This window comes from Artemia sp. Qi Xiang Cuo, chromosome 8, assembly GCF_049724085.1.
Source record: "Artemia sp. Qi Xiang Cuo chromosome 8, ASM4972408v1, whole genome shotgun sequence".
Taxonomy (NCBI): domain Eukaryota; kingdom Metazoa; phylum Arthropoda; class Branchiopoda; order Anostraca; family Artemiidae; genus Artemia; species Artemia sp. Qi Xiang Cuo.
Genome location: NC_142801.1, coordinates 57,310,398 through 57,454,576, shown reverse-complemented (window position 1 = coordinate 57,454,576; position 144,179 = coordinate 57,310,398). Strand labels below are relative to the sequence as shown.

The 144,179-nt window shown below is 36.0% G+C and overlaps 1 protein-coding gene across 2 annotated transcripts; it reads left to right on the top strand.

The window, feature by feature from the left end:
• Positions 1-30,522: 30,522 nt before the first annotated feature.
• LOC148949602 (uncharacterized) lies at positions 30,523-132,608 on the top strand. Of its 2 annotated transcripts, XM_089093034.1 has the most exons (7): positions 30,523-30,611; positions 49,316-49,483; positions 73,103-73,352; positions 104,923-106,977; positions 107,684-107,739; positions 117,289-117,450; positions 132,050-132,608. In XM_089093034.1, the coding sequence occupies exons 1-7, from the start codon at positions 30,609-30,611 to the stop codon at positions 132,344-132,346; spliced, it is 2,991 nt and encodes a 996-aa protein (XP_088949160.1). In that variant the 5' UTR covers positions 30,523-30,608; the 3' UTR covers positions 132,347-132,608. The 2 variants fall into 2 exon arrangements, with proteins under 2 accessions (XP_088949160.1, XP_088949161.1); XM_089093035.1 differs by lacking the exons at positions 30,523-30,611; positions 73,103-73,352 and having other exon boundaries at positions 49,333-49,483.
• Positions 132,609-144,179: the final 11,571 nt, after the last annotated feature.

Sequence of the window (144,179 nt, the reverse complement as noted above, 5' to 3'; positions counted from 1 at the left end):
AGTACAAATTCTAGAGATCAATTCGCGCGACTTCATGTCATGTAGTTGTCAAAACATAAACCTTGTTTTGGGAGACATGGCCAGATATAATGTTCACGTTTTTCAGATCTATTCGGATCTCAATATTGCCAATTTTCTGGCTATATTAGCAGATGCACTGGCTGACCAAACAAATAAGCTCGGTGCTAATCAAATAAGATTCGCCACGTGTTTTTAACTTTTTATGATAAAGATAATGATCCTAAAGTAAGAAGGGAAGATTGAATTTCATGATCATATTGTATGAAGTCTTGTTTGCTCTAAACACCGTCAGCAGGACCTTCAAGAAATTTACCATGAAGCCTAATGTAGCATTTACGTATGTCCCTGGTCTAAGGAGTTTCTTAAGAAATACAAGAAGAAGGATTGGCATCAGCAACTACCAGAACGATGGACGACGTCGACATGAATCTAGAGACAAGACAACACAGACGCCTAAAAGAATCTTTCAGGATAGGATATTTGTTGCGGGTAGCAGACACGACATTGTAGTCCTTGGAGACACGTTTACAGTATCTACAGCTGTACGTTCACATTTTTGGCTTTCCGTATGGTATTAAGTAGCTCTGCATCCTGATTTCGGATAATTTAGGAAACATTGAATTAATTTGGACATGGCTTTGAAAAGTGGTGACTCGCATGGTGCTGATGGTTTGGACTTATTTGAAGAATTAAAAGCCCTGAGATAAATTAATACAGAAGAAGTATATACAACACAAAAATAAAGTATACACTACAAAACTGACGGTTTCAACAGCTGCATCCGTGAGGAGGGGGGGGGGGGTTGACCTTATCCTTTGGTAATGGGGGGTTGCTCACATTCTTGTTAATCTTCGTAGAAAAACAACCGTGATTTTTCTGTACCTTAAAATTTTTAATGTCAATTTCTTATGCCTCAGGGATTGAACAAAAAATAATTTTAACAGCTCCAACAGCCGTAAAGAGTGCAGGAGGAAGTTTCTGAAACTTGAAGTTGACAAAAACCTAGTTGAGATCATCAATATCGCAGGTTTCATTGAATGGATTTGCATTGTTATCTATTGAGCCAGATTTGGTTACCACTATTGATTATGAAGAACTCATTGAAAAGTTTGATACCAAGAAAGCGAAGAAGGTGAATTTGCACTAATAACTAATTCGTCAATATTTTATTGGTCTGTATTTTTTTTTTGCTTGTATTTTGCTTTGGGTATTCCAATACTATAGCCTTCACAAAATATTTGTTTTTTGGAAGGTATAGCTCATTTACCTTTGCGTGTTTTCTTATCTGTTTTTGACAGCCTTGAGACTGACAACAATGGATGGAGTCGTGATGACTAGTTTGGGTCAGCAGAACTAATCGTTATGTGGGAAAAATAAGGATTTTGGAAACTAAATTAGTGAACAAATAAGGGAATTTAGGGGACTGGCTTCATGACATTGTATTAATTTTTGAAGCCTAATTTATAGCTATACGTGCGTCAAAATTGTGTGTTACTTTAACTTTCAACCAAAAATCACAGCACTGCACTATAAATCTAATCCCCCTAAATCCCCCTAATCCCCCTAAATCACCCTAATATGCGCTTTGACGAATCCCGGTCTGATCCGTCATAACGATGAAATGTCTTATTTACGAGGACACTTAGTGTTTGCGAGGACACAACGTGTCCTCGCAAATTTCCGTTTGCCCAATGCCTCGCACCCTCTTGGCACCGGCCCTACTTTCTATGGATATCAAAATTGATCTTTGAGGAGAGTATTTGTTGAAGAGAATGACATAGAATATTAATGGTAACCGGTCCCAGACCCAAAGTAGTGTATCCGTGTCACAAGTTTAGCGCAGTACTGGGCATAGAGCATTATTTTGTAACTACCATAGGCACTCAAGTGCATGATTCGGACCTTGTGAGGCCCCTTATATCCCTTTTTAACCCCTTAGATGAAGGGTATTTTATTCAAATGGTGAAGCAAATCTAAATGAAATCCCAAACTGATGTCTCTTATTGAAATTTTTTTAGTCCTTACTAAGGCCAATCTCGAATACTGCTGAAATCGATGTCATTTTCTCATTTTTTCATTAGAATTTCAGAACCTTGGGTTTTTAAAAACTGAGAGGATTATTCAAAAACACAAAATCCTTAAGCATTTTTATCATGTCTTTATCAACATTACCGAATAAAGTTTAAGCTCAAAACATTGAGTTTTATTTTCAATATATATATATATATATATATATATATATATATATATATATATATATATATATATATATATATATATATATATATATATATATATATATATATATATATATATATATATATATATATATATATATATATATATATATATATATATATATATATATATATATATATATATATATATATATATATATATATATATATATATATATATATATATATATAAAGGTTAGGCTAGGTTAGGTTAGGTTAAATTTGGTTCTAAATATCAGAAATGGGTTAAAAACCTAACTTTAGCTAACCTAAGCCAACCTAACCTCGTCTAAACAAACCTAATCTAACCTAACCTCCCATCATCAAACCTTGCATTAAATTGAAAAAATTGACTGACAATGGTGACTAAATCCAAGGAGAAAAAAAGGTATTTCGGATATTCACCGGTGAATGTCGACATGGTAAACTTTGTTCTATAAGATTCAAAGCAAAAGAAAACAGTATTTTATCTCTTGAATTAAAAAAACAAACAAAAAATCCTGCTTCAAGAGTCCATCTTCAGAAAACAGAGATGGCTTTTAAGATTTAGATTTTAAATTGTAAATCATTTCCAATCACGCATGGCTTGCCATTAAAAAGAATTTTCAAATTTATTGGCGCTAGATAAGTAAAAACAAGCTTCGTTTGTTCTGGAAAGGCTGCGAAAGCATCATACTTTTTATCCGTTTTCCTTGTACCGTTTAATGTTTTCATATTAAGGATTTCATGTCTTGCTAATTCCCCATAATCTCCATAAAGGCGTGACAGCCATAAAACAAAAAAAATAGCTCACCGTAGAGCATAATGGGGTTCCAAGGCAAAGTTTATTAGCAACAGATTTCATTACTAGAGATTGGCACTATTGACGGCAAGGTGTTGCAACAAACGTAATATAGAATTGAATGTAAACAAAGTTTATAACTTAAAGAACTTCGCAATTATCTAGAATGTATATTTTTGCAATCTAAAAAGCTTTCAGTAAAGTTTAAATAAAACTTGAGTAGTTAAATCAATAGCGTTGATTTTGTAAAGAGCCTTGTGTTTGCCATGCATTATTAATTTTTCGTTTGATTTTCCTTAAGTTCCGTCATCATACTGAAACAACTGGTATCAAAATTTTTGAGGGACTTATTACATCTCACGTTAAGGTTCTAGTGCCCTTTTTGACAATAGGAGCCAAAGGGAGAATAAACCTCCTTTGGCCACTCGTTGGCAGCCTGGCATTTGAACAGATCAAGATAACTATTTTCATCAGAACGGTTGGTCCTAAAGCGTGCCTACAAGGGTAACATAATTTTTGTAGTTCCAGGGGTCCCAAGCTACAAAAAGAGCCGATATAGAATAAAGGCTTAACAGATACATCTTATGTCTTGTTGTAATCAGAAAATTAGGAGCAATTCAATCTGCATAATTGAAGGGCCCGAAGTAAAACCCTACCTTGCGTAAGCCAAAATTCTGATCAGGTTGTTAGATGAGGAGTGCATTCCGTCTCTGTATTTTTTTTACCACCAGTATGCAGGATCAGTCCCTAACCCCCTATAGTTAACATGGCGTAACAGGTGCTCCCTCTCTCAACCTGTAGCAGTAGTAAGCAGTATCTCTATCTCAAGCAGCTGTGTCTAGGTATCTCTAGGTTAGCAGCTCAATTTCTAACCACTTGGGTCAACAGTATATGTGTTCCGTCCCTTCTGTAAATAGTGGACAAGTTTCGCCTCCGACGGTAAATAGTGCCTACGAGACGTTTCCGACCACTTTCAGCCTGCAGGGTCTAACCCTTTTTCTTCCAGACTCTGTCTTCTATCCTTCTTGGTAAACAGTCCACGGGACTCCGTTTCCAACCCTCACTGGTAAACAGTTCGTGCACTTAATCTGTGACAGCTTTTACGAAACAGTCCTTACGATTTGACTCCCACCTTTTTTTACAAGCAGTGCGTACACTTTGTCTCTGAGCCTTCCGGTAAATATTGCAACCCCTTCGTCTCCGAAACTCCTCAGTCAGAAGTGCGAACACTTAGTCTCGGATAAAAAAGGATTGCAGCATAACCATTCCAAACCAAAACAAACAAAGTGCATGGTTAACAGATGGCATTTGATTCCCACCAGGGTTTCCTATCTAAGGATTTATGAGCTTTCTAGTCACACATTTGAAGCCACCTGTGCAGCATAGAGTTTAAAAGTCATAATAAAATAAATAAATGAGTCACAAATAGTGATTGATTTTTACCAATGTGCTATCTAAGAATTTCCGATGTTGGTGATTACAATTCTGAAAAAATATTGCACATTCAAATCCAAAATAAAAACATATTTAGTATGTATTTTTAAGTAATGTCTGATTTTCAAAACAACAAAAGAAACGTTGTAACTCAGCACAAGCACCTGAAGACAGAATGTCATTTTTTTAAAATTTGTTGCTCTATGTCTTGGTTATTTACTGGTTACTGCTTTATGTAATCTATAAATCAACACATTTTTATCAAATAATCATTTTAGCATTTTTCTTTTTAACTTAAATACAAAGACTTCACTAAAGGCTGTTTAAAACACTTCGGCACATATGCTACAAGTGATCGGAATTTAAAATTGAATTGAATCGAGTGCTATATCTCTTAAGCAAAAACAGTAAAATATTACTAATAATAAGATAAAAACTATCCTACAATTAACACTACTACTACTAACAACAACAAATCACTGCAGCACCAAGCCACCTGAGGCTAACGCGCTACGTACTCCTTCTCCATCCCACTCCTCCATCCCAATCTATTCATTAACGTTTAAAATAAAGAAATAGAACCGAAATTAAGTTAATGAAGAATTTTTTTTGATTCGATTATTTTTAAGCAGTTATTTTAGATTATTTCTAAAAATATTCAAAAACAACTGAAATTAGATTTATTCTTTGGGCAACATTAATTATTACAGCAGCCTTTTATTGGCTGTTTCAAACAGTTCGTGGTAACGAACTGTAAGTAAGGAGCGACCCGGCTCAATGATAACCGAAACTCTAAAAAACGGGATTTTGATACCAATAGATACATCAAAAGAATCAGATTTTAATTCTGATTTCAAATATATAAGTTTCATTAAGTTTAATCTTACCTATCAAAAGTTACGTGCCTGAGAAAATTTGGTTGATTTTCGAAAAAAGGGGAAAAGATCCCCTAAAAGCTATAAAACATTAATGAAAATCACACCATCATATTCAGCGTATCAGAGAACCCTACTGTAGAGGTTTCAAGCTCCTATCTACAAAAATGTGGAATTTTCCATTTTTTGCCAGAAGAAAGATCACGGATGCGTGTTTATTTGTTTTTTTGTTTGTTTTTGTTTTTTTGTTTTTTTTTTCCCAGGGGTTATCATATAGACCCAGTTGTCCTAGAATATCGTAGGAGGGTTCATTGGAACTGAAATTAAAAGTTATAGTGCCCTTTTTAAGTGACCAAAAAAAATAGAGGGCAACTAGGCCCCCTCCCACACTCATTTTTTTCCCAAAGTCACCCGATCAAAATTTTGAGATAGCCATTTTGTTTAGCATGGTCGAAAACATGATAAAAATGTCTTTTAGGATGACTTGATCCCCCAAAGTCCCGTGGGGGAGGTGTTATTTTTATTATATTCAATATATTTTTCATTTTTTTTTTTTTTTTTTGTTATTTTTATTTCTTGTTCTTATTTTTTTTTTTGGGGTAGGTGGGGTAAGGTGAGGGGCGGGTGCTATATGTAAGGATCTTTCCATGAAGGAAGTTGTCACGGGGGAAGGGACATTGCTATGAAGGGGGCGCCGGATTTCCCAGCATTATTAAAGAAAAAGATCAGGAATTAAATGAAAAAAAACAAGTTTTTCAACTGATCAACTGATTGTGATTAAGAGGTTATTTTTAAAGAACTGGAAAAAAAATTCGAACTATAGTTTAAAGAGCAGGGTATTGACTAGGGGGCGAACCCCCTAGTATACGTGTTAAAAATTTATGAATATAGAAGTTCGTTACGTAAGTTAATTCTAAGTTACGTATATTTATTACTAATAATAAAGTTCGTAAATAAAATTAAACAAGTTTCGAGAAAGCCAATTAACCAAATATAATATGCAAATTTTGTTTTAATTATTCATGTACGGTGAGCCAAAATCAAAACCTGCATTAATTCAAAAACATCCAAAAATTAAATAAAAAAAACAAGTTTTTTTAACTGAAAGTAAGGGACGACGTTAAAACTTAAAACGAACAGAAATTATTCCGTATATGAAGGGGGCTGTCCCCTCCTCAACGCCTCGCTCCTTACACTAAAGTTTGACTTTCTCACAACTCTATTGTATTAAACAATAAAAAAACTTTAGCGTAAAGAGCGAGGCGTTGAGGAGGGGATAGCCCCCTTCATATACGGAATAATTTCTGTTCGTTTTAAGTTTTAACGTCGTTCCTTACTTTCAGTTAAAAAAACTTGTTTTTTTTATTTAATTAACGAAGGCCTTGATGGACAAATTTTGCTATTGTTGCTTCAGGGTAAAAACAACAACAAGTCAAACAACAGGGGATTTCCCCAAGACCGTGAAATTTGTTTAAACCTTAAGAATGTTTCAGCTCTACTTCAAAGAGCTGCCCTCAGCAAACTACGGATATAAATAAAATATAACTTACAATAAAGTGAGATCTATTAAACTAAAAATTAAAGCAGTCCCAGAATCATTACTTTAACGAAGTTCAATCAGGACTCGTTGAACTTCAAAGTTTGTTTGTCGTGTTGCATTTGTCTTCAAAACATTGCACCTATAATTTTTTCCTACTTATTTGATGATAAGGACTATTCACCTTTTGCAAGAAGACGAATGTCCTACCCTCAAATAACACGAAAACAAGCTAAAGATAGATTGAATAGCAAAATAGCCTATGTATCCCCTCAATCCTAAAGGCGAACATGCTTTACAATTCTTGCTTACAGATTACTCTTTACGATAGAGGAAAAATATCAGAAATATGAAACTCCGAGCGCAGTTAGTGCTTGAACCATTCAGCCTAGGGGTACAGATTTCTCCATCAAAGTTCCTTTGTCTGGTGGTACTTGCCTACCAAATTTCAAGTGAATCAGGGTAATTTTGTACGAAAAGTAAATGGGCTCGAATGTGGCTCAAACCTCTGGAAATTCATTCCGTCTACGTTTCTTGCCCTATTTCTGATAGAAAGGTGGCTTGTGTCAAGGGTTGGCATTGGACCAAGGGGTAGTTCAGTATACCAATCCATTGGTCGTAGGATGTTTTAGAGGGTTTATTTGAAAGAAAAACATCACTTATAGTACCTATTTATAAGTAACAAAAGAAACTATACCACAGCAAAGTGGCGTTTTCTGTCATTTAGCCTCACAAGCATCAATTATGGCACAAAGAGGGTCAAAGTCCCTCAAAACAGCAAATAACTTTTCGTGGCCTAAAACCCTTAGCACAGTGTTTTGAGCCCCAACCAATCTTGACAAACCATGAAAAAACACGGAATACAAATTATTATGTTTTCAGTTGATTCTCACTGTCTAAAACTAGACCCCGAAGCCGCGCCAAAAATCGGCGGCGCGCCGCCGAAAAAAAGTGGCGGCGCGCCGCCGAGCTTGCATCAGCGCGCTGACGCCGCCGCTGATTCTATCGGTGGCGGCGTCACAAATACGCCACCGTTTTTTTTCGCTTTTTTGGTTATCGATATCGACCTCTGGGCATAAACCTTCAGCCCGGCTATTCAGTTTTTTAAAAATTAATACTATCATCTTGGGCTCGCCATGTATATCGGTTCGTAGAAAGGAGAAGAAAAAATTTTTCTTTAAACAAAAACTTAAACTTCCACTTTAAAATTCTTTTCATTTTGCTTATTGATTTTTCGGATGAAAAGAGGTAGGTAAAAGAGCATTAGGCAATTCAGGATGTTGTCATAGGCAGCGCAATCGAGATGTCTAAGTAAAGAACAATGTTGGCACAATGTATTATTTATTTTTTTTTGTTTTTTTTTTCTGTTTTTCATACCAGGGAAATTCGTATCGAAGGAGTTGTCGTAGAAACTTCAAAAAGGGCTCATTCGATTGGAAATTGGAATAACTAGTGCCCTTTTTAATAGTCGAAAGTGATTGGAAGGCAGCTAACACCCCTTCCACGCCCACCCTTTCCTCAAACACATCCAATCACAATTTTAAGATAGCCATTTTGTTCAGAGTAACTGATTTCCAGAGAGAAAATATGTTTTTTGAGGAGGTTACTCTCCCACAACCCTTAGGGCAAGGGTTTTATAGTTATGCCCTGGAGGTATATAAGAACGATGTTGGCACAATGTATGATTTATTATTTTTTCCCTTAGACCAGGGCATTTCATATCGAAGAAGTTGTCGAAGAAACTTCAAAAAGGGCTCATTCAATTAGAGATTGGAGTGGCTTGTGCCCTTTTTAATAGTCGAAAATTATTGGAAGGCAACTAACACCCCTTCCACGCCCACCATTTCCCGAAACACATACAATCAAAATTTTGAGATAGCCATTTTGTTTAAAGTAGTTGAAAGTTCTGGACATTAGGTCTTAGCCCTTAGGGTAAGGGTTGTAATTTATGCCCTGGGGGCATATACGGTGTTTATAGAAAGCGTTGTCGTAGAAACTCAAAAAGGGATCATTAGTTTGGAAATCGAAAAGCCTAGTGCCCTTTTTAATAATCAAAAGTGATTGGAAGGCTTGACATTTTTATGGTAGAGATCGATGTGGGTATAATGTATCATTTTTTTTGTTGTTGTTGTTATTTAGACCAGGGCACTTCGTATCGAAGGAGTTGTCGTAGGAACTTCGATAAGGGCTTATTCGATTGAAAATAGAAAGGCCTGATGTCCTTTTTAATAGTCAAAAGTGATTGGATGGAAACTAATCCCCCTCCCACGCCCACTCTCCCATTTGCCTATTTGTTTTAAAACTGAATGTTGCATTAAGATTAAATGAAAATGCACTGTGTTTATGCTAATTCCCAATAAGGCATCTCAGCAGTATCCCAATAACGACTGAGGGTATTATGTTCAAACTTTCAGGGCTTCTTCTGCTCTTAAAATTTGACCAAATCAAAATAGCGTAAGTGTATCCAAGCTATCAAAGAAAGTAAACAAATTTGTTTGCGTATGTTATCAAGTTTTCCATTTCAGGTCAACTAGAGGATGTATGAAACTAAATTAAACACTATTATTTGTGTCCAGATTTTTATAAGGGTCTATGTTGTTAAATTTTGCTGAAAATTGTTTTCCAGCATACAAATAGCAGGCCAAACTATAAATTCTTAAAAAAACGAAAAGATTTAAAGTATGATTTTCTTTTTCCCTGAAAAGACTATGTCAATATAAAACGAACAGAAATTAATTAAAAAAAACTGTTTCCAAAAAATAAGCTTTTTCAAAGAAAAGTAAAGAACTTCATTAAACCAAAAATGAGCAAAATTTAAGTCAAATAATCTACCAAGCGTGAAACTACCACAAATCAGCATCGATAAATAAATGAAACCCAAAACGAACAGAAATTACAGTAAATAACCGAGTCAAACTCAAAACGAGCAGAAATTAACATAAGTTGGGCTCAAAACCCCCCATACCTTCCCAAGGCCAGAACATAATTTGTACTTTACTGACAAAAATACAAATGAATGTGTATTGTCAGTTTAATATACATATACTGATATTCAGTAATCAAAATGTTAATATTATTTGATTTATTAAAGTTATAAAAGTAAAAACATTTATATTTTTCAGTAAAGTGAATATTATGTTCTGGCTTTGGGAAGGCATAAGGTTTTTGAGCCCAACTTATGTTAATTTCTGCTCGTTTTGAGTTTGACTCAGTTATTTATTGTTATTTTTGTTCGTTTTGGGTTTCATTTATTTATCGATGCTGATTTGCGGTAGTTTTCCGCTTGGTAGATTATCTAGAGCTAGTATAGAAATATATCTATAGAAATGAATTATATTTTTTTTGCACAGTTAGCAGAGCACACTGAAGTCGAAGTAGTCTTAAACTTTGACTTGAAACGTTATATATTGACCCCTTCTTTCAGAAAAGAATTTCGGAGGGTTATTTCGTGTTGATAAGAAAAGAGGGTAAAGGTGCAGTTTAGTTCCTCCTGTAGTGTAGTGCGCAGGAGCCCTATGGTGAAGGTGCAGGTTTGTTCTCCCTTATAAAACAACTTATTTCAGCAGATACAAAGCAGAAGCCCATTTGCGGCATTCTGTGGGACCCCAAGGTCCAGTACTAGTATCAGATCCCGCGAGTGGCAGTTTACGCTCGTCAAGTTCTGGCTGTACCGGTCACATGCGCCCCAGCTAAACGGCTTTTTAGCACGACAGGACTGATAGTGACTGCAAAAAGATCAATGGCTCCAGGCAGAGTGAACAAACTGACTTTTGTTACATCAATTGCAACTGAAGTGATGTAACCGCTGATTTAAAATTGTTGGTGTTGTTAAGCCATGGTATCTGATTTGTATACAGTGTTTTTTCAATGTTTTTATTTGTTTGTTTTTTTTTCACTTCCTTTTCGTATGTATTTGATGAACAGGAGGTTTTTGAACATCAAAATTTGAAATATATACAGATATTAGCACAAATCATTAACAATAAGTAAATGAATAAACGCAGTAGTTTATAGGGAAACTGCGATGTTAAACATAAACAAAATATTGGCTTCCCTGGGTCTAGTGGTTAGAAATGAGAATTCTACTTAGTCTGATTAACAGTGAACATAAACACTTTCCGCACGGCTCAAAACATTCTTGTTTTGTCATATTGTTCTTGTATGTTTTTAGCCAACCATTTAAAAATCCTTACTAAAATCGAGGTTGAACGTGCTTGGTGAAGTGGAATTTTTATTATTATTTCTAATCAGAAAAATTGGCGCGCCTTGGCACGCCACCGGTCTAAAATGGGCGGCGCACCGCCAAAAAAATTCGGCGCGCCTACCGGCGTCCAACCACCGGTACTCAATCACACATTCGCCGCCGTCATTTCGGCGTGGCGCGGCTTCGGGGACTATCTAAAACCCCAAAAATAAAAGTTTAGTGCTCTCCGTCTAGGAAAAGGTGCTAAACTGTAATGTAAATCCCGTATTGAGATGATTGCTTATTCGTAAACTTCTAACTTAAATATAATATGAATCCTGCAGTGATTGCTAAGGATTTGATGTCGTCAGCACGGGATAAACTTTTTAAACAGAAAAAAAAATTGAACCCTTGAAAAGTGATTTTGTCAGCCATTTAACGTCACAATACATAAATTTTGGCCTAATCTATTCCAAATAAATTTGGAAAAGATTCAGAAAGCAGTGAAATGCAAATTCTAAGGTAGACAGTCAATTTGTAACGGTTTAAAATCCCAAAGAGGAGGTTTTAAGCCAATCACGTGGTAAAACCACTCTAATGTATGTCTTGAATGCTGTGAATTTCGCGTTTATTTTCATCGTTAGACATCCGAGAAGTTAAATTACTCATTTAAAAGCTATCACCTCTCTCTACTTGACTCTTACAAGTTCGTCTTGATAACTCGATCAGAAAGTGACATGGCACCTGTCTGACCGGCAAGGCTGGGAAGAATACTAGGGGTACCTTTTTAATCTTCATAGTAAAAATTTTTAATCGGAGGTCTACACCCCCTCCCCCTTTTGTATATTTCCCTCCCATCCCCGTTGGTAAGAGAAACTTAATACAACTTGTTTTGAAAAAAAACCTGCAAAATTCAATGAAAAAATTTCATTTTCTTTGGGAATTTTTATGGAAAATTCTTAAAGATATTGGTGACGCCTACCCCTTCGGACTCTCTAGCTATGCGACAAGTTGCATATATAAAACCGTCTTGATAACTCCATCGTAAAGAGTCATATGGCACCTTCTTGACTGGCAAGGCTGGAAATAATAATAATAAGGTACCTTTATAATCTTCATGGTCAAAATCCTTAATTGGAGGCTTACATTGCCCCTTTTATGTATTTTCCTCCCATCTCCCTTATGGAACGAAAGCTAAATTACTTGTTTAGAAAAAGAAAACTGCCGGATGAAGAAAATATCATTTATTTATTGGTGAAATTGGTGACACCCTACCCCTTTGGATTCTTTAACTATGGGACAAGTTGCCCATATTTTGTGGGAAAGTAGGGAGGTAGGAAGTAGAACCTGTATTTAAACTTATAAAATCATAATGAATTTTTTAGTTTCATTGCTTATTTTTGTGAGGTTTATAGTGTATGTTTGAAAAAAAAAGTGGAAACGAGCAAAAATTAATTTAAGAAAGCCAAGTTTTTCTCGCTGAAATCTGATGTTAAAACGAACGACATTTGCTGATTCGCTGATACACAAGACATATATGCAGAACTGGCTTAAATAAATTGACTCATGATATTTTTCAATATCTGTAGAATTCTAAAAACTAAGACTTTGCTGAAAACTGAGCTTACTTAAGACTTTTAGAGAATTATAATTCTATACTAATAAGCTAAGTCATGACTGGTGTATGACAACTGAGAGACTTATAATTTAGCCTTTTATTTACTGTAGGCTGCTCTTGAAATTATCAGATACTACGAGAGCGTGCTGTTCTTTTTAGGTCGGTTTATGTGTTTCCCGCAAAGCACTAGTTTTTCTGGATTCCATAGATATCGGAAAACATCGCAGGTCAGTCTATTTAAGCCGGATTAATCAGCTTACTCGGATATATCCTGGGTAATCAACAATTTCTGTTTAAGAAAAACTTTCTGTGTAAGAAAACCTTTTTTCTTTTCTCGTTGTTATTATTTATTTTTATTTTTTTTTTAATTACTGACAAACAAAACGCTGCTCAAAGCAAAAAACAATTCGAGTAAAGCATAAATGACCCTATGATCCTTAGGAAAATTAGGGGGCGGGGACCCTACTTTTTTGCGGTAACTTCTGTTCGCTTTACCTTTAACTGGATTCTTCGTGTTAATTTATGCTCGTTTTAAGGTTCATTTGTTCATATATAACAGTATCTTTTATCTTTATTTTTGGCATGATTTTTTATTTAAATTTTTTCTTGTTTTGGCTTCCATTTATTCAAAGATAGTATTTTATTGAATTATTGTAGAACTTGTTCTGTTTGTCTTAAGTTTTAATACAGCTCTTTATTTTTCTTTAAAGACCTCTTTTTTGGAGTCATTTTTTCTTTTTTGATTTCTGTTCGTTTTTTATTGCCAAAGTTTTGTTATTTTTCATTATGATTTACTACGAAGAGACGAGACAAATCATCAGAAAAGTTTTATTTTTCCATCCCAACTTTGTCTGTAACGAAAAAATGTTGATCTACCCTTTTTTTTACCCTTAAAAATCATCAGAACTAAAAAAAAGTAGGCGACTTAGTTGACACTGTGACAGTATTTTTCTTTTTTTAGCTCCTTTTCTGGTTGAATAAATATTTCTAAAGTCAATTTAAAACTGCAACCAAAAGCCAAGGAGGTAATCTAATTGTCACAACCAAAAAATCACAAATGTTATTAACGATCCCGGTAATCCTCTGCCACGGCTACCCTTTTAAAGCGCCTGCAATAAAAGCGCGGAGATTCTAGTTATATTGTTACAAAAGTTGTAGATAAGTAAGCTAAAGTCAATAAAAATGGAATTCAATTACACATGAATCAATACAGAACATAGAGGATTGACCTAAGACGTTTGCCCAACTACAATCTTCAGGGAATGAAGGAATTCTCTTCCAAAAATATTGAAAGAATGACTGTTGAGTCAACAATGTATATAAATCCAATTTCGTCATTGAAATTAGCAATTATCTTTGCATTTTTGAATAGCTCGGTTTACGTTGTCTTTTTTTATGTTTCGGAAACATGGAAAAATTAAAGTTAATTGTTTACAGCGTTTCGGGTACCTTATTTTACCGCTGAAACATTATGTTAAATTAGTCTTTAACATCAGGCTAAGGAATCTCGGCTGCCGACAATCAAAAGACGATATCTGACATAAACTCGATTTTACAGGAGAACGAAAAAACAAAAAAAAGTTTGAAGCCTTAGAAAACATGATAGGAGGTGCCTGTTTTGCAAACAAATACATCAAATCTAGGTTTCAGAGCAAGACAAATTTGTTTGTTAAGGAAAAACTAGACAATTCTTTTTCGTTCTCGAGATAGTGCAGATATCGCCTTTTAACGTATTTATGGTGTCAACAAAAGGCGGTATCTACAAGAGCACCATATTAAATTCCATAATAAGAACTAGATTACTGTTGTAAAAAATGATTTTAAATCGAAGTGAAACGCAGTTTTTAATGAGTGCATTTGCTTGCCAGCAACATCAGCTATGTCAAGATGTAGAATGATCTTGTTTTCAAGCTGTAGTTTGCTCTTGGTCTTCGATGGTTTCTACTGCGGGACAAGGAGCATCTCAGAGGAATACATCAAGTTTAAGTCAAAGTACGGAACAAGCGTTTCCACAACATTGAATTCGTTTATTTTATAAAGGTAATAAAGATGATATTCATTTATGTTATAAAAAAGAAGAAAAAAAGTCTACGTGTTTTTACTCGTCTTCTGGTTGTTCACAGCCCTCGAATTCGTCAACCAAGTCTTGCACGTTGGCTATAGGAAGGTTCCTCCAGAAAGACCTTTTCCTTATGTCTGCAATTTGGGGTACGAGTTTGATCAGGTTGTTTTTTTTTGTCCCTTGTAATCCCCCTTGGGACCGCCAGCTTCTTCGGTAAACCTTCGCCTAGATCAGTTTTGGCTTTCACTGTCAGAAAATCTACAGCTTTCAGTTCGTCGTCAAAATCATATCGATAATATAGTTTCGAGTCTTTCTTCATGAATCTTGCCTGTACGATCTTTTTCCCTTGAATATCAACTGACTTTTTCCCAGACTTCTCATTCTTCCATTCGTAGAAATCGCTTATTTGGAGCTCTTTAACTCGGGTATTTTGTCTGGAATCCTGCATAACCTTTTTCAACTCGGGAAAGTCCTCAACAACCTGCTTCGCGCGGATTTTCTTCTCTATCACGCCATGCAAGCTGTCAGCTGCCATGTGTGTGTGCCCCTTTGTCAGGAACTTGATGGAGATCTTCTCTGGACCCCATGATTCGTTTACAATGTGCACAAACATGGAAAAGATTATCCAGTTCTTGTTCTGTGACGAGCAGTTATAGGCCCAGAATGAAAATTCTTTTGTATCCAGCAACTCATCCACAAGACCAAAAACAGCAAAGGCGACAGCATCCCTGGTTCTATCATATGTTGCTTCGTGTCATACTACACAGTAGGCCACTTCTGGTGACGATCCATTGCGAGCACTAGAAACCGGTGGAACAAAAGTTTTATTGAAACACACTAGCCTGCTTGTGAAATGCGATTCTTTAACTGCTGGCTGTATTGGAAGAATTAGGACTTTTTGCATATCAACTGTAAACACTGCCTTCTCCTCGCCGTGTGCGTGATCAGCATCTTTGTCAAGTTCTCGCCTAGCTTTTTCTGCCTGGTTTCTATGCTTCTGTTGCTTCTCCCTTTCTTCGTCTGACACACCTTGCCTGGAATCCTTTATTTTGAACAAGTCACAGATTTCACATACATCTGATCTTGGCATCTTGTTTGATATGTTCATTTCTTGCAAAACTCGAAGGTAAGAACTCTTACTACAACGCTGCTCGGGAAACTTCTCTTGAAAGTCAGCAAACATAGCTTCGAACGTAATATCTCTTTGGCTATATCTCAAATACGGACTGTTATACCTTATTTAGTGGGGCTGACACGGTTTGAACGATTCTGTATGCATACAAATAGATTCACAGTCCATATCCACCTTTCTAGCATCTCCTCTTTTTTCTGAAGGGAAAAATCCGACGCCTTCGGTCTGTAGCTTTCTTGATATTACCTCGATGACTTTCGGACTGGTGTAACCCAAAGTTGAAATAAACGTCTTTTGGAACACTACCAGCGTGAGTTCTCCAGCAGCAATAGGTAGGCGATACACGAAACTGTAGTCTCTACATTTTGTACGTTTCGAGTCTTTCACGGTGATTCTTTTTTTGCGTGTCACTAACAAAAACGATTTGATGTATGCAATTATTTCTCCCTGGCTTAATTCTTGGAACTTGTCATAGATCTGTCTCCTCTGATCAATTACAAATTCTTTGCACTTTTTCTTACACTTTTCGGGGTTGCACCCATTCTCTATGAATGGATGTTTTTGCTTTTTCTCTTCAATCTGCTTTCTCCTTTTTTCTAAGACTTGTGTCTTCTTTTTTGTCACAAAAGCAGGTTCTTCAACATCTAGTATTTCTTGTCGTTCAACACTGGCGATAGAGACTTCACTCACAGGTAATAATGAGATAAGCTCGCCTTTTACATCAGTACTTTGTCTTGCTGCTCTTCGAACACTAGCACCTGTAGAATCAGAATCTTCTGATTCTCCATCTGGCTGATACTCACTTGCTGAGTTGGTCTCCAAGTTTTCGTCTGAATCAAGTAAATTTTGATGTAGGCTTTGTCTGGTATTTTCGTTACTAGCTGCATGACGGTTAGATTGAATGGACAAGTCTAAAACCATTTCACCGTCTCTGTCACTAAGCTCACTCGTATCCGCATACATATCTTCTGTAGCGGTCTCATTGTTTTCCGCACGCATTTCTGTCCCCATGTCATAGTTTACTCCAATGTTCTCAGTCTCAACTTTTTCCAGCCAGTATTTGATAAACTGTATGCTCTCTAATTCAGGTCGAGCATCTGCTTGGTCCACTGAAACTTTTTGTGGTAATGGATGGCTTGAGAATATCCCTCTGATGGGTATTTCTTTTGGTATCACTGTTTCTTTGGGAACAATTCTGATGATTCTTTGTTTTTGGGACACAACAACAGGAGTTGCTTCCCTGTTATCCGCATGCATATCTGCTGTCTCCATGTCACTGCTGTAAGCGTGCATCTTTGTTGCCATCTCATTGTTTGGTCTCTTTTGAGCTGTTTTGAGCTACTTTGAGCATTGTTTTGAGCTGTTTCCCTGAAAAGAAAAGACATTTTTATCAGCAGAAAATGCAAAGAACAAACAGCGTAAGGCAGAGGGGTCCCGAAACTTTTTGGACCATGGGTATGATTTCGGAAGGGATTGCATACCGGATTAACACCTAATCGAGCAACCATCGGCCAGATCTCAGCACAGCAATGGAACCGCGAGAGCTTTTGAAGGTACAAATTGCAAAAACGGTGGATTCGAATGGCTTTCCCGACTGAAGGCTGGTTTTGTCTTGTTTCTAATGATTCAATTATTTGACCCGGACGGATACAATATCAGATTTTATTTGAGAGCACAGAGTCCTGACAGGAGACAGATCACCAAATATTTAGATACTGCCTGAGTACTGCAGACATGTATTGATTGCTTCTAGTGTGAACAGGGGTTGGCAATGTATAAACAAAATGTAGCGTAACGTTTACATGTAAAAAATGATTTTTTACATCTGTGAAAAAAACATTTTTTACATTAAATTTTTACATGTAAAGTAGATACCTCAGTCATAAAAGTTTTTGAGGCCAAAAATGGATAATAAAGTGCCAACCCTGACTGTGGACATGCACAGGACAAGCATCCCTGGAGTACCCCAAAATAGTGGGTACTCTACCCCATATACAGCTAGTGACCCTGACTGGGAAAGATCCTGTTTTTGTCAGATTTTAACAGAGTTCAGGGTCTTCTTAAATATCCTCAAAATGTATGGTAGCTTACTCTGCTGAAGAAATAAAAAGAAACAAAACATTTGCCAAACAAGCAATAATGTGGTCTGACAGCAGCAAACCATCTGCAAAATGAACCCCCAGAACAGCTATGACGAAAACCCTGCATCAGAATTGCAAACTAGAAACTTAAACTGACCTATCCTACTAGCTGATTCCCTTGCTGGGGTCAAATCTCTGCAAATTTCAAAATAATTCCTTTTACAGGTACACAGTCCTAACAAGCCAATTACCCTTACCTTTCTCTCGCCATCTTAAGGGCCTCTTACAACAGAACTTGCCACGGCTCATGATTCTGCTCTTCAGTTTTACGGAATCTTTTCTTCTACATAGCCTTAAATGTGATGAAAGGTTGGCCTTATTTGGCGATATTTGCTCTTGCGCTGGAAGTAAAAGCAAAGATCTAAAAGGAGATATCTGCATGTGTAGATATCGCATTTTGAGTCACAAGAAAATACAAGTTTTCCGGATAACGTCAAATAAAACTACCATATATCTTGGCTATTTTTGTAGATATCACGTTTTTGACTCGACCAACCGATAGAGCGGAGTGTCTTTACTTGGCATACGCAGGAATCTCAATTTTGCTCGTCATGTCAGATATCGCCTTTTGATTGACGGCAGCCAATCTTTCCTCCTGCAAAAATTACTAAAAACATCAAAAACAAGAAGAAAAATAGGGGATTCTTTTAGTAAGACAGTGGAAATTTTTGAATGAATATTTCGGCCCTATGCCCAAGGGCCGTCCTCAGCAAAACATAAATATATAAAAGAAGAAAGATTTACAACAACATACGACCAATAAAAACTAAAATAATATTTTTCTTCTTTTAAACGGTCCCAGCATCCCTACTTCACCGAAGTTCAACCAGGACTGATAAATAAAGTGAGATGAAACAAGGCAATTCATTGAAAAGAAAGAAAAATAATTAAAAACAATTTCTTATTACTAATCTTGCATTTTTGGCAGCTAACCTCAAAGGGCTATATGTGACTGGTTCTGTGTTAATGTCTGCTGTTTTTTTTTAAATATCTTGTAAGACCGTTTTTAAGGATGCTGGATGAAATAAAGATGCTGGGACTCTTTAAAAAAAAATGATTTTAGTTTTTTTTGGTAGTATGTTGTTGTAAGTCTTTCTTCTTTTATATATTTATGTTTTACTCAGGACGGCCCTTGGACATGGGCCGAAATATTCATTCAAAAAATGTCCACTGTCTTGCGAAAAGAATCCCCTATTGTTCTACTTGTTTTGAAGTTTGTAATGGAAAGGCAGTGTGGTCTTCATCGCTTATTTTGAAAAAATTATTATTTTTGAAAATATTTTGCAACAGCAGAGGCGTTATCATAGCAAAGTTGTAAGCAAAGGCTTTTGTGAAAGCTAAGAGTTATTAAAAAAACAGTTTCAACCCCAAATTTTCAACTCAATACCCCTAGCCATTCTTGAGGTATTCCAGATGCACCCTCTTGACAACCCGGACGTATTAGTTCAACGTTCCCCTCAACATGCCCTGAATTTTTCAACTTAATACCCATATCCGTTTCTGAGGTATTTTATATGCGCCCTGTACAACTTAGATACAACTTACAACAACATACAACTTAGATACATTTAGTTCCTTTTGACTTAGTTCAAAATCCTTCGGGCCTTCCCAAAAAGTTTCAACTTAAAACTTTCAGACGTTACTGAGATGTTGCACATACGCCGTTTGATAGCCTGGAAGCATATAGCATTTCTTGATTTAATTCAATATCCCGCGGAACATTCCCAGAAAATTTGCAACTTTGTACACTAATCACTTCTGAAATATTTCAGATGCAGCCATTAGACTTCCTGAATAGGTGAAGTGCCTTTTGATGTAGTTATAAATCTCATTCGCGATTTTCTGGAAGTATTAAATTAATGATATCAGTCGTTCCTGAAATATTGCAGGCACACCTTTTGCAAACCTCGATGCGCTTAGTGTCTCTTGGTTTAGTTCGACATTTTCTTCATCAATCCTTAAGGGTTTTAATTTAAAACCCACAGCCATTCCTGAGACATTCTCTGGAACGTTGAACTAAATCAAAAGACACTATGGAGATCCAGGTTGTTAAAAGAGCATATGTGGAATGTCTCAGGAACGGCTGTGGGTTTTATGTTGAAACTCTTAAGGAACACTGAAGGAGATATCGAATTAAATCGAAAGAGACTACGTGCATCCAGGTTTTTAAAAAGGCGTATAAGCAATATCATAGGCAGCGCGATAGACCTGCCTAAGTAAAGAACAATGTGGGCACAATGTTTTTTTTTTTTTCATCCATACCCGGGCACTTTGTATCGAAGGAGTTGTCGTAGAAACTTCAAAACAGGCTCATTCGATTGGAAATTGGAGTGGCTACTGCCCTTTTTAATAGTCGAAAGTGATTGGAGGGCAACTAGTCCCCCCCCCCCACACCCATCATTTCCCCAAACACATCCAATCAAAATTTTGAGGTAGCTATTTTGTTTTGCGTAGTTGATTTCCAGATCGAAAATATGTTATTGAGGAGACACTCCCCCACAACCCTCGGAGCAAGGGTTTTAAGTTATGCCCTGAGGGCATATAAAAACGATTTTGGTACAATTTATCATTTATTATTTTTTTCCTTTAGAGCAGGGCACTTCGTATTGAAGAAGTAGTCGTAGAAACTTCGAAAAGGGCTCATTCAATTGGAAATTGGAGTGGCTTGTGCCCTTGATAATAGTCGAAAGTGACTGTAAGGCAATTAACACCCCTTCCATGCCCATAATTTCCCGAATCATATCCAATCAAAAGTTTGAGATAGCCATTTTGTTCAGTGTAGTTGATTTCCTGATAGAAATTATGTTTTTGAGGAGGACACTCCCCCATAGCCTTTAGGGCAAGGGTTGTAAGTTATGCCCTGGGGGCAAGTAAGGTTTTTATAGAATGCGTTGTCGTAGAAACTTCAAAAAAGGCTCATTTGATTGGAAATTCAAAGGGTTAGTGCTCTTTTTCATAGTCCAAAGTGATTGGAGGGCAACCAGCCCCCCCCCCCCACGAACATCATTCCCCTAAACACATCCAATCAAAATTTTGAGATAGCCATTTTGTTCAGCGTAGTTTATTTCAAGAGAGAAAATAAGTTTTTGAGGAAGACCCTCCCCCACAACCCTCGGTGCAAGGGTTTTAAGTTATGCCCTGAGGGCATATAAGAACGATGTTGGCACAATGCATCATTAATTTTTTTTTTCTTTAGAGGAGGGCACTTCGAATCAAGGAAGATGTGGTAGAAACTTTGAAAAGGGCTCATTCAATAGAAAATTGAAGTGGCTTGTGCCCTTTTTAATAGTCGAAAGTGATTGTAAAGTCACTAACGCCCCTTCCACGCCCACCATTTCCCAAAACACATCCTATCAAAATTTAAGATAGCCATTTTGTTCAGCGTTGTTGATTTCCAGATAGAAATTATGTTTTTGAGGAGGACACTCCCCCACAGCCTTCAGGGCAAGGGTTGTAAGTTATGCCCTGGGGGCATAAAAGATTTTTATAGAAGGCGCTGTCGTAGAAACTTCAAAAAAGGCTCATTCGATTGGATATTCAAAGGGCTAGTGCACTTTTTAATAGTCGAAAGTGATTGGAAGGCAACTAGCCCCCCCACGCCCATCATTCCCCCAAACACATCCAATCAAAGTTTTGAGATAGCCATTTTGTTCAGCATAGTTGATTTCCAAATAGAAAATATGTTTTTGAGTAGGACACTCCCCCACAACCCTCAGGGCAAGAGTTTTTAAGTTATAACCTGAGGGTATATAAGAATGATGTTGCAAAATGTATTATTTATTATTTTTTTTCCTTTAGAGCAAGGTACTTCGTACCGAAGACGTTGTCGTTGAAATTATGTTTTTGAGGAGGACACTCCCCCACAGCCTTCAGGGCAAAGGTTGTAAGTTATACCCTAAGGGGCATATGAGGTTTTTATAGAAGGAGTTGTCCTAGAAACTTCAAAAAAGGCTCATTCGATTGGAAATTCAAAGGGCTAGAGCCTTTTTTAAAGTCGAAATTGATTAGAGGGCAAATAACCCCCCTCTCACGCCCACTTTTTCCCAAACACATCCAATAAAAATTTTGAGATAGCCATTATGTTCAACGTAGTTTTAAGTTTTGGAAATTAGGTCTTTGAGTATGACAAACCCCCAACAACCGTCAGGGCAAGGGGTATAAGTTATGGCCTGGGGGCATATAAGGTTCTTATAGAAGACGTTGTCGTAGAAACTTCAAAAAGGGTTCATTCGATTGAAATTGAAATGGCTAGTGCCCTTTTTAATAGTCGAAAGTAATTGGAAGGCAACTAACATCCCTTCCAAACCCACCATTTCCCAAAACACATCCAATCAATATTCTGAGACAGTAATTTTGTTCCACACAGTTTAAAGTTCAGGAAATTATACATTTGAGCAGGACACTCCCCCCACAGTCTTCAGGGCAAGGGTTATAAGTTATGTCCTGGGGGTGTATAAGTTTTTATTGAAATCTTTGTCGTAGAAACTTCAAAAAGGGCTCAATTGATTGGAAATTCAAAGCTCTAGTGCCCTTTTTAATAGTCGAAAGTGATTTGAGGGCAACTAACCCCCCTCTCACTCCCACCTTTTCCCCAAACACATCCAATCAAAATTTTTAGATGGCCATTTTGTTCAGCGTAGTTGAAATTCCAGATAGAAAATAGATGGCCATTTTCTTCAGCGTAGTTGATTTCCAGATAGAAAATATATTTTTGAGGAGGACACTCCCCCACAACCCTTAGGGCAAGGGTTTTAAGTTATGCCCTGGGGGCATATATGGTTTTTATAGAAGGGGTTGTCGTACAAGCTTCAAAAAATGCTGATTCGATTGGAAATTCAAAGAGCTAGTGCCCTTTTTAGTAGTCAAAAGTGGTTGGAGGGCAACTAGCCCCCCCCCCACGCCCACCAGTTCCCCAAACACATCCAAGCAAAATTTTGAGATAGCCATTTTGTTCAGCGTAGTTGACTTTCAGATAGAAAATATATTTTTGAGGAGGACACTCCCCACAACCCTTGGAGCAAGAGTTTTAAGTTATGCCCTGAGGGCATATAAAAACGATGTCGGCACAATGTATCGTTTATTATTTTTTTCCTTTAGAGCAGGGCACTTCGTATCGAAGAAGTTGTCGTAGAAACTTCGAAAAGGACTTAGAAAATTGGAAATTAAAGTGGCTTGTGCCCTTTTTAATAGTCAAAAGTGATTGTAAGGCAACTAACACCCCTTCCACGCCCACCATTTCCCGAATCACATCCAATCAAAATTTTGAGATAGCCATTTTGTTCAGCGTAGTTGATTTCCAGATAAAAATTATGTCTTTGAGGAGGACACTCCACCCACAGCCTTCAGGGCAAGCGTTGTAAGTTATGCCCTGGGGGCACATAAGGTTTTTATAGAAAGCATTGTCGTAGAAACTTCAAAAAGGGCTCCTTCGATTGGAGATTGAAAGGGCTAGTGCTCTTTTTAATAGTCCAAAGTGATTGGATGGCAACTAGCCCCCTCCCCTCACGAACATCATTCCCCAAACACATCCAATCAAAATTTTGAGATAGTCATTTTGTTCAGCATAGTTTACTTCAAGAAAGAAAATATGTTTTTGAGGAGGACACTCCCGCACAACCCTCAGGGCAAGGGTTTTAAGTTATGCCCTGAGGGCATATAAGAACGATGTTGGCTCAATGTATCATTTTTTTTTTCCCTTAGAGCAGGGCACTTCGAATCGAGGAAGTTGTCGTAGAAAATTCAAAAAGGCCTCATTCAATAGGAAATTGAAGTGGCTTGTGCCCTTTTTAATAGTCGAAAGGGATTGTAAGGTAACTAACGCCCCTTCCACGCCGACCATTTCCCGTAACACATCCTATCAAAATTTAAGATAGCCATTTTGTTCAGCGTAGTTGATTTCCAGATAGAAATTATGTTTTTGAGGAGGACACTCCCCACAGCCTTCAGGGCAAGGGTTGTAATTTATGGCCTGGGAGCATATAAAATTTTTATAGAAGACGCTGTCGTAGAAACGTCACGTTTCTACGACATTTATTATTATTATTTTTTTCCATTAGAGCAGGGCAATGCGTATCCAAGACGTTGTCGTAGAAATTATTTTTTTGAGGAGGACACTCCCCCACAGCCTTCAGGGCAAAGGTTGTAAGTTATACCCTAGGGGGTATAAGGTTTTTATAGAAGGAGTTGTCGTAGAAACTTCAAAAAAGGCTCATTCTATTGGAAATTCAAAGGGCTAGTGCCCTTTTAAATATTCGAAAGTGATTGGAGGGCAACTAACCCCCCTCTCACGCCCACTTTTTCCCCGAACACATCCAATCAAAATTTTGAGATAGCCATTTTATTCAACGTAGTATTAAGTTCTGGAAATTAGGTCTTTGAGTATGACAAACCCCCAACAACCCTCAGGGCAAGGCTTATAAGTTATGCCCTGGGGGCATATAAGGTTCTAATAGAACACGTTGTCATAGAAACTTCAAAAAGCGCTCATTCGATTGGAAATTGAAATGGCTAGTGCCCCTTTTATTAGTCGAAAGTAATTGGAAGGCAACTAACATCCCTTCCACGCCCATTATTTCCCAAAACACATCCAATCGAAATTCTGAGACAGCCATTTTGTTCCACTCAGTTTAAAGTACAGGAAATTATACATTTGAGCAGGACATTCCCCCCACAGTCTTCAGGGCAAGGGTTATAAGTTATGCCCTGGGGTGTATAAGTTTTTATTGAAATCTTTGTCGTAGAAACTTCAAAAAGGGCTCTTTTGATTGGAAATTCAGAGGTCTAGTGCCCTTTTTGATAGTTGAAAGTGATTTGAGGGCAACTAACCCCCCTCTCACGCCCATCTTTTCCCCAAACACATCCAATCAAAATTTTTCGATAGCCATTTTGTTCCACGTAGTTAATTTCGAGATAAAAATATTTTTAAGGAGGACACTCCCCCACAACCCTTAGGGCAAGGGTTTTAAGTTATGCCCTGGGGGTATAAAACGTTTTTATAAAAGGGATTGTCGTATAAACTTAAAAAAAGACTCATTCGATTGGAAATTCAAAGGGCTAGTACCCTTTGAAATAGTCGAAAGAGATTGGAGAGCAATCGCCCCCCCCCCCCCGCCCCTCATTCCCCCAAACACATCCAATCAAAATTTTGAGATAGCCATTTTGTTCAGCGTAGTTGATTTCCAGATAGAAAATATATTTTTGAGGAGGACACTCCCCCACAACCCTCGGGGCAAGGGTTTTAAGTTATGCCCTGAGGGCATATAAGAACGATGTTGGCACAATGTATCGTTTATTTTTTTTTTTTTCCTTTAGAGCAGGACACTTTGAATCGAGGAAGTTGTCGTAGAACCTCGAAAAGGACTCATTCAATAGGAAATTGAAGTGGCTTGTGCCCTTTTTAATAGTCGAAAGCGATTGTAAGGTAACTAACGCCGCTTCCAAGCCCACCATTTCCCGAAACACATCCTATAAAAAATTTAAGATAGCCATTTTGTTCAGCCTAGTTGCTTTCCAGAAAAAAATTATGTTTCTGAGGAGGAAACTCCCCCATAGCCTTCAGGGCAAGGGTTGTAAGTTATGCCCTGGGGTATAAAAGATTTTTATAGAAGGCGTTGTCGTAGAAACTTTAAAAAAGGCTCATTCAATGGTAAATTCAAAGGGCTAGTGCCCTTTTTGATAGTAGAAAGTGATTGGTGGGCAACTAGCCCCCCCCCCCACGCCCATCATTCCCCCAAACACATCCATTCAAAATTTTGAGATAGCCATTTGGTTCAGTGTAGTTGATTTCCAGATAGAAAATATGTTTTTGAGAAGGACACTCCCCCACAACCCTCGGGGCAAGGGTTTTTAAGTTATGCCCCGAGGGCGTATAAGAACGATGTTGGCACAATGTATTATTTATTTATTTTTTTCCTTTAGAGCAGGGCACTTCGTATCGAAGACGTTGTCGTAGAAATTATGTTTTTGAAGAGGACACTCCCCCACAGCCTTGAGGGCAAGGATTGTAAGTTATACCCTAGAGGGCAGATAAGGTTTTTATAGAAGGACTTGTCGTAGAAACTTCAAAAAAGGCTACATTCGATTGGAAATTCAAAGGGCTAGTGCCCTTTTTAATAATCGAAAGTGATTGGAGGGCAACTATACCCCCTCTCACGCCCACCTTTTCCCCAAGCACATCCAATCAAAATTCTGAGATAGCCATTTTATTCAACGTATTTTTAAGTTCTGGAAATGGGGTCTTTAAGCATGACAAACCCCCAACAACCCTCAGGGCAAGGGTCAAAAGTTATTCCCTGGGGGCATATAAGGTTCTTATAGAACACGTTGTCGTAAAAACTTCAAAAAGGGCTCATTCGATTGGAAATTGAAATGCCTAGTGCCCTTTTTAATAATCGAAAGTAATTGGAAGGCAACTAACACCTCTTCCACACCCACCATTTCCCAAAACGCATCCAATCAAAATTCTGAGATAGCCATTTTGTTCCACACAGTTTAAAGTTCAGGATATTCTACAGTTGAGCAGGACACTACCTCCGCAGTTTTCAGGGCAAGGATTATATGTTATGTCCAAGGGGTATATAAGTTTTTATTGAATTCGCTGTCGTAAAAACTTCAAAAATGGCTCAATCGATTGGAAATTCAAAGATCTAGTGTCCTTTTTTATAGTCGATAGTGATTGGAGGGCAACTAGCCCCCCCCCCACGCCCAGCATTCCCCCAAACACATCCAATCAAAATTTTGAGACAGCCATTTTGTTCAGCGTAGTTGTCTTTCAGATAGAAAATATATTTTTGAGGAGGACACTCCACTAAAACACTTGGGGCAAGGGTTTTAAGTTATGGCCTGAGGGCATATAAACACAATGTTGGCACAATGTATCGTTTATTATATTTTTTCCTTTAGAGCAGGGCACTTCGTATCGAAGAAAGTGTCGTAGAAACTTCAAAAAGGGCTTATTCAATTGGAAATTGGAGTGGCTTGTGCCCTTTTTAATAGTCAAAAGCGATTGTAAGGCAACTAACACCCCTTCCACGCCCACCATTTCCCGAAACACATTCAATCAAAATTTTGAGATAGCCATTTTGTTCAGCATAGTTGATTTCCAGATAGAAATTATGTTTTTGAGGAGGACACTCCCCCACAGCCTTCAGGGCAAAGGTTGTAAGTTATGCCCTGGGGGCATATAAGGTTTTTATAGAACGCGTTGTCGTAGAAACTTCAAAAAAGGCTCATTCGATCAGAAATTCAAAGGGCTAGTGCTCTTTTTCATAGTCCAAAGTGATTGCAGGGCCATGAGCCCCCCCCCCCACGAGCATCATTCCCCTAAACACATCCAATCAAAATATTTTAGATAGCCAATTTGTTCAGCGTAGTTTATTTCAAGAAAGAAAATATGTTTTTGAGGAGGACACTCCCCCACAACCCTTGGGGCAGGGGTTTTAAGTTATGCCCTGAGAGTATATAAGAACGACGTTGGCACAATGTATCATTTATTTTTTATATTTTTTCCTTTAGAGCAGGGCACTTCGAATCAAGGAAGTTGTCGTAGAAACTTCGAAAAGGGCTCATTCAATAGGTAATTGAAGTGGCTTGTGCCCTTTTTGATAGTCAAAAGTGGTTGTAAGGTAACTAACGCCCCTTCCACGCCCACCATTTCCCGAAACACATCCTATCAAAATTTAAGATAGCCATTTTGTTTAGCGTATTTGATTTCCAGGTAGAAATTATGTTTTTTAGGAAGACACTCCCCAGCAGCCTTCTGGGCAAGGGTTTTAAGTTATGCCCTGGGGGCATATAAGATTTTTATAGAAGGCGCTGCCGTAGAAACTTCAAAAAAGGCTCATTCGATTGGAAATTCAAAGGACTAGTGCCCTTTTTAATAGTCAAAAGTGATTGGAGTGCAACTAGCCCCCCACGCCCATCAGTCCCCCAAACATATCCAGTCAAAATTTTGAGATAGCCATTTTGTTCAGCTTAGTTGATTTCCAGATAGAAAATATGTTTTTGAGGAGGAGACTCCCCCACAGCCCTCAGGGCAAGGGTTTTAAGGTATGCCCTGAGGGCATATAAGAACGATATTGGCACAATTTATTATTTGTTATTTTTTCCTTTAGAGCTGGGCACTTCATATCGAAGACGTCGTCGTAGAAATTATATTTTTGAAGAAGACACTCCCCCATAGCCTTCAGGGCAAGGATTATAAGTCATACCCTAGGGGGCATATAAGGTTTTAATAGAAGGAGTTGTCGTAGAAACTTCAAAAAAGGCTCATTCAATTGGAAATTCAAAGGGCTAGTGCCCTTTTTAGTAGTCGAAAGTGATTGGAGGGCATTAACCGCCCTTTCAGGCCCACCTTTTCCCCAAACACATCCAATTAAAATTTTGAGATAGCCATTTTATTCAACGTAGTTTTAAGTTCTGGAAATTAGGTCTTTGAGTATGACAAACCCTAACAGCCCACAGGGCAAGGGTTGTGAGTTATGCCCTGGGGGCATATAAGGTTCTTATAGAACACGTTGCCGTAGAAACCTCAAAAAGGGCTCATTCGATTGGAAATTGAAATGGCTAGTGCCCTCTTTAATAGTTGAAAGTTATTGGAAGGCAACTAACAGCCCTTCCATGCCCACCATTTCCCAAAACACATCCAGTCAAAGTTCTGAGACAGCCATTTTGTTCAACGCAGTTTAAAGTTCAGGATATTATACATTTGAGCAGGACACTCCCCCCACAGTCTTCAGGGCAAAGGTTACAAGTTAATCAGCATCGATAAATAAATGAAACCCAAAACGGACACAAATTACAATAAATAACCGAGCCAAACTCAATACGAGCAGAAATTAACATAAGTTGGGCTCAAAACTCTTATGCCTTCCCAAGGCCAGAACATAATTTGCACTTTACTGAAAAACAATGCAAGTGAATGTGCATTGTCAGTTTAATATACATATACTGATATTTAGTAATCAAAATGTTAATATTATTTGATTTATTAAAGTTATAAAAGTAAATACATTTATATTTTTTTCATTAAAGTGCAAATTAATATTTAATTCCTTTAAGCTCAGCGTTTAAAACATTTAAAACATTAAAACTAAAATTAAGAAAATCAAATATTAATCCAATATTTTAATTTAATTTTGAATGCAAAAAAACAACATATTTGATATTATTATACACCATAAATGTAAAATATTAAATTTTTTTCAAAGTGACAACTGGATAAATACAATCACTCCTGGAAAAAAAAAATACAAAACACAAAAAACGTATCCGTTCAGGGGAATCGCATAGAAATTCCCAGTATTCCGTTCAGTGGAAACATTTCCTATTATATGTGGCTTCATATATCAGCTCATGGGTACTCTTGCAATGCAAGCAAAAGTTGGTGGCATATTTTTACCGGAATTTTCCCTAATTAAGTTGTTTTCCTTGTGTTTTCTATAATTTTAGGAATTTCCTTATGTAATAATAACTGCACTAGTTACTAATAAACAAATACATATTTAGGATCGTCATAAAAAGCTGGTTCTTTGATTTAATGTATCTTATACTTTCGTTATTGACAAGGATCCTTATTTACTTACCATTCATTACTATGAAGTATTTGATTTTTTTTGGTTACTCAGACCAAATCCTATAGAAATATAATTATGAAAAACTAGGAAGGGGCCATTCAGTCACAAATTGGAACTTATATTTTTCTCATTAAGGGTCAAAATCTATCAGGAGGCAGACAACAATGGGGAAAAAAAAAATTTTCCATGGCTTTTCCCATTTCTTCTCTCTTTCCTTTGGTTTCCTTATAATTACTTTATAATCCCAAATTTCTAGGGGAGCATGACCCCTTGCCGGCGCCCATGGTTTATCCAACTAAAGAGACTCTAGTCTCAACTCTTCAACATTTGCTTTGATTCGTTATCGTTTCCGACGGCCAACTTCACCTGAAAAGCACAAATGGAAAAATAGCTTTAAACTATATGCTATAAGAGATTTTAATGCATAAATGAGTAAAACTCCCACACTAAACACGGTTTGGTTTGAAAACCTAAGATCTTAGAGGGTTTAAAGGACTCGGCAGACGTAGCTGATTTCGGGAACCGATTTCAGCATCAGTGGACAATCGATAGCGAAAAATTTATTGCGCCAGATTTTCAAAACAGGAAATCATGGACACAAATAGTCAACTGGAGTTTATTTTTGGTTGCATGAGTGATCGCAGCTTAGTTCTCAGTTTAGTTCTCAGCTCAGTAGCGGGGTCTTTCTAGCACAGACATCTCTGGCTGACTATTTATTTGTATCTCTGATTTTGTGATGATCATGATGAAAATCGGCGCTGATTTTGTAAATCGGCGCCGAAAACTAGAAAATTTTTCAAGCTCAAATAGACGCCGATTTCTTTTAAAATCAGCGCTGATTTGGAAATCAGTTCCCGAAATCAGCTACGTGTGCCTGCCCAGCCCTAGACTATGGGAAAAGGCGCCGTTCAATAAGGCGTTATTTTTGAAATTAAAAATCGTGATACTGGTAGAAAAAGGCTATGAATAATCCTCATTAAGCAACTCATAAGTTTAAAAAAAATTGAAAAAATAATGGTAATATTTGTTTTCTTTTGAAAGTAGTTGACTTGAATGAATGAATGAAAAAAAAGAGCACTATTATTTGCTTCCCCAGCAGGTGCTTTCAAATATAGGCCTAGGCTAGGCATGATGCGAGGCCTAATTACTACTCTACCAATGTGCCCTACCCAGAGCTGTTCAGGGGGAGGGCAAGTTGTCCTGGGTGCTGTGACTGGGGGATTGCTCACATTGATCAAATTTTTTACTATGATTCAGCTTTATTTATATTTAAGTAAGGAGGGAAGGGGACACTATAATAGTTTTTCTTGAGTGCCACAAACCCTAGGAATTAGTGGCCGGTAAAATTCTACTTTAGTTACTTTTACCTATATTGGAAAGGGGTGAGGTTAGGAAACTGAAACTTTTAGGGATGGGTCTGCAGGCTAAAATATGTCCTGGGAAGGTATTTTGAAGTACTTATCTCCGCTCCTTCTCCCTCTAGAGGATCCTGAAATTTGCCTACATGACAGGTGAATACCTATTGAAATTTTGACAAAACAAAATTTTACCTTAATTTCCTGTTACAAGATTCTTTTTCTCTGGCTTTAGTTCTGAAAATGCAATTCCTGTTATTTGAGTAGTATTTTAAGCCATATCAATGTTAATTTTCCAAATTTATGAAATGTATTTGTGTATCTTTAAAACTCTGTACATTATGATAGATCAATGTTGTGAAGCTGGGAATCATTTAGCTTGGCTTCATTTTAAGCAGAAGATCTATTTTACAAGCTTTTAGTTTTATAACACATATATTTTAAAGATCATCGAAGGTCAGTGGCTTGCAAAGGGAGAAGAAGTGGAGGTAGCTACTTCAAATACCTTCCCAGGACATACTTTAGCCTGTAGATCTATCCCTGAAAATTTCATTTTCCTAACCAAACTCCTTTCCAAGATAGCCAGAAGTAGCTAAAGTAGAATTTTACCTTAGTGGCCTACCTCTCTGATGGGTCCCAGTTCTAATCCTTGTCATTAGGCTATACAACATTAAAAGAAAACACTAGGTTACTAATGGAATACTTAGTTTATAATAGCCTATGAAGCATGTTTCTCTTATTCATATATATATGTTTTTTTCCATTTTTATCTACTTTTTTTTAATAACATATTTATCTAACTGATCTCAATTCTTTTGCAATAAAATAATGCTGTTAGCAAGATAAGGCTACAAATATCTGTTGACAAAGAACTACTATAGACTGCACCAAGCATGGAAAGACAACAAAAAATATAGGCAATTATATAAGGCTATATAGGGTATAAAAGAACAGTATCCAATTGAGCAAAAGTATACAAAACTAAAACCCTCACACCTTGTTACCAAAGAGGAATTGAGTAGAGTTGTATATGACAATGAATAGCTAAGAGTTTTAAGCTATGCATCAATATGATTATTATTAAAATTGTTTAAGATAAAACATTTGAAATTTTTAGTTTATTGACTTACCTTCAAGGTCCTCTTTTTAGAAATACCAGTTATTCTATTTTGATATGTGTATCCTTTCAGTGTTTCAGTTTTATTCACATATTAACAGAAAGCTGACTTTCTTCTGATTCTAAAAATGTAACTTTTATTGCTTTATATTTATTCTATAAATTACAAATATTAAATATATTTTATTTTATTTTCAATTTCTTGTCACAACAGAGATCACATTCTTAATTTATGCTGACAAATTATTGGTACAAATTTCACCAAGAAGGCAGGACTCTTGTTACTAGTTGTATGCATTGCATTCCCAATACAAATATGCAAAAATACAATTTTTTTTTGGGGGGGGGGAGTACAAAAAAAACTTTATAAAATGCATCAGAAATTTGTTTGTATTCATTTTGGTTACATTTTTACAAGTCAGACAAACATTTTGGAGGGAAGGGGGTTCAAGCCCCCATCCCTCCTGGATACAGCCTTGAATTTGATGTAGGTTTGTGGGACAGCTTTTATTGTTGAAGATTGTTACACATTGCATCATTCTGTAGTAAAATAGGGGTGGTCCAAGCAACCCATCTATATTTTTCTGGAATGCCAAAGAAAAGTGGTCTTTCCCAAAAAGAGGTATTTTGCCCTATGGTTTCATTGTTGAGGGTAGAGAAGGATAGGAAGAATTTCTAGAGTACCAAATATTATATTTTGAAGATGTATTGATCAGGAAACCAAGTGGTAGGCTAGCCTACTACTCTTTTTATATTATTAATTGAAAGAAATTTTTTCCACAAAATAAATTTTTCAAAGAAAAGTAAAGAACTCCATTAAACAAAAAATAAAATATAAATGTTTTTACTTTTATAACTTTAATAAATCAAATAATATTAACATTTTGATTAGTAAATATCAGTACATGTATATTAAACAGACAATACAATTAATTTGTATTTTTTCAGTAAAGTGCAAATTTTTTTCTGACCTTGGGAAGGCATAGGGGTTTTGAGCCCAACTTGTGTTAACTTCTGCTCATTTTGAGTTTGACTTGGTTATTTGTTGTAATTTCTGTTCCTTTTGGGTTTTATTTATTTATTGATGCTGATTTGTGGTAGTTTCATGCTTGGTAGATTATTTGATTATATTTTTGCTTGTTTTTGGTTTAATGGGGTTCTTTACTTTTCTTTGAAAAACTTATTTTTTGGAAAAAGTTTTTTCAATTTATTTCTGTTTGTTTTATATTGATGTAGTCTTTTCAGAGAAAAAAAAATAATACTATGAATCTTTTTGTTTTTTTTTAAGAATTTATAGTTTGGCCTGCTATTTGTATGCTGGAGAAAAATTTTCACTACTAACTAACTGACAATGACATAGACACACAAACACAACACAGAGTGGATAAATTGATTTTCATTCACAATAACTATAGCCACATCCCGCAGTTCTAATATACTTCTGAAGTTTGCCTGAAGGAGTTTTTTTTATGCACTAATATTCAAAGATAAATGATTAATTTTGTGATACAGTATTCGAAGTTTTGTATTCAATAAATTTCAAGGAATAAAAATAATAGCCTACTAATTTTGATTTTTAATTCGGTTAGAAAAACATAGCTCTTAGATATTTCAACTATTCTGCAAGGATTCTGAAATTCCACAGCCATTTCGTTTTTACCTGATTTCTACTTCTCTTGATGAATTATGAAGAAGACCAGCATCCAGCCAGCGATTCGCAAAGTTTCTACCTCATGAATAGGTAGAATATCTTGTAAATAAAAATTGGATTTGAGGAAGACTAAAATCTATTCTATAAATCATATACAACAACTTTCTATATAAACCTTAAATGCCCCAAGGCATAACTTACAACTCTTGCATTGAGGGCTCTGAGGGGGTTATCATCCTAAAAGACCTAATTTCCAGAACTTTACACAATGTTGAACAAAATGGATATCTCAAAATTTTGATTGGATGTGTTTGGGAAAATGGTAGGCGTGAGAGGGGTGTTAGTCACTATCCAATCACTTTCAACTATTAAAAAAGGCACTAGTCCTTTTTAATAGTGTTTCAAATATGTTTTAAAAACATATTTTCTATCTGGAAATCAACTATGCCGAACAAAATGGCTATCTCAAAATTTTGATTGGATGTGTTTTGGGGAATGATGGGCAGGGGGGGGGGTTAGCTGCCCTCCAATCACTTTCGACTATTAAAAAGGGCACTAGAACTCAATTTCCAATTGAATGAGCCCCTTTTGAAGTTTCTACAACAACCCCTTCCATATGAAGTGCTCTGCTCTAAAGGAAAAAAAATAATACATAGTACATTGTGCCAACATTGTTCTTATGTGCCCTCAGGGCATAACTTAAAATTCTTGCCCCAAGGATTGTGGAGGAGTGTCCTCCTCAAAAACATATTTTCTATCTGGGAATCAACTATTCTGAACAAAATGGCTCTCAAAATTTTGATTGGATGTGTTTGGGGAAATGATGGGCATGCGGTGGCTAGTTCCCCTCCAATCACTTTCGACTATTAAAAAGGGCACTAGCCCTTTCAATTTCCAATCGAATGAGCCTTTTTGAAGTTTCTACAACAACGTCTTCTATAAAAACCTTATATGCCCCCAGGGCATAACTTAAAACCCTTGCCCTGAGGGTAGTGGGGGAGTGTCCTCCTCAAAAACATATTTTCTCTCTGGAAATCAACTACGCTGAACAAAATGGCTATCTCAAAATTTTGATTGGATGTGTTTGGGGAAATAATGGGCGGGGGGGGGCTAGTTGCCCTCCAATCACTTTCGACTATTAAAAAAGGCACTAGCCCTTTGAATTTCCAATCTAATGAGCCTTTTTTGAAGTTTCTACTACAACGCCTTATATAAAAACCTTATATGCCCCCAGGGCATAACTTAAAACCCTTGCCCTGAGGGTTGTGGGGGAGTGTCCTCCTCAAAAGCACATTTTTATCTGGAAATCAACTATGCTGAACAAAATGGCTGTCTCGAAATTTTGATTGGATGTGTTTGGGGAATGATGGGCGTGGGGGGGGGGCTAGTTGCCCTCCAATCATTTATGACTATTAAAAAAGGCACTAGCCACCACAATTTCCAATCGAACGAGCCCTTTTCGAAGTTTCTATGACAACTCCTTCAATACGAAGTGCCTGTCAGAGAAAAAAAAAACACATATTGTGGCCACATCATTCTTTACTTAGGCAGCGCTAGCACACTGCCTATAATAATAATAATAATAATTTATTACAAACCCGCTATAAAAAAGAAGCATGAAGAAGCGGAGCAAAACAAAAGAAAAGAGAAAATAAAGACGAAAACAAATCAACCGAACATAATAATCTACTAAATACAAACAAATCACACTTCAACTATCAAGCAAGAAAGTCGCTGGGAAATCAAATAATAGTGCCCTGTGTTTCACGAGAGCTTGTTTTTCAAAATTCGGCATGAACTCAACAGGATCAGGTATATGATACTTTTCTAGCAGACCAGTGTTACGGAGGTAAAGTGGCAGACCAAGCAGAAACTTTAAATATTTGCAAAAGCCTGAACGGATTCGCAACATATCCGAATTCGATAGCCAATGCCAAACGGGTGAGATGTAGTGAGCAAAGGGAAGAGCGACGGCACGATACAACCTAGCAAGGATATGCTTATTAAATTTAAACTTCAGGGCTGCAAGTCTAGCATACCCAGACCGAAAACCCGACAGAACCTGGTCAACAAAAAGAGCACGCGAGCTTCTGAGGTCGCTTCCATATGTGATACCTAGGTACTTCAACTTGCGGCTTGGAAATACTACTTGCCCTGCAACGGTAACACGGGTAGCCTCGCGACGGGCAACTTCAGACGGCGCACGCGGGGGTTCAAATACAAGAAATTCTGTTTTAGCAGGGTTAATAACCAGACCAATATTAGTATAACCTCGACTTAGGAGATCGATATTAGCTTGAAGGTTACAAAGCGATGTGCTCACCAGTAATATGTCGTCTGCGTAGCACAGTAGGCTCACATCCATACATTCAGTGTTAAAACCACCGTTAATCTTTTTTGTTACCGACGAGGTTAGTGAATTGAAGAGTACAGGGCTTAAAACCGACCCTTGACGCAGTCCCCGGTGAAGCTTAATCGGTTTCGACAGGAGTTCACTACTCAACTTAACACGGATAAGGCTACTCGAATACCAGTGCCATAGGACGGCCGCTACATGTGGGTTCACACCTTGGTGCAGCAGGTTCAAAATTAACTTTGAATGAATTACCGAATCGAACGCCGCGGACACATCTACAGCACAAATTAAAAGAGTCCTATGATCCTTCAAATGAGCCATTGTTCTCTAGTATTACCCAGAAATGGGTCAACAGCCCATATTTTGCCCCAAGAAGATGTTTTAAGTGTACATTTCAGTTTCGTCCCTATTTCTGAATCTTAGAAGTTTATATAGACTAGAGGACATGTTTTAGCTTTTGATAACTAAAAACGTCACTTTCTATTTTACTCTCATTTCCTTTGACTCTAGGCTATAAAACAAAATTAGCCTATGGTATATTATGGTATACTATTTTTTATAAATACTTTCTTAGACCACACTGGCTAATCATGACAAAACAAAAAATTGTAAAGAAGAGAGCAAAGGAGGACAATAACAGCCAGTGAAAAACAGAAGTAAACATTATGCAAATATTTTGGTTGAGATATCCTCTCAACCATCCTCAGTGCAGAATAATAAAAAAAAATGCAGATAAAAGTCCAAAGGACAATATAAAAACCAAACCTCAAAATATACAATGAAAATAAAATAAAGACCCTTTCAAAGTAATGATGAAAGGGTAACTGAATATATATATATATATATATATATATATATATATATATATATATATATATATATATATATATATATATATATATATATATATATATATATATATATATATATATATATATGTATATATATATATATATATATATATATATATATATATATATATATATATATATATATATATATATATATATATATATATATATATATATATATATATATATATATATATATATATATATATATATATATATCCTGTATTATGAGAAAAGCAACTACTTGTGCAACACTATAATCAGTAATTAACTGTCAGATGTAGAGTCTGTTGGTCAGGGCCTTTAGTGCAATCGTTATATTGAGTTGTAAATTCTTAACTATTTAGCTCAATTGATTGAAATTTGTCTCAAAAACAATTAAAAGGCACTAAAATAATAAATTCTGTTTGAAATGAATATTCATATGGCAAGTTCACATCTTCAAATGCATGACAAGAACTCCTGGAAATTATAAACTGTATGCCCTAGCTAAAAAGTGTAAATTTCCACCAGATATTAACCTGATTGTGGATGCACCTTTACCAACTTCCATTGAGAAAGCATTTTACAGACAGGCAATCAATATTTTAAAAAAAGTTTAGGTGGGCTCTGATGTTGATGACCTCATCTATGGAGGTTGATTGATGACTTAGTATTTGTCTACTGTTTTGTTCTTCAAGAAAAAAAATGTTTTGATTTTGTGTATTGTTACCCTGTGTAGAAGAGAGCTAGAGCAATCAGGAAGATAGGCTGGCACCAGCCAGCCTATAGGCCTTAAATTGCTGGGAACAGGTAGCTAGAGTACTTGCATTTTCTACAAGCCAATCAACTTGTAATTTGTGTCATGAAGTGTATTTGAATGCTCCATTACATATTATGTAGTCTACAATGTTTTATGAATTTATTATGTGTATTATGAATGTGAAGATGCACTGTTGAAAGCCAAAAAGAGCCCGTTTGGGATTCTAGATCCTTTTCTTATAAAAGGAGAATGTTTACCATCTCTAGCCTATATGCATGAACACAAAGAAAAAGAAATGATATTAAAAAAACAGCTATGGCTGATTTATGTAAGGTAGAAAAAGAGCAATTCAATCAAGCTAAAATTTTAAGGTCAATTGTTTACTCTTGGACATTTGAACATATGACCTTGAACACAAGCAGATAATTGAAGGAGAGAATAGCCAGTGGACAAAGAACGGAAAACTTCAAACTTCATTTGCCCCAATAAGGAGAAGATGCAAATTTTAAATCTATTAAACAGTTTCTGATAACAAACTGTAAGTAAGGAGCAATCCAGCTCAATACCAACCAAAACTCTAAATAACAGAATTTTTATACAAATAGATATATCAAGAGCATTGGCTTATTATGCTGTTTCAAATATATAAGTTTCCTTAAGTTTAGTCTTACCCATTACTTTCTACAAGCCTGAGAAAGTTTGCTTGATTTTTAAAAAAGAGGGGGAAAAGTCCTAGAATCTTAATGAAAATCATATCATCAGTTTCAGCACATCAGAAACCCTGTTATAGAAGTTTCAAGCTCCTATCTGCAAAAACGTGGAATTTTTTATTTTTTTGCCAGAAGAAAGATCATGGATGTGTGTTTAATGTTTTTTTTTTCTTTCTTTTTTTTTCAAGGGGTGATTATTTGACCCAGTGGTCCTAGAATTTTGTGAAAGGGCTTATTCCAACGGAAATTAAAAGCTCTAGAGCCCTTTTAAGTGACCAAGCAGATTGGAGGGCAACTAGGCCCTCTCCCCCCGTCCATTTTTCCCAAAATTGTTAGATCAAAATTTTGAGATAGGCATTTTGTTCATCATAATTGAAAGGCCCATAATTACGCCTTTGGATGTAACCCCACCCCCCTCCCCCCACAGCCCCAGGAGAAAGGTCTTTAAGTTAAAAAATTTGGCCATTGTTTATGCATAGTATTTGCTATTGGGAAGTATGTATACATATTAGTATTGGGGGGGGGGAATTTTCTGCTGGGGGTATTCCATGGGGAGAAAAGTCTCCAGGGGGTGAACTTGTGAGAAATTATACACTGGGGTGAATTTGCTAGAATTCCTTAAACAAAATTCTTTTTGTATGTCTTGCTTTCTCTTTTCAGTCTCAATTTTCTGCGTGGAGCTGTTAAGGGTAATTGTCAGGGGTAAATTTTCACTGGGATTGAATTGTCTAGAGAAAATTTTAGTGGGGAGAGGGATTTCTCCATGGAAATTTTTTTTCATATTTCTTGCTTTCTCTTTTCAGTCTCAATTTTATGCATAGAGCTGTTAAGGATAATTGTCAGGGGTAAATTTCCACCAGGATTGAATTGTCTAGAGAACGTTTCAGTGGGAGGGGGATTTTTTCCATGGAGGTGGTGCCAGATTTCCTTGCATTATTTAAAAAACGATCAGAAATTAAACAAAAAAAACAAACAAATAAGTTTTTTGAACTGAAAGTAAGGAGCAACATTAAAACCTAAAACAAACCGAAATTATTACATATATGAAAGGGATTGCCCCCCTCCTCAACACCTTGCTTGTGAGAGGGTACATTTGAACATAAATTATAAGTTCTAGTGCCCTTTTTTAGGACACCAAAAAGATTGGAGGGCAACTGGCCCCCCTCCCAGGCCCTTTTTTCCTAAAGTTATCTAATTAAAATTTTGCAATAGTCAATTTGTTCAGTATAGTTGAAAGATCAAATAAATTGTTTCTGTAGGTGTAAAATGACTCCCCACAGTCCATGGGGAGAGGTCTGTAAGCTATGAAATTGGCTCATTGTGTACACATAGTATTTGTTATTATGAAGTATACATACATTTTTTGGGGAGGGGAGAAATTTTTTCTTGGTGTGGTTTTCTATTGGGAGAATCTTCCATGGGGAGGGGGTGAATTTTCCACGGGGAATGTTACACTGGGGGGGAATTGACAGAATTACTATACAAAACTCTTTTTAGTCGTCTTACATTATCTGCCAAATTTTACATGTGAAGGTGTTACAGGTAAATATCCAGGGGCTATTTTCTGCGTGTTTTGATTTCTGTGTAGTTTGATTTCTGGGAAATAATTTCCATGGATGGGGGCATTTCTGGAGTGATTGTGAAACCAATTAGAGATTAAAATCTTTATCAAATGAAAGAATGCTAAGGAGAATTTTTCAGGCTGAATTGTCTGTCAGCAATTTTACAGGGAGGGGTTTTCAGTGAGGATTGTACTGTCTGGAGGGAAATGAACAGAGGGCACTTTACATTGGATGAAATTTCCACTTGGAGTTTTCCATGAGGGGGGTAAATTTTATAGAGAATGAGCCTGATTTTGAATGGTCAGAAATTAAAAAAAAAAAAACTGTTTTAACTGAAAGTAATGAGCAACATTAAAACTCAAAACGAACATAAATTATTCTATATGTGAAGGGTGGCCTCCTTCTCAATATCTTGCTCTTTATGCTAAAGTTTGACTCTTTGTCCTAATGTTTTTAATAACGGCTGCTAAAACATGGTGGCCGTCTGCCAAAATCAATATGCAAATTTTTCTTCAATTTTTCATGTATGGTAAGCCAAATTCGAACCTGCATTAAAAATTAAAACGAACAGAAATTATTCTGTATATGAAAGGGGATGTCTCCTCTTCAACGCCTCGCTCTTTATGCTTTGACTCTATCACAACTGTACTTTTTAAAACAATAAAAAAAACTTTAGCGTAAAGAGTGGGGTGTTGAGGATGGGGCAGCTAGACCCCGACGCTGCGCCGAAAATCGGCGAAAAAAAACGGCGGCGCGCCGCCGAACTTGCATCAGCGCGCTGACGCCGCCGCAGATTCTATCGGTGGCGGCGTCACTAGTACGCCGCCGTGTTTTTTTCTCTTTTTTGGTTATCGCTATCGGCCTCCGGGCTTCAATCGTCATCCCGGCTAATCTGTTTTTAAAAATAAATACTGTCATCTTGGGCTCGCCATGTATATCGGTTCATAGGAAGGAGAAGAAGAAATTTTTCTTGAAACATAAATTCTACCTTCCACATTAAAATTCTGTTCATTTTTCTTTCTGATTTTTCGGATGAAAAGAGGTAGGTAAAAGAGCATTAGGCAATTCAGAATGTTATCATAGGCAGCGCAATCGATCTGTCTAATTAAATAACAATTTTGGCACAATGTATTTTTTTTTTTTTTTTTTTCATACCAGGGCAATTCGTGTCGAAGTTGTCGTAGAAAATTAAAAAAGGGCGTATTAGATTTGAAATTGGAATAACTATTGCCCTTTTTAATAGTCGAAAGTGATTGGAAGGCAGCTAACACCCCTTCCACGCCCACCCTTTCCCCAAACACATCCAATCAAAATTTTGAGATAGCCATTTTGTTCAGAGTATCTGATTTTCAGAGAGAGAATATGTTTTTTGAGGAGGTTACTCCCCCACAACCCTTAAGGCAAGGGTTTTGTAGTTATGCCCTGGAGGTATATAAGAACGATGTTGGCACAATGTATTATTTCTTATTTTTTCTTTAGACCAGGGCACTTCATATCGAAGAAGTTGTCGTAGAAACTTCGAAAAGGGCTCATTCAATTGGAGATTGGAGTGGCTTGTGCCCTTTTTAATCGTCGAAAACGATGGGAAGGCAACTATCACCCCGTCCAAGTCCACCATTTCTCGAAACACATCCAATCAAAATTTTGAGATAGTCATTTTGTTTAACATAGTTGAAATTTCTTGAAATTATGTCTTAGAGGATGACAACCACCCTCACAGCCCTTAGGGTAGGGGTTGTAATTTATGCCCTGGGGGCATATATGGTGTTTATAGGAAGCTTTGTCTTAGAAACTCAAAAAGGGCTCATTAGATTGGAAATCTAAAAGCCTAGTGCCTTTTTAATAATCGAAAGTGATTGGAAGGCTTGACATTTTTATAGTAGAGATCGATGGGGTATAATGTATCATTTTTTTGTTGTTGTTTAGACCAGGGTACTTCGTATCGAAGGAGTTGTCGTAGGAACTTCGAAAAGGGCTCATTCGATTGAAAATAGAAAGGGCCGATGTCCTTTTTAATAGTCGAAAGTTATTGGAGGGAAACTAATCCCCCTCCCACGCCCACCCTCCCATTTGCCTTTATGTGTAAAAAGTAAATGTTGCCTTAAGATTAAATCAAAATGCACTGTGTTTATGCTAATTCCCAATAAGGCATCTCAGCAATATCCCAAGAACGACTGAGGGTATTATGTTCAAACTTTCAGGGATTCTTCTGCTCTTAAAATTTGACCAAATCAAAATAGCGTAAGTGTATCCAAGCTATCAAAGAAAGTAAACAAATTTTTTTGCGAATGTTATCAAGTTTTCCATTTCAGGTCAACTAGAGGAGGTATGAAACTAAATTAAACACTATTATTTGTGTCCAGATTTTTATAAGGGTCTATGTTGTTAAATTTTGCTGAAAATTGTTTTCCAGCATACAAATAGCAGGCCAAACTATAAATTCTTAAAAAACGAAAAGATTTAAAGTATGATTTTCTTTTTCCCTGAAAAGACTATGTCAATATAAAACGAACAGAAATTAACTAAAAAAACTGTTTCCATAAAATAAGTTCTTTCAAAGAAAAGTAAAGAACTTCATTAAACCAAAAATGAGCAAAATTAAAGTCAAATAATCTAACTATATTAAAACTAATGCAAATGAGCATCAATAAAGACATGACGCCTAAAATGCACCAAAAAAAAAATGAACAATCGACTCAAAATCAAAATGATTACAAATGAATATTCTTTGTGCTGAAAACCCCTATGCCTTCCCAATGTCAGGATATAAGTTTCACATCAAATAAAAAACAAAAAATGAAGATGCATGTTTAGTTTAATATACATATACTGATACTTAGTAATCAAAATGTTAACATTGTTTGATTTATTAAAGTTATAAAAGTGAAAACATTTATGTTTTTTCAGTAAAGTTAAAATTATTTTCTGACCATGTGAAGGAATGGGGGTTTTGAACCCAACTTCTGTTAATTTCTGCTTTTTTTGAGTTTGACTCAGTTATATATTGCGATTTTTTGTTCGTTTCGGGTTTTATTAATTTATCAATGCTGATTTGCGGTAGTTTTCCGCTTATTAGAATATCTAGAGCTTGAATAGAAATATATCTATAGAAACGAATTGCATTTTTTTGCACAGTTAGCAGAGCACACTGAAGTTGAAGTAGCCTTAAACTTTGACTTGAAACGTTATATATTGACCACTTCTTTCAGAAAAGAATTTCGGAGGGTTATTCCGTGTTGATAAGAAAAGAGGGTAAAGGTGCAGTTTAGTTCCTCTGTAGTGTAGGGCGCAGGAGCCCTATTGTGAAGGTGCAGGTTTGTTCTCCCTTATAAAACAACTTATTCCAGCAGATACAAAGAAGAAGCCCATTTGCAGCATTCTGTGGGACCCCAAGGTCCAATACTAGTATCAGATCCCGCGAGGGGCCGCTTGTGCTTATCTAGTTCGGGTTGTTCCATCCAAAGGTACCAAAGCTCCACGACATTTGAACACAAAAGGACTGATAGTATCGGAAAGCATATGTATTACTCCAGGCACAGTAAAAAATCTCAATTTTGTTACTTAAAGTGCACCTGAAGCGATTTACACGCTTTTTTACAAGTGTCGGTGTTGTTAAGCTAAATTTTCTGATTTTTATACAGTGTTTTTTTCGATGTTGTTATTTTTTTTTTTTTTCACTTCCTTTTGGTATTTATTTGATGAAAAGGAGGTATTTGAACTTCAAACTTTGAAAGTTATACACACATTAGCCCAAATCATTAACAAGAAGGAAATGACTAAACACGGGATTTTATAGGAACAATGCGATCTTAAACATAAACACAACATAGGTTTCCCTTGATCTAGTGGCTAAAAATGAGAATTCTACTTGGTCTGATCGACGGTGAACATAAACACTTTCCGCACGGCCCAAAAAATTCCTGTTTTGTCACATTGTTCTTGTATGTTTTTTAGCCAACCATTTAAAAATCCTTACTAAAATCGAGGTTGAACGTGCTTGGTGAAGTGGAATTTTTTAATTATTATTTTTAATTAGAAAAATCAGCGCGCCGTGGCGCGCCGTCGGTCTAAAATCGGTGGCGCGCCGCAAAAAAAATTTCGGCGTGCCTGGCGGCGCGCCGCCACCTGTACTCAATCACACATTCGCCGCCGTCACTTCGGCGTGGCGTGGCTTCGGGGACTAGGGGCAGCCCCTTTCATATATGGAATAATTTCTGTTCTTTTAAGTTTTATTGTTGCTGCTTACTTTCAGTCGAAAAACTTGTGTTTTTTTAATTAATGACAATAAGGATTAATGCCCCAAAATGAAAAACAATTTTTTTGACTAATAAAGACAAAATAATTCATTCAGAAGGGAATGTGACAAACCTCAGCCTAGAATGTGCTCAAAATTTGCTATATCTCAAACACATAAGTAAACATACAAGAAAGCTGGTAGCCCCCCCCCCCCCCCCTGTTTGTGATTATCAAATTGGGCTATTAGTTACAAGCTGTTTCAGCAAAAAAGGGTTCAGTGATAAGTTTCCTATGGAAAGTTAAGCTGGCTTCTAAGTTAAGATTATTTTGATATTGACTGAAGCAGCAAGTTATTATAATTAGTCGGATCAAGTTGTCTGACTAAACTCACATTAGTAATTGGGTCACTATAGGCCTTTAATTCTGTATGGTTCTTAAAATTGTCAATTATTTCGTGAATTTTTAGTACAAAATAGAAAAACATTCTGTAAAATTTATAGAATAAAGATAGAATAATCAGTCTGAACTTGTCCCAGTTGAGTATAGGAACCAGACCACAATTAGTGATAAGCAAAGATTTAAAGAGAGATGGGCAGAACATTTTGAGAATCTGTTGAGTCATGATAAAGCTATAGGAAATGATACAGAAAAGAGTGAAAAAGTTTGCGACACTTTGGAAGTGAAGAAAGATTTATCTTGTGAGAAAGAATTAGAAACAGTACTAAAAGGATGAAAAAATAATAAGACCCCAAGTGCTGATGGTATGGTAAATCAGTTTCTTAAATATTCTGGGTGTGTAGTTAGAGATAAATTACTGATGATTACGAATATGGTTTTAGAAAAGGAGGAAATACTTAGCTATTTTAGGAAAATTTGAGTTAAACCCTTCTACAATAAAGGTGATAAGAGCGAGTGTGATAATTATAAAGGCATTAGCTTGGTTTCTGTAGGAAGCAAATTGTTTAGTATTAGGATACTTTGTATACTTAGAGATTCTATAGATAAAGTTTTAAGAGAAGAACAACGTGGCTTTAAGAAGGGGAGAACCATCTAAGGCCAAATAAAGAATAAGAGCTAAAAGAGCTGAAATTTCCGATTTTCAAGAAAATTTTGTTTCCCCTCACATAATTTGATTTTGGAAGAGACGACGGTCCCGAAAGGGGTAAGAAGAGGTCGTAAGGAAGGATTTAATGGAAATGGAACTTTTTGGGAGGACGTAAAAAGGGAGGCTTTGAATAGATTTGTGTGTAGCTAGTAATAGTAGTAGTAGTATATATATTTATATATACACACACACACATATATATATATATATATATATATATATATATATATATATATATATATATATATATATATATATATATATATATATATATATATATATGCATATATATATACATATATATATATATATATATATATATATATATATATATATATATATATATATATATATATATATATATATATATATATATATATATATATATATATATATATATATGTATATGTATATGCATATATATATATGCATATACATATATATATATATATATATATATATATATATATATATATATATATATATATATATATATATATATATATATATATATATATATATATATATATATATATATATATATATATATATATATATATATATATATATATATATATATATATATATATATATATATATATATATATATATATATATATATTCTGTTTCTTTTTTCCACGCTTCATAATTCTTGTTTCTTTCCAAAATCATATTAAGCTAGGTGATATATTTCAAAGAACTTGAACTGAAAGAGCTGAAATTTCCAATTTTCTGGAAACCATTGTTTCCCATCGCATAATTTGATTTAGGAAGAGATGAAAATTACAGCATTCAAGGTTTGACAGTGGGAGCAGTGTATTGGGAAAGCCATGAATTTTATAAGAACTGATGAATATTGGAGATAAAGGGAGAATGTGTTCACTTTTAGCAACTTCCTGGACCTGTTGTGCCTTCCGCTACTAGAAGAAGAAGAAGACATTGAAAAAAAGAAACCTGGCTGAAAGTTTTGTTTTCTTAAATGTTCATTATTATAATGTTAATTTTCCAAATGCCTCTGCCGCCAAGAAAAGCAGATGCTACTCGTTTTGAAATGTGCAAAAAAATTAAATAGGCTAGACTGAAACTAAATTTTATTTTTAGCTTCCTTAAAGAACTATAAACACAGAATCAGAAAATAGAATGTTAATCTTTCAGTTCCCAGGATTTTTTTTGTGTGATTTTGGCGTTTCGGGTTTTAAATGGTTTTTGGTTGCTGGGGAAACTTTGTCAATGCATCTTCTATTCTAAATCCAAAAATATCGACAGGCTTTTTTATTTTGAGTACCCACAATTTTGTTTTAGGATTTTGGGTTAAGTCTCAGCTTTCTAGACGAAAAAAAAAATCAGAAGAAGATGCTCAAGAAAAGTGGCTGGTAAAGTATTAGTTGAATTCGATTGCATTTTTAAATTCAGCTTTCCATCAGAAATCTTAACTAAAAAAGAAGGAAACAATGAAAATTGTGTAGCAGCCAAAACCCCTAAATTTGGCCGAAAAGTTCTAAATGTCAACTTTTTGAAGATTAAAAAGATCTCGCGGAGATCAAAATTAAAAATTTTCTTGGAAATAAATCTCACTTAAAAAAAGAAAATAAATGTTGAAGATCCTTTAGTATTTTATCTAAAAGTAATACTTTCGATGAGGAATCACCTTGAAACTGGAGTGTACTGGGTTAAAACCATAGGGAGTTTAAAACTATGGCTAAATTTCCAAAAAAAATAGTTTTTGTAGATTTATGTTGAATTTTTCCTCAAATTTTTCTTAAGGCTGGTGAACCAAAGGCTTCTTTAAGTGGAGAATGATTTTTTTTTTCTTAGGTTTGCTCTATAGCATTCCTCTACGAAATCTGACACAGAAGCAGACTTACATTCAGGGACTGGGCCCTTCCCCCCTCTATGAAGAACCGTTATTTTGATGTGTTTTTCATTGTATTGGTATTGTATTCTCTATCTTTATACAACTCGCTTGTAGTGTTATTTCTGGAGAGACATTCCCCTCAAAGAGAACAACATCCTGATCAAGTGCCCGTATTGCCACAAGGACTAACTTCTCTTTAAAAAGAGAAAAAATATTAGCCAAGGAGGAGATGAAAAGAATTGTCTAAGCAGCAATTATCACTTGCATTCCTACGCTAGTGTAAATGAATGAATGATTTTATTTAGTGAATTAACCTGTTTTGTACCTAACCGGGGTGTAGTATGCGCGAAAATAGGAAGTTTACTGCTGGTGACTCGATTTCCGCTTAGTGCAGCACATCGTTCCGACCTTCTTTTATTATTACCAAGATTAGTATGTAAGACAATATCTAAATAGTAAATATCATTCGCACTAGTCCTTTTTAAATTGTATGTTCATTTTATTAAAATAAAATAAGAATTTGATTTTAAATAAATTGAGTATTTAACTTTCTAACAATGGAGGATTTGTAGCCGTCAATTCTTTTTTTACACAGCTGCAGAGTAGGTGTGTACACAGCTGCATTTGCTCCAAGATGCTTGATTTTACTTTTTTTTTTTGAAGTTTCTCATGCACTTCGGTTTTTTTTTCGTAACGATTTGAATTTTTCCGACTGTCATGAAGAAACTTAGCCTTAAGCGTATAAATCCTGGAAGAAGCATTTCTGTAGTATTATTGGCTAGGTTGCCTGGGCTGGTGTATTATGAAAATTGAGAAGCCTGCTGTAGTTCTTTATGTTCACTACTTTATAATTGGTTCTGTTTTTCAATTAGTGCAATACCATACTCTGCCTAGGATTTTGGCTTTGGAGTGTATAAGAGAAAACAGTCAAACAAATGTTGGTATTGGATTTCCCTTAACTCTCTTAATTCCTATGTTGGAATATCTAGACCTCTGCTAGATACCTAATATATTGAAAATAAGGGCCCTGTATTGGCAGTCTTATTAGAGGGAGGGGTTTAAGGTATGTACAACTTTGTGGAAGTTAAATATGGAGAAAAATACCTCCTTGTATCTCTAATACAGAAACTTCGGAATTCTCTCTGCTGAAGTTTACGAAACCTTAGTTGTCAATATCCCCTTAGTATAAACTGACTGTGATATGTTGGCGTCCATAAACTGAATTTTAGAAGGGGGCTTAGCTGGTCTAATTGGCACCTCCAGTGCTGTAAATCTGAAAACAAAAATATAAATAAAAAGCAGCATCATTCAGCCAGGGTGGGGCTGGAGCCCCCCTTTGCCCCCCCCCCTCCCCATGTGGGCGCCAATGCTGTGATCTCACAGTGCCTACTCCCTATTAGTGTTTATCACTGCATGGTACAAAAAAACTATGAGAGAACTGAGCTGAAATGAATTCACTCTACAAACAGTAAAAGAACGGATTGTGCAAGGCTTTGGACTACTCCCCTAGTAAGCACTTAAAAACAAAATTCATATGGTGGTGTTATTGAAACAGTGTTGTCAGTGACAATTTTCGTTGAAAATGAATCAACGCTAAAGAAATGATATTTTGAGTACATTAGCCCAAAGTTCACAGACTTGAATAGGCCTATTTTATGCAAAATAGCTCAGATGTAGTGGATAAAGCAAGACCAGAGTTATTCTCATCAAATAGATTTGCGGCATCTGTTAAAACGCAAACAGCAAACACGTGTTTTGGGTTGAATAAAAGGAAGAAGGAGAACAAAAATAACAGTAGCTTCATATCTCAATGCAGAAGCTTATCATGACGTCCCCATTGAACTCTTAATTGTAAACTACGATTGGAGTTAATAATTCATATTATCTGTTTCTTTTTTTTATAGGTCAAATATTCTATAGCTAAGAATTGAGTCGCGAAACGTTATATAAGAGTTTTTTGGTTGTGTATCCTCGTTAATACTTCAGTTTATAGTTCACCCCTCTGCTGTATTGTTTATATGGTGAATGCCGAAGGTATAAATATACCGAAAAAAAAATATAATTTACGAAATTCTTTCAAGTCAAAATTCAGAAAAAAGTGGACAGGCTGTTTCTTCGTTTGTTTTTTATTGCCTTTATAATTCTCTTGATCTTGCTTAGTCTTTTTATCTTTTTATCTAGGTTAAAGCAGTGTCGCCGATGCTCTTGAAGTTGAGAGATGAACTGGTTACGATTCAAACGAGTTTACTAAATTTGGGTCCAGACCATGACAGTGATTTGGCTTTTTCTTTATCTACTATCTTACAAAAAATCGAAATAAAGATTAGGTCTACCAAATGGAAGAAAAAGGTAACTAAAATTGAAATACTGTTTCCTTAATGGTTTTAGGCTATACTTTCTGATTATTTCTGTCTAATCTTTGCATTTTTCCAATCCTTGAGCACTCTATATTTACATAAATGTAAGGGGAAAATTTTTTCTCTGCTCATGAGGGGTTTCTTTGGGTTTATGGCGGCCTTGACCGTGATTCGCAATACTGTAGGTTGCTTTTTACTTATTACTGTTAGATTCTAACTAATATACATTAAGCGACATGCCCTTAATAGACGCTTATTTTTAAATCTCTGTAAGGACCCGGTTCAGATCCCAACTACACAACTTTTTTTTTTATTAAATGTAGAAGTAAGATGGTTGTTAAGAGAGCAAAGTTTGAGAAGATTATTTCTATTAAAGGACGATATCAAAATTTTTTATTACCGAGCGAAAATGTGAATTGGCTGTTTGTTTGTTTGTTGTTTTTTTTCAAAATGACTTATGGCTATTCAAGCTGTGTTATTTGTCAGAGAGCTTTGCAAAATTAGACCATCTAAACTTGTCTCTTCAAGGAAACAATTGCGATATTTTACTTTGAATGATAAGTTTTATTTAAAAGATTAACATTTGAAAAAAGTAGGAAGTTCGTTCGAAATGTTTTCTGGTGTCGACAATTTTATAATCGAGAGAAATCATTGTGTAACTTATATTGTAAAAACTATTGTAGATCACTTAAAAGCGCTAGAAACACATTTCCGTACACATTTTATATTAAGTGTTGATTTTAAAAGGGTAGCTAGGATTCAAAAACCGTTTTGACTTGGCTTAAGTGAGATTTATCTGACGATAAATCACCTGTCATGGATGAGATTATCACCTGTCACTTAAAGTTCAAGAGGAATTTGTTGAGCTTTTAAGTGACTCAAACTTAAAACTACAATCTCCAAAAAAAACCCTTGACTGAATTCTGGATCAGAACTAGAACTGAACTTCTCACAGTCACTGGTATTGCGTTAAATGTTCTTCTGCCATTCAACATATTTATGTGAAGTTACTTTCTCTGCTTTAAAACTGATTAAATCCCAACATCGTCCGTCGCTAAAAAATGCTGAAGTGTTCTTACGTTCAGCAGTGTCGAACACTCCACCAAGATTTAATTTTTTATGCAATAGAAAACAAGCACATCCATCTCGTCTTTTTATTTTCTTTTCTTCTAGAAGTTTTGTTTTTTATCTATTTTCTTCTTTATCTTCTTTATCTTCATTTCTTAAAAGGAGTTTTGTTCTTTATCTATTTTTTTCTCCATCTTTATCTTCTTTTCTTCTCGAGGTTTTTTCTTTATCTATTTTCTTCTTTATCTTTATCTTCTTTCCTTCTAGAGGCCTTGTTCTTTATCCGTTTTCTTCTTTATCTTCTTTATATTTATCTTCATTTCTTCTAGAGGTTTTGTTCTTTATCCATTTTCTTCTTTATCGTTTTAATCTTTATCTTCTTCTCTTTTAGAAGTTTTGTTCTTTATCCATTTTCATCTTTATTTTTATCTTCTTGTCTTCTAGCGATTTTGCTCTTTATCTATTTTTCTATTTATCTATATCTTATTCTCTTCTAGAGGCTCTTCAACTTTTCTTTTTATTCATTAAACATTAAAGAAACTCTTCGAAAGTAAACTATTTTCAGCAGAAAGTAAACTATCTTTAGGAGAAAAAATGAATAGTAAATAAGGACCTTTATACAGAAAAAAAGGACCCAAAATAACTCCTTGCATCTTTTCTTTTGGTTTTTCTTTAAAATGAAATTTTTAGTTGTTATCACTTTAGTGGGCTGGGTCGTTGGATTTAGGATTCTTTGTCCGAGAGGGCGAGGGTTCGAATCCTAGTGTATCAAATTATTAGGTTTGAGACAAGGGTCAGTGGTGTGACTCTGTAAACTCCGCCAGAGTCGACCCAGCTCTAAATGGGTGCCTGGAGAAATCTGGGGAAGGTAAACAGGAAGGGTGTGTGAAAGCACAGGATGGTTGGCCCTCAACCCCCCATTGCACTTCCTGGCTGAAGGGCGAACAAACAGAGACCAGCACCGCCGGTGGGGACTGTAAAGTCCAATGCCGTATTCTTTACCTCTTTTTTTTATCACTTTAGCCATTGATTTTACAGTTGTTTAACTCGTAGTTGGATTATTTGCATCAAAACTTACTGAAGAATAAAGATTAATACCCAAAAGAAAAAAAAACGTAATTTAGTATTAACTAATTTTTTACGAGCCAGTTTCACTGTCTCATCGTCCATATATACTTCGAAAAACTCTAAATAACTAATGACAGAAGGAAACGGATAGGTGAACAAACAGCAGTGAAAGGGTTTGAAAAGCGTGTTACCTGAAAAAAACAGTAATTTATGACGGGTTTTTAGGGCGGGGGTCCGTAGGTAGGGACGGGAGAGCTTTTGTTCTTTATCTGCTTTTTTACTCAATAAACATTGAAAAAAAAATCTTTGTTAGCATAAACTATGTCTATTGTTTTTCATCTGTTGGAGTAAATATTTAACAAAAATAAAGAACCAGAAGTTTTTCGGGGGGGGGGGGGTTAAGGGACTTTTTAAATGCATTTTTAAAACCAATTCACGAGTCAGAGTAGTATTTAAAGATTTTTAGGAGAAATGGTGTTCTTATCTGCATTTTTCCAACCATGTTTTATGTATTTTTAGGAGTCGAAAAAAATATGTCGGGGGGGGTGTACGGATATGGTACCACCCTCTCTCTCTCTTGCATTCTCTCTCTCTCTCTCTCTCTCTCTCTCTCTCTCTCTCTCTCTCTCTCTCTCTCTCTCTCTCTCTCTCCCTCTCTCTCTCTCTCTCTCTCTCTCTCTCTCTCTCTCTCTCTCTCTCTCTCTCTCTCTCTCTCTCTCTCTCTCTCTCTCTCTCTCTCTCTCTCTCTCTCTCTCTCTCCTGAGTACACCCTGCTTAGAAAAGTTATTGTAGTCAATTTAAACAATGAGAAAAAACCCGCACTTTCTGAGATTCGGGAATTGCCAAAGTCTGGAAAAAAATAAAGAAAAAAAACCACTAATTATTGCAACATTCGTCTGTTTCGTTTGATTTCTTATTTCAAAGATTTTGTTTTCTACTTTTTGTCCGTATTGTTCTTGCCCATTATGCTTGATTCATTCGTAATTTAGTTCGTTTAGCCTATATTGGAATTCTTTGAAGAAAAAAAAATTATAAAAAAAAACAGAATCGAACGATAACTGTTGTTTAGAAGATAATAATAAATCACATGAGGAAACAAAGGGAAAAAATAGACAAGCAGGGGGCTGAGGGAAAGAATACTTACCTAAAATTAGAAATCTGAAAGGATTTTGTGGGAGGGAAGAGGTTTTATTCTTTTTAATGGAAAATAGTAAGAAATAAAGACCCAATTTTGCTGCTTTCATCTTTTTCGTTTGATTTGTCTTCAAATGGATTCTTTAGGTTGTTATCATTTTAGCCTATTATGCGTGATTAATTCGTATTTAATAACAAATATTTAAATAATTATATATAAAAATATATATAAAAATTATACATAAAAGATATATAAAAAAATTAAAACAACAAGAAGGTGATCGAATAATAACATTTTTGTATAAGCTAATTTCACCATCTCGTTATTCAAAATACTTGGGCTCTCACTAAAATGGAACGACAGTAACTGGGTCAGTGTTTTCAGGTTGTTTTGGACCTAAAATCGGGGTTGTAGCTTGTCAATTTTGGGACCCAAAGCCATCTTAAAGTCGGGATACCGTTTTAATGATTCTGGTACTATCCCCTGTTTTCTTCCCTTTAAACAGTTGACTTCTGTTTCCTTAGCTTAACTGTTTCAGCAAGCAATCATCCAACTGTATCCTGTACATATGAAGATACTACCCTGACACCTACATCAGGCACGTACGCGGTAATTTCTTTCTGAGGGGATAATAACATATTTTCTGAGGGGAGGATGCCAGTAATAAGAAAAGCTAATTTTATTTAACAACTTGAATAAGAAGTGCCCAAAAATTTAAGTGTATTGTGAATATCAAGGTGGGGCCTCGAAACCCCGCCTCGATATTTCCTTTTTGCCTACGTCCCTGATCTGTGTTGCTTTATTTATTTTTTTGAGCAAACAAATTATAATCAGCATCCCTGTTTTAGATAAGTTTTATTTTCTTTGATACCGAAATTAGCAAGCAGCTCAACTTTTGATCCAAAGTTTCTCAACCCGGGTACCAAAGAGCCTATTTTAGTTTTGCCAATATTCTTTAACACACTGTATATGAACAATTGTTTCAGGCAAACTGTACATTGGAAAACACAGCTATAATATGAGGCAATTGGGGGAGGGGGGAGGGGGTGGTAATAACATCACAATTATAAAGATATTTTTTTAGAGTCTGGATATCAAAATTTCACAGTGGTAAATGCATATCTTTATTTTTATCAATATTTAATGTATTGCGAAAATCTTTTCGAAGTTTCTGCTTTCATAGCTTTCATCTTTAGGAGAAAAAATCAAATAAAAACAAAACACGGTCATGCAGAAAATTTATATTTTAATATCCTTTTTTTTAATATCTGAGAAGTCTTTTAAAATATTATAAGTCTAAATTCACGTTATATTCTATCCTGCAATATTTGAGTAAATTTATTAGCAAAACAAAATCTATATGTATGATAATAAAAGACTGTATGATAATAAAATCCATATGTATGATAATGCAGATGATGATGGATATTCAGCTGGAGAAAATATGCCATAATGTTAGTCGTATGAAAAATAACGTGCAACTTTGTACGTTAGATAACGTGTAACTACTATATTAGATATAGTAGGGAATAAATAATGACTAATGATCGATATCTTTGCAAGGAAAATTAAAAGGTAAAAGTATTTACTATTAATTATATAGAAACGGATTAGGAAAAGTGTTTTTTCCCTATTTTCTTTAAAGTAAGTGAAGGTCTTAAGCTAAGGTGAAAAAGTGATGTTGGGTAACGAGAAGATCGATCAAGTGGAGAGCTTCACATATCTACGTAGTAGTATTAGTAAAGACGGTGGGTGCAGTGAAGACGTTAAGAGTAGAATAGCCAAGGCCCAGGGTGTTTTTCCGCAGTTGAAGAAACTCTGAAGCGTGGGCGCTCCGAAAAACAGAGGAGGATTTAGTAGATATTTTCCAAAAAAATTGCCTGCGGATTTTTTTGGGTACCCAACTGACTGGCCGTATCTCAAACAGTAAGCGCTACGAAAAATTCGGTCCAATTCTGCTTTCTAGGGCTATAACGAGAGAAAGGTTGAGATGGCTAGGGAATGTTCTGAGGATAAAGGATTACAGATTGTCAAAGGTTGTCCTTGTTGACCTATCGTCTACTGCCAAACAAAAAGTAGGTCGAGGTTGGCAGGATTTCATAAGGAAAGATTTAAGGGAAATTTGAACCTCCTGGGAGGGTGTAAAGAGGGAGGCTTTGAATAGATTGGGATGGAGGGGAAGCTTGCAAAGCTGTGTTGGCCTCAGGTGGCTTGGTGCTGCGGTAGGTTATTAGTAGTGGTAGTAATAGTATTTTTTTCAATTAAGATTAATGATATTTAAATTTGTTATGTGTCTTGGATGTGGACGTGTCGTCAGTACCTTTAAAAAGTATCGTATAGGTATTTTTTTTTTACCATTTGAGTACAATTAAACGCTTAAACAATTTCTCGGTGGAGTAAAGATGTCTCTAAAGGACCGTGGGCGGATCCAGGATCTATTTTAGGGGAGGGCGCAAAATAGGTTGATCCGATAAACTTGCGTTAGGAGCAAGTTTAATTAACGCAAACTTGCGTTAATTAAGTAAATTACACTATTTTAGACTACGTTAGTTTACGGTCGAAATTGTATGCAATTAGCCAATGTGTTTCAACTGATATAAGGCTTTAAAAAATCAAGTCATTTAAAGAGCGGCGGAAAAAAGGGGAAAAGCGATTTTGTATGAAAGGGGAAAGGACAATTATCTGATAATAAAATAAATATCATCATTGACATCCAAGAAGTATGTTTAATTTGTATTTATATATTTTGTTTTTAAGTAGGTTGGACGAAACCATAATAATTTTGTTAAGCTGCATAAATGTAAAGAAATGAAGATATCTGCAAAATGCCGAGTATTTAAAAATATTGTTGTGAAACTAGATAACACCTGAAACTCAGCTATGAAGTGTGCCCAGCACTGCACATTGAAAGTCTATCATTTTCACGATCAAGTCCAAATCCTCTATCGAACTTCGATGTCTATATCTTAAAGCCAAATAATTGGTTCTAAATTGGAACCAAACTCTTTTCTGGAGGCACAGCTAGTTTGAAATAGAAATCAGAATTAAAACAAATCTTGAAAACAGATTAAAAGTCTCAATGTTCCTAGTTAACTCTTGCCTGATTTAGTTTTTTTTTAAATATTGTAATAGCTCCAAATACAGCTACTAAACTTAGACTAGAAAGCTTGCCATCTGGCCAGCTTTCGCCGGTCTGAATCAGCCATTTAAAAAGTTTCCGACATTAAAATACGTCGACTTTGTCAAGCAAAGTTGTAACCGGTGGGGCCAGGATCTTCTGTCTCTGCTCCCATGAAACCACCGGCGGATCTAGAGGAAAATCTTGGGGGGGGCCGCGCCGGACACAGGGCGCCAAAAACTGATTATACAGGACTAATTTGATAGCTCTTTATTTATATGAAAACACTGCCAAATATGCTCATAAAGGTAAAACGTAGCAAAAGAAAATAAAAACAGTACCACACTACACAACTAAACTCAATCGGCGAGCTTTTCTGAGAGCGAACATATCGATAGCATCGTCTGTTTTCGGCAGTTCGTCTCTGTAAGTCTGCATGAGTAGTAGAGCCTCCAACCTCTCTTCAGTCATCATGCTTCGTATTGATGAACATGTCCTGTCAACCTTTGAAAACATTCGTTCTGCTTCACAGGTTGACACAGGAAGCGTCGCGAGAATTGTCAACAATGCGAAGATGTTGGGAAATACATTTTCCTGACAACTGTTCAGCGCTGAAATAGCTGTTTTCGGTTTTTGCACGGTTTCCTTAGACCAATACTTGTTCCAAATCTCGAACTCGGTTTTAACGTCTATCTCCGTACCCACGAGCAGCTCCTTGTACTTTTCGTACCCTGGCTGAACGTCCTCCCAGCGTTTGCCATTAACCACAGCCGGGATCAAAGCTGAAAGTTTTGCAGCATTCGTAAAATGGCAGCTGAACCGCTCCGTAAAATCAAGCAGCATGGCGTCCAGGGCTGGAATAAATGCCGCCATCCTATAATGACTTTCTGGATCCATCTTGGGTACCCCTGCCCGGTATGTAGAACGTGAAGCTATGCGTGGCTGCGTTACCTTGATGGTAGCATCAATCTTTTCGGCCATTTTCAGAAGATCTTCGTAAAGCAGTCTGAATTTGGTTTCGGCATGTGATAGCATATCTTCCAGCATTGCCTTCACGCTGCTAATGAGGGACAAGGCTCTCACGAGGTCACCATCCTTCTGTTGTAGTGACTCGGCCAAAGGTTTCATGATCGACGAAAACGAATTCAGGCAAACCAGTCCTACGAGTGTATCTGATTTTTCAATGCAGGATCGTAATGCATAAGCTCTGCTACTTGCCTCTCGATCGTGCCATCCTTCCATCTCCTGCAGAGCAGAAACGATCGACGGAAGGGAGTCCCAAAACCTGCTGATTGCTTCGTGTCTCTCTACAAATCTCGTGGTACAAAGACTGACGAGTGTCTCTGTTTTAGCTTTGTCCGCGATAAGATGCTTTTTTAGAAGTCTTGTTCTCTTGGCACTTGATCTGAAGTGAGAAATTGTGTCTCGAACAACGTCTTGGGCATTGCGCAGAATGGGAACTGAAACTATCTTTGAACATGAGAGATTTGTGGCATGGCTCACACAGTGGAAGTAATCTGCCAGTTCACACTGGCGTTTAACTTCAGCAGCAGCACCATTTGTCAAGCTTGCCATGCTAGCAGCTTTGTCGTATCCTTGACCAACGCACTTTGACAAATCCAGATTTGACTTCCTGACCTCACTCAACAGCAGCTTCCCGAGGCTCTTGCCGTCTAGCTTCTCTTCGATGCTTCTACCGTCGTCACTTTCCTCATCTCCAGCGAGTCTTGACAGGGTTTGAAAGGTATTGACAACTGCAAAAGGATCTTCTCGAATCACGTATCCCTGCTCGGTTTGACACACATAACGACAAACAATGACCATCAGCTCCCTGGTCTGCCTGTCTGTTGACTCGTCCGCAAGAAGACACCAAACCGTTGCTTTGTTTGCTTTTCTCACTACTTCGGTTTTTATCATTTCCCCAATTGTTCCAATCAGTTCATTCTGGATCTGTTTACTCGTATATTTGGCGTTGCTCGGTGCATTTTCAAGTAAATTTTTAAGTTGCGAGTCTCCACTCTGAATCCGATACCGAAGTAGGTGGCGGAAATTCCCGTCGTTTACTGCTGTAATGACATCAGAGTCTTGGATATCAAGTTTGCCATCATCACGGTTGCCACGAAGGGGGATATTCTGTGCCCCGCAAAGCTTGACAGTTTCAACAACGCTTCTCAAGAGTGCACGGTTCTGCTGTATTTGCTTGACCCTTTCACAGTCCTGAGCATTCCTGATATCTTGATCTTGACTACCGCGCTGAAACGTTGTTAGCAGCGCGGCAGCTTTTTCCTGGCAGTGTTTGTGAAACTGTGCTTCAGCATGGTTTGTCAGCGCACCATCTTTCCCGGTAAGTTTCGAATAGTCTTTTAGCGGTTTCAAGACCAACTTTCCCATTTTTTGCCCTCCGCCGCCTCCAGATAAAGCCGACCATCCTCCTCCGCTTTCGTTGGTCCTCATCAAAACACAAACACTGCACCAAAGGCCTTCGTGGTCTGGATGACGACTCACTGCGAGCCAAGGATACCGGGCAAGATGTTCGGTATTCAAGCGACGCTTGACTTCGCCACCTTTTCTCTTTTGTGTCGAGACTGGAAGATCAGATTGGTTCTTTGGCTTCCACCTTTCGTTCATAAAAAACATAATTTCGCCAGAAGACAACCGATTTCGCTCTTTCAGCGCTACTGCAATACCAAAGTCATTCGACGGCGTGAAGTCAGTTTCAGGCGAAAAAATAGCGCTTTGATTCTGCTGCGGGTGCGGGGACTGTGAAATCAGTGTTGGGCTATGTACCACCAAGGTTTGAGTACTGCTTCTTGATCCTTCAGTCAGCTGATCAGTGTGTGTCGTTTCGCCAAAGTTTGTTATGAAGGCCGTCTGTGAAGTGGACGGAGTTGTTGGTGACAGTTCGTTCTCCTGGCTGAATGCGTTTTTGTGCATTCCGACCGTCGACTCAGAGTGGGCATCAGAAGTTGCCGTTGTCTCAACATCTAACAAAAAAAGTTTCTCTTTTAAAGTTTGCACAAGACATTTATTGTAAACGTATATACACTTTGTATAATGGCTTGCTTTAGTAGATTTAACTCTCAACATGGTGAAGGCAGAATTGGAACTAAATTTGAAAATAAACTGAATCAGCAACATTAACTTTAAACTCCCCCAACAGTCTTGAACTTTCATACCCCAAAACTATTTCTAGGAAACCCGGACTTTAAAATAAAATACCACCCTAAACATCACTAATTTAATTTGCAACCCCAAGAACCGATCCCCGACATATGCTAACAAATATTTTTCAAGAGCTGAAAGCCGAAACAATTATCACCGAAGTTTACAAGGCTAAAGAGAGAGCTTTAACTGCAAGAATTTGAAAGATAATTTCAGAGCTGACACAGTGTGTCGGTAAAAATACTGCTTTAAGCCAATATCATAACCCTCAGGCGAGACGAGTGGGCTGGTAAAAATCAGGTCAAACGCTTCGGACAAATTGCATACGAAGAACACTGTACAAGAGGGACCGTATGCAATATATAACAACAAAAGCAGCTGGTACGCGATGAAGCTTGACGAATGAGCCTTATCAGGAAAGCTATCCGACAATGGGCTAAAGCTAGAAATTAGAAGTGTTGATACCCACTTTAAATGACACTCCTTCCTTATTGTTCTATCTTTAAAAGCTTACCTTTAATCTGATCTTTCCTGGCAAAATAATCAGAGATGTCCCTCGATCCTTTACGGCTTTCCGCCATCATTCTTTGTTTCTTCTCTGTTCTATATTCTTGCCCTGATTTTTTTTTCCGATCCATTTTAAATGCGTTTCCGTCTAACTGGTCTAACACACGGAGCAAAAATACTCCGAAGGCAGTGGCAGGGTCGCTCGCGCCTAGCCTCCCGCCGGTTGGATCTAACCACCCACGCAACTCCCCAAAGACATGCGTTTCTCGTAAGCATTCACAAAATGTTTTGCTCGTTTAGCACGTCCCAAAAATAAACCCAATAATCATGATTCGTGCAGTGTCGGATTTGAACTTTAGATAATGTGATAAAAAGAAAGTAAAAAATGACGGCGTATCCGATTTTTTTTTTTAGCGTCGGCCTTAGTTGAATCATTCACAAAAAAGGGTCGTTTGCACGATGGATGAGAGGGCGCCAGAAAATCTTGGGGGGGCCCAGGGCCCCCCCCCTGGATCCGCCGCTGCATGAAACTCTAGGTAACTTGCTCGTCTGACGTTCTCTCTATGCTTAACCTATTTCGTTATTACCTGAATTGATCTAAGGCTTTTGCAAAGGATAAAATATTTATTTTGCCCTCGGATACCGTTATTAGTTGTTATTAGCTGTCGATTGTCAACTTATTAATCTTTGAAACAGTTGGGATTGGATTGATTCGAATAGAGGTGCTACCTCACACCTTTAAGGCTACACATCCTAGTTCATTATGGAGATTACTTTTTACGAAATTGTGATTGAACAATGCATCTTCATGTTTCTTAGCCCCAAAAGGTTTTTATTTCACAAAATAGCTGTAATAGGTTATCTTGGGTTTTTGGGCAGTTCTTGCTATAGTTTGATTTTGTTGATCCAATTTGTTTTCTAATTTATGTTGGAAAAAGTGTCTATCTGTTTTTTGGGGGGAAATTTCTTAATAATATTTAATAGAGAAAAATCTGATAAATATTTAATCCTGGTGATTTTAAATTTCCCCAAGTAAATCATCAACTAGGATTTTTTTTTTTATTTTTTTTGCCAGAAAATATCCAGATTTGGAAATTTATCAGCCTTTATTTTGCACATAAACCATTTATCAGTGAAAAAAGAATTATTTTTACTCTAATTAAAATAATTAGATTATTTCTAATTATTCAAATTATTTTTTAGTCGCGATCTCTTGTCTTTTTTTTTCGTTTTAATTGTGTAAGTTTTTTTCTGACACTTCGTCTCGACTGCCTTTGAAAGGAAAAATTACTGAAATGAAAAATTGTATGTTTTTAGTCATTGAAAAAATAATATATTTATTTTATTAATGTTTGAAACATTGTATATCTGGAAGCTATACTGTCAATGTTGTGTTGACTGTGTAAGCTCAAAATAGAATCTTTATTTAGCACAATCCTATTTCTTTTTTATTATACAAAGTGTAAGCAAGAAAAAAATTTAGTTTTGTTTAATTTAAATTTGGTAGATTAAACTGTAAAGTCTATTTGTTGATTGTCAGTGTTCAATAGTAAAAGTTGGAGTTGTTTTATCAGTTTTCTGATCTTGAATTTATGGCTCTTTTGCTCAAAAGCATGGTATATTTATATAAGCTACGAAAATATGAGAATAATTCGCTTTATTTAGCGTCTTGCCATTGGAAAAACTTAACAAGTAAATAATACAGATTCCTTTGGACATCCAAACTCTTTTTTTTCTCTTTTCTGCATGTTCCTCGTACTCCTGATAGTTCATCCTTACCGTGTTTTTTTTTCAGAGATTGTTTATCTGATAATCAAGGAGGCACACTTGTGCCTCTATAAAGAGGCGACCCACCACAATGTTAAGCGATTTCAGGTCCTAGAGGTCGCAGAGAGACGGCGGTAATCGCATTTTGTAGCCCAAGCTCAAACTAAGAAACTTGCAAAATTTCATCATCCTCTGACTTTATCTTCATGGGGTAAACTGGGCCGGAAGTTCGGACCCTCCCACCACAGCCCCCCTTTAACGTTGTCCGATAGGGCTGAAATTTGTAGGTTAACCTTTCCTAGGGCCCGGGAACTTATCCTCGAAATTTCAGCTTAATCCGATCACTCCTTCCCTGTTTTCAAAAAAACAAATATAGCCACTTAAAATTCATTTCTTTTTTTTTTCTTAGCCACGCCTACAGGCCACAGTTGGCACCGGATCCGGTTGAATGAGGACTCATTCGAAGCAGAATTCGACCTGTTAGGGTCTTTTGATATTTTCAGACCGAAAAAATTACCCCCCGAATTTACATTTAAGAAAAACCTCGTTTTCCTATATTAGCCCATGTTAATTTTTCCCACCACAACCCCCCCCTTTAACGTTGTCTGATCGGGCTGAAATTTAGAGGATAAGCTTTACTGGGGTCTGGGAGCTTATCCTCGAAATTTCAGCTCAATCTGATCACTCCTTCCCTGTTTTCCAAAAACCACATATCAAGATTTTTGGGAATTTGCTTGCGTCGAAAATAGCTTCAATTTGCTAAACAACAATTACTATTGTGTTTGTATAGTCCAGCGGCTGATACCCCAGACTCTCAGGCGGAAAACCCGGGGTCGAGTCACCATCAGAGCAACTTTTTTATATACTTTGAAAAGAAACTCAGTTTCTTTTTTAAATTATTTGAAAAAAATTACGTTTTCTAAAGAGTTAAAGAGGCTGAGTTACAAGGTCGACCCTTAAAACGTACAGGGATTAGGAGGCACAGTTGGGGGGCTGTTAAAGAGGCTGAGTCACAAGTTCGAACCTTAAAACGTACAGGGATTAGGAGGCACCCTGTACGACGTGATTTGAGTATTCAGGAATTAAAAGCCTTAACACAAGAATTTTCAAGATCGGAGGGTTTGGGGGGCGGCAGCCCCCCAATTTTAACTCCTGACACGATCAGCTAACTGTTAGTCAAGCAATAATAAGTAATAAACTGTACAAAAACGTGCAGAAATTATTTGAAAAAAACTACGTTTTCTAAAGAGTTAAAGAGGCTGAGTTACAAGGTCGAACCTTAAAACGTACAGGGATTAGGAGGCACAGTTGAGGGGCTACCACCCACCAAACCCCCGCTTTCGCAGCCTTTAAATATAAAAAAATTTCTTTAAACTGAAAGTAAGGAGCGACATTAAAACTTAAAACGAACAGAAATTATTCCGTATATGAAAGAGGCTGTGCCCTCCTCAACGCCTCGCTCTTTACGCTAAAGTTTTTATTGTTTAAAAAAAGAGTTGTGAGAAAGTCAAACTTTAGCGTAAAGAGCGAGGCGTTGAGGAGGGCACAGCCTCTTTCATGTACGGAATAATTTCTGTTCGTTTTAAGTTTTAATGTCGCTCCTTACTTTCAGTTTAAAGAAATTTTTTTTTATATTTAAAGGCTGCGAAAGCGGGGGGTTTGGGGGGTGGTAGCCCCCTGGTACGACCCTGGTCGTTTAGATATATACAAATCTATAACAAAAAGAGGAAAATTCCCTAAGAATTCAGTTGTAGCGGAAATCCCCCCCCCCCTCCCCGCAAACTTAAAAAAAAGAAAGCTACCTCTGAATTTTAGGGAAATAAACAATTTTCACAAGTACTTTCATCTATCTTTGCAAAAAAGAACAAAAACTGGATATAGTCACCTATTTTGTGGAGGCGTAAAACAATTCCATTTTTTCTATCAGTCTCATTGTTATTACATAAGGCATTCAATGGATTATTTTCGTGTTCTTTCGTCAAGTCACCTAGGATTGTTCTGTCGGTTTTGGAAGTGTCTGCTTTTTTTTTTATATTTAAAGGCTGCGAAAGCGGGGGGTTTGGGGGGTGGTAGCCCCCTGGTACGACCCTGGTCGTTTAGATATATACAAATCTATAACAAAAAGAGGAAAATTCCCTAAGAATGCAGTTGTAGCGGAAATCCCCCCCCCCCTCCCCGCAAACTTAAAAAAAAAGAAAGCTACCTCTGAATTTTAGGGAAATTTCATTTCCCCAACTGTGCCTCCTAATCCCTGTACGTTTTAAGGTTCGACCTTGTAACTCAGCCTCTTTAACTCTTTAGAAAACGTAGTTTTTTTCAAATAATCGACATAAAGCCTCATTGGATTAGTTAGTATATTTTGTAGTAATGTTTTGCTAGTTTGAATATTAATCTATTATATGCTATGAAGCGTTTTTGAAGTCACAGTTTAACAGTTAAACATATATTAAAAAAAAGGCAGATGTGGTCCCGCGTCCTTAGATAAGTGTGTATCAGAAAACAGTGCATCCATGGGAAACGCAGCTACTATTAGCTACTCTAGCAGTTCCTTCTATATTTTTAAGCGAAGAAACATGTAATCTTCTTTTGGAGCAAACTAGTTATTTTTCGTATTGCTTAAACTCTCGGGCAATAGGAAATAAAGGGCAATAGGGTAAATCGGGCAATAAAGCCCCCGGCAATAGGGAATGAGGATTCCATAATCAACGTCTGGTACTTTCATTAACTGCATTATTCGTCCATTGCTTCTGGGGTATATCTTCCTTTCTATTTATAGGCTAAAATTGATGAGCTTGAGCATTTCTTTCTATTGATTCTATTAATTTTGTTTCTATTTTTGTATACTTCTCTCTCTTTTTTCTATACATCATTGCTTCCTCTTATAGTATTCTTTCTAAGTATGTCGTTCTCTAGATTTTTACTTGAAATTGGATAAGCTTTATTTGATTTCCCATTCCAAATTAAAAACGAAAATACAAGTCTTTTTTTAAACTGGGAGTAAGTAGCAACATTAAAACTTAAAACGAACAGAGATTATTACGTATATGAAGTGTGTTGCCCCCTCCTCAGTGCCTCGCTCTTCACACTAAAGTTTTTTAGTACTTTAAAAATCCTCTTATTGTTCTAATTAAACAACCCTTGTGTTTCAAGGCGTTATTAAAGAATTTGGACAAAATTCAAACTTTAGCGTAAAGAGAGAGGTTCACAACAATCTTTTTGGTCACTTAAAAAGGGCACAAGAACTTTTAATTTCCATTCGAATGAGCCCTCTCTCAATATTCTATATATATATATATATATATATATATATATATATATATATATATATATATATATATAATATATATATAATATATATATAATATATATATAATATATATATATATATATATATATATATATATATATATATATATATATATATATATATATATATATATATATATATATATATATATATATATATATATATATATATATATATATATATATATTTCTAATAATTGCAAATTTTCGTTTTTTGGGCCTTCCTACTGACATCATATAACCGGTTGCGTTCAAAAAAAATTTACTTTTTTAAAGGTTTTTGAATCGTTGTAATCCCTTGTTAAAATATATACAAATATTTTTGCAAATTACCTGGTTTTTGCTCTTTACGGAATTTAATGTTATTTCATACTGAGTATCTTAAAAAATATTCGATTATTGAACATTGGTGCCGGTAAGGGGGAGGGGGGCCATGCCCCCCCCCCCCTGGAAATTTGGGACTATAAAGTAATTATATGAAAAACAAGGGAAAGAGCAGAATAGGGAAAAAACCATGGAAAAAGTGTGTTTGTTGCCCTATTGTTGGCTGCCTTCCAATAGATTTTGACCCTTAATAAGGAAAAAATATAAGTTCTAATATTTGACTGAGTGACCCCTTTCTAGTTTTCCACAGACATTTTTTTTTATATGATTTGGTTGGAGCATAAAAAATCCAATTCTTGATAGTAATGAATGTAAGTAAATACTTGTCAATAACGAAAGTATAAGAGCCTAACTATTGATAACATTCAATCAAAGAATCGGCTTTTTATGGTGATCGTAAATATGTGTTTGTTTATTAGTAATTAGTGCAGTTATTAGAACACAAGAAATTTCGAATAATTATAGAAAACACTTTAATAAGGAGCAATTTCAGTAAAAATATGCCGTCAACTTTTGCTTGCATTGCAAGAGTACCCATGAGCTTTCCCAGTGGGCACAGTGCGTTTTCGCTCTTAGCGAAGACGATTCAACTTCTGCATTTCTCCCAATCACTTGCGGTTCCCCTCAGGGCACTAAACTAGCCGGAATTATTTACCTCGCTGTGATTAACTTCATCCTGCGTACTTTCAAGGACAGATACAGATTTGTTGATGATCTGTCATTCTTACTCAAATACCTACTAGAATGCCAATCAGCGATCCCCCTTTTTGATCCTAGTAGACCCATGGTTTTCAGAATAAATGCGAGCAAGCTAGCCTTACCCTCAATGAGAAGAAGTGCTAGGTGTTGCGTTTCAACCCTCTCAAATCGGACTTCCAGGAGCCCTCTACCTTGTTTAAAACAGTTGGCAGTGAAAAAATTCTGGGGGTAATTTTCTCCGCTGACTGCAATTTCAACAACCACGTAAGTCACCTTGTGCGAAAAGGGTATGCAGCGCTGCAGTCACTGATTACCATGAAGCGGTTCGAGTTCAATGTGAATTCCATGAAGCTTGCCTTCAAGACTTATATCCTACCCATTATTGAATATGCGTGCCCAGTGTGTGGCCCTAGTGTACAGTTGAGTGCTGGGATGTGTCAAGATACCGAAGCTATCCAAATACGGGCTTGTAAGATTATGCTGGGTCCTTATGCTTATCCTATATGCTTATGCTTAAGATTATGCTTATCCTTTACTACTTATGACGATGCGCTTAAGGTTCTTGGCCTCGAGTCGCTTTTTAAACGCCCTCAGAGACTTATTTGCCAGTTAGGCCATTTCCTGCTCCGTAGAAGCAAACACAGGACGACTCTGCCACCGCTGGTCCCCGTTACATCCTGTACCCGGAGACAATAAAAGCCCAACCCAACGACATACTGTACGACTCGCTACCAGCACTTCTTTGTCCCATATTTTATAGACTTGGTCAACAAATTCTACAAAAAGCCAAGTAATTCCGTTCATTTTTTGTGGTTGTATTTGTTATTTAAATTTGTCGTATATAAAATATGTCTATGTCTACGTATGTATATGAGCTGATCTCTGTATTTTACCCGTGAACGGATACGTTCTTTGCGTTTTATTATTATTTTTTTTTTTTTCAGAAGTGATTGTATTTACCAAGTTGTCACATTGAAAAAGATTTATTTTTTTACAGTTATGAAGTATAAAGAAGTTAAATATATTGGTTTTGGTATTCAAAATTAAATTAAAAATAGTGAATTAAAAATTTCTATTTGATTTTCTTAATCTTAGTTTTAATGTTTTACTTTGAACAAACTACTTTGATAATGCTATACTTTTTATAAACACTGAGTAATCTAAAGGCATTAAATATTTTGATGTTTGATAACCAAGTTCTAAACAGTCGATATTGTTAAAAAATATCCGTCCGACCCTTTGGAAATTGCTCAAGAAAACTGAATGCTGGGAGCTTATATCTCAGTTTTTGTAGGTAGGCTATTTTTTGTGTATTTTTTTGTAATTACGTACTTTTTTTTCATTTTTATATACTTTTACTTTAATTGACATATTTTTTCCATTACCTTTAAAAAAAATGTTTGTCTTTAAGTGACAGTAAATTAAAAAAACAAAAACAAGTTTATTCAACTGAAATTAAGAAGGAGCATTAAAAATTAAAACGAACAGAAATTATTACGTATATAAGGGGGGTTGCTCGCTTCTCAACACCTCGCTTTTCACGCTACAGTTTTTCGACCCTTAAAAAAAAAGTTACTTATTGTTCTAATTAAATTACCCTTGTGTTTCAGGAGTTGTTTTTAAAAAATTTGGACGAAATTTAAACTTAAGCGTAAAGAGCAAGGTGTCGAGGGGGGGGGAACCCCCTCATATACGTAATAATTTCTGTTCGCTTTAAGTTTTAATGTTGCTCCTTACTTTAAGTTGAAAAAACTTTTTTTTTATTTAATTTCGAATCGTTTTTTAAATAACGCCAGAAAATCTGGCACCACCTCCATGGAAAGAGGTCCCTACCCCACTGAAATATCCGCTTGACAATTCAACCCTGGGGAAAATTTACCACGGACAATTACCCTTAACATCTCTACGCGGAAAAGTGAATCGGTAAAGAGAAAGCAAGACATAAAGGAATTTTGTATAGGAGTTCTGGCAAATTCACCCAGTGTAAAATTTCCCCTGAAGAGTTCACCCCTTTGAAACTTCCCTCTCCATGGAAAATTCTCCCCGTCCATAATTCTCCCAGCAGAATATTTGTCCTCCCCTCCCCACCCAATAAATGTATGCACACTTCCCAATAACAAATACTATACGTGAACAATGGGCAAATTTTATAACTTAAAAATACTAAAAACTTTAAACCTTAGTTCAAACCATTTCAACACCTTGTTCATTAAAAAAAAGTTTTTCAGTGCTTTAATTTTTTTTTTTTTCAATTGCATACTTTCTTTAAAAATTTGGACAAAAAACAAACTTTACAGTAAAGAGTAAGGAGCTAAGAAGGAGACAACCCCCTTCATATAAAGAATAATATGTTCAAATAGGTTTCAAGTCTGTTCCTTGCCTTCTGTTGAAAAGCTCTTTTTTTTATTCAATTTCTGATTGTTTTCCAAATCAAACCCAGGCCTAACCAAGATCTAACTTGAGGTACTGGTCCCTTAAATTCCTGGTCAACTGCTTTTAAAATGTAAAAATCAATAATTACACCTGGATTAGTACTGTCCTACGTTTATATTTGCAATTTCAATTTTGGATAAAATTTGAATATAGGCCTTAAAAAATTGGCGATGAATAGTAATTTTGGTAAAAAGTCCTTGTTAATATTACTGTTAAAGAATCTCGGTTGGATGAAAAGGAGTATTATTGTTTGCACGACTGGAAATTCTGTGAGAGTTTTGACCTCTACAATAGGATTTTCTTATCGATAAATACGTTATACACACATTTGTTTAAATACATTGAAGTACATCATATAAATAGAAAAGAAAAATATTACCATTTAAAATTGCTGAAAACTAGGTTCCTAGCAGTACTTGCCACCCCAAAGAAATTTCCTGGCGGGCTGATGATGGCCTGCCTTGCCTTTTCCACCTCTGTGCTGGTAGATTTTGGAATGTAACATTTTAGCTGTATAGGGAAACATTTTAATTAATTCCTACTCCCCCCCCCCCCTAGCTCTTTCAACATTTATCTGAAGCCTCATGAAGAGTAAGCAGTTTGTGCATTAAAATGTACTTTTTTAGGAATCTACCCTATCCTCACCTAAAAAATGACTCACCCCTCCCCCCTTATTATAGCTGATATGCAATTATAGATCACCAAACGTAGCCTAATTGCATTACAAATCAAGCGAATCAACTTGGCTGAATCCAGTACTGCCACCGTGTGGCAACACTTCTTTTGCAACTGGGAAGCCTAAAATGTAGTTATTGATAGATTCTCAGAATTTTAAATTGATTGCAAATTCGGTCTCTTTGGGGTAAAGTCGTAGTTTGGTGCCCTAAAATGGCAGAAAACGCGACTTTCTCCTGGCCCAACCTGCGTGGTCACTAAAAAAGGAGCTTTAAATTTAGATTTGAATCAGCTCCTTCCCAATTATCTTTGACCTTTACTTTGATGCAATCATCGCCGGGAAAAAGCAAAACTAATAAACATGTACCAACGATGTTTCTCTTGAAAAACAATGCGAAACTCCATGTTTTGAAGATTGGAACTTGAAACCTCTACGGTAGGGTCTTTTGATATGATGTATCCAGTAAAGAGATTTTCAATAAGATCGCTTGCTTTTTTGGGGATGTTTCCCTTTTTTTCAAAAATAAGGCAAATTTTCTCAGATTTTTAGTTTTGGGTGGGTAACAATACACAGAAAGAATTTTATATATTTAGAATCAGCAGAAAAAGCCAATACTGCCCGTGTAGCAATTGTCATGAGAATTCCATTTTTTAGTTTTACTGAATATTGGCCCAAGTCACTTTTTACTTTAATTATTTGATAAGATTCTCCTGTGACGAATTTCTTTTGAACCTGTTCATTTTATTTGGTTGAATAAGATAATAAAAAGAAAGAGGGTCAATTTGACAGCTGGATAGTAAGTTTTTTTTTCTTTCGCTATTCTATTCTATTTTTTTTTTTTTTAATGTCTGAATATATAAGGGATTTAAGTTCGAGGGGGAGAATTGTCTTATTATGAAAGAGGTACATTTTACATGGTCGTTATGAAATCGAAACGTGGTATCTATGCAGGCAGGATGATTTTTGAGTATATCTAATCCTTCTGTAAACTATTCTAAGGCGTAAGAACTTGCATAAAGACCAGCCTACATCTGTTATAATCTACGGAAGCAATAAATCGTTCTGTAATTTTGGTTTGAGTTAGCTTTTCTTTTAATATTAAATGCCTAATAAATAAACATATTATTAATTAAATAAATTGATCCCTTATAGAATAGCCAGAGAATGAAAGGAAGAGGCTGATAGAATAGCCAGAGAACGAAAAAAGGAGAATGATAAAATAGCTAGAGAGAAAGAAGAAAGATATCACCAAGAGTTTAAAAGAACCATGATATGTCTAATAGAAACCCGCTGGGGAATTCAGAAAGTGAGATTTTATCACAACTAACTTCTAGGCTGTCAGATAGCCATAATAATTTATCTAAGAATCAATCGCGAGAAAATGAAAATTACCAAACATTAAACACTTTTACGAGAAAATATAATACTCCGTTAACTACGGTGGGAGGTGGACCGGCCCATAAAACAAATTAGGAGGCTGTGCCGCCCTGTCGGAAAAATGAAATGCTTGATGCGCGTGTTCAAAGTGTTGATAGTGCACAAAAATGGGATACGGAAGTAAAAAGACCACAAAATATTGAAAATAAGACGCGCGAGAATGATTTTTCAGGAAAATTTCCAGAAAATGGAAAACTTGAAAAAACTTTTAATGAATATGAGACGCAAACAAGTACATGCCAAAATGAAGAGCTGATTGTACCAGAGAATAAGGAGACGAAATTTATTGTACGCGATTTTCCGTGGGAAAAACACAAAATTTTAGTAGAATATGAAAAACTAAATGTCGGAATTCAGTTCCAATTTGATAATGAAATATTTGTTTCTGCGGTAATAATAAAAAGAATAAAAGAGAGAAAAGAAATATTAAACCGAGATACAATGAAGAAATGCAGTCAAAGAAGGTGGACACTGCAGTCCAAATCAGATTTCATGGCGATTTATTATTTTGCGCGAATGACAAAACTGAGAAAAGCAGAGATGAAAAGATAAGTGTAGAAAAGAGACAATATTTGGAAATTCAGCCTGCAGTGGCGAAAAATAAAAAAATGTTGGATGGGCAGTGCCTTGAAAACATAAATAATAGGAAAAAAAAATAAAATGTTGGATGGGCTGTGCCTTGATAACATAAATAATAGGGGGGAAAAAGAGGTCAAAGACCCATGGGGAATAAAACAAGATGGTTACAAAATAGAGATGAATGACCTACAGCGGGTTGGGGGAAAGTTGGGAGATATTGAATGTCGAGTCGGATTGGAAAAATTTGGAAAGGAATCTGATATTGGTCTGATCAATTCAAAAGAGGGTCCGTTCCTTTATGCGGGGGAGGAATTGCTTGGGGAAGATTATCAGCGAAACCTTGTAAAAGATGGCCCTTTTCTTCAATACACAACCGGTGGACAAGCTGTAATCTCCTTACCGAGGTTTTGCCTCTCTGATCTGGAGCCCTCGAGAGATAGTCTCTTCCACTCAGTTCATACTTCACCCAAACCCGTGTCCACTAATCCTATTCATAGTTGTTATTCTTCATGGGAACCGACAATTATTTCCAGCAAATTGTATTCAGTGGGAGATGTATCTAAGTTTCATCTTGAATTAGCAGCAACGCATGTTCTGAATTTAATTATCCCAGGGGAGGGAACCCAGAAAAAAGGCGACTCATGGTTCGCTCAAAATTTTACTTCATTCCCAGTACCCTTATCGGTTTCACAAGCCTTTGCATTTTTGGCCTTAGATTATTTGAAACTATGCCAAGGGGCAATTTATTTTTTTATTGAGATGTGGGGTTGTTTCCACAGGTGGAAATTAAGAGGCTAGTGCAGCCAATTTTTCATGATGGCTGGCATCATCATATGTGCCAGAAACTGATTCTCTGCTCCTCTCAAATGTAAATTCGGGAGAGCGAGAATTTTTTTGTTTTTGATTTTGCTACGCACTATGATTGTCTACGAATCTTGGGCACTTCAACTTTCAAAACCTAATGCGGATGCTATACGATTTAGACCATGGTGGTCCTACAGTAGAGACGTGTCGATGACGACCGATCCAGAGCCAAGCGGTGGAAGAGAGAAGGCAAATGGATTTTGTAAAGTTGAAGTTAAGTGTTTATGTTTGTAAGAGTGGACCAAGGTAGCGCGTGGGCGGTCATTTATCTTACTGGGGGAGGTGTTTGGGTTCCACCCCTGTTTCTTTTCCTTTCAGATAAGTGACCTGTTTTCGTTTTCTTAATTACATTTGCTTATAGTATAATTTCAAAAGATAGGTTAAATTTCGTTGCTAAGTTAGAGGTGTCGCAATAAGTAAGCTTTGAACCAAGTTCTATTTTTGTACTTCCTGGTTTGGGAGTCATTGAAAGATAAATCTCTAAGAGGTAGAATTGGTTTTGAATGGGGATGTAGCTGATTGGCTGGGCCAAGCGACGGTCTACCCCCATGAACAGTTGTGTGAAAAATATTATTCTGTTTTAGTTTGCGCTTAGACCCCGTTTGGGGATATAGATTTATGTGGAAATATTCTGACCCTTTTGGAAGAATACAAGTAAGATATTCTTTACAAACTGTGTACTAGTTGCCTTAACCCAAGCAGGGTAGAACTAGAGCTATGAGGTACCGACTGTATCATTCTGACAGGGAGTTCTATTCCCTCCAAAGAGAGAGTTCAGAGATTTTTTATCCATACCCCAAGGCGGGTACATTTGGCTTTAGAAAGTGGCCATTTGACCACTCGATCGCGGTATCATACCCTGGGACAGGGTGTACTGTAAATCGGGTAGTACCAAACCCGATGTTTGCAGAACTGCTGGGGTAAGAGCAGGAGTCCCACTAACATTTGGGCCGACAAGGGGTTCTCCCCTTCGAGTAAGTGGCATAGCAACCTTTTTGCTCCATTTTTGCATACCCTATTTGAATAACCTAAACAAAAATATTACAATTTCTGCAGAAATCAGTAATATTCAAAATGTTGTACTTTCTAATATTCAAGAATTGTACTTTCTTTTTTTCTAATTATAGCCTTTCTGTTTTAAATATTAGTCGAATTTAAAGTTTCTTTGAAATTTTAATAAGATCTAAGATTTTTTAAATTTAAGATTCTAATTAAGTAGACAGCATGGCAATAACATAGCGCCGGTAAAAAAAAAAGTTGCGTGCCAATAAAAGGTGTCTTACCTCGCGCACAGAATATTTTCCTTTCAGAAAAGTTTCTCTGGAAGAGTTTTCACGTATAGCTCTATAGATGTAATTACTTTGAAATTTTCTTACATTAAATATCTCATGTCTTGAATTCTTTTAAGGATGATTTTATGGTTGAACAGCTTCTACAAGTCGGGAAAAAATGCCAGAGATTGATCAAGTTTATTTCCAAGCAATCTTACCAGAAACATATTCAGTCCAGGGATACAAATAAAGCAGACACTTCCAAAACCGACAGAACAATCCTAGGTGACTTGACGAAAGAACACGAAAATAATCCATTGAATGCCTTATGTAATAACAATGAGACTGATAGAAAAAATGGAATTGTTTTACGCCTCCACAAAATAGGTGACTATATCCAGTTTTTGTTCTTTTTTGCAAAGATAGATGAAAGTACTTGTGAAAATTGTTTATTTCCCTAAAATTCAGAGGTAGCTTTCTTTTTTTTTAAGTTTGCGGGGAGGGGGGGGGATTTCCGCTACAACTGCATTCTTAGGGAATTTTCCTCTTTTTGTTATAGATTTGTATATATCTAAACGACCAGGGTCGTACCAGGGGGCTACCACCCCCCAAACCCCCCGCTTTCGCAGCCTTTAAATATAAAAAAAAATTTCTTTAAACTGAAAGTAAGGAGCGACATTAAAACTTAAAACGAACAGAAATTATTCCGTATATGAAAGAGGCTGTGCCCTCCTCAACGCCTCGCTCTTTACGCTAAAGTTTGACTTTCTGACAACTCTTTTTTTAAACAATAAAAACTTTAGCGTAAAGAGCGAGGCGTTGAGGAGGGCACAGCCTCTGTCATGTACGGAATAATTTCGGTGCGTGGTAAGTTTTAATGTCGCTCCTTACTTTCAGTTTAAAGAAATTTTTTTTTTATATTTAAAGGCTGCGAAAGCGGGGGGTTTGGGGGGTGGTAGCCCCCCAACTGTGCCTCCTAATCCCTGTACGTTTTAAGGTTCGACCTTGTAACTCAGCCTCTTTAACTCTTTAGAAAACGTAGTTTTTTTCAAATAATTTCTGCACGTTTTTGTACAGTTTATTACTTATTATTGCTTGACTAACTGTTAGCTGATCGTGTCAGGAGTTAAAGTTGGGGGGCTGCCGCCCCCCAAACCCCCGCTCTTGAACATTCTTGTGTTAAGGCTTTTAATTCCTGAATACTCAAATCACGTCGTACAGGGTGCCTCCTAATCCCTGTACGTTTTAAGGTTCGAACTTGTGACTCAGCCTCTTTAACAGCCCCCCAACTGTGCCTCCTAATCCCTGTACGTTTTAAGGGTCGACCTTGTAACTCAGCCTCTTTAACTCTTTAGAAAACGTAATTTTTTTCAAATAATTTAAAAAAGAAACTGAGTTTCTTTTCAAAGTATATAAAAAAGTTGCTCTGATGGTAAATCAAACCCGGATTTTCCGTCTAAAAGTCTAGGGTCTCAGCCGCTGGACTATACAAACACAATAATTATTGTTGTTTAGCAACTGGAAGCTATATTCGATGCAAGCAAATTCCCAAAACTCTTGAGATGTGGTTTTTGGAAAACAGGGAAGCAGTGATCAGATTGAGCTGAAATTTCGAGGATAAGCTCCCAGGCCCCAGGAAAGCTTATCCTCTAAATTTCAGCCCGATCAGACAACGTTAAAGGGGGGATTGTGGTGGGAAAAATTAACATGGGCTAATATAGGAAAACGAGGTTTTTCGTAAATGTAAATTCGGGGGATAATTTTTTCGGTCTGAAAATATCAAAAGGCCCTAACAGGTCGAATTCTGCTTCGAATGAGTCCTCATTCAACCGGATCCGGTGCCAACTGTGGCCTGTAGGCGTGGCTAAGAAAAAAAAAAGAAATGAATTTTAAGTGGCTATATTTGGTTTTTTGAAAACAGGGAAGGAGTGATCGGATTAAGCTGAAATTTCGAGGATAAGCTCCCGGGCCCTAGGAAAGCTTAACCTCTAAATTTCAGCCCAATCGGACAACGTTACCGGGGGGCTGTGGTGGGAGGGTCCAAACTTCCGGCCCAGTTTACCCCATGAAGATAAAGTCGGAGGAGGATGAAATTTTGCAATTTTCTTAGTTTGAGCTTGGGCTACAAAATGCGATTACCGCCGTCTCTCTGCGACCTCTAGGACCTGAAATCGCTTAACATTGTGGTGGGTCGCCTCTTTATAGAGGCACAAGTGTGCCTCCTTGATTTTACGGTTTTTTGTCTAATCCAAATTACCTTAAATTAAAGCCGCTGGCAAGATTCTTGAAATAAGATTGTCGGCCAAAAAAAGTCGCGGGGGGGGGAGGACTGATGCTTAAAAAAAATTGAACACTAACATTCTTATTTTTATACATGTTAGTGGAGGCAAAGTACTCCTGGATTTGGAGGGAGAAGAAAGAGACCTACAAAATTTCTTAGAGGAGCTTTGATATAATTCATAGAAAGGAAAACTGCTTTAATTAATTAAGTAGGGTATAAAATAAATTTTTTTAGTAATTAAATGCCGCTTATTTAATTGAAAAACATCGGTTATATGATCCCTACGAAAAAACTCGGGAGATCCAGGTCACCGCGACAAAAAGTCTCTAGTTTTGTTTTATTTAATTTGAATTTGTTATCTTTTTTTCTTGGTTTATTCTCAATTTATTTTTGTTTGTATGCTGGTAGGTATTTTCGAATACCACATTGCCTTTTCATGACGTAAAAATAACAGTTCAATAGGGACAAATCTTTTTATTAGACTGTGAAGATGATAGAAAAAATTCTGGAAATTTCAGTCATATACACAGTGGCCGTCCTCAGCAGACGGCCATTTGTTTGTATGGTCGTTAATAAAATATATATATACTTACATACACACTGGGCTAGGTTCCTTATATAATACCTGTAGAATTAATAGACAAAATAAAAAAGTTGAATTTTTTGGAAAAATGGGCAAATAGTACATAGAATGCAGTTTTATTTTAAAAACTTGATGAAAGCACTTGAGAAAATTATTTCTGTCAGAGAAAGCTCCATAATTCTTTTTGGAACGAAGGACCATAATAATTTGTCTCTTGGGTTAGTAGTATAACTTCTTTATTTTCTTGTGTTTCAGACACTGTCATAAAATCATTGGCGATAAGTAAGGGGAAGCTTATAGTAGCTATGAAGCTTATATTATCTTGTGTCTATAGGCTGTGTGAAAAGACGGGAGAATCTAAGGACTGCTGAAAAAAGCCATTGAAAGCATAAAATATATTAAAGCTATCAAACAGTTCGTGGTAACGAACTGTAAGTAAGGAGCGACCCGGCTCAATGGTAACCGAAACTCTAGAACCCGGGTTTTTGATACCAATAGATACATCAAAAGAATCAGATTTTAATGCTGATTTCAAATATATAACTTTTATCAAGTTTAATGCTACCCATCAAAAGTTACGCCCCTTAGAAAATTTGGCTGATTTTCAAAAAAAGGGGGAAAGACCCCCTAAAAGTTATAGAACCTTAATGAAAATCACACCATCATATTCAGCGTATCAGAGAACCCTACTGTAGAGGTTTCAAGCTCCTATCTACAAAAATGTGGAATTTTGCATTTTTTGCCAGAAGAAAGATCACGGATGCGTGTTTATTTGTTTGTTTTTTGTTGTTTTTTTTCCAGGAATGATCGTATTAATCCAGCGGTTCTAAACGATCGTGGGAGGGCTCATTGGAGCTGAAATTAGGCGTTCCTGTTCCCTTTTTAACTGACCAAAAAAAAATGGAGGGCAACTAGGCCCACTCCCGCACTAATTTTTTCCCAATGTCACCTGATCCAAATTTTGAGATAACCATTTTGTTCAGCATGGTCGAAAATATGATAAGTATGTCTTTTATGATGACTTAATCCCCCGAAGTCCCCAGGGGGAGGGCTAAAGGATGTGAACTTTACCCAATGTTAACATATAGAATTGGTTATTGGGAAGTATACAGAAGTTTTCAGGAGGGTTTTTGTCTGGTAGTGGGAGAGAAGGGTGGGTTGGGGGTTATGTTGGAGGATCTGTCCATGAAGGAATTTTTCATGGGGGAAGGGAAATTGCCATGAAGGGGGCGCCGGACTTGCCAGCATTATTTATTGGTCATTGGGAAGTATACAGACATTTTCAGGAAGGATTTTTGTCTGGAGGGGGAGGGGGCTAGAGGAGGGGGTTACTCGGGAGAATCTTCCCGTGGAGGATGTTTCTTTTGGGTAAAGGACATTTCTATGAAGGGGGCGCCGGATTTCCATGCATTATTTAAAAAACGATCAGAAATTAAATAAAAAAAACAAGTTTTTTCAACTGAAAGTAAGAAGCAATATTAGAACTTAAAACGAACAGAAATTATAACGTATGTGAGGGGGTTCTCCACCAAGTCAATACCTCGCTCTTTACGCAACAGTTTATTTTAGTGCTTTCAAAAGAGCTATCTATTCTAATTAAACGGTCTTTGTTATTCTGGGTTTTTTTAATAAAAATTTTTTTTAACTTTTAACGTAAAGAGCGTGGTATTGACTAAGGGGGGAACCCCCTCATATACGTAATAACATATACGTAATAAAAAAAAAACAATAAAAAAACAAGCGATACGGCTCAATAGTAATCGAAACTTTTAAAAACTTTTAAAAATTTTGGTGTCAATAAATGTATCAAAAGAATGGGTTTATAATGCTGATTCTAAATATATAAATTTTATTAAGTTTAGTATTATTCATCAAAGGCTACAAGCCTGAGAAAATTTACCCAATTTTTTACAGAGGGGGGAAACATCCCCTACAAGTGAAAGAATTGTAATGAAAATCCCACCGTCAGATTCAGCGTATCAGAACACCCTATTACATAGGTTTCAAGCTCGTATCTGCAAAAATCTGCAACTTTGTATTTTTTGCCAGAAGAAAAATATACGAATATAGAAGTTAGTTATGTAAGTTAATTTGTAAAGACATCCATTTAGCAAAAGAAAAGCAAAATTTTTATACAAATTTTGTTAACTTATTCAATGACGGAGAGACAAAATCAAAGCTGTATTAACTAAAAAACTATCAGAAATTAAATAAAAAAAAACAAGTTTTTTACACTGAAAGCAAGGAACGACGTTAAAACTTAAAATGTACAGAAATTATTCCGTATATAAAAGGGACTATCCCCTCCTCAACGCCTCGCTCTTTATGCTAAAATTTGACTCTTTCACACAACTAAATTTTTTTAAACAATACAAAACTTTAGTGTAAAAAGCGAGGCGTTGAGGAGGGGATCGCCCCTTTCATATACGGAATAATTTCTATTCGTTTTAAGTTTTGATGTCGCTCCTTACTTTCAGTTTAAAAAACTTGTTTTTTTTTATTTAATATCATAAAATATTCATTTTCTGTATTATAAACTAAAAAAAAATATTATAAAATTTAATATAATAAAACCGTAGAGATTATAGTTCTTATGTTATGAAATTTTAAGTTAAATAAAAGTAATAGTTTTTGTTATCATTATGTAATTATTTTCTTATATTAAAATGCTATTTTTATTTTAAAAAATTATAATTGAGATTTATAAATACAATTAAAAAAGTATGCTCTACTATTTAATTGTATTATAAAACGTAAAATGTTTGAATACTAAAATGTTAAGAACGCCAAAAATATGAATTGTTGTGTCTAAAACATAAGATAATTGTTTTCTGGTGTGTTTTGAATACTTCTGTTATATTTTGGAATGTGAAGAGTCATACATGTGTATACGGAAGAAGATGTCTTAATAACGTATTGTCGGTTTATTTCTACCCATTTGTACTAAAAGGACTGGAAAGGTGATTATTTTTTTCCACTGAAATTTCCTTGTATATGGGGTATCGTTGACATAACTATTTCGCTGGTTCCAAGGGAGATGATGAAGCAGGTATCAAGAAGCTGCTATCCAGATTCTGCTAGTATCATGTCTAACACTAGTACTAAAGTAGCACTTATACTCGTACCTTCACAAATAGGGGGGAGGGGTATTTTTGAGAAGATCACTACAGCATTGATGGAAAACTCAATGTTTCGGTTTGTAAATGTTTAGGTACACACATTTAAGTATTAGCCCCTACCCTTCCATAGAGGCGTAGCTACGGTTTGAGGTTGGGTGATCTAGATAATAATCGTAAAATGTTACCAATAAAATTTAAAAGCGCAATTTAGAATTATACAATTTCTATAAAAATTAACAATTTTTCCGTATTTAGACTTTATGCCTCCAGATGAGCTAAACCCTTCTCTTCCCCTACCTCAAAAAAGGAACTCGGCCACATCCTTGGTTCCAGAAAATGTTCTTATCTCTCCTTCGAAGAGTTTTTATATTGTTACCCCAACGAATTGGACCCCCCAGTCAAGGTTCAGGCCTCTAAGGGGTCCATTGCCACCACTATAATTTCCATCTTTCTACCTTTTTTTAAGATAAGAAACCTTTTTTTCTTTTTTTATGCTATTATCTCACCATTCAAGTCATTTCTATCTTTGAGATAATAATAATGTAAACATTTCATAAAATTGAACTTGTTTCCTTTTGAAATCCCTGTGGCATATTTTTTCCTTCACCAGAGAGCTTGTCTACTGTCCATTTAGCCTATTGTGTAGTCCACCTTGGTCTTTCAAGAAATATCAGTGTTAGCCTTCTATAAAAATCGAACTTGCTTCCACGTGAAATCACCATCACATATCTCTCCCTCACCAGAGAACTTGCCAATAGTAATAAATGTCCCTGGATATTGGAAAATATCTATCATTAAAGTTATTCTCTGTATAGGGATGAAATCACTAACGACCAGTCTCGTATTTGCTGCCTTTATTGAATAATGCATTCAATTCATTGGATGTTGTTTTTCCTTGTGCCTGTGTAATCTTAAAGGCGGTTGTATGGCTGTCCAAATCGTTCATTTTTCTCTGCTAATATACCTAGTTTTCTGATAAGCAAATTTAGTAGTGCCACGTTACATCGTAAATCATTTTTTTTATTCCACTTAACCTTGTTATTAAATATATTCTATGTTCCTCTGCGATAAATTTATTCTCACCCACGACCGTAAGAATCTAAATCGATTCTTGCGAAACATCAATCTCCATTTTTCTCTGCTAGCTTCTCTGAGCATATCTGCTCTACCTTACCTAGTTGGCTGCTATACTGAGGTAGTAATGTATGTAATAGAATAGAATTTAATTGCGCTTAAAGGCCATAGGCCATGGCACAATATATAAAACAAACAGAAATTACACGGATGTTACAAAAATCCTAACATAATTCTACAGAAACTTAGCTATATTGTCCATCACGAGACGGAGGAATCTTTCCAAGTTTCTTACACTCATAAAACATTCGTAATAGACTATTTAGGATGGAGGTTTTTTTGGAGGTTTGGAGCTTGGAGGATAGACTATTTAGGATGGAGCTTTGGAGATTTTTTTTTACGAACTACTAAACATTGTGGCCGCATAGGCATCTTTGATAGAAAAATATAGTTGTTAAGGAGGCGAAAAAAACTGGGTTGTATGTACTCTTTTTAGCGGGAGGTTTTTTGTTTTTGTTTATAGGGGGAATTATTAGGAAAGCTTTTTTGCACTCAGAAGGTGAGGAATGAAAGACTGCATTGGACTAAGTTTCAGGAAAGATCAACTGCGGAAGGTGTGGATGCAGCAACTGTGATAAATTTTTAAACTTAAATTAAATATTTAAAAAATGATTTTTATTAAAATAAAGTAAAGAGCAACGCTAAAACTCACAGAATCAATTTACTATGGAACGGAATTGGCCCTTCCCTTAACACCCCCCCCCTCCTGTGTCAGTGCAATATCCTATCCCCGAGTTTTCCAGGATTTCCCCGAATTTATCCTAAAGAAAGTTGGGCTCCAAAATATCTCCGAAAGCTAACGTCACAACGAGGGATTTGTATTTGTGTCAACTTTCTGTGTTTACGAACGTTTTTTTTTTTTTTAATGAGATTTTGGAGAAACCAATGTTCAGTCCGGGAAATTACAAAAAATTGGAGGACATTTCGGGGAAACCCCGAATAATCCAGGGTTAGTGGAAGCACTACCCATACATTAAACTTGGAATAGTGATTTCTTGAAAGCATCTACAGTAAATATAGAAGTTCGTATTTTTTAGGTTTTTTTTTTTTTTTTTTTTTTTTTTGTCGATAGTCTTTCACAAGACTTGAACGGAAAATTCCATTTATTAAAGCAAATGCAACTAAATAGCCTTTTCATTCTCAAGACATTGTGATTAACAAAAGCTAAACATTTAGTCATATTGCTCTTATCTTAGAGCATTCGTCCTTAAAATTTTCGTGGAAGAAAAAATCAAACTTTATCCTAAAGCAGGGGTGATTTAGATATCTTAGTATAAAGATCACTTAGGGATCTTTGTGGATAAAGGAACATCTATGACAGAAAAATCTCACTGTTCAGAATGTGAAAAAAACTGGGTTTTGTGTACGCATTTTATCATAGAAAAGAGGTAATTTGTTGTTACTTAGATACTGAATGACACTTAAAGACAAAGAAAACCCTTAGAAATTTGACAAGTTTAAACTTTAAAATTTAAGCTGATGTTTGCCGACTTAGTCGCCGTGGACACCTGAATAATATATAAAAAGAAAATACAAATCGTTAAATATGGGTATTTGGGATGGCAAGGGCCCCTTATGAGGGCAATACATAACTGATTTTTGTTTTTGAAGAATGAACATTTAGGGACCTTCGAACCTTTTTGTATATATGATTCTTTCTGTCCATTTTAAGTTTCACGTTACTTTTTACCTTTATTGAAAAAAAGGTTGTTTTATATTTAAGCTGTTTCATTTTAATGTACTATTCAAAGTTATCCTAAATATGAGAAGACTTTCACCCTAAACGCACTGCTCTTTACGCTTTTGTTCCATCCTTTTAATTAACTGCACAAATAAATAGAGTTCAAATGAAAGGAGTTTAGCGGTTGGCATCCAGGGGCGGATCCAAGATTTTTTTATGGGGGGGGGGAGGGCAAAATAGGTTGATCCGGTAAGATTGCGTTAGGAGCAAGTTTAATTAACGCAAACTTGCGTTAATTAAGTAAATTACACTATTTTAGTCTACGTTAGGGGGGGGGGGGTGCCTGCTCGCCCCCCCCCCCCCAGGATCCGCCACTGGTGGCATTGCCGCTTCAGATTGATCTGAATGCCCTGTTATGGTTAGTTTGAAAAGCTGGACCTAAAAATACACATTTTGAGGTTTCGCTCCCTCATCCTCAAAGAAAAATTATCCATTCACCCCCCGCCTCCCTAATAGCTTCTGGACAACTATGCAGTATCGCTTGACTGTTTGTGTCAATTTATAAATGGTCTATAATAACCGCTAATTTTGTATACAGCCAACATATATGCTTAGGTATAGATGCGCCACAGCACGGCAAAATGGTTTCCGGAACTAGGAGGCCATGTAATAGCTTTCTATACTTTAAAATGATTGGCAATCTCAATTAAAATCAAAGATTGGTAATCAATGATTGGTAATCACCCGATAGTATTCTGAATAGGTTTGGGTAGATGCGGAACGTGAGTAGCTGTGTTGGCCTCCCGCAGCTTTGTGCCTCTGTGAGTAGTTAGTAGTAGTGGTAATAATTGTAATCAAGATTGCTTGTTTTTTAAGAATGTTCTTCCTGTTTTCTAAACCTCTGCAAATGTTCTTTTGGTACTAGTGTTTGATGATTAACTTTAAACTTGACCTATTTAATGTGTTTGGAATCACCATAAAACCTATTTTTATGTTTGTATTTTTTTGAATATTCTGTTTTTCAGATTTTTAATTTCTATTGCCAAGGGAACGGTTGATAAGAGTTACTATGGGCAGTTTGATAATTGTACTACCTTGTATGTTTTATGTTCTTAACAAGTTTGCCACTTTTTAGCTTAAAACTACCTCCAAAGAAAAAGAGTTAGTGGCCGGATAGAGGGTTTCTTAAAAAAAAAACTACTTAAATAATAGTAATACTGAAAGAAATAATATTGCTTCAATGAATATGCCCGCTCCATTAGAGGTACATAATTTGCTAAGGCTATGAAGACAGTATAAACTTTTCTTTAAAAAGTGAAAAGTTTGTCAACATTTTGTCTCAAACCCTCCCCCCTCCCCAATGAACACAATCTTGGTGACTGGTAAAGAAATTCGGGAAATAAAAAAAAGAATAACTATTTACAAAAAAACGAGACTGTTGAACCCAAATTTGGTAGTTTTGGCAGACTATTTGTTATTTCATTCTTTTATCCTTTTTTTTACATCTGACAGATTAGCTTGAAGTACAGCCGTGCAGCTGATCTAAATAATGCACCAAATTAGAAATTTGAAGGATTGAGACTGTATCAAAATGTACTGTTCAGACAGCGATTGAATTTAGATTTTTGTTATACTCATCTCCTTCTTTTTGTGTTTTTTTTTTCTCTTTTTAAGAAAGCTGACATTTTTTCACAGGTAATTTTTCATCTGTAATAGTCATTTGCAATCAGTAATTTAACATTTTGTGTTGCAGAGCAACATTAACCATTTCGTAAATTTTACAATACTTAGTTGTCAGTAGCTCGAAAACGGTAAGAGATAAAATCTCGAAACTTTTTCTTTTTCTAGTATTGGCATGATGAAAACGAGATAAGAGGATCTGAACTGTAAAAAAGCTCCAGTATTTAAATAAAAAATTTCTTCTAGCCTATTAAATAGTATAAACAGAAACTAAATGAAACTGTCCTAGTTCTAAAAGTGAACTTTTTAAGGGTACTGTAATGCCAGGCTCGTGTTGAACATTGAGTTATATCTTTGAGAATCATCCCTTCAAAATTCGTATTTCCTCTGGATTTTGCGGAAAATAATTCTTGGAACATCGATTTGGAAGTTCCAAACTTAGATTATGGTTCGTTTTTTTTTTTTTTAATTTTCATTTTGAACTATTTATATTAAAATCTACAAACAAATTAGGCTTGGACCCAGACCTATGTTAAAAAATGTCTAGGTGCTGTCTGACTCATTGATGAGATAGAAGAAGAGAGGGCGCTGTTTTCTACGGAACCTTGTTACCAGCATATTTACCAGAAGGTTTGTTGAACCTCAATCAAACTAGATCCAAAGTAAAAGCAATATCCCCAATTTTGCCTTTTGGACGTCCGGAATCAGTAGAGCTTCTTAGAGGAAGGGTAATGATCCCTCCGTTATCGCTATCACAACCTCCAGTAGAACTAAATGTGGCTGAAAGCGAGATTAATTTTCATTGTCATCTCTTTTAGGGTCTATACCTGATCCAACCTGTGGGGTGGAGGTCCCTAAATTCTCGCCAGTTAGATATCTATTGCACTATCAGAAGAGGTTGTCATATCTTAGTCAGACTGGGTAATAAGAGAAAATTAGCGCCCTGCTTGTTCCTCTTTAGGGTCCTGACTGAACCCTGCCCGTGTTGGTAATAGGAAGAGGGGTTCATAATTTGGCAATCACGTAATATACCTGAAAGTGATGTTGGATTTCAACAAAATGTGATGGTAAACGAGAGCTAATTCCCAAGGTGTACTTTTTTACGGTCTAGACTCGACCTGACTTTCTATGGGGAGGGATATCCTTAAGTTCCTTTCCTCTGTATATTGTCAAAAGACGATATTTCTAGTGAACCAAAACGAAAGGCAATAGCTGGCGTTCTAGTTGCAGACCAATGCAGCCTCTGCAGTAGGAGAGGTTCCTAATTTTTCGTTCTTTCCACTTACCACATTTACCAAAAGAGAGGATTGAATTCTAGCTTAACTCATAGAGAAATGGGAGTAAGATTTTTAGCTGTACCTCTTCGTTTCTGTACTTCTTTTCTGGACACCAAAATCGGAGCGGGTCTCTAAATTATTTGTATTGAGACATATATCTAAAGGCACTGCTATATCTTTGATAGCCTATATTAGGTGGGGCAAAACAGTAAGTATGTCAGTTGTGTCTTTAGGGCCTGTACCCGATCCTTACTCTATGGGTAAGGGGTCTGCAGATTTTGAGCCTTATGACAACTACTTGGACCGCTTGTCAAATTTCGATCAATCTTTGTTGGAAGTACAACGTCATCCCTGTGCGTTTCTTGGGCCCTTGTCAAATCCTATCTCTATGGGGATTAAGGACAGGGGGTTAGATCTATGTAATCAGCATATTCACCAGAGGGGATTGTTAAATTTTAACGATGGTTAGTAGAAAACCATACATAGCTTCTGTATCGTGCCTTTCCAGGGTTCGAAACATATAATTTTAATATTGCGCCTTTCCAGGATCTGATGTGTTCTCTAGCGGAATAGGGGAAAGTTTGTCCCTAAATTCTTGTCATCGGGAGATCTGCTTGAAGATGCTGTTGAATCTCAACCAAACTTCATAATAGCCGCTGTCTCAATGGGGTATTGTTGATGTCTGGAACCAATCTAAACTATGTGGGTGGAGACATACCCTGAATTCTATTCATCAGGATATCTTCTGAAAAGGGTTGTAAATCTTAACCTAGACCTTAATCGTAACCTAAATTGAACCTAGTCAGATATAAAAAGATGAGATCAGATCCTAACCGAATCTAGAGGGAAGTTTTGTTCTTCACCCAGCCTGTTTCATGGAGGTGCTACATCTTGCCACTTTCACTTGTACCCGTCGGAAGAGCCTGTATTATCTTTATTGAGTGAAGTAGGATTAATAGCTATTTAATCCTTGCTTTTTTTTTTTTCTAAAGGTTCGATTTTAGCCGTACTTTTCGGGGCTTATGTCCGATCCCATAGCTTATAGAACATTTCCTGCCTGCCGCAGAACTTCCATTGCTGTCACATAGGAAATTAAAACATTACCCTTGTAGATACAGGGGTCTATGAAAAGCAGTGTATTCGTTTCATCATTGCTTTATGCACATAAAATTTGTTTTCTGGTGTTTCTTGAAAAAGTAGGAGTAACTTATAAGAGTGGAAACTAGCACTAGTATCGAAAAAATGCACCAACGTCATGTAGCGCTTTTTTTTTTTTTTTTTTTTTGCGTGTGTGTGTGTGTGCGTGTGTGCGTAAGGTAAGTTTATTGTAGTTAATGTAATGAACGGCTCCTATGGCGTCAATAAAGTTAATAAAACTGTTCGCAAAGTTAATAAACCATTTTCGTTGCATGTTTTTATTGCTGTCGGAAAAAATTTGAATTTCACTGAACTTTTCCAAGGAAGTAAGCGAAATTTAGCCAATAGCGGAAGATTTCTGACAATAGCGGAAGATAAACCATATATATATCGAGTTTCTACACATATAATACTGTCTAGTTGATTAAATCTTTTGCTTGGTAAACATAAGGGTTAGGCTAAAAATCCTTGTGATCTAAGGTTAACTTAAAAGGGGAAAAAATGTTTCCAAAGATGTTATTTTTTTTAACTTAAATTAAATTTTTAAATTTAAATTAATTATTTAAAAAATATTTTTATTAAAGTTAAGTAAAGAGCAACGCTAAAACTGACAGGAATAATTTTTATGGAATGGAATTGCACCTTTCCTTAACCCCCCCCCCTGTCAGTGCATATACTATCCCCGAGTTTCCCAGAATTTATCCTAAAGAAAGTTGGGCTCCAAAAGCTAACGACACAACGAGCAATTTGTATTTGTGTCAACGTTCAGTGTTATGAGCGTTTTTTTCATGAGGTTTTAGAGAAACCAATATTCAGTCCGGGAAATTCCAAAAAATTTTACGAAATTTCGGGGAAACCCCGAAAAATCCTTGGTTAAACGTCTCCGCTTCACGTCTGATTAGTTCAAGTTGTTAGCTACAGAATTCTTTGTGAAGTCCGAAAAGTTAGATTCTTGTGTAAGTGAGACAACGTTTATGGCATGAAACTTCTCGGAAAATTTTATTAACTTTAATAACGCCGTAGGATGCGTGGCTAATTCTCAGAATTAGTGTATAATAATTGTGCAGCGTCAGTTTCTGAGAAGAACACGATTATGAAGTTTACAAAAATGCCAAGTAACGCCAAGTGCTAGATGACGTTGGTGATTCTTTTCGACAATAGCGCCAGCTTACACTCTTTTAAGCTCCCGTTCATGGATAATTTCAATATGAACGGATGCTAATTGTATCATGTCATTATGATCATTTGATGAGTTTTCCCCTATTTCTTTTTTAATAGAAGTATTTGGACCATTATTTATTCCTTTTACGTTTCCGAATCAACCAAAATATTCTACGGAATGGAACTTGCTTCCACGTGAAATCTCTATCATATATTTTCCCCCTTCAGAGGACTTGCCAACAGGAATAGCTATCCCTAGGAATTCGGAAAACCTATCATTAGAAGTAATTCTCCGTAAAATGATACATTATTATTGACCCAAATTGCAATTACTACATTTATGGAACCATGAATTCTTGATAAAATTGCTTGACAGTGAAAAACATCATTTTTGGATAATCTCATTTAAAAGAGCAGCTGAAGTAAATTTATCGATTGAAGTAAAATTTCTTCCTATTTATCAGCACGGAGCTGTCACAATAAATTTTTTCAGCTTAGGGGACCAATCGTGCCCTATTGACTGTATCCATATAATCGTGCCCTAAGTGCTTATGTAGGGACCCGAAATTCACATAACATGACTATTAATAATATTATTTGTTGATATATTCTCAATATATTTTATTGATGGCTATTAATATATTTTTTTTCTATTAAATAATATTTACGAGAATAATATTGCCGAGGTTAAGGTAGGAAATGAGATTAGTAGCTGGTTTCGTAGTAAATCAAGACTTAAGCAAGGTTGCGTTGCATCCCCTTTTATTTGGATCATTTTGATGGATTTTGTCCTAAGAAGCACAGTAAAGGCAATGGGAGAGCATGGAATCAAGTGGGGAAGTACAACTCTCCTAGGCTTAGATTACGTTGATGATTTAAGCCTCCCAGGTGAAAATGTTAGCAAAATGAATAGACTTTTATAGGTATTGCCAGTTCAGGATGAGAATAGGTTTGAAAACTAATATTAAGAAGACTAAGTCGCTAAGACTAGGAATACGTGAAGGTGAAAAGGTGACGTTAGGTAACGAGAAGATCAATCAAGTGGACAGCTTCACATACCTTGGTAGTATTATTAGTAAAGACGGTGGGTGTACTGAAGAAACTAAAAGTAGAATAGCCAAGGCCCAGGGTGTTTTTATCACAGTTGAAAAAATTTGGAAGAATTGGAAAATAAGTCTGTGAACCATGATGTGAATATTGGAAGCTACAATGATAACAGTGGTCAAGCATGGTTCTGAAGCGTGGGCGCTCCTAAAAATGGAGGAGGATTTGATAGATCTTTCATAGAGAAATTGCCTAAGGATTGTTTTGGGTACCCAATATGAAATGTTCTGCGGATGAAGGATTATAGATTGCCAAAGATATCCTTGTTGGCCAACCGTCTAGGGCCAAACGGAAAGCGGTTCGTCCCCGAACGGGGTGGGAGGATGTCGTAAGGAAATATTTAAGAGAAATAGGTACTTCCTGGTAGGGTTTAAGAGGGTGGATTTGAATGGATGAGTAGCGTGTGTAGTTGTGTTGGGCTCAGGCGGTTTGGTGCTGCAGTGAGTTGTTAGCAGTAGTAGTAGTAGTATTAAATAATATACTGTTTATTCTATTGATATACTAATAAGTTTTTACCATTTCAGTATTTTTAGTTTGTATTCATCATTTTTTAAATGTCCTTAGTACGTGATTCCAGCCGTTATGCAAAGATTTTACGTATGCTTATAACATTACTTGGAAGTTTAGTAAAGGCTACTCTTCTCTGAAAAGTTTTCCCCGGCCTGCTCTCTGATATGACGGTGTAATGAAGTTGTTAGTATCAACTTTATAGGTAGATATAGAAAAAATCAATATAGTCAACATGTTTTATATTTCATGACGTTCGTAGATACGTGCTATTTTTACAGTAATTTTGTTAGTGAAACTTCTGAAAATGTGGCATTTCGAAATTGTGTAATCCCATCGAGATTCGGGTTGGCCAGTACCACTCTATTTAATAAAAGAAGGAAAGAAAGTCTTCACAGCTTAACAGACTCCCAGAGAGAGTGGATGAATTTTTCTTGGTTAAGGTTTAATTACTGTAATCACCATTCCCAGAGAAAGATTTATTTCTCTAATAAGGATCCTAGTTTCATTTCCCGCTAGGGAATTCATATAAGAAGATCTGAATAAAGGGACAGAGGTATGAAAAAGAACAATCTTGTTCTAGATTCAAATTTATTTTAGCCCAGAGGAAAAAACTGAAGAAAATGTTGTCCTTGTTGCGTTAACATGACTTATAGGAATAAGAAATACTATTGTTACAGACATCATAGCGTTCTTGAGTCGAATTTAAAAAAATTCCTATAACACAAAAGGGCTGAGCAGACTTGGTGCTTTTCGCGATCGTTTTAAGACCTTACGCGTTCAGACGATACGCGGCCTTTTTTTCACGGAGAAAGCAGTCTTTTCTTGGCAAATATTTTAAATTTACAAAACGTGGACGCTCTAAGAAAAAAATGTATGGCCAGGTCATTTAATAGCATGTTTGGAATCTGGCATAAAATACGCCGTATTTAATGCATACGGTCATTTTAGCTTGAAAAACGCTATATCTGTTCGAGACTAAACACCAAAACGTTTAAGGCGTTAATAGTCCAGTAAATCTACGAAATTCTGGGACAAAATTGCAATATAAAAGATTTTATACCGTCTTGTAGAGAAAAAAAATTCTGTACAACATATCAAAAGTCCCTAAATATCCCCTGGGCGGAACAGGGTAATAAACAGGCGAAAAGTGGAAAATTGTAGAAATTCAGGGGCAGATTTATTGTGCGCTCGAACTTCACGCCTGCTCTTTCTCTGCACGGAGAAATCGAAAAAAGAAAGCTATGTTGTTTTATTGCTGGACTTGGTTCGATATCCCCCTTTAGCGGGGGAGGGGGAAAATAGTAGTCTCGAGAGTTGTGCGATATGGCTGGTCAAAATGTTGCCCCCAAGGTTTTTTGACTCGCTGATTTCAAAAAACATGGTATTAGATTCGTATCTTGCTTTTCTGCAGTGTTTTCACCGTAGGGGAGACAATGCATGGTGCCTTGGGAGAACATGGGCAGATTTACTTCGACTATATAATAGAAACATAAGACAAAACTAAATGTAAAAAATGAAACAAATCAGGTAACTTTGTAATCACTGCAAAAGATAATTGCAGTGATTACCGAACGTTTTTGATTTCCGAGTGATTACACGGTTTTGATTTAACTAAAAAGGATAAGATCAAGGATTTTTATTGAACATAGTCTTCTTCATCGTTATCAACAAAAACATCTTTATCGGAACACGTAGTCCCCTGGCTGCCTTTGCAAAGCAAGTGTGTGCAAAGTAACCCATTTTTTCGGCAGCTACAGCATGAACTTTAACAGTTAGAATGCGTGTAGCTGCAATAAATCTCATTTAGCAGATGAGGTGGAGCAGGTCCGATGTCTTTCCTGATTGGAATGATGCATCTGTCACGTAATCGCTAACCCCAGTCTTTCGGGTCGAGTTCTGACGCAGCATTACGCCATTCCATTATCTGATAGAAGACTCTATAAGAATGAAATTTCGCAGCCCATGGAGTTGGCGGAAGTCTCTCTGGGCTCAAAAAATTTGATGTCTTTGAGCTGTTAAGTTTTTTAAGAAAAACCTTGTACCTAGCTTTGCTGAGACCCTCCCCTTTCTCAGCCTTGTAGAAACAAAGCAAAAGATTTTCACCGGCTTGCTGGACTTCTTCCTTCGTAGAGCGCGGATTAAGCAATACTTCACAATTATTCCTAAATTCTTCATGGCTTTTCATGAATGCCAGGACAGTCCTCTTTCCTATCCCAAACAAACGGGACGTCGTGTCGCAACCGAGAAGAGCGTGGCTAACAAGAATATAGTGATAAACTTTTCCCAGCGATCTTTTGATAAAGTTGACGTGCCAGTATTTAGTTGACAGTGCAAAGGTTGGTCGAAAGTCACAACTGGTACCATTCCGTGCTGTCGTGCTTTATCGGAGATAAAACGTAAGGTCGGGTATACACAAGAAAGATTGGAGGCTTTTAGTAGGTCATATGCAGAAAAACAATCGACGAAGCGCTTTTGTGTGACCCATGGTGAATTGCTTGCATACATCCACTCCATCTGACCTGTTTCGTGTCATGTATCCAGGTTGCATGCCATAGCAGGTCAATGCCATCGATCTTGTCGTCGAAGGTGATGGTCGGGATGGGTTTGTACGCAAGACTGTTCTCCTGTTGGCCTCTGTTGTAAAATAAGAAAGGCACTTATCCAACCTGCTGGAGTACTTCAAGGTCTACAACTACTCTTGGGATTATGATTGGAAATTTGGGTTGCATTGGTGTGGCAGCAGCTAGCATGCCTATCCCATGGAAAGTACCTTTCCGTGTATAGTGTAATTGTCGTGGTCGACATTGTCACCAATGAAGTGGATAAAATTTCTAGAAGTCATCCCCGGAAACTCTGTACCATATGTTACTGCGGCAGAACGCTCGAATCGAAGCACTTCAGAGTAAGAAGTAGAAAAACCTATTCTATTCAGCTGGTCGATGAGAAAACGTGAATCAGATGGGTGGTGTAGCTGGACTCCAAGGTATACTTGTAAAGGAGCGAGCAAAGATCGGGGACGGCAAGCCTGCATTATTGCTTGACCGATTGAACCTACCAGTAGGTCCTTGTCTGATTCCGCGATTAGCAGAGAAAGAAGGAGCCTCAGAGATTGTTGTAAGAAATTCACAGCTTTTTCCTTTTCTTCTATACTGCTCAGGGTTTGGGTATTCAGAGTCTGTACACTGCACTAACTTAATGTCATTCTTAATTACTTTGGCCACTGTCTCTATCATGAACTTCAGCTGGTCTTCTTCACTCGGCTGTGGAGTTCTGTAAAAATCACGAAGGATCTCGTGTCCTGTTTGTCGACAAAGTAACAACACCAATCTTTCGGCCTATGTCAGTTATAACAATGCGGTCGCCGTAGGTTTCATTAAGAAGTCGTTTTATATGCTTTGTGGTGTACGGCGACTAGTCTGGTCCAAGAAAAAGCATCATCTTTTCTGCTATATCTTTAACTGTAAACTATTCATCTTCGAGTTCTTCGAAATAATTAACAGCTTTAATGAATGCATCTCGACTTGTATTCTCCTGTGATCTTCCAGCATCGTTCACCGGATCAGTTGCACTAGAGTACTGCTTTGGAATCTCTGTTAGAGTTTTGAAGTTAGAGTAGCATGTCTTATGATACAGTGCATCTGCTGCATGCAAATCTGAGCTTGTAGAATTCAGCCTGTTGCAGACAGTGTTAGCCTAATCTTCATTTTTCCCAGAATCATTGCACTGAAGAATCAATTTTTTCGCTTCAATTTTGGTCACTTTTTGGTACTCGTCATTTTTGGCCTTTTTCGTCTCAGACGGAAGGACTAGCTTCGTATTGCAAAACATTAAGCTTGACTTCACATCATATGTGTCTTGACTAGATCTAGTGGATCTGTTTAGAGAAACTTCAGTATATTGCAAAACATAGTTTGACTTCACATCATATGTGTCTTGACTAGATCTAATGGATCTGTTTAGAGAAACTTCAGTGTATTGCAAAACATAGTTTGACTTCACATCATCTGCGTCGTGACTAGATCTAGTGGATCTATATAGAGATTAATTAAAAAAAACTTTACCCACAAAATAATTTTTTCAAAGATAAGTAAAGAACTCCATTAAACAAAAAATGAAAAAAAAAAAAATCAAATAATCTACCAAGCGTGAAACTACCAGAAATCAATATCGATAAATAAATGAAACCCAAGACGAACAGAAATTACAATAAATAACCGAGTTCCAACTCAAAACGAGCAGATTATAATATAAAAAAATATATTGAAATCTAATTGAAAAAAATATAAATGTTTTTTAAGTAACACTGGGTTTATTTAAAAAAATAAAGCATACATCATCGATTCCCTGAAGCATGCTTGTGCGGGAAAAAACCCTCCTAATAAATCAATAAACAAAAAAAATTAACATTTTGATTACTAAATATAAGTATATGTATATTAAACTGACAATGCACATTCATTTGTGTTTTTTCAGTAAAGTGCAAATCATGTTCTGACCTTGGGAAGGCCTATAGGTTTTGAGCCCAACTTATGTTAATTTCTGCTCGTTTTGAGTTTGACTGGGTTATTTATTGTAATTTCTGTTCGTTTTGGGTTTCATTTATTTATCGATGCTGATTTGTGGTAGTTTCACGCTTGGTAGATTATTTGATTTTATTTTTGTTAATTTTTGTTTAATGGAGTTCTTTACTTTTCTTTGAAAAACTTATTTTGTGGAAAAAGTTTTTTTTAATTAATTTCTGTTCGTTTTATATTGACGTAGTCTTTTCAGGGAAGAAGAAAATAATTCTTTAAATCTTTTCATTTTTTTAAGACTTTATAGTTTGGTCTACTATTTCTATGCCGAAGAAAAATCTTCAGCAATTTTTAACAACATAGCCTACACCCTTTGAAAAATCTGGACACAAATAGTATTGCTTAATTTAGTTTCATACCTCCTCTAGATGACCTGAAATAGAAAACTTGATACCATTTGCAAAAAAATCTGTTTACTCTCTTTGATAGCTTGGATACACTTACCCTATTTTTATGTAGTTAAATTTTAAGAGCAGAAGTAGCCCCAAAAGTTTGAACATAATACCCTCAGTCGTTCTTGGGATACTGCTGAGATATCTTATTGGGAATTAACCTTAACACAGTGCATTTTGATTCAATCTTAAGGCAACATTTAGTTTTTAAACATAATGGGAAAATGGGAGGGTGAACGTGGGAGGGGGATTAGTTGCTGTTCAATCACTTTCGACTATTAAAACGGGCATCAGCCCTTTCTATTTTCAACCGAATGTGCCTTTTTCGAAGTTCCTACGACAACTCCTTCGATACGAAGTGCCCTGGTCTAAACAAAAAAAATAATAATACATTATACCCACATCGATCTTTACTATAAAAAATGTCAAGCCTTCCAGTCACTTTCGACTATTAAAAAGGGCACTAGGCCTTTTGATTTCCAATCGAATGAGCCCTTTTTGAGTTTCTACAACACCGCTTTCTAAAAACACCTTATATGCCCCTAGGGTATAACTTACAACCCTTACCCTAAGGGCTGTTCGGGTGGTTTTAATCCTCTAAGACCTAATTTCCAGAACTTTCAACTACGTTAAAAAAAATGGCTATCTCAAAATTTTGATTGGATGTGTTTGGCGAAATGGTGGGCGTGAGAGGGCGTTAGTCGCTTTCCAATAACTTTCAAATATTAAAATAGGCACTAGCCCTTCCAATTCCCAATCAAATGACCCCTTTTTGAAGTTTCTACGACAACGCTTTCAATAAAAACCTTATATGCTCCGAGGTCATAACTTACAACCCTTGCCCTGAGGGCTGGGGGGGGCTCATCCTCAAAAACCTAATTTTCAGAACTTTTTACTACGTTGACCAATATGGCTATCTGAAAATTTTGATTGGATGTGTTTGGGCCAATGGTGGTCGTGAGAACGGGGGTAGTTACCTTCCAATCACTTTCGACTGTTAAAAGGGGCGCTAGCCCTGTTAATTTCCAATTGAATGAGCCCCTTTTGATGTTTCTACGACAATGCCATCTATAAAAACCTTAATGCCCCCAGGGAACAACTCACAACCTTTGCCCTGGGGGGTTTGTCATCCTTAAATACATAATTTCCAGAAGTTCCAACTACGTTGAACAAAATGGATATCTCCAAATTTTTATTAGATGTGTTTGAAAAATATTGGGCGTGAGAAGGGGGTTAGTTGCCTTTCAATCACTTTCGACTATTAAAAGGGCACTAGCCCTTTCAATTTCCAATTGAATGCGCCCTTTTTGAATTTTCTACAACATCGCTTTCTATAAACAAATATTATATGTCCCCAGGGCATAACTTACAACCCTTGCCCTGATGGTTGTGGGTGGGGGAGGGGAGGGGTTGTCATCCTTAAAGACCTAATTCCCAAAACGTTCAACTACGTTGAATAAAACGGCTATCTAAAATTTTTGATTTTATGTGTTTCAGGAAAAGGTGGGCGTGGGAGGGGGGGGGGGTTAGTGGCTAAGAGTTGTGGGGGAGCGTCCTCCTCAAAAACATATATTCTATCTGGAAATCAACTACGCCTAACAAAATGGCTATCTAAAAATTTTGGTTGGATGTGTTTGGGGAAAAGGTGGGCGTGAGAGGGGGGTTAGTTGCCCTCAAATAACTTTCGACTATTAAAAAGGGCACTAGCCCTTTGAATTTCCAATCGAATGAGCCCTTTTTCAAGTTTCTACGACAAAGATTTCAATAAAAACCTTATATGCCCCCAGGGCATAACTTATAACCCTTCCTGAAGACTGTGGGGGGAGTGGACTGCTCAAAGGTATAATGTCATGAACTTTAAACTGCGTGGAATCTTAACACAGTGCATTTTGATTTAATCTTAAGGCAACATTTAGTTTCTAAACATAATGGGTAAATGGGAGGCTGGGCATGAGAGGGGGATTAGTTGCCCTCCAATCAATTTTAGACTCTTGAAAAGGGCATTAGCCCTTTCTATTTCAAACGATTGAGCCCTTTTCGAAGCTCCTACGACAACTCTTTCAATACGAAGTGCCCTGGTCTAAAAAAAATAAAACATAATAATAATATATTATACCCACATCGATCTTTACTATAAAAATGTTAACCCTTCCAGTCACTTTCGACCATTAAAAAGGGAACTAGGCCTTTTGATTTCCAATCGAAAGAGCCCTTTTTGAGTTTCTACGACACCGCTTTCTATAAACAACTTAAATGCCTCCAGGGCATAAATTACAACCCTTACCCTTAGGGCTGTTAGGGTGGTTGTCATCCTCTAAGACCTAATATCCAGAACTTTCAACTACGTTAAAAAAAATGGCTATCTCAAAATTTTGATTGGATGTGTTTGGGGAAATGGTGGGAGTGAGAGGGCGTTAGTCGCTCCCCAATAACTTTCAACTATTAAAAAAGGCACTAGCCCTTTCAATTTCCAATCAAATGAGCCCTTTTTGAAGTTTCTACGACAACGCTTTCAATAAAAACCTTATATGCCCCCAGGTCATAACTTACAACCCTTGCCCTGAGGGCTGGGGGGGGTTCATCCTCAAAGACCTAATTTCCAGAACTTTTTACTACGTCGAACAAAATGGCTATCTGAAAATTTTGATTGGATGTGTTTGGGGCAATGGTGGTCGTGAGAGCTGGGTTAGTTACCCTCCAATCACTTTTTACTATTAAAAAGGGCACTAGCCCTCTGAATTTCTAATTGAATGTGCCCCTTTTGAAGTTTTTACGACAACTCTATCTATAAAAACCTTATATGCCCCCAGGGCAAAACCTACAACCTTTGCTCTGGGGGCTGTGGGGAGTATCCTCCTCATAAACACGATTTCTATCTTGAAATCAACTACGCTGAACAAAGTTAAGGCAATATTTAGTTTTTAAACATATTGGGAAATTGGGTGGGTGGGCGGGGTAGGGGGATTAGTTGCCCTCCAATCACTTTCGACTATTAAAAAGGGCATCAGCCCTTTCTATTTTCAATCGAATGAGCCCTTTTCGAAGTTCCTAAGACAACTCCTTCGATATGAAGTGCCCTGGTCTAAACAAAAAAAAAATAAAAAATAATAATACATTATACCCACATCGATCTTTACAATAAAAATGTCAAGCCTTCCAATCACTTTCGACTATTAAAAAGGGCACTAGACCTTTTGAATTCCAATCGAATTTGCCCTTTTTGTGTTTCTACAACACCGCTTTCTAAAAACACCTTATATGCCCCTAGGGCATAAATTACAACCCTTACCCTAAGGGCTGTTCGGGTGGTTGTAATCCTCTAAGACTTGTTTTCCAGAACTTTCAACTACGTTAAAACAAATGGCCATCTCAAAATTTTGATTGGATGTGTTTGGGGAAATGGTGGGGGTGGAAGGGGTGTTAGTTGCCTTCGAATCACTTTCGACTATTAAAAAGGGCACTAGCCATTTTAATTTCCAATCGAACGTGCCCTTTTTGAAGTTTCTACGACAACGCGTTCTATAAAAACCTTATATGCCCCCAGTGCATAACTTACAACCCTTGCCCTGAGGGCTGGGGGGAGGGGGGTTGGGTTGTCATCCTCAAAGACCTAATTTCCAAAACTTAAAACTACGTTGAACAAAATGGCTAATTCAAAATTTTGATTGGATTTGCCTGGGGAAAAGGTGGGCGCGAAAGGGGTGTTAGTTGCCCTCCAATCACTTTCGAATATCAAAAAGGGCACTAGCCCTTTGAATATCCAATCGAATGAACCTTTTTTGAAGTTTCTACGACAACGCTTTCTATAAAAAAAACCTTATACGAACAAAAACCTTATACTTAAAACCCTTCCCCTGAGGGCTGTGGGGGAGTGTCCTCCTCATAAATACGATTTCTATCTGGAAATCAACTACGCTGAACAAAATGGCTATCTCAAAAGTTTGATTGGATGTGTTTCGTGAAATGGTGGGCGTGGAAGGGGTATTAGTTGCCTTCCAATCACTTTCGACTATTAAAAAGGGCACAAGCCATTCCAATTTCCAATTGAATGAGTCCTTTTCGAAGTTTCTACGACAACTTCTTCGATACGAAGTGCCCTGGTCTAAAGGAAACAAATAATAAATAATACATTGTGCCAACATCGTTCTTATATGCCCCTAGGGCATAACCTAAAACCCTTGCCCTGAGGGTTTTGGGGGAGTGTCCTCCTCTAAAGCATATTTTCCGTCTGAAAATCAACTACGCTGAACAAAATGGCTATCTCAAAATTTTTATTGGATGTTTTTCGGGAAATGGTGGGCGTGGAAGGGGTGCTAGTTACCTTCCAATCACTTTTGACTATTAAAAAGGGCACAAGCCATTCTAATTTCCAATCTAATGAGCCCTTTCTGAAGTTTCTACGACAACTCCTTCGATACGAAGGGCCCTGGTCTAAAACCAAGAAAAAAATAATAATACATTGTGCCAACATCGTTCTTTACTTAGGCCGCGCTAATTAGCGCTGCCTAAGTAAAACCCCTTCATTCCCCCAAACACATCCAATCAAAATTTTGAGATAGCAATTTTGTTCAGCGTAGTTGATTTCCAGATAGAAAATGTGTTTTTGAGGAAGACACTCCCCAATGTCCCTCTTGGCAACGGTTTTAAATTGTGCCCTTTGGATATATAAGGTTGTTAAAGAAGGTGTTGTCGTAAAAACTTCAACAAAAGCTGATTCGACTGGAAATTCAAAGCGCTAGTGCGCTTTTTAATATTCAGAAGTGATTCGAGGGCAACTATCCCCCCCCTCCCACACCCATCATTACCCCCAACACAACCCATAAAAAGTTTGAAATAACCCTTTTTTTCAGGGTGGTTGATTTCCAGATAGAAAACATATTTTTCAGGAGGACACTCACCCACAACCCTCAGGGCAAGGATTATAAGTTATTCCCTGGGGGCATATAAGGTTTTTATTGAAATCCTTGTCATAGAAACTTGAAAAAGGGCCCATTCAATTTGAAAATCAAAGGACTAGTACCCTTTTTGATAGTCGAAAGTGATTTGAGGGCAACTAACCTCCCTCTCACTCCCACCTTTTCCCCAAACACATCCAATCAAAATTTTTAGATAGCCATTTTATTCAACGTAGTTGAAAGTTTTGGAAATTAGGTCCTTAAGGATGACAACCCCTCCCCCAACAGCCCTCAGGGCAAGGGTTGTAAGTTATGCCCTGGGGGCATATAAAGCTTTTATTGAAAGCGTTGTCGTAGAAACTTCAAAAAGGACTCATTCAATTGGAAATTGACAGGGCTAGTGCCTTTTTTAATAGTTGAAAGTGATTGGAGAGTGACTGACGCCCCTCTCACGCCCACCAATTTCCCAAACACATCCAATTAAAATTTTGAGATATCTATTTTGTTCAACGTAGTTGAAAGTTCTGGAAATTTTGTCTTATAGGATGATAACCCCCTCAGAGCCCTCAGTGTATGGGTTGTCAGTTATGGCCTGGGGACATATAAAGTTTTTATTGAAAGCGTTGTCGTAGAAACTTCAAAAGGGCTCATTCAATTGGAAATTGAAAGGGCTAGTGCCTTTTTTAATAGTTGAAAGTGATTGGATAGTGACTAACGCCCATCCCACGCCCATCATGTTCCCAAACAAAACAAATAAAAATTTTGAGATATCCATTTTGTTCAACGTAGTTGAAAGTTCTGGAACTTAGGTCTTTTTGAATGATAACCCCCTCAGAGCCCTCAGTGTAGGTGTTGTAAGTTATGTCCTGGGGGCATATAAGGTTTATATAGAAAGTTGTTGTATATGATTTATAGAATAGATTTTAGTCTTCCTCAAATCTAATTTGTATTTACAAGATATTCTACCTATTCATGAGGTAGAAACTTAGCGAGTTGCTGGCTGAACGCTGGTCTTCTTCATTATTCATTAAGAGAAGTAGAAATCTGGTAAAAACGAAATGGCTGTGGTATTTCAGAATCCTTGCAGAATAGTTGAAATATCTAAGAGCTATGTTTTTCTAACCGAATTAATAATCAAAATTAGTATTATTTTTATTCCTCGAAAATTACTCTATACAAAACTTCGAATACCGTATCATAGAATTCATCATTTATCTTTGAATATTAGTGCGTCGAAAAAAAAACTCCTTCAGGCAAACTTCAGAAGTATATTAGAACTGCGGGATATGGCTATAGTTATCGCGATTGTGTCTTTGGAACAGAAGAACGTTGCCGTCACTATCGTCTTCGGTTTTTTCCTATCATTGGCAGCGTGCTAGCGCTGCCTAAGTAAAGAACGATGTGGGCACAATGTGTTTTTTTTTTTTGTTTGTTTTTTTCTCCCTACCCGGGCCCGTCGTATCGAAGAAGGCGTCGCAGAAACTTAGAAAAGAGCTCAATCAATTGGAGATAGGAGTGGCTAGTGCCCTTTTAAAATAGTCAAAAGTTATTGGAGGGCAACTAGCCCCCCCCCCCACGCCCGTCATTCCCCCAAACACATCCAATCAAAATTGTGAGATATCCATTTTGTTCAGCGTTGTTGATTTCCAGATAGAAAATGTGTTTTTGAGGAGGACACTCCTCCACAACCCTCAGAGCAAGGATTCTAAGTTATGCCCTGGGGGCATATAAGGTTTTTATTGAAGGTGTTGTAGTAGAAACTTCAAAACAGGCTCATTCTATTGGAAATTCAAAGGGCTAGTGCCCTTTTTAAAAGTCAAAAGTGATTGGAGGGCAACTAGCCCCTCCCTCCCCGCCCATCATCCCCCCAAACACATTCAATCAAAATTTGAGATAGCTATTTTGTTCAGCGTAGTTGATTTCAAGATAGAAAATTTGTTTTTGAGGAGGACACTCCCCCCCCAACCCTCAGGGCAAGGGTTTTATGTTATTTCCTGGGGGCATATATGGTTTTTATAGAAGGTGTTGTCATAGAAACTTCAAAAAGGCTAATTCGATTGGAAATTCAAAGGCTAGTGCCCTTTTTAATAGTTGACAGTGATTAGTAATATTTTTGTTGTTGCTGTTTAGACCAGGGCAGTTCGTATCGAAGGAGTTGTCGTTTGAACTTCGAAAGGGGCTCATTCGATGGAAAATAGAAAGGGTTGATGCCTTTTTTAATATTCGAAAGGGATTGGAGGGCAACTAATCCCCCTTCCACTCCCATCCTCCCAATTGCCCAATATGTTTAAAAACTAAATGTTGCCTTAAGATTAAATCAAAATTCAATTTGACAATTCTAATTACCAATAAGGTATCTCAGCAGTATCCCAAGAACGACTGAGGGTATTATGTTCAAACTTTCGTGGCTAGTTCTGCTCTTAAAATTTAACCAAATCAAAATGGTGAAAGTGTATGCAAGCTATCAAAGAAAGTAAACAGATTTTTTTGCGAATGGTATCAAGTTTTCCATTTCAGGTCAACTAGAGGAGGTATGAAACGAAGTTAAACAGTACTATTGGTGTCCAGATTTTTAAAATGGTGTATGCTGGAGAAAAATTTTTCTCCAGCATACAAATAGCAGGCCAAACTATAAAGTCTTAAAAAACGAAAAGATTTAAAGTGTTATTTTCTTTTTCCCTGAAAAGACTATGTCAATATAAAACGAACTGGATTGAAATAAAAAAAACTTTTTCCACAAAATAAGTTTTTCAAAGAAAAGTAAAGAACTCCACTAAACGAAAAAATGAGCAAAAATAAAATCAAATAATCTACCAAGCTCGAAACTACCGCAAATCAGCATCATTAAATGCCAACCCCTATGCCTTCCCAAGGCCAGAAAAAAATTTGCACTTTACTGAAAAAATACAAATGAATGTGCATTGTCAATTTAATATACTGATATTTAGTAATCAAAATGTTAAAATTATTTGATTTATTAAAGTTATAAAAGTAAAAACATTTATATTTTTTTCAGTAAAGTGCAAATTTTGTTCTGGGCTTGGGAAGGCATAGAGGCTTTGTGCCAAACTTATGTTAATTTCTGCTCGTTTTGAGTTTGACTCGGTTATTTATTGTAATTTCTGTTCGTTTTGGGTTTCATTTATTTATCGATGCTGATTTGTGGTAGTTTCGAGCTTGGTAGATTATTTGATTTGATTTTTGCTCATTTTTTCGTTTAATGGAGTTCTTTACTTTTCTTTGAAAAACTTATTTTGTGGAAAAAGGTTTTTTAATTAATGATAAGTAAAATATGTCCAATGCTTATGTTAAAGCTTTCACTAGGTGGCATTATGTGTTTGCACTTAGACATATAGCGCATTCACACATAGCGGAAAACCGAACGGATTGTGAATATCAAGCCGATTTTCCAACCGGTTTTCACAATCCGCTCGGATTTCCACTATGTGTAAATGCACCATTAGTGAATTTCCAGCAAACAGGAAAAGAGAAGCACCAGGGAATAGGATATTAAACTCTCGTCAGAACGGTGTTAGGGGTTTTTTAAAGCCGAGTTGATAGACCTTTGTCTCCTCTCCAAATTCTGTAGAACCGTCTGAATATCTTTTCCCTTTGGTGAATATCTCGATTTCCCCCTCTTTTTCCCTTGTAACTGGAAAACGCGGGGAAAGGCTAATGGAAGAGCAATCTAAGTAAGTTATTCATTCTTCTCGCACTGGGAAACCCCAGAAAACAAGTCTTACAGACGGCTGTTGAGGATCTTTATATCCCCCCTCATTTCTTCCTGTAAGTGGGGAAACGGGGGAACGACTTATTACACAGCAACAAAAAAACTCATATTCGATCTTCTTGGGCCCAGGAGCATCAGGAATGCCATTCTCAGCATCAAAAACTACCGGTCGTAGATTTTCGAGTTTTCCCCTGGATTTTCCCCTTTCCCCCGTTTTTCACCCTGTTCCGCCAAGGGGATTCTTGGGGACCTTTGGAATGTTTTAAAGAATTGTTTTCTCTACAAAATGGTGTAAAAATAATTTATATTGCAATTTTGTCCCAGATCGTCGAATTTTCAGTAGATTTACTGGACTATAAAGAATAAATCGCATACATTTTTTAGATTCTAGTGGAAAAGCTTGATGGGGTTGATTTTTTTTTTCCAGAGACCACCGTGGGTTTCAGTTGCATTAGGGCTCCAGAACCTATGGTTCAAAACCGAAGTTATATAGCAAAAAATTGAGTGATAAGATATTAGCGACGCTGTTTCACAAAAATTGAGGCAAGACTTTTGCAGTGGCCCCATATAATTCCAATTATTTTTAAGATTGTCCTTTCTAGGACCCACCTCATGTTTATATTACAACATCTCTGCTATAAGAAATATGCAAAGTTTCAGCGTTGATTTAATAAGTTCTATCAAGGAAATTAAGAATCCATAAACAAAACTCGTGTGCTTGACTACCGTCAAACTTGATGCCCAGTTTTTGAAGCTCTTGTCTGGTAGCAACGACATAAAACACGCGTTTGGATTTCAAAATGTAGGTTGTCTTCTAGATTCAACTCTCAGGTACTGCCAAGTATTTGCCTAAATTTTGTGAAAGTATGAACAATTGACTTCTCTATCATGTGTTCGCTGGAATTTTTTGAAGTTAATTTTTGAGTTGTTTGCAGTGTCAATTGCAAAGAATGAATTGCAGTGTTGAAACAGAAAGAAAATCCTCTTTATAAAATTAAAATTACGCAAAAGATTTATGAATAAACTAAAAAAAGACCTTAACTATTTTATGCAAATAACTTTTTTTAAGCATATAATTTTAACAGTCTGTTTTTAAAAATTTTATTTATCTTAACTGTCATGAGACATGCCATTCTGCTTTGATTTAAATTTTAAAGTGGATCCAGATGAAAGTTCGTCATCGTTGGGAGAGGAAAAATACTCGTTGCCACTGGTATGTGGCACCTGCACGCTTTTGATACTTCTAATTGTAACAGTACAATGGTATGACCCATCTTCAATCTAGAAGGATTCTAGATCAACCGGTTCGGTGGCAATGATCTCTTTGATATTCTTCTTCTTGTTGTTTGGTTTAATATGTAGACGCTTTCGCATAATCTCGTCACTGGAGTCCTGTAGAGTTTTGCTGCAGCTGTTATTCGAACTCTGGGTCTTGTATTACCAGGCTGAAATGAAACCCACTGCGCCACTACAGCACAAATGCTCATTTATATTACGTGGGTTGCTTGAAATATTCTGTATCGTTAAGCTAATTACTCTGTCTGTCTCCCAAAATTGGAGGGTTTGTCAGGCATAACTTGACTGCTTAACTCTTTCCAAGACTTCTTCACTTAAACTCAGAGTGGAATTCGGGCTTCTGGGGCGGTCAAGAATTGGCCAGGCCAACGCAAGAGCTAAGTCTGGGACACAGTGTTAATTACACATATTTGTAAGAGGTATTGTTTTTACGGAGAAAAGATTTAGGTTGACCAATCACCACTATTGAAGGGTATTGTCCCTTTTTTCTGCTAATATAAATACTTTTCTTGTATACCGATTTAGCACTGAAGAGTTATGCTGTATGACCGACATGTGTGTTTTTATTTGAATTTTGATTCCACTCTGCCACTCTATTAAATAAGAAACCGGCACGTCAAACACGTGTGAATGTTGTTTTGTTTTGTTTTTTTTTTTCTTATTTATTGTTTCGTACTTTTTACGTTGTTATGGACAGGTTTTCAAATAAGTAAGTAAATAAATGACGTTATAATTGCCTTCAAGCACTAAACTAAATACACGTCAACCTCAGTGGCGTTAATTAGCAGAATTTTTTTTTTTTGGGGGGGGGGGGGGATTGCCTGTTAAAATCTAGGTGGAATTTTGTTGTATTTTTTTCAATGAAAATACCAAAAAAAACATTCTTACTAAAAACAGCAAAACAAATGTTGTTTTTTTTAATGTAAAGGATAGCAAAAAAACTAGTAAATGGGAGGGGTAGGATTAAGTAATCATCTATGATTTGTCTTCGAGTAAACTTAATCCCAGAACATTTATTGAAACTCCTTAAAGAGGACTTTCAACCGTCATTTGTTTTAAAAAGGATTATCGTCATCAAGTCATGTCTGGTATTTGTTGTTGCTGCTGTCGACACTACATAACCGGGAAAAATGATAGCTTATTTATTTAAATAAAATAAATAAATTAGTTTTTTTCAGTTGCATCTTTTTTTTATTTTTCAAAGGTTACATGTATATTATATTGTCTTGTTTCCGTCCAGGGTAAGTCTAATCCTTGTAAAAACTTTCTTTAAATCCCAATTTCTGGGGATTCAACTTTTCAAAAAAAATTATATCGTCCTCTTTTCAAGTAGAAAGGCTCATTATTAAGTCTTACATTTGTAAAGAAATGGTATGCTTTAGTTAATCTTTTTTTTATTCTAGGGAATTCTGGAAACGGCACGCCAAGCTGGAAAGCTTCAAAGGGGTCCATGGATACTAATCCGCAGACGATAGAAATTTTTGGGGACAAAAGTTGTGAGAATCGTAGAAAAAAAAATATTGAACCTTGGAAATGTAAAATTATGATAGCTGATGATAATAAGAAAACTGAAAAGGAACTCAAAACCGCTCAAATGGATCCTGAAAAAGATGAGTGTTTTCTTCACCGACATGCGCAACCTATTCCAGGGTTGACATTTCCATACCCTGAGAGTCAAGATTTATTTATGCAAGAAAATTATTTAATTAAAGAAATAGGTTGTGATAGTAGAATTGACATTACTAAAACTAACTCTACAAGCAGTAGTATGTTGTTAGAAAATGGTAAATTATATGAAAGAACCCATACTGAAAATTGTGCATCCTTTGAAAATGATTTTATTGAACAAGATAAGCGCTCATCCTGTGAAAATGTGGGAACCCTTCCCGAGCTTATGTTTCCCGGCCCTGAACGTCATAGTCTGTTTATCCAAGAAAATTATTTAGTTAACAAAACAGGTGGTTTAGGTGATGTTGTATCTGTTGAAACTAAATTTTCAAATGGGGCTCATGGAAGTGTTCGGGATGAATCTGATATGTTGACTGAAAGATTTGAGATATACCCCGATTCGCCATTTGATTTTGAAGACAATTTTAGTGAATCACGGACACAGAAAGCGCAAAAAGCTACTGAAAATGTGGGAGCTGGTGAAAGTTATTTAAAAAAGGACTTTGGTATTCAAGAGACTCGTGTGGAAAATGAATCCTTCTCTTGTTCTAATGTTGTCTCAGATACAGTAATTGATGGTTTTGAAATGTTTTCAGATTCATCTTTCAATTATGATGTAAATTTGGATGAAATTATGGTTTCAGATTTAGAGACCATGTGTAATGACGATTCTATTGTTGAAGGTCTTGATTCATCTACTTTAGAACACAAAAAGAAACAGATTGAGGATTTAGAGTCGGAGCCATTGACTTTTTTTTCTATTACAAGACCAATACAAACAGATTTATTTTCTTTAACTTCTCACGAGGTTGATTTCCCACCAAAAGACGATTCAAAAATTAAAGCAACAATTTCCCCCCCGCCAGCAGGACCATCAATACAATTTAATCAATCTTTCTTGACAACTCGTTCTTCAAACGTGGGAAAAAGTCTTTTCCTTCCATTGCTAAGATCAGAAACGACAGCTAAATTGTCTGTTTTACCATCTCATGATGAGGATTCAAGAATGGAAGTATTGGCTTTCGACCCACCGACAGGACCATCAACCCAATTTGATCAATCTGATTTGATGAATCTTATTCCAAATGACGAATCGACCATGGAAGTATCTGTTTTTCCTCCATTGTCAATATCACTAACGCCTGCTTTAGGATCTCATAAACATGATCTTGCATCAGATGGGCATTCAAAAAAGAAAACATCGTATGTCCCTCTACTGACAAAATTGCCAATGCCACTTAGTACTTCTCATTTGGCGCCTTATAAGAAACATTGTATAGTGGAATCATCGATTTTCTCTCCAGTAACAAGGTCAGATACGCCAGTTGACATACCTCCTTTAGCACCTCATAAGGAAAACTATGAGAATCCGAAAATGGAACCATCGATTGTCTTTCCACTAGCAAGATCATCAACACCAATTACTTTCAGTGAGTCCCAAAAAGAGAGTAACCATTCATCCTCTAGAGTTCCGATTTCCTTATTCTCAGGGGAGCGTCATTCCGCAGACGAAGCACGAAACAAAATGTGCCCAAAATTTGAAAGTGATTCGGTAATAGTGAAGTTTAGATCCGGTCGCATTGAAGCTAAAGAAAATATTGACAAGGAAATCCATTCCCAAAGCGCATTGATTCTATCCGAGGTAATAAGAACCAGGTATGGAATGGAAGGAAATGGGAGTGATACTTTTCTACAAAGACAGATTGAACCTGAAGTAGCTGAAAAGAAGAATCGGCCAGCCATTGGATATCGCCATTCCATTGAAACTGACAAATGGGGGTCAAGAGAAGGTGTGTTTTTTTTGTCTTTTCTTTTTTTACCTACTTTCTTTTCTTTCTTTTTTCTATTTCTTTTTTGTACACATAAACCAAGGGTTGAGGTTCATATTGATCCCTCTTCTTATTTGTTTTGTTTTTCTGTCTTCTCTCTCTCTCTCTCTCTCTCTCTCTCTCTCTCTCTCTCTCTCTCTCTCTCTCTCTCTCTCTCTCTCTCTCTCTCTCTCTCTCTCTCTCTCTCTCTCTCTCTCTCTCTCTCTCTCTCTCTCTCTCTCTCTCTCTCTCTCTCTCTCTCTCTCTCTCTCTCTCTCTCTCTCTCTCTCTCTCTCTCTCTCTCTCTCTCTCTCTCTCTCTCTCTCTCTCTCTCTCTCTCTCTCTCTCTCTCTCTCTCTCTCTATCTCTCTCTCTCTCTCTCTCTCTCTCTCTCTCTCTCTCTCTCACTAAACTCTAAACTCTTCATGGTATTGATTAATTTTTATTTATCTCTTTTTTTATTGTCTATTTTTCTCTCTTTCTCTTAGTGTTTGCGCTTTCTTTATTTTTTTTTATATTTCATTTTGGCAGTCTAGTCCATTCCTATTTAAATTATTAAAGAGTGGGGTGTATAAATAAGGATCTGGATTAAAAGACAAAATGCTATTTATCTTGTATTTGATAATGTAAGTGTTAATCATGTCGCTGCTTCAAATTAAGCCTCCTAATGCTGTAATATCTTTTCTAGATGATCTTGCTCTAGCTGTGAGTGGATCTGTGAAAACTTTCGAGTCTCTGAATGAGGTAAGAACGATATGAATCGTAGTGCTTTTATCAAAGATAAAATAAGCACATAATCCAAACCTCCAAAATAAATAAATCAACACTTTTCAAGATTGGGTTTGTAGATAACTAAATGAAAAACTGCAAATCTTAGAGATTTATTTAGGGGGGGGGGGGTAAGTGTCCGATTGAGGTAAATAATATTTGAACCGTTTTGTTAATGCAAAAATGGGATTAAAAAGCGTTGAAGTTTCAAATAAAAAAGCTATAATAATAATTAGTTAATGTATACATTGGTTAAGGTTATTAATTAAGGTTTTGTAAGGGCAGGGGGGTGTACGTGTCTGAATGAAGTAAGAGGCATATGGACCGTATTGCTAATGTCTGAAATGTAAGTACCAAATTATTCAAGCTCTGTAGAGGAAATACTCTAAAGAAATACTATGCTGATCATTAATTAATATACATTTTGGTTAAGGTGTCAAAATTTTGAAATTAGTTCTAGTGGTAAATTGCTACCAAATTATTTCTTTAACCAATTTGTTAAAAAAAAAATGCCTCTTTTTTTTTTTTTTTTTTTTTTTTTTTTTTTTTTTTTTTTTTGCAGTGCAAGAGATAGTTTTATTTAAACTGAAATGCTGTTATGGTTGAAACCTAAATTCTGGTTGGCTTAAACTCAAATATTGTTATGCTGTTGTTATTGTTAATCATTTTGTAACCATAGAAAGGTGAAAGAAAAGTATATTAAAACCTAGAATTCTAGGTTTTAATGTCTATGATATTTTCCCTCCTGTAGCAGAGCAGATTTCACTTAAGAATGCATTTCAAAATATAATTAGCTATTTCAAACGCAAAAAGAAGGAAGCTGACTTAGAAATTTTTTTTTCCTTAATTTTTGAAGGGTTGTAATATTAATAGTTGAAACGATTAAGCTAATAACGAAACGGAAATGCGACCAAAAAATTGAATTTTTTTATTCAAGTTTTTTGATGATATTTTTTTTTAACAAAGCTTATTTCAAACACGACTCAGCCGTATGACTTGAAATAAGTAAAGAGCAAAGTGGGCTCTTTCTATTCGATTGGAAATTGAAAGATCTAGTGCCCTTTTTTAAGAATCGAAAGGGATTGGAGGACTACCCATCGCCCACGCCCTTTTTCCTCCAATGACATCTGATCAAAATTTTGAGATACCCAGTTTGTTAAGCATAGCAAAAAGTTTCAGTATCTTTGTCTCTGGGTATGACAACTCTCCATAGCCCTTTAGACAGGGCGCTGTAAGTTGAGCAATGTGCCCATTGTTTACATATTAATTTTTTTAAAAATTTCCCACAGAAGAAGTTTTTAAAAGAAAAAAAAAGAAAAGTAAACCAAAGATGAGCAGAAATAAAGTCAACTAATTTTCAAACGTATAAATAACATAAATCACCATTAATAAGTCAAACTCCAAACAGCAGAAACTAAGAGGAGTCGGGCAAACACCCCTGTGCCTTCTAAAGACTAGAATATAATTTGCACTTTCCTGAAAATAATCCTTATTTTGAGCTATGTATTTTTATTTCTCGTAACGAAAAAAAAAGAAAAATAAAAACACCATCATACCCAAGATTACTGAAAAAACAAATGAATGCAAGGTTGACAGTTTAATATATATACTAATATTCATTTCTTAAAGGATTGAAAATTTTGGATTTTTATTAAAGTATCAAATTAAAAAAAAAAGACAGAAAACATTCAAAATGCATTTTGTTTCCAGTAAAGTGCAAATTATGTTCCGGTTTCTAGAAAGCACGGGGATGTTAACCTTACTACTCTAAGTTTCTGCTCGTTTTGAGTTTAACATAAAACAGTAAATAACTATTTATTGTAATTTCTGTTCGTTTTGGGCTTCATTTATTTATTGATAGTGATTTATGGTAGTTTACGCTTGAAAAATTATTTGACTTTATTTTTATCATCTTTGGTTTAATGTAGCTTTTTTACTTTTCTTTGAAAAACTTCTTTAGTGGAAAAGTTTCTTTTAATAAACTTTCTGTTTTTTATATTCTTTTTTATTGGTTAAGAACCGAATATTTTAAATTATTTCGGATTTTCTCAAAAAGAATCCAAGTTTTGGCTTAGTATTTATATGTTGGAAAAATTTTGTAACAATTTTTATCAACAGTTGTGCTTTGATGCTTTGGATTGATCGGCATGGGGAAAAATATTCATAATGCTGACGGAAATCTAACCCTTTTATCTCTTGTTGCATGCAGTATCACATGTCACATATCAAAAAACCAACAAAGAGAAAAATCTCAGTTAAAAAATAAAAACACATATATGTCACATATTGTTTAAAAAATTTGTATCTCCTGTCTTACGGAATATCTCATGTTACACCTTTGAGTATAGGCAAACGTTAAGCGGCTAGCCTCTTCCACATGCCCTGAAAGTTTCAACTGGATTCTCTTAACCTTTCCTGAGATAATACTGATACACGCTTTTGACAACCTTGGATGCACATAGTTTATTTTATTTAGTTCAATTTTCCCCTCAGCATACCCTAACAATCTTGACTTATCGCAGGTATTCCCTACGGATAAAACTGGATGCACATAGTGCCTTTTGATTAGGTTTAACATCCTCAAACACATACTCTGAAGGTCCTAGGTAATACCCTAATGTTTTCCTGGGATATCCCAAAGACATACTTTTGAAAATCAGGATGCATTTACTTTATTTTGATTTAGTTTTACCCCCCCCCCCTCCCTCAATTTTTCTGGAAAAATCAGCTTAATACCCTATTTCATTCCTGAGATATTGCATCTGTGACATTTTGACAACCTGAGTACATTTTGATTTTATTTAATAGTAGTAGTAGATGTAGTAGTAGAAGTAATAATGATAGTAGTAGTAGTAATAATGATAGTAGTAGTAGTACTAGAAGTTGTGATAGTAGAAGTAGCAGTAGTAGTAGTAACAGTAGTAGCAGTCTCCAGTATCTGCAGTTGCAAATAGTAGTTGCAGTCCAAGTTGTATCTAGTCGTAATCGCAGTCCCAAGTAGTCACATTTGCTGTCGCAAATGGTCGGAGTCACTGTTACAAGTTTTTGCAGTCGTAAGTAGTCACAAACGCAAAGAATCACAGCCGTAAATAGTCGTAGTAGAAGTAGTAGTGGTAGTATTAGCATACGTAGTAGTTGTAATAGCAGTAGAAGTAGTAATATTAGTTGTAGTAGCCCTGATGGGTTCAATTTAATACCCTCAGCCGTTCCTGAGATATTACTGATACGTCCTTTTGACAACAAATATGCATGTAGTGTGTTTTGATTTTATTCCAACCTACACCCCAGCATCCCCTGAAAGTATCACCTTAAGTTATTCCGGGTATATTACAGATACGCCCTTTTAACACCCCTATCAACATGCCCTGAAAGCTTCAACTTAACACCTTTATCCGTCCCTAAGATATCGCAAATACACCCTTATGACTAACATGGATGCACTTAGTGTCTTTGTATTTGGTTCAAAATTTCCAATAATATACTCTGAAAATCCTAACGTAACGCCCCTAGATATTACTGGAATATTGCGTATACGCCATTTTCACAATCTGGGTAAACATAGTACCTTTTTATTTAGTTTTACACCTCCTCAACTTTCACTGAAAAATAAAACTTAATACCTTATTTTGTTCCTAAGACATTGTATCTATGCTATTTTGACAACCTGGATGCCATTACACCCTTTCGATTTAATTGAATACTAGTAACAGAAGTAGCCCTGAGAGTTTCAACTTTATATCCTCAGTGATTCTTGAGGCACTGCTTTTACGTCCTATTGACAACCAGCATGTATATAGTACCTTTTTATTCAGTTTTAAATCAACATAAGCTTTCCTTGAGCGTTTCTACTTTATACCCTATTCTCGTCCTAAGATATGCCGCCTATGCCATTTTGACAGCCTGGATAGACTTTTTGATTTGGAATCAACCATTTTGATTTAGTTCAATAGTAGCAGTAGTAGTAGCAAAGCGGTAGTAATATTAGTAGCCCTGAAAGTTCAGCTTAATACCCTAAATCGTTGCTAAGATATTTTAGTACACCCTTTTGTTAACCCACATGGACGTAGTGTATTTTATTTCAGTTCAACCTCCCCCTCAAAATGCTCTGAAAGCTTCACCTTAATAGTCTAAGCATTTCCTTAAATATTGCTAATGTACCCTTTTGACTACCTGCATGCACTTAGTGTGTTTTGATTTAGTTTAACTTCACCCTCACCATCCTCTGAAAGTTTTACCTAATACCGTCAGCATCAGCAAAAGTAGTATCTGTAGTATCAAAAATACTTAGTAGGTGTATTAGGAGTAATAATAGTGATATCGGTTGTAGTATTAGCAGCAGTAGCAGCAATAGGGTTCATATTGTCCCTTTTTAGTGTTTTTCAATATCCCCTCCCTATGACCTGATAGTTTCAACTTAATGCTTTAAGCCGTCTCTGAGATATTGCTGATACACCCTTTTGGTAACCTGCATGCACATAGTGTCATTTGATTTAGTCCACCCTCCTCCCCCCAACAAACCCTGGAAATGTCACGTTGATACCATTAGCCTTAGTAATAGTAACACTGATAGATGTAGCTGTAGTAATATTTTTACTACTAGTAGTAGTGTGCAGAAAGTGCATTTTCATTTTTTTCAATTCAACATACCCTGAAAGTTTCAACCTAATACTCTAAGCCATTCCTGAGATATTGCTGATACATCTTTTTGACAGTCTATATACACATAGCTCGTTTCAGTTTGATTCAAAATCCCCCTCAACATTTCCTGAAAATTTCTCCTTGATGTCCTTAGTAGTAGTATTAGTTGTAGCAGTAGAAGTAAAAGTAGTAGTATGCATATAGCACCTTTTGGTTGATTCAACATCCTCCCACAAATAAACTGGAAGTTTTAACTAAATGCTCAAAGCTATTCCTGGGATATCGCTGTTACGCCCTTTTGATAACCTGCATCGACATAGTGTGTCTCGATTTAGATCAACATCCCACTCAACATTTCCTAAAAGTTTCACCTAAATGTCAGTAACTTCAGTAGTAGCATTAGTAATAGTAGTAGTAGTAGCAGTAGTAGCAGTCTTTGTGGTATTAGTAGTAGTATACGCATATTGCCCTTAAGTTCGTTCTACATCCCCCTTAACATACCTGAAAATTTCAACACATTACTTAATATATTAAGTTTTAGTATACAGGATAAGATTGATTATATATATATATAATATACAATAAGGAAATGCATGCTTTAGAGAAGTAAAATAAACATAATTTGATATCTAGAATTATTGACCGAGGGGTACCAAATGTCATTCTTGCCCCGGGCGCTGATAGGTGTCCCTGGACCAGATAAAATCATTCTATAAAAAGTGTCTAAACACTTTTGAATTGACTGAAAGACCTCACAAGATTATTGCCAATGGTTGATGCGTCTATGGCACGACTTTGTTAGTGCTTGTCATTACCCATCCCCCTTCCTCCTTTTTGTGCCGTTTTGACCCCCATAAAAGTCTGCAATCTAGAAAAACCATATAAAAGCTTCAATTTTTGCTGCTTGTTTCATAACTGCATTTAAAGTATAGGGAGGAAAGAATTTCACTCTGTACATGGACTAATAATAACAATAGCGAAGAGGGGAACTGCTACGATTGTCTCATATATATATATATATATATATATATATATATATATATATATATATATATATATATATATATATATATATAAATATATATATATATATATATATATATATATATATATATATATATATATATATATATATATATATATAGCTTCTTGGGAGCTTCTATATATATAGCATCTGAATATAACTTCTTGGGAGAAGGTAAAGAGTGAATCATGGGATAGAATGGGGAGAAGTCTAGCGTTCGCAGCTATTTTGGCCTCGGGTGGCTTGCTGTAGCCGGTATTAGTTCTGTCGGAAAAAGTTGGAATACTCTTCTGTTGCAATTACTACTGTTTCCTCTCCTCCTAATCTATTTTACCGTGCTGAATGCAGTATGAAACAAAATTTGATTAAAATCAAGTTTGCCATTGTTTTGTATTGTACCATAGGAAGCTTTGATCATTGTTTAACGGTAAGAGAAAATTTAATTTGTCCAAAACTTTTTTCTGTTTTTTGTGTTTTTTTTTTCTCAGAAAATTTCTAAGTATAAAGGAGAAGTGTGTTCTACTATCGCTTATCGAAGTTTTTGGCCTAGAAATGTGTGGGTCATTTAAATTTTTTTTATTGGGCCCACAGCAATTCCCACGTCTGGTAATATTGGTTTTTGTAATGGAAAAACGATCGCAACCTCAGGTACAGTTCCTTTTCTTCCAATGCCACTTTATTTTTTCATGGCTGCATTAGAGAACATGGAATAATTAATCTTAGGTGTAACCAGGGGGTCTTAAGGTTAACAACACTCCTTTTTACGGCCTATTTTTTATGTCCTTTAACTAGTTCAGAACTTGATTTCATGTCGTATATTCTCTATGTGTGGATCACATTGTTTCTTAATAACCAACATTTATTTTTTCGATTAATTCTAGGTACGCCTATGTAGTTCTCGCTATTTAACCATTGTTTTCTCAAATAGAAATCCTTGATTATTGTCGGATTGAAGAGAAAATTAAATTTGTCTAGATTTGTTGTCAGACATTGATGTTTTTGTAATCCCAGGCAAGTCTCCTGTGACACTTTTCTGTGGAAGGAAAAATCTCCTGACACTCCGTCCAATTTTCAAGGGGACCTCCTTTGTGAAATTAGATTTTCGAAGAGACGGTTCACCTCAACAGATTTCTTTTCGAAAATTATAATCTCATCGAAGTGGTTTGTGGTCTTCAATCTAATTTCCTAGCAACACAACAACTATCTTTGAACATTCTAAAAATTTGATATATATATGTATATATATATATATATATATATATATATATATATATATATATATATATATATATATATATATATATATATATATATATATATATATATATATATATATATATATATATATATATATATATATATATATATATATATATATATATACATCGATTTTTAATGCAGAATGAAACTATTTAAGCCCCGTTCATAATGAGATTTTACTAATACCAAAATTTAACTAATGTTAATTTAAGCCAGTAAGACTTTTTTTCTAGAATTTCTTAGCCAAACATAAAATCCATTGAAAACTATGATTGGCTCAAATTAATGCTGGCTAAATATCGGAAATAGTAAAATGTCAGTGTGAATGTGCCTTTAAGGCTCTAAAGCTAGTTTTCGACAGCAGTAAAAATCACGCTTGAAAGTTGAACACTGTCCATCTCATCAAATTACGAGCGGGATACATTATTGGCACTGTTGTCGTGCGTAATTGTTTTTATCCACTGATGTGATGTTAATTTTGGCTCAGGCACAAACACATCAAAAGCTGCGTTTTCGTTTAATGTTTTACGGACAAATTGGAAAGCAACTCAACCAATGGAAGGTAAAAACAAATATGCTACATCCCACTCGGTGCATCATTGGCTGGAAGACAATTCCTTATAAGCATGAATTTCGAAGTTTTTGAAATTTGTGGTTTGACAACATCGACAACAGTATTGGCTTAAAAATCAAGAAAACATCATGGGAAGGCAACTAATTGCGCAATGCAGTCCTACCTCTTCCCCATTTTAGCTTTAAACTATATCCTTCTGATTTAGATTAATCAGCCTATATCATGGCTTGGTATAGGCTGATTCATTTGACGTTTTGTATGTAAAACGTCAAATGTTTATCTGGCTTAACACCATCTGAAAACATGGCCGGAAACTCAAATACTGTGGACCAGTCTATTTTCTTTAGTGTTGGAAACATTTGTGGAGAGACAAATAAATTTTGCTTTTCTTTTGAACGAGGGTCGTTTTGGCCTGTTACCATAAATGAATTGTTTACAGTTATTGTGGAAAGCAAGCGTCAAACCTATTTTAATGCCTGTTTTATTAAGAAAGCCTCGTTCTAGTTTATTCCTCACTTGCTGCGTTTTATTAAGGAATGATGTTAGCTTTAGTTAACTAAAAGGCGTTAACTTCTCTTGTTTTATCGAAGGAATGGTTCCTTCCCTATCCTACCAAAGTTGAAGAATGATAAGAACTTGCCACAGTAGCAAGTTCTTATCATTCCTTAATTGGTTAGAAAGGGGAGGAATCATTGCTTAACAAAAATAAGAAAATTTTGCCTAGTCTATTTTAGTTGAATCATTCCCTAAAAACGTATATAGTGAGGAATGAACTGGAATGAGGCTTTCTTAATAAAACAGGCCTTAAAATAGGTTTGACGCTTGTTTTCCACAATAATTGTAAACAATTCATTTATGGTACTATTGAAGACCAGTTTGGTAGTACTTTTTGGTATAAATTGAGTAATTTTTACTATAGATTTATTCTATTGTTTATTTGGCTGTGTTGAATATCTCTAAATTGATAGCAATATATATTTCTGCAATATTTTTGTTTTTCAACATATTTGAGAAAATGTTTCCAACTGCGTTGGTAATGATAATGTTGGTTGTACACATTTTAATATTGAATTCCTTTGCAATGATTAGACTGCGAAAATTCAAGCTATTGGACAATTTTTGTTTATGACATAAATGTCGACAGACACACAAATTCTCTGTCGTGTTTACATGGCTCTTAAATGGAATTTCTCTGATTTATTGACGCCTACTGATATACAGCTGTTGGAAAACTTTGGAGGAGTGATATTTTCTTGTGTATTTGAATATGAATAATTTATTTAAATACATTTTTGTATAGGCTTAGTCAGGATGGCTTTAAAAAATTATTTTGCGCTCAGTCGTCAATAGTTATTTAGTCGAAAGCTTAGATTCTAATGTTGTTTTTCTTTAATGCCTTATTCGTATCTTTGTGGATCGTTATTTTTGTGAAAAATCCAATCCCACTCGGTGCACCACCGGCCTGAAGGCCATTCTTATAAGCATGAGTTTTGCAAGCATTTGAAATTGTTGATTTGACAACACTGGCAACAGTATCTGCTTAAAAGCTCTAGAAAACATCACAGGAAAGCAATATATTACGCAATTTAGTGCTGTTTTTTCATCTTTTTAACTTTAAACTATGTTCTCATAGTATAGAAGACATGTATGCTGTAGCCCTCTATGAACCTGAAATCAAATGTAACAGCTTAGTGTCTGATATGACTTCGCAGATTTAATGTATGTATGAATGCGTTAGGCATCTACAGTGAGGTGGGGGGGGATGTTCCGCCCTTCTTCCTCCCGATATCTTCTGTGAAATGATTTTTGTGATTCCTTGTATATTTTTCGTGTAGTTTACATGTGGTTTGAGTTTTCCCATTCCCCTTACACGAAATACATTTCTGTATATATACCTGGAAATGATGGGAAGTACCAATTTTTTTGCGCAGAATTGACCCGCGGAACACGTTTCAAAAATCTGAATTGCTTTTTTCATTGTATTTTTATATTATTTCAAGGAGTCTTTTTCATTTTCCTAATCTTACAGTCCTCTTCAACCAAAAATTGTGAAATGACAGTCAATCCCATTGTGAAAAATATTGCAACTCAGCATGTTAGAAGTAAAAACACTTCAGCAAAATCTTTTCTTCTCTGGCTAATTGAAAATAAATTTGTGGAACCAGGACATCAAGTCAGGCTGATAGGAGAAGTAAGTTTCCTGTTTTCTTTTTTGCTATTTTCCCTTTCTGATGAGATACTTCATTTTTTATGCTTAATATATTTTATTTATGGGGTTAGGATGATAAATTATCAACAAGAAATTATAACCTGCGACCTCAGAGCCATTGGCGTTTTCATTAACGTTTTCTTTGACAAATTTGAAAATCTTTTGTTGTGTTTATTTTTTATTTTTTCTTCTCTTTGCAAATGCGTTTGTGCCCTTTATTCTTAAATAATAATTTAAAGTAAGGTGTAAGCAGGGTAAGAGGAATCATCCATGCGACAAGAGGTATGAGAAAGTTTAATCACAGTTGTGAAATAGTCGGTGTGTACGCTGTTTGTTTATTGTCTGCGTGTTGTCTTTTTTTCCAGTATATTTTAGAACAGTGGGTGGGGATTATGTATGTTTTTGTTATATCTAACGCTGTCATAGTGGCTGAAAATATGACTCAATATCAACTTAAATGGATTTCAAACCACACTTCTTAGATTTACTCAGCCCCCCCCCCCTCCACCGTGCGTTCTATGTATCTTGGAACTGAAAGATACTACTACTTACAACTCAATGCAGTTCTAGGCTGTCTGGGACTGAAACAGGTCTGCACAGCCCTCCTGCACCTCAATCTGTTCAAAGCCTCACTCTTTAGCCCTCTTCCATGAATTTCTATTTTTTTAAAGTGCTTTCTCTTGTCATCTTCCTACCCTATTTTGGGACACTCTGCTTTTCATTTTGGCCGCAGATGGACTCCCAAAAAGCACAATCTTTTGCAATCTATCTTCCTTCATCCCTAATGCATGGCCTACAAAGGAAGGATGATAGCCAAGCCATTGTCATAACCCTAGAAAGTGAAACCAAGCCAATTTTGTGTCCAGCTTATTCGATGATATACGGTCCGTCAAACGTTTGCCTAAAACTATCGTTTGACACTTCGTCTGGGAAACATCTATCTTATTTTCCTCAATCTTTCGAAGCACTCTAATTGAGTACCTTAAGAAATCTGGGGTATGGTAAGCAGTAAGGGTGTACGAAAGCACAGGATTGCTGGCCCCCAACCCCTCATTGTGCCTCGTGGCTAAGGGTCGTGAAACGGAGATCAGCACTGCCAGTTTGGACTATAGAGTCTAGTGCAGTATCCTTTGCCTTTTTATCTAGGAAACCACTAACAAAGCAATGCCCCAAATACCTAATCTAGAAACAAAATAATGTAATTGCATAAACATTTCCTTCTTTCCAAGCATTTATCCATATACACGCAAAATACACAGAAGGGCCATGTACACACACAGAAATGTATACAAAACTAGGAAGTCACTAACAAAACAAATTACAGAGCGAAAAATACCTAATCTACAAACAAAATAAGGTAATCGTATAAACTTTTTTCAGTTTAAATACCCCTCCCCCTGAATAATTTTGACCTCCTAGATTAGAATCCTGGTTGTGCCAATACAATAAGGTGAGATTAAGCTTAGTCCAAGTATTAAGAAATCACGTATTAATCAATTTAAATCTGAGCTCATTAATTTAATATAATTAAATATTATATTTATTATTTATTGTAAATAACTATTATAAATTTCTTATAATTATTATAAATATTATTATTTAAACATAAGCTCGGTAAGTATGCATTCAAAACAGATTGAGATTAAAAGGGAGCAACATTGAAAATAATGTATAGAATTCTTTTATTTATTTATTTATTGAACGGTTTGTAATTATTATTGAATTTTTTTTTAATTTTTTTCTCGGGATCATGATATTATGTTGTTTTATTTTGTGTGACATATTTACATAATTATTTCTTGATGCACGGTTTCACCTTCCAGCTCCTTATATCGTAGGGCGAGATGACTTGAAGCCTAGGGGTGACTTGACACCAAAAGTAAAAAAAAAAGTTTTGAACTTACCTAGTTACCTAAATATGCCTCTTAGAGAGTCCAACAACAGATTGAATTAAAGGCCAGGTTCTGGGCTATTAAATGTGATTGTTTAATTGAAGTTTTGACAAGATGGGGATGCAAGAAAAACTGGAATTTGAGCATATGTTTTAGCACTGAATTTCCCGTGTTGATTTAAGTGGTATAGAAAGTCCAAACTGTTACTTCTACATGCCAATTTTTTGTTTTGTTTTACATATATTTATTTATTAGGGAACTTGAAACTATCATGTCTTTCACTTTATCTGATAAGCTGGTAATTACTTGAAGTAAATCCTACCTCTTTTTCATGTTTAAGGGGGTGACTTGAAACCCCTATAAATTGTTTGCTCATAAATTGTTCCGGCCCCATACATTGGAAGTGGTCAAAAGTAAAGGACTGTGGGTGGTATCAAAGTCAGAAATCAATAAAAGTCACTGAACCCCCAAGTTTAATAAATGCCTGGGGTACTTATACTGTTCCCGAGATTCAGGAAGTATGTTTTGCAGGAACAGAACAAGTGTAAGATCAAGAAATACCTTCTACTGTGTCTTTAAATAGTTTACATATTACATTAATTTAAGCGAACAAGGTTACTAGTGCTACTTACAAGGATTTATGACATTTTCCGGTTTCTGCGGAAACACAAAAACAGACTGTTTTAAAGCAGCAACCAATGACTAATTTTGCGACATTTCTTTTTGTGACATTTCTTCCCAGAAGTTAAAATAGTTTTCTTCAGTTTATGTAAGTACAGTTACTTTAGAGCCATTTTTTAATTTTTTAAGAATTTTTTAACCTTTCAGGAAATTTTTGTGTTTTGTTTTAAATTTTTGGCCTTAACTCGGTCAAATTCTGCAATAAAATGGCCTACTATATGTCAAAATGCTCCATTTTAGATGTGGTTTCATCTGACCCCTATGACTTGATTTAGGGAAATATAGCATAGGAACAGCATTGAAATATAATGGCTGGTTCAAGTGACCTCCACCCTAAGGAGTGACTTGACACAAAATATTTTTTAACCGCTTGAAGTTGAATTTAAAAAATATATATATATTTCGCGTTTTTGTAGCCAAGTTTATGTAGTAAACAATGTGTTTTACTACAAAATGTAAAACAAATTAATCACAAAAACTATGTAACCAGATATGGTAGAAGAATGCAAAAAGAGGTGTCAAGTCGCCCTTTTTTTTCTTCTTTTTTTTAGTAGCACACCCTCTCAAGTAGCGCTTCAGGTGTGCTAACGATTGATTTTTTTTTGTTAAAACAAATTATTATTACTATTCTTTTACATTTTCTCTTTCTATCTCTAAGAAATGTATATCTGCGGAGCACGCAATGGATGAAAAACAAAAAAAAATATTCAGAGAAAAACACTATGAGGTTAATTTCAGCCAGTGCAACAAAATGGAGAAAGAAAAGCTGATATTTCGTGAAGGACCCCTGCCTTCAAATGACTCACACAACTGATATTGTATGATTATCTAATTGCATAAAGAAAGAATAACGAGCAAAAATGGGGTTTTTATAGGCCAAATGACGATACTGAAAAAACAAAGCGAATATTTCGAGAGGACAAACGCCTCTCTTCTTCAGCGCGAAACGAAACGATGTATCAATAAAAGCCAAAAATTAAAAGAATTAAAACCAACTACCTGACAAACATAAAAGCGAGTTATTCGCCAATATCCGAGATTTGCACAAAATCCAAAAAAACATGAACTGCCATCGACGGATACTAGCGAGCAACTGAAAAATGAAAGGAATCAAGTCATTCACTAGACAAAACAAAAAGAACCAGCAATTAAATAAGTTGGAAAACTATGTCCTTTGATTTTGGATTTTAATTAAGGCATTTCTTGCAGACACACTTTGAGACCTAAGGGGGTGTTCACGTGTTTGATTAGATGACTGGGAAAGTAGTTCAAAGTTTATTTCAGGGATTAGTAACGTATTGGCGTCTCTTTTGAGAAAACCGAAATATGACTCGTTTATTCTTAAATCACCGGAATCTCTGTTTTAAGCTAGACCTAAATGTTGGTATTTATAAATTTCAACAGCTTCTCTGTAGTGCTGGACAATACCTTTATCATGCGAAATAAGACTAGCTTGATTAAACAAAATAGTATGGTCTGGTTTTTCAAAAATATGCTCTGCAAGGGCAGAGTCAAAATTTTCTGGTTTTTTCCGCTTTTTAAGTGAACAACCCCTTAGGTCTCAAAGGGTGTCTGCAAGAAATGCCTTAATTAAAATCCGAAATCAAACGACATAGTTTTCCAACTTATTTAATTGCTGGTTCGTTTTTTGTTTTTTCGAGTGAATGAATTGATTCCTTTCATTTTTAAGTTGCTCGCTAGTATCCGTCTATGGCAGTTCATGTTTTTTTTTTTGGATTTTGTGCAAATCTCGGATATTGGCGAATAACTCGCTTTTATGGTTGTTAGGGAGTTGGTTTTAATTCTTTTAATTTTTGGCTTTTATTGATACATCGTTTTGTTTCATGCTGAAGAAGAGAGGCGTGTGTCCTCTCGAAATATTCGCTTTGTTTTTTCAGTATCGTCATTTGGCCTATAAAAACCCCATTTTTGCTCGTTATTCTTTCTTTATGTGATGTCAGGCCAATGTGGTTTAAGAAATTATCTTCATTATCTAATTGTATAACTATCTGCCTTAGTTCTGCCCTAGGATGTTAGACTATCATCAAGAAGTGAAAATAATTATTTCTATACAACCTTGAAAGAGTTAGGCCATCTTTCGCTCTCACAGAGACTGGGTTCCGGTGATTTCCCCCCGAGAAAATTCCCCCTTGAGATTTCCCCCCGGTAATTCCCCCCCCCCCGCTGAAAATTCTCCCCTCCCCCCTCTAAGAAATAATCGCCACCGGAGACTACCCTTGCCTCAGACTTATTTGCATCGGATGTCACCCATGGCTCGAAAATTGTTGAAAAATTCTTCTCTTTCTCGGCGGCCTAAAATATAAGAGCGAGTGGAGTACACTTTTTAATTGTCAAGTAAATAGTTATTTATACACTGTAATACATACACGGTTAAAACGCTACAATTTAAAACTAACATTTCTTACAATAAGCCTCAGGTACTCCAGTGTCCCGACGTTCCCGTAGTTTCTCATCTGTCGTCTGGCATTTAAATCCGCATACTTTTTTTTAATTAGTTCACTGGATTGTCCCGCATTTGCTTGAATCACAACCGCCCTGTTAAGTGCTTGTTCGCGCTTGAGGATGTCCAAGAACTTCCAAAGGCTAGGGTGATGAGCTGAAACTGAAGACTTTAATCTTCTATCATAACCCTCAACATTGTTGTTTGTCCTAGGGAGTTTATCTTTCGCTCTGTCGAACATATTCCAGACACGGGGCGGAAACTTGCAAGGTGCTCTCCTACTTCCACGCATTTTACCGATGTAGTAATCTTCAAAGTAGGTGATGATTGGCCAAAACACATTGTCAATACGTATTTCTACAACAGCTGTGAATGCAGAATGTACTTCCGGAATGGGCACGAATGCAAGAGAAGCTAGCATTTGAACGGAGACTGCAAATTCACCAACGTCTCTATGCCTCGTCTGAAGGCCAAGGTTTTGTACTTTCCTGTAGATACTCTGGCTTAAGTGGAAAAAACAGCCCTTCACTTCATTGGCTGGAAAGCCTTTCCTGAAGGAATTCTGCACGCCCAACTCAAAATCAGACAATACAGATGTTGGACCTGCATTCGTCAAATGAGACTTTAGTTCGGTAAGAACTTTTGAATGCGTGTCCTCTGACTTGTTAGGCAGCAGTGCGTAAACGCATGGAATCATCCGATCCTTCGTTCAAACGCCCAACCAAAGCACCATCCTTCACCTTTATCTTTGCCTTGTACTCGCCTTGCCTTTCCTTCGTCTGTCGTCTCAACTCGCATTCGAAACTGACCACTCCAGCCGCTAAGTCTTTCTGTTTCCCGTAAACGAACACTTCGAAGGCAATCTTGTCCCCTCCACGCGTTGATTTGAAATGTTCCATTATATTGCTAAACTTTACGTACCTCTGATATGACACGAAAAAAATGAACTGACTCAGTATGGTGCAGCCCGAGAGTCTAGATAGCTTTCGAATGGGATAATCCGGGGTGGTTAACTGTTATGACATTTTAATTATGGGATTTAATTAAGAAGATTAAGAGATTTCAATTTCAGTCTCAAGGTCTCACGGACCTTGTGGAGCTAGGAGGATCGGAATCTCCTACGGGGGGAAATTTCCAGGGGTGGAATTTCTGCGGGGGAAATCTCCTACGGGGGGAAATCTCCTACAGGGGGAAATTTCCGGTGGGGAAATCGCCTACGGGGAAATTTCTGGGGGGGGGGGGGATTTTCTCGGGGGAAATCTCCTAGACCCGCAGAGACTATCTGTCTTGGCTGTACTCTAATTAGGCTCTCAAGTTTTTCACCACTTTGGACAATTAAATTCAACAGTCAACAAACTCGTCTTCAGTGCTCAAGAATATACGAAGAAAAAATGTAAAGGAGTAGCCTTAAAAAAAAGAATATAAAAAGTCCAAAAAATGTCTATCGTGTTTTTTTTTTTTTTTTTTTTTTTTTTTTTTTTTTTTTTTTTTTTTTTTTTTATATATATTATGTCCAACCAGTGTTGTCTCAGAATCTATTCAGTCTAAGCACGCAATATTGAAGAGAAATGGTTGGAAATAGGCTTTGATTGATCTTGCTTCCCGCGAGACTTTCCTTTAACTTTAGAAACTAGTAATAACGTCGTCTTTTCCTTTGTGTTCCTTTTTGTGAACAGAAGACATCAAAGGCATCCAATTATTTCTGGAACATGACTCCTGTCAGTGGGTCAATGTTGTTATTACTTATAATATCCTTAAGAAAAAAGTTGAAGCCTTTTTTAAAGAAAACTAGATAGTATTTTCTTTCCAAGTTATGTTTCATCTTTTTTGTTGTTGCAATCGGGTTTTGTTATTACGTTTATCTTTCTTATTTTCAATATTGAGATCCCAACAGTGATGGTGTCGGTGCCAGTGGAAGCTTTAATGGATGGTCGAAGTCGTTTATGTTGCTCCCTTTGAGTGTGCCGCATCATTTATTACTACCGGCTTTCTTGATCGATAAATCAATTCTGAGACACACATACGCTTACTTTTTATTTATATCAAATAAAAACCCGATAATTAAGTGGAAAGTAGAATTATTTTCAATAAAACCAGAAATGTGATTAATGGAGGGGGACTCTAGCTAAATCTTGTTGTGATTGAGCCTTTACTTTCAGTAGACGAAGAAATAACTGTAAGACTATTTTGATATAGTGGCCCAAATTGCCCCAACAAACGATCGGGTAGATGTCCACTCGGCATTTGACAGTGCACGAGGTAATAGACGAGACTGCGTCCGACCGTGAATTTTGGCAAAAGACTATCACTTTATGATCTCTGTTGCTATTTTTAAGAACTAGTGAATAGGACTAGTCGCTGCACCCACGATCTCCAAAAAGGTTTTGCGTTAAGCAGTTCAGCAAGGCTTTAACTTTAAGACTTACGTGGAGTTTTAGCAGCTATATCTTCACGCAAGTCTGTTCCAGAAATTTATCCAACCTTGAAAGTTTATTTTGTTGCCGTCCTTCGTGGATTCTTCGTATTGTGGTATATTTTCGGGTTGGACCAGGATAGGATATTCAGTCCTGTTGGTTGAGCAATTTATTTTCGATTTGGTCTACTCATGGGCGTATTATACTCATTGGGGTGAAAAGGGGGGACAGTTGCCCCCCCCCCCCAAAATGTGGTGAGAAAAAAATATTATACTGTACCTAGAGGTATTTCTTCCCGTTCATGTTTTTCTGTTTATATAGAGGTATGCGGAAATGAAATAGTTTAAATAGTGATATTAAGATTACTGGAAACCCCAATATATTTAGAAAAACCATTAAGGAACTGCTTTTTATTGAATATGAGTTTTGACTGATTGATTTATTTATTTATTGTGATGTTTTGTTGATATGATGTTACCGGAGGAAGTATAATATATGATATTGTTTTGTATTTATTGTTTAGTGTGGTGGTATTAGTGGTGTCGGTGGCCAAATGTTCTTTTTGTTTTAAGTATTTTGTTTTCTCTACCTCCCCCGCGGACAAGCTTCGCTTTTTAGGGGAAGTAGTAATAATGTTTTGTTGATATGTTTTTTTTTTAATAAATCTTTTTCTCTCTTTAATTCTATGGTCCCGAATTCTATTTTTTTTTAAATGGAAAAGCAGCGGTTTTTCTGCCAATTTTATTCCAAAATTTCTATATGAAGAGTGACAAGGCAACTATATGATCATTTGTCAGGATAATTAGATTGTCCAAATGAGGACAATCCCTATTTTCCTTCTATTCCAATCTTTGCATAAAACTAAATATGATCCTCGTAAGTTTTCCCGTAATATTTTTATGGTTGCCACGGCAGCCTTTTTTTTCAATTTTTTAGTATAATTTTAATCCTACCTCCTCTACTTTCGGTGACATAATAATCTTTTTCACTTAAAATTTCAACCTTTAATACCACCTACACTAATTTAAAAACTTCTTTAATTTTGTTTTTTCTATTATTTTTTATTTTTATTTTGGCTAGCCAAAGATAATTGAAGAAAATAAGGTATACTACTATAAATTACCAAACCACAAAAAATACCATTCCTGGTTTTGCATGGTGTCCTTTCGCCATAGGGCACCTCTTTCACCTGGGAAATACTTTAATAACACATACACAAATATGTTCCTGGAAACCTTGTTCTCAATCAACTATGCACCATCCTCGATCCTCGCAATCATCCCTCAAAACCCTTATTAAACCCAAGAGAAGTAGAATGCTCTGCCTTTGCAATATCTGAAGACACTCCATTCTAATCTTCCTTTAAAAAAGAAACAAATAAACTACTAAATTATTTTTAATACCTTCTCGGCCACTCAAAATTCATACCTTAACCATCAAAAAATAATTAAATTCTTTTATGATAATACTAACTTCATTTCCTGAAATCAGTCATGGCAGCCTCTGGCTCGATCGTGGGGTGGTTGAAAGCTGCTCGAGCTCAGATGTTTTGGAAAAATTTGTCAAAGAGTAAGATGCTTAATACAAAACTATATCTTTAGAAAAATTAAGTTGCAACAAGGTTTCCGTAGACGAACCTGTGGAAGGGTCATCTGCGTTCGAACATCGGGAAGAAGCCGTCGATCCTTGTGGACAGGGGTTTTTAATCATTGGTATTTGGTGTTTAATACCAGTTTAATACCCATTGATATTTGGTGTTTGATGTTTGAATGGGAGCAAAAAAAACTCCATCTGTCAGGACCTTGAAATCGTTCAAGCGGTGAGAAAGGTTCTTATTTTTTCCCCTATTTTTCTTCTATTCCAACACCAAACTTTACCCAAACCCAATATATGATCTACTCACATTCTACTATGACATTTTTTTCAAGATGTTGGCACACATTGCCCGTCGGTTCTACCGATTGAACTATTTAATGAAAACTGTGGATGACTCATTTAATGACTCATTAGGGCAGCCTCCGAGCCGCTTGTGGTTTAGTAGTTAGTCTTTCAAACTCAATGCTGTAGAGGAAGTAAAAGTCGTAACAACTTTTCTGTGGGTGAACCATGGAAGAATCATTAGCGTGCTGGACGGCGAGAAGGAAGCCTCAGCCCTTATGGCCAGTTTTTTTTTCCTCCTTCTTTTATTGCAACACTGAACTTTTCACAAAATCAAATATATGCTTCGCATAAGCTCTCTTGGGATATTTTTTTAGAAACTGGTCGGTTATTTTATAAGCATTTCTCATAAATCTGGCTGGATCAGCATTTCGTTTACTAATTCTCCTAATCAGCACTAAATCCAGTGAATTTAATAAGCGAACCCTTTCAGTGTTGCTTCGAGACATTTGTCTTTAATCATCTTCAGCGTAATTGGATGTGTCATTTTCAGTTAATTAATTCTATCCAAAGTTGCTCAGAGATAGGAAATTTCTAACAAATTTCGTCTAAGCATACTTTCCCTTTATTGGCAATGTTCATTAATCAAATATGTAATAAGATTTGGATTAGATAGTGTCCAGACCTTTGTTTTAAGATAAAAAGTTACAAAATATTAAGAACAAAAAGAAACTCGTTGCCATTTGAATGTCATATATGTACACATATATAGAAGCATGGATAGAGTGACCACAAAAGATAAATAACAAACTCTAAGTAATCTTAACCCCACAAGTAAAAAATAAAGTCACCTCATATCCCATATCGTAATTCCTGCTACTCAATAAGTTTTTGGAAACCTACCCTCTCCATCCCATATGCCAATGAGCTCAAACGTCAACTCCTTTCCTTCTTTGAAGATAGGCAAGAGTTGGACAGCTTCATTCCCAACCTCACCTTTACCAAAAATATCGTTTTCTGAATCCTCGATTCGCCATCTACATAACTATTTATTAGTAGCGTCTTGGTTTTGAATGATTTTAAGACAAAAATGAAATAATAATATTTCCCTCAGGATACACTAGGAAGAGTACATTCAAATAAATATAAAATACAAAGACACAACTTACAATTAACACGACCAGAACTACCGACAAATAGGACCATCTACGTCAATCGGTTAACATATTAGATTTTTTCAAAAAACGGGAATAAATGTCTATATTCAAGATAATTTCGAGCCTTTTGAACTAAAAGCTCACACTTACTCTTTATTACATCAAGCGGGTCCTTTATTCCATACCGTACTTTATTCCAGTCAATAAAAATTTACTCTGGCTCTACATTATATGGGAATATATTTTTTTTTTTTAAAGGAACCAATTGCAGTGTAAATGTCATGTATACGTACATACATACATAGATTCATTTAGCATAGAATGACTACAAAAGATAAATAAAAAACACGAAGTAATTCCTTACTCCATAAGTAAAAAATAATGTCATTATCCCATATCCAAATTAAAATTATCCAGTTTGAAATCATCTTCATATCCCATATCAAAATAGGAAAAACGTTTTATAAGCTTACAGCCCTATGAGAATCTCTCCCTATATCCTATAGTTATTGAAACAAACCGCTCACGCGTTCTCTAGTCCCAAAATTCGTCCTTCATAATAAGTCTTTTGAAAACCTACCCTCCCCATCGCATACACCAGTGAGCTCAAACCTCAACTCCTTTGATTCTTTGTAAATACTCAAGTGGGCAGCTTGATCCTTAATCTAACCCTTACCAAAAATATCTTTGTCAGAATTTTTTGCCTCGAGAAGACACCTGTGTATCCTTTATCTACTGTTATATCCCCCCTCCTTCTCATTGCCGTAGGTGCAATTCAGTCTCTTGCAGTTTTTGACTTCGTAAATATAAGCTCAAGTTTAATCTGATTTACAGCTAATTCGTGGAGGAAGAAAAAGCCACAATAATTGGACAAATGAGCATTGTGGGTTGCGAATCTAAATTCTAAATAAATTATTGTCCTGCCCCTAATAATCCGTCAATTCAAAAATTCATACAGTTATAGCTGCATATACCCGACTACCCCAGAGAAGTAACCTCGCTGCCCAACTCCCGGAATATAAAGGTCTAATATTATTTATTTTTAATATAATTTGCGCATTTGAACCTTTTTTTTTAGTTTGCATTTTATTTTAGTTTTCTTTAAGGATGGTGAAATTCGTTTCAGGATTAAAAATACAACTTCTGGATGGAAACTCTGTTTTCTATCCTAATAAAATCTACAGTTTGTAGAAAAAATGTATTTAAAAACCCTTTGTTCTAGGTTATTGTTTCGTAAAAAAGGTTTTTTTTACCTACAAAATCACCCTTCAGAAGCATTCCTTGTGCTGATGATTAGTTGCCAAGTTCAACACTCTAGGCTAAAGATTCTTCCCCAGTTGCCAATAGAACTGTCGGCTCTTATGCATTAGCTGAAGACTTTAGACGCTAACTAAGGACCTAAATTTGACTTTGGGTATAATATAATGTTATACCCGATATAGTTGTATTGTAGCAACCCGACTTAAAATCTGTTCCTGCTGTTCTAGAATCATATGACAGAAGTAGCCTAATACTGCTATGCACTCGTTATACTGTTAATCCAGCTGGGCCTGTCAAACTGGTGAACACCTCCAAACTGTCCACCTTTTTTGAAGCTTTTGATTTGATTGATTACCAAGGAATCCCTAAGATTTAATTTTTTTATGATTTCATCCATCTAACCTAGGGCATCTTGCTTTCCACTTTTCTTCTTATTAGTTATTTAGTAGAACTATCAAGAAGATTGGGTCTTTCTGGACCCTAAAGATATCAGCCGTTCAATTCACGACATATTATCTACAAAATAAGCGGTTTTATCTGAGCTACGCCATCGTATATTTGTCGCCCGTGTTCTGTTAATTTAGGGCATTTGCTAAATCATTTGTAATGTTGTACGTATTTATTATTGACTGTATTCTATCGTTTCAAAACTTTCTAAGAAATTGTTAATAATAATAATAATAATAATATATTGCGAAAACAGGCTTGCGCCTCTATCTACAAAAATTTAAATAATCAAATGCTTTATCACTATAATGTTTGTCAATTTTGTTCTTAAATGCATTGACTGAATCTGAGTTAACAGTGTCTGATGATAGTGCATTCCACTCGGAGACAATGTGGTTGCTGAATGCCTATCTACCAACACCTCTTCTGAAACGTTATTCAATTAGCCTAAACTTGTGACCTCTCAGGTAATTATTCTTGAATGTTATTATCTCTTCTGGAGGGATGTTGTCGTAATGTCTGTTGCATATTTTGTATACTTCAATAAGATCATCTCTCAAAAATTGGTATGAGAGGCTTGGGAGCGACAGTTTTTTCAAATGGTCTTGGTATGATAAATCTCTAAATGATTGAACGAATTAAGTGGCCCTCCTTTGGATTTTTCTATTGCATTGCTGTCTTTTTTAAAAAACGGCCTGGTTGTTGTAAGAACATGTTTGATCATTAGTCTCACCAAAGATATGAAGAATGTATAATACAGTGTTGATTCAGTAATAGAGAAATTTCTTTGAATAATTCCCAAGACTTGTGATGACTTAGAGATGATTGATTTGTAGTGTTTGGTGAAAGTCATACCACTGTCTATTGTCACTCCCAGGTCTCGATCTTCTTCTTGTATAGGTATCTGTTGTCCTTCAAAGCAGTAGTGCCGAGAAATGTGTTTTGGGCCTAGCCGAATATGATTACTTTTTTCTGTATTCACATCCATGCTCCTTTTTTTTATCCATTCTGCTGTTTTGTTCAAGTGTTGCTGTAGTATTTCTGTATCTTCAAAGCTTATAATTGCGCGAAAGATTTTTGTGTCATCTACATAAAGCAGTATCTCTGAATCTATGTTTTTTGGAAAATCATTTATGTAAATATTAAATAGTAAAAGCCTGAGAACACTACTTTGAACTACTCCACTTGTGACTTTTGTCTCGTTGCTGCTAAGGTATCCCTCCAGTCTCACTCGCGGAGATCTTCCTTTCAGAAAGCTGAGAACCCACTTTAGAATAGTATCGCCAACACCGATAAACTGTAGTTTTCGAAGAAGTTGACTTTGTGAGACTTTATCAAAGGCTTTTCTGAGATCTAAGTATAAAATATCTATCTGCATCCCACTATCCATATATTTTCTCCAGGTGTTTGTAGCGACAAGTAGCTCGCTTTCTGCTGATCTTTTCTTGAGGAATCCAAACTGTGCGGGTGAAATGAGGCTCCTTTCGAGTAGGTACTGTATAAATTATCCTGGAGTAAAGATTCTAGCATTTTGCATGTGATACAGGTTAAACTGATAGGTCTGTAATTACTTGGATCTGATTTGCTTTCTTTTTTGAAGAGGAGAATCACCGCTGCTTGCTTCCATTTATCAGGCAGATTCCCTGTTTGTAGCTACTTGACAAAAATGTAGTGCAATGGCGCTGCAATTAAGTGGTACAGATTAAATGAGCTCGGCAAAGATGTTAACTGTTAAATTGAACAACAATAGGTGGAAAATGAATATACATTTCTAATAAATATACTTGAAGAATAAAAGAAAATGTTCTTTTTATTAGTCCGCTTTGTGTGTGATGTTTGAAAAGGAATCATAATATCTAAAAACAAAGAAAAATTTGAAGCAGCTTAATAATAAAACTGGTAGCAGATATTTTTCTGCTACGTACTGCTACGTACGATCTGCTACGGTCTGCTACGTATTATTCAAGAAAATTGTTAAGATTTGACAAATATCAATTGCCGCCATTTCTTCTGGGTTCAGAATAATTTTACATTTGGTCTGAGCTTTTGAAAAATTTTCGGAGTAATTTTCTTGTGAAAATCAAACGGAACATAAATTCTCAGCCAAACAATTTTTTTTTATCTTTGCTCAGACTTGTCTCTAAGGAGCGTAAATGGAGAACGGCTCTGGTTTAAAACACTCCAAAATAGCTTCAAATTGCAATTACTTTTAACGGGTTAACACGTTAAACGCTTTAACGCGTTATTGCTGAGAATGTGCCTTAACCAGAATACCCAAGCCATATGTGTCGGTCTGTCATGATACTTACACTGAGTGGGCTCAAACCATTTCATCAAAAAGAACATTTCGTATTCGTTTTTTTCCACCGTCTAATCTTCCCTCTATTTCAGACTTTTGAATCCTTTGCCACCATCAAATCATCAGGACTCGTACAACACAACAAAAAAGGTTTCACACTAACCCAGTGGATATCAATAGTGAGAGAGTCGAGATGCACTCGCCTTAGTGAAGCTGTGAAAATTGTGGATTATGAAGGAATTCCCTTGAGTTTTTTCTTTGAAAAGTTCAAAGAAGGTACTGAAAAGCGGAGATTGAGAATTGACATTTCAGAGATTAAAGTCTTGCTTGAGGATAGATTTGAAAAAATTTTCTCAAAAGGCTTAGATATTATTGATCTACCACTTTAAAGTTGGGCTCACTTTGTATAGGAAGAACTCAGTCCTTTGAATTTACTGAGATTGTTTTCATGTATTCGTTCAAGTTTTATTTAAACTTAATAGATTCCTTACAGACATAGATACATTATTTTTGTCTATATAGAGATCATTAGGGTTGATTTTTGAGTTATTAGTATGCTATACGATCGTATATGTAACTAGTTACAATTTCATGTGTTGTCACTGAAAAAATCTTCTATAAGAGTTTTAAAAAAATCATTTGAAAGGAACTCCTTTGATACTCCCAAAGCTACTCAGGGGGAGCGTGAGGGGGGGAGTCTAGATACGAATTGTATACTTTTGGTTAAATAATCAAGTTTTTAAGCAGTTTTTTTCGTTAAGCTCTCAAGCCTTTTCATAGCAAGAATATCGTCCTTCAGGTTGATTTACTCCAATATGCTCAAAATTCTGATTAAACTGAAAACTTGACTGACGAGTTTGGGAGGGGTTTGGTGTCTATTCATAGCATATATGATTAAATGACTTAAGTTTTTAAGCTATTGTATTTACCATTTAGGGAATTTTTATAGGAAAAATCTTATCCTTAATACCATTCCAATCTTTTCAATATGACGTTTAAACTGGCAACATGGCTAACCAATGGAGGAGGGATGCTGTGTAGGTAGAACCATAGCATAACTATAGTTCAGTAAGTAATTGTTTAGCTTTTGTATCTACCATGTTAATTTCTTATTCCCTTTTAGAAGAATATTGTCGTCCTTATTTTTGCTTTGATCTTGTTCAAGACTTTGTTTAACTACAAACTTGGTCAACTAATAAGGAACAAGTGCTGTGTAGATCCATAGCATAACTTTTGCTAAATTGTGAGGTTTTCTAGCTTTTTTGTCTGGTGCTTTCTTATAGTAAGAAATAGTAAGAAACTTCCTTTCTTATAGTAAGAATCTAGTCCTTAACTTTTCTGCGATTGTTGAAGATTTTGTTTTAACCGACAATTTATTACCAATCGCGGAGGGGTTTCTGGTAGGTACAATTATGGTCAGTTAACTAAGTTTTTGTGATGTTTTATCTACAGATTGAATTTATTGTTCTTTTTTTAGTAAGAAGCTCCTTTAACCCTCGTATAACTTAAATTATTCACTACTCTAATTTTCTATCTGACACTTTAATGTCTTTTCTCTTTTCATGGTGAGGATTTCTTCCTTAATGTCACTTATGACATTAAGTCACTATGTCACTTATGTCGCATATTAATATAAGGTAATGACACTTATGTCACTTATGTCAAGTTATGACACTTGTAATGTCTTTTCTCTTTTCATGGTGAGGATTTCTTCCTTAATGTCACTGTGATATTTTAGGATTTCATTTAAATTGCCAACTTGGATGACCTTTAGGGGATGAGTTCTCTGTAGATTGACCTCGTAAATTAGGGTTTTAAGCTTTTTCAGCTGTCTCGTGAGTGTCTTATGTCCCCTGTTTATACTAAGAATATCGTCCTAATCGTTGCTGTGATTTGTTTAAGATTTCGTTTAGGTCGGAAACTTCACTGACTAATAGAAGAGGGTACACCTTCAGTATAAATATTTCTTTTTGGGATGGAGGAGGAGCGTTCGCAGCTTTGTTGAAATACTTTAAATATTAAAATATTTAAGTCTTTGACCTATTTTGTTTACCGCTTCAATTGCTTATTCTCTTACTCATCCTTAACGTAACTTTTTTTCGAACAAGTCCTTGCTTCAACTGAAAACGAGGCTGACCACTCGGGAAAGATGTTATTTAAACCATATTATAACTCAGATTAAATAATTAAGTTTTTGAGATGTTTTATATAACATTTTAATGTGCTGTTCCCTTTTTACAGGAACAATTTTATCCTTAACTTAACTTTTGTTTGAGCAAGTTCTTGTTCCAACTGAAAACGAGGCTGACTAATAGGGGAAAGATGCTGTTTAGACCCATACTATAACCTTAGCCTTAACGTTAGCGTGGTGTTTTTATTTTTTATTTTTTTTTTCAACGGCCAAGTTGGCCGAGGATTGGGGAAGAGGTTTGTGTAGATCCTTGGCATAAATACGGTTAAATAATTCAGTTTTTAAGCGTTTCAGGATAGTTTTTTTACACCCTTTTTATACTAAGATTCTCGTCTTTATTTTTGCTGTGATTTCTCTAAAATTTGACTCAAACCAGAAACATCATAAATCAATAGGAGAGGGGTGCTATGTAGATCTTTCAAATTTTATAGTGAAATCTTTCTAGCTTTTTCTAGCTTGAGTAATAATTAAATAACGATGATTAAGTTTTGGAGCTTATTTGTCTACTATCTTAAAGATTTAATCCCTTTTTATAGGAAGAATCTCTTCCTTAGCGTTACATTGATTTTAACACGATTTCTCTTAAACTGAAAACTTGGCCAGCTACTTCTTTAGGTTAAATAATAGATGAAATCTTTTTTAGTGCCCTCAGACTGTTGTGGGCAGGGCTAGGGCTACCAATAGACCATTGGCCTAGGTCCTGATGTTACCTGGGGGTCTGAAGAATTTAGTCTAATTTATTATTTAGTTGGCATGCATTTATTACAAAGGTATGTATCAATATTGTAACACTGGAATGTGAGCTATGTCACCAAAAACAAATTAAGAGAAAAATTGGAAAAATTAAGAGAAAACCAATTTGGATACCCCTAGACGCCTGTGGGTAGGGCCAGATTTACTGATATGACATTAGCCTAGGGTCTATTGATGTCAGGGGCCACAGAAATCAATCCATTTTTTTATACAGTAGGCTCTTGAAACGCATTTATTAGAGAAGTTTGTATTAATATTAGAACACCGAAAGTTGGGCTATGCTACAAAAAGAAGAAAATTTAGTGAAAAATAGAAATTAAGAGAAAAATTTACTCTAAGATACAAAGACACTCCGGGAAATGCGTATTAATTGATAAACTATTTTTCCATCAGTCTTTATTGAAACTATTAAAATGCAATAACTGTCTTAACAATGCCTTCAATTTGGGGGGGGGGGGCAGGAAAAATCAAGTACCTACCCTTCCCTTACTAAATATTACCCTCTATATTTGAAAAAAAAATTGCTCTTTTTTTGTATTTATCGAAAAAACTGAAAAAATGACAAATATGCCTCTAACTTTTTATCAACGAAACTACAGCTGGTGGAATTGTTTTAGCTATTCCTATTTAGAACTCAGTTTAGCCTACTGCCTCTTCCAATCTTATACCGAGCCAAAAGCACAACTTTTTCTCTTATGCAATAGACCAAAGACGTTCTCTATTTATATTTTTTTTTGCTTCGTGTTTCGATGCCCTTCATATTTCGTGTTTATACTTCAAACAGCCAACACTACAAACATACCAAAAAAAATACGAATACGAAAAAATACATTCCAGAAAAGGCATTTTTAATGAAAATACCCACAAAAAAGAGCTTTCAAAATCTAGGAGGGGACGAAAATATCCAAGGGTTGGAGGGCAAATGAACAGAGCTGACTTTTAATGTTCAAGGGCCAGGTTTTTTCATCATTGAACGATTCCTATAAAACTTGAAGCTTTCCATTGTACTTCGCCTTGAAAAAATTGCCTTATAGTCAGTCCTTGGCCTACTACTTGCATTGATAAATCTGGTTGTGGACTTTATTGACTATGGATTCAAAAATATTTTCCTTAAACGAAATATAGTTTTGGCATAGTTTTCGGTATAGTTATATTTTATTTTTAACAAATGGGTCACAAAAAAAAACACTACATAGAAATCTCCATATAATACTAACAAAACAAAACTGCATATAATACTAACAATATTATATAAAGTTTCAATTAACACTTTGATTTTAATAAGGATGTAAAAAAATACGTATTCGGCTATTTACATTTTCGGTGAGCTGAATACCGCTTATTTACCGTTACTTTAACTTTACAGTTTATAGCCAGCTGGATATACTGACTCTTTAGTTTTTTGCCTTTTGGTTATTTTTGGGCTATTAATTTTTTGAATTTCTTGATGATATCTTATTTCAGAGTTGAATTTATATTCCTGTTTTTATCTCTTTTTACTTTATAAATACTTATATTTAAGTCTACTATATAAACACTCAGTTTGTAAGGATTATTCCCTGTCTGTCTGCAATTTACTTCCCAGGAATGGAGAGCACAGTTGGTGGTTGGCAGGTACAACTCTCGTCAACTAGGTAAAATAGATCTTCATTGCTATCTTCTTTTTCTTTTCATTCGTCTTCTTCTGTATACATGCTACTATTCAGGCCTGCAAACTTCAAAGTAAAGTTTCAATGAAGAATGGTTGTTCACTTATCTGCTAAGTAGTTGCCTTTGTCATGTGGTGAGCGCTTTGTGAAGTTTTAACTGACACTATAGTATTTCTCCGTCAGAAGAGGGATTGGCTATCAAACAAAATATATTGAAGAAACTTACCAAGTTCAACAAAATCAACAAAGTTTGGAGATGGTATCTTTAAACTTCTTAAAAAAAATCAAATCTGAAATTTGGTACTCGCGTCCTAGTAGTTCTGAAATTACAATAAGTGATGACAATTATGTAAAGTAAGTTGAAAAATCATCGATTGTATATTTATTTATTTACGGACTTAAATCGATATAAAAATTGATATTACGTATACAATATAAAAATAACCAATATTTATTTATGGTACAAAAGTTAACGTATCTGTCTCACTTTCTACCTAAAGCAAATTGACGTAATACATTCTAAGACCACACTGGCTATACATGACATGACGCTAAGAGAGGAAAGGAAATAATACATGAAAAATAAAATCAAAAAGGGGTGAGAAAACGATGATTTTGTCAGCCAATGGCAAAACATGAAGACGAAGAACAAGCAAATATTTCGACAAGGACAAATATTTCGTCAACACAACAGCAACCTTATAAGAAAATCGAAATATATTTCTTGTGATTATTATCGCTTCTAATCAGCAGTTGTACCAAACCTATCCTGCTCAAGTCATCCTCAGGGCTATACTGTGGTGTTTATCCTCCTCATAGTATAGTGCAGACGGTTTGATATCATCTATTTTCCCTTTCTTGTTTTAGTTTTATATTTGTGTTTAAAGCTTTTTCCAATAGGCAATGTTTAGAAGTCCTCAAAAAAAAGTCCCCCCAGATCCCAAATCAAATTCCATAGTGAAAGATACCCATCCTGGCTGGTCAAGCACATTATCTGAAAGTTCTAATGATTGATCCAATTCGGAGAATAGGACAATGATAACTGTAGATCCTAATGCAAACATAAATGATGATAATGGGTTTCAAGAGGTTCCCTCTAGAAGCTCTAAAAAAAGTAAAAAAATCTCCCCAATTAAAAGCATTTTCCCTCTTCCTGCCCAAGATCCTCCCTCCAAAAACTTAGGAATTTACCTTAAAATTACTCTCACTACCCCCTTTGAAATAAAAATTATCACTGCAAAAAGAGTTGCAATTTTTAAATTGCTAAAATCAATGTTCTCTCTTAACATTAACCGTGATGGATCTTTGCTAATAGCTGTAGAAGATCAGAAATCAGCAGATACAATAATTAACCTAAAATCCCTTCTGAATACCCCAATTATTGCATCTAATTGGAACCCAAAACAATCACCAACAAAAATTGTAGTTTATAATGTTCCCTCAGAGGTATCTACTCAGGAGTTAAAAGAAGGCCTCTCAGATAGGGCTGGAAACACAATCCCAGTTGAGGAAGTTACCCAACTTGGAAAACCTAACTCTAATGGCCTAAAAACTAGTAGATCCTTCTTATTCACACTGATGGATAAAATTGATATCCCAGAAAAATTATTCCTATATGGGCAAATCAAACCACACAAGGAATAAAAACCTAAGCCTATTCAGTGTCAGAAGTGTTTCAAACTTGGACACACGACAAACAAATGCAATGAAATTCTCCAAGAGTGTAGTAATTGTAAATCTTTCCATCCTAAAGAGCTGACAACTTGCAACAACACTCAGCCTACATGCATCAATTGCAAAGTCCCACATGAATCTACAAATAAATCATTATGCCCTGCATACAAGAAAAGAGCTCTAGCACTCCAAATATCAACAGAGAAGGCCATCCAATACCCCTTTGCAACAATGGAAGCAAATGCTGCCCAACAATACTAAATAAAGCCTGTAATGAAACCAACCAAAACTCCCAAGTCAAATGCCCCCAATGCATCAAGCACCCCATATAAAACACCATCTTCTAAGCCCCCTAGCTCAAATCCCTATCAGAAGGAATCACCAAGCCAACAAGCCTCCCTGTCCAGTGAGATGAGGTCCGCCTGGCCCCCCTCCCAAGAAGAAACAAACCAGAAATACTACCAGGAATCAATCCCTTAACCAACACACAGGATGCACAACCAAACACGCAATCCCCAAATATATGCTTATTCATTCTAAACTGTAATGCAGTTCAGGCCATGAACATACATCAACTACAGAAAACAAAAATTATTGCAGAATTGGCAAAAATCTACATCCCAGATGATATGCTCATTCAAGCAAAAAAAGATCTTGCTTTACTTTTAACAAAGCTGAACATTGATACACAGTCATATGAAGAATAAATCAACAGCACAACATATATCAATACTCCAATGGAATGTAAGATCACTCATTGAAAATAAGCTAAATGAACTAATATCATTTATGAATAATAATGCCATTAATATTGCTTGCCTCCAGGAAACTCATTTAACCCAAAATCAACAAATTAAGTCTCCGGGATATACTATCCTGAGAAAGGATAGATCTTCAGAGAGAAAAGGAGGTGGGGTAGCTTTATTAGTTAATAATAATATAAAATTTTGTGGCATCACTTTTCCAGATTTTGCAAATGATGTTGATGTTATTGGTATCAGTGTTTGGCTGAATAATTTAAAAACCTACATAATAAGCTTTTATAACCCTAATGGCCAAACTACAGATGCCAAGGATTTCTTTAATTATATAAATAATTCTAATATGTTAAAAAATATCATTATTTGTGGTGATTTCAATGCCCACAGCCTTTTGTGGGGGAATAAACCAGCAAATAAAGCTGGTAAATTCATTGAGCATATGACTTTAAATAATAATGAATTAGCTGTTGCTACCCCTCCAAACCTGAACACATATTTCAACCCCAAAAGTGGAAGATTCTCCACAATTGACCTACAAATTGTGTCATTAAATTTTTTGAACAAAATTTACATAAATAAAACTGATAGTCTATGTACTGACCACTTTGCTATAGTTTGCTCTCTAAATGAACCTGCTGAAACTTTATCTCCTACCTCCAAATATATCAACACTAAAGCAGATTGGTCTATGTTCCAAAATAAGCTAAATGATAAAATTACAAGTTTCACCCAAAGTTCATGCATTTCTAACACAACAGTTGACACACATGCTGAATCCTTGACATCTTTACTAATAAATACAGCTAATCATGCTATCCCCAAGACAACACCTAAGAAAACATTCCCTAAACAAACTCCTAAGGCATGGTGGACAAATGAGTGCCTAAATAAATGGAGGATAAAAAAGGCAGCTAGGACAGAATTCATAAGAAAACCATCACCTACTACATATTTAAAAAAATTACAAGCAGAATCTAATCTAAAAAGGATTATAATAGATGCTAAATATAAATACTGGAATAATTTTGCAAATAATCTCTCCAGAGAAACGCATGAGCCAATTATACATAAAGTCATAAGCCACATTTGTGGGAAAAAGACTTCCCCCAACCCACTCCTGTATGAGCTTATACATAATAATACCCATTATGACAATGATAATGGAAAAGCTAACTCATTTGTAGCTGGCTTTATTAATATGACACAATCAAGTAATCAAAGTTAAATTCCTACAAGTCCTAGGAACCGATGCTACAGACCAAACACAGGATCCGAATACAGGACAAATCCATTTTCTATCTAGGAATTGAAAAATACAATACATTAGATCAGGACCAAAACTAGCAGCAGCTATGGCAATATACACCCTACATGGATAAAGAATCTCACACCTTCATACAAACAAGAACTGCTAAATTGTTATAATCACGCTTGGGCATCTTCTAGGTTCCGCTATATATGGAAATGTTCGTCCCTCCTACCAATCCTAAAGAAAAATAAACCAAAAGATAACCCTGAGTCTTATAGGCCCATAATGATTACACCTGAGATGGGGAAAATAATGGAGAAAATGATTTATCACAGACTCCTGGTTTGTTGAAAAAAATAATATGATCCCACACACTCAAACTGGATTCAGGAAATACCACTCCTCAACAGATGCTTTCATTTTGCTAACAAATGCAATAAATGAATCTTTCTCAAAAAATAATATCCTAGCGGCAGCTTTCCTAGATTTTGAAGGGGCATATGACAATGTGAAACACAAAATCCTTTTAAATAAACTTGCAAACCTTGGAGCACCCCCTAAGCTAGTATCTTTTATTAAATCCTTCATAGAAGTACGAAGTTTAATTGTTTGTGTTGGTTCAGCCTCTTCACCCCAAAAGACAATATCCAAAGGCTTACCTCAGGGAGCAGTCCTCAGTTGCCCCCTATTTGCCCTATATCTCTGGGACATGAACCTACCTCACACAAATCTACAATATGCTGATGATCTGGTGCTCTGGTCATCTGACAACACCTTTCAGATAGCACAGTCAAATCTGCAAAAGTCACTTTTCCAGTTTGAAAAATTCTCTCAACATTCAGATTTACCCATTGCACCCACCAAGTCAAAAATAATCCTATTTCACCGGAAGCGAAACCATGTTAATGCAAAACTAACTCTAAATAAAACAACTATTCCAGAAGATAATAATATTAATTACCTAGGTCTCATGCTTGACCAAAAACTTAATTTCCACCTCCACATTTCAAACACAATAAAAAAATGTTATAGAAAAGCAAATATACTAAAAAGACTTCTTTCCACACCCTGGGTGAGGTCTCCACACCCATAGACCTCATCGTCTTTGGTGCATGTGCAAAGACCCAGATGCAAAAAAATTGAAACAACACAAAATGATATAATACGTCTCATATTTGGTCTTAAGAAACCCACAAGCACCAAGTTTCTGCTTATGGAGAGTGGATTAACAACAATAAGGGAGAGACGTAGCTTTCTCTTGAAAAAACATCTTACAAAAATTGAATCAAATAGCTCACACACCTTACATAATTGGTTAAGAAATCCAGCCATGTATAGAGGTGTTGCAGATGAGTATGCCAATATTCAAAAGAAGTTCCCTGTACCAGCAAAGTCTATTGCACCTACTTTCCCCCAATCCCCTCCATGGAATTGGTCATTTCCCATAATAAATACTGAATTTTCAAAATGGAATAAAGATTTAACCCCCATTGCTTTTGTCCAGAAAAAATTTGCAGAACTTAATACAATTACCAATAAAAATCACTTCCAAATATTTGTTGATGGGTCAAAAATGAATGAGAATGGTGCAAGCGGTGTTTTCCTTCCTCACCTGAAAATTGCAATGGGCGAGAGATTATTTAATAATTTATCTATAATATCTGCTGAGTTAAATGCCATAATCATGGCATTAGAACACCTTAAGCAAAACCAACCTTTGATTGAAAATTCAAATAATATTATCATCTATTCCGTTTCTTTATCAAGCCTTGAGTTGCTGGCCTCAGCTCCTCAATATAAGTTGGACATTGACACTTATCATTGTCTCAGCATTATTGATAATCTTGCTTCAAGTGGCATAAAAACTTACTTTCAGTACATTCCTAGCCACTCTGGCATAAGTGGTAAATATCAGGTTGATGAAATAGTAAAAAATTCTATAAATATTGACCAACCAAGTGGGAGACCAATCCCAATTAGAGATATTTACCGATGGAGGCTATCAGATATCAATTTTAATAAGATTAATCCTATCCTTTCCCCCTTTCCCAATAAGTATCTTTCTAAAATTTATCATAGAATTCGTTCTGGAACAAATGGACTAAATTTCCTTGCATTCTCATGTAAGCTTTCTAATTCAAGTGGTTCAATTCCCCTGTCCCCTCTTTGCAGGCATTGTAATATGAATAATGAAACAATTGACCATTGCCTATTTGAATGTAATATGCTGACGTCTGCACAACATCCCTTGCTTTGTAAACTCTTCAAATACTTCAAACAGCACAAAATCCCACTATCAGCCAAGAGCCTAGCCAACTATACCTGTACACAGAGCATACAAATCGACATCTATCGACTTATAATTGAACTCCTAGAGTCGAAATATCTGGTGAAAGATATCTGAATATATCTAATAAATATGAGGCAATCAAGCCAGTAGCTCTGTAGCCCACAGAGTGAAGCAAAAGGAAAAGGGCTAAATAGTTTTACTGAAAAGCCCGCCTGCTGTTAAATAGAAGAAGAAGAAGGACCTCCGCCAAGTCGTCCTCAGTGCTAAACAAAAAAAAAGATAAAAACAACAAAAATATAACCTTTTGGAGTTTAATCGACAAGATGCGAACGGACACTGAATGAAAGACCAAGCCGAAATAAATGAAAAAAAGATTTACCAATGAGATTGAGCAAGAATGATTTGCTTTGCAACACTTTTTGCTCGTCTGCAATTTCGGTTTTCATTAGGTATGCAAATAAGTTCTCTTAAATTTGACTGGGTGCAAATATTAATCGAGTTATTTAAAATATGAAAAGAGGGGTAATAATCTCTTTAGTCGACAGAGTTTTAAAAATCTGTTCACTTAATCATGTAAATTCTGAGTTAAATTATACAAAAATATTCTATTCTGCAATGGTTACCCAATAAACCTTATTGAAAATATCATAAATAGACGATTAAAAAAGATAAAACAAGAAAATAGAGAGCCCGTCCCCCTTGACTCAGTTATTCCGGCAATTGAGAAAAAAAAACTTTCCCCGCTTTACAATACATTTCAAATCTTAGCGATAAACTTCGAAAATTTTTAAATAAACACAATCTCTCTGTTTCTTTCAAAAGTGAACAAAAATTTGAACATTTTTTCAACTCAGGAAAAGATAAAAATAAACATGTAATGTGTAGTGGTGTCTACAGTCCTGTCTTCATGTGAGATATTTTACATTGATAGGACCCATCAAAAACTTGGTGAACGTTTGCGTGAACACAAAATTTCAATAAATAAGTCACTGAGATTTGAAAATAAAAATGACAACTTTGATTCCGCCTTGGCCCTGCATATACTTGAAAATCCTACACGTCTTGTTCTTTTTGAGGAGGCAACTTTAATATCTACGGTAAATGACCTACCGCAATCTTTTAAATAGGTAATTGAGATAAAAAAAAATGTATAAACAGAAATTTGGCTATTAATAGAGATAACGGAGACATTTCATTAAGCCCAATTTATAACAATTTAATTTTAAAAGACTCAATATTTGCACCCAGTCAAATTTAAGAGAACCTAGTTGCATACCTAACGAAAGCCGAAATTGACGACGAGCAAAAAGTATTGCAAAGCAAAACATTCTTGCTTAATCTCTTTGGTAAATCCTTTTTTCATTGATTTCGGCTTGGTCTTTCATTCAGTGTCCGTTAGCATCTTGTCGATTAAACTCCAAAAGGTTAGATTTTTGTTAATTTTTTTTCTTTTTTGTTTAGCCCTGAGGACGACTTGGTGGAGGTCCTTGTCGAAATATTTGTTTGTTCTGCATGTTTTGCCCCTGGCTGACAAAATCCTCGTTTTCTCACCCCTTTTTTATTTTATTTTTCATTTATTATTTCCTTTCCTCTCTTTGCTTCATTTGTAAAGCAAATTGAACCTTTTTTGATGAAGTAAATAAGGAGCTCAGAAA

Coding starts and splice junctions, on each gene's coding strand:
- LOC148949602 (XM_089093034.1), top strand. Junction 49,484..73,102: donor CTACCAAATGGAAGAAAAAG/GTAACTAAAATT, acceptor AATTCTTTTAAG/GATGATTTTATGGTTGAACA. Junction 73,353..104,922: donor TTTACGCCTCCACAAAATAG/GTGACTATATCC, acceptor TTTTTATTCTAG/GGAATTCTGGAAACGGCACG.